The sequence below is a fragment of the Periplaneta americana genome, chromosome 9 (genome assembly GCF_040183065.1).
Source record: "Periplaneta americana isolate PAMFEO1 chromosome 9, P.americana_PAMFEO1_priV1, whole genome shotgun sequence".
Lineage (NCBI taxonomy): Eukaryota > Metazoa > Arthropoda > Insecta > Blattodea > Blattidae > Periplaneta > Periplaneta americana.
In genome coordinates this window covers 126,961,207-127,105,385 of record NC_091125.1, presented here as the reverse complement: position 1 = coordinate 127,105,385, position 144,179 = coordinate 126,961,207, and the positions used below count along the sequence as shown (strand labels likewise).

The following is a 144,179-nucleotide window of genomic DNA, read 5'->3' as shown; positions in this document are numbered from 1 at the left end:
TAAATGTTATGAGCAATGAATATGATGATTATATCACTAATTTACATAACTGAGATAAAATTAAATTCGAAACTAGCATTCTGATTAAGCTGAAAATTTGCACACAACTAATTCGTAATACATCCAACACACAGTTAAAAAATGAAATAAATACGATTGAAACTGTAAAATTTTCAAAACTCAGTCGTAGTGTCCCTTAAACTTCTGCCAGATGAACGTGTAAATAGAGAAAACATTGATAAAAAATGTGATTTGCAGTGTTAAGTTAAACACACATACATCAGTGACATGAAATAATATTAATTTGAATTTTAAAACTATATTACAATAAATATGGGAAATGCCTGTTATTATTTGGTTGAGAAGCTTTCGTCATCTAGTCGTCTGTCAAAAAGTCTGAAAGTTAGAATTTATAAAACAGTTATATTACCGGTTGTTCTGTATGGTTGTGAAACTTGGACTCTGACTTTGAGGGAGGAACAGAGATTAAGGATGTTTGAGAATAAGGTTCTTAGGAAAATATTTGGGGCTAAGAGGGATGAAGTTACAGGAGAATGGAGAAAGTTACACAACGCAGAGCTGCACGCTTTGTATACTTCACCTGACATAATTAGGAACATAAAATCCAGACGTTTGAGATTGGCAGGGCATGTAGCACGTATGGGCGAATCCAGAAATGCATATAGAGTGTTAGTTGGGAGGCCGGAGGGAAAAAGACCTTTGGGGAGGCCGAGACGTAGATAGGAAGATAATATTAAAATGGATTTGAGGGAGGTAGGATATGATGGTAGAGACTGGATTAATCTTGCTCAGGATAGGGACCAATGGCGGGCTTATGTGAGGGCGGCAATGAACCTCCGGGTTCCTTAAAAGCCAGTAAGTAAGTAAGTAAGTAAGTAAGTAAGTAAGTAAGTAAGTTATATAGTATATAGTATATACTATCCTGAAATATATTATGTATAATACACAATTTCTATTACTAACACAGCATGAAATGTTATACAAATTAAAAAGCGGCAGGGGATTTATGAAATCTTTATTTTTGTTACGCAAGTTTTAGGTTAGTCGGTATGTAACTTTTAGATTAGGTAATGATGAATTTAAGGATAAAATAAATACTACCACAAGCAGGATGAATAGACCAGCGTATAGATAATTATACAGTATGGACACTTCGCGTCGGTACCTTTGATATAGCAGGTCTGATTTCAAACCAGTTTGAGCGTGAGATTCTTCTTTCTCCCAGGAGTTGGCACTGACATCACACTAGCTAGCAGTCGACACAGCGGAAATATAACACATACAATTAATATATCTAGGTACATTATGTACGCAAAATAAATTGGATCGATGAAATAATAAATCCGTCATTAACTGTAATGTTTAGACTCTAGAGTTCCTTTGTAATGAGAGTTGAGACGTTGACCCCAACAACAATTAAAATATGTAATGATTTGATAGCGCTGAAAATGGAAAAACAGAACTCCTATGAGAAGTAAAACCATATACCTATATTATATTGTATACAGATATTAAACGAATTTGATACATAATTTTATAATGTATTATATTATTTTATAATATAAATTATTATATATAAAATATAAAAAAAATATTATTACAACTAGTTTGTTACTGAGAAATAAGGAAAAGCTGTTAACTTGAATTTATTTGAAGCAAAGCGTTACTGGATTTTACAATAAGGTAGGCGATGTTTGGATCCTGTGTCTCACCTCTATACTCAATTATTATCTTGGCGTGTGCTCGATTATACTAACCTCTAGCGCTTGAAAGTGGAACTAAACGCTGTCGCACAGAGAAACAAAACAGGAAATTTCGTTCACTGTCCATTCTATATAATCCCTATTCGCTGAGTAGACTAACCCAAAATGATATGACTTAGGGAGACGGACCGTATTGAAAACCTTGAAGATCATTAATTGGAGATGGAGAAAGACAGACCGTTGGGAATCCACAAAATTCATGTTACACTTTTATGTCAATAATAATAATAATAATAATAATAATAATAATAATAATAATAATAATAATAACATTATAATATAAAAATAATAATAGTTTTATTTTCCCTGGCAGAGTTAAGGCCATCAGGCCTTCTCTTCCACTCAACCATGGTACAACGAGTGACGTCAGAATTTACAGCCATCGCCAGCGTTTCTGGCGTGTGTCCTTAAGTAGAAAGCCAGTCAGTGAGCATTTGTTGCCAGTGTAGTTGAGAACGGTATCACCCAAATATAGGTTACGTCAGCAATCTGCCAATCACAGTGTTTGTTGTCAGTTTTATTGTCCATTCACTGCGACAAAGGCAAGATACTCCCACTTCTCGCTTCTGGGGCGTGTCCTTGAGTACTTCGCCCAGTCAGTGGCATCTGTTGCCACTTCGCCTGAGAGAGGGTGGCACCCCCTAAACAGAAGTCACGTCAGCAGTCTGCCAATCATAGTTGTCAGCTTTCTCTCTCACACAATGCGACAAAGATAAGAGACTCGCTCTCAACGTTCCCACCACTTATTTTACACACCAGAAACGGTGGCTTTGGTTATACAGAAAAGCCTTTCATGTCGAAACGAAACGATTTTACTCTCCTTGTAGGTCGAGTAGGCTATAGACTTCAAATCACGTAAAAAAGTAGAATATAGTCATATTATCTTCGAGGTAGAAGTAAAATTCGAATGGCCAAGTTTGAAAATGCTTCATATTGTCATGATTAATTATATTTTATTTTACTCCTTGTAATTATGAACTATGTTGAGAAAATATATTCACTTAAGAATAGAGCTCGGATTTGTGTGACATATCATATTTTTGTCCTGGCAAACTTAAGTTAAATTAAACATATTTATAGGTTTCCAGACACGGCTTTTATTGGTCATTAAAATTGTATATTTTACTATATTTTAGCATAAAGTCATATTTGACCAAAAATGGCATAAAATTATATTTTGGTCATTTTACTATTAATCGTTTTAACAGTTGTCAATCACACGTTTTGTTTAAATAATGGCAGGGGATGTTGTGTGTATTTCTTTATTTATTTTGGATTTTCTTCTGTTATAAATATTTTGGTGTTAAACTGAAGTTTGAAGATAACTGGATTCGCCAGCGGTAAGTTGTCAAAACACGAAGGCCAAATTTTTGCTGGTCGGTCACACCTCCTCCTTCTTCATCGCTCCCAAACATATGACGCTTAAAAGATTCGAACTCTGCTGTTTGACTCTATTATTATCTTAGCTGTAAAAGAAGTTTAGTCGTGGAGATGACAGACGCTGTATATTTTCCCACCTCTCTTTTCCTCCTTCTATTTTTGTAACTTGAACAGTCCATTTTTGTCAATACAATGAGTTAATACTAAAAAAAATATAGATTGGTGAATAAAATGTTTCCTAACTAATTTTTGGAGAATACTTAAATTCGCTTAGCGTCGTATTTCCTAGTTTTTGTGTCATATTTTATAATTTTTTTCCTCGCATAAATACATGGTTATTTTCAGAGTTTTTGTGTCATACAAATCCGATCTCTACTGTTGAGTATTAATACAATTCAATTAAACAAACTTCAATTTTAAGCGTGTTTAATTATTCAGTTAAATAGTTATTAAATGTCAGAATTTTCCAGCGAAGTGATTTGTCTCTGACTGTTAACAGATAGTCCATCGTTGGTTTTGTTGCTCAGCGTGATGTAACAAGTTGAGATGTAAGTGACTTGAGAATTGTCAGAGTATTCCACCCAGACATCCTCTGCTTTAGGACTAACAGAAATTTCTTCTGTGTCCTCGACTGATTCTGAATTAATTCTAAATGCGCTTAAGTTGTGCATTTGGGCCACATTTGCACCAGGCGGGTCAAAACTTGTTATCGATGATTTACTGCAAAATAAAATAAAACCAGTATGAGTAAAATTCATTCAGAAACTTTAATTTGTTTATTGAAAGGTTGTACAACCCTGTTTACACTAACGAGGTTCTGGCGCCCGAGTATCAGCGTGATAACTGCACATCTAGAACAGACGAAACGCTGTTCTCTGTGCCTATCTAGAGGCCGAAAGGTGGAGCCTTACCACTAGACTTGCTTCCTATGTTGGCCAGCAACCCACTGGGAGGACTTTTCTTATTGCTTTCAAATCTCATAAAAAAAGAAACGGAATTATATAACTAGAAAGATCATGTAAACAGAAATCCCAGGCGAAGAATCCCTAAGGAGAAGTTGCGGTGTTACCCCAGAGCAGTAGTCGTCAGCATTCGCTGAAATGGGTAACGGGTAAACAGTGCATCGTAATATATCCTTCGTTCAGCAGGAAGAGAGAGAGAGAGCATACCCGCCAGCAGCCACGGCTGCACCGTAGTGCAATCTCTTATTCGCGGGTAAGTGACGCTAGCTCGAGGGTGCACTGTGCTGATGACCGCTTCCCTAGAGGAAGAAGACCTATTGGACGCCCGGCTAAGAGATGACACGTGACCGAAACGGACCACGAGGTCTAACACTTGGCTGGAAGATGATGATGATGATGATGATGATTATGATTATGATGGAAAGGTTGTACATTAATAATACTTTATACAATGGGCTCAATTTGGAAATGTTGGTGATCTTTAGTTCTGGATTGGTAAAAATGTATAAGTTAATGTATTCTGTAAGAGAGTTGCATGCAGTAAGTCGAAACCTGACAGCTTTTTCTTAGCCCGTCAACAAAACAGAACTTTTTTTTATTGACTGGTGTCGGAAGATGTTATAATCCGGTACAGGAACGCCAAAGTGTAAAAGTTACAACATTATTCTACATACATACATACATACATACATACATACATACATACATACATACATACATAAGTGTTTTGTCCATGGGCAAGTCTTTCACTGCAAACCCAGCATTCTCCAATCTTTCATATTTTCTGCCTTTGTCTTACTTTCCGCATGTGATCCATACCGGTATATCTTAATGTCGTCTATCATATGATATATTCTTCTGCTCCGAACTCTTTTCCCGTCTACCATTTCTTCCATTGCATTCTTCAGTAGGTGGTTTCTTCTCAGCCAATGACTCAACCAATTCCTTGTTCTCTTTCTGAACAGTTTCAGCATCATTCTTTCTTCACCCATTCTTTCCAACTCAACTTCATTTCTTATTCTGTCTGTCCACTTCACACGCTCCATTCTTCTCCATATCCACATTTCAAATGCTTCCATTCGTTGCTCTTCACTTCGTCGTAATGTCCATATTTCTATCCCATACAATGCCACATTCCACACAAAGCACTTCACTTGTCTTCTCCTTAGTTCTTTTCCAGAGGTCCGTAGAAGTTGCTCCTTTTTCTATTAAAAGCTTCCTTTGCCAGTGCTATCCTCTTTGCACTTCTGGGCTGCAGCTCATGTTACTGCTTATGGTACATCCCAAGTATTTGAAGCTGGTTATTTGCTCTACTGCCTCATTTAGAATTCGCAACTTTACCTTCTTTATTTTTCTTCCGACAACCATGGTCTTCGTCTTGTTTGCATTTATCTTCATCCCATACTACTCACAGCTATCATTTAGATTCAGTAGCATACCCCTTAGTATCGTCTCCTCTTCTGCTAACAACGTCACATCATCAGCAAGTCTTACGCAAGTCTGCTTCCTCCTACTTTTACCCCTCCCATGTTCTGAAAACAGTTATTCACAAAATCCTCCAAATATATGTTGAACAGAGTAGATGATAAAGGGCGTCACTTCTTTCAGACATTTCTTCTTCTATCCTGACTTTGACTCGTTGTTTCATATATAGGTTACTGAACAGCCTCCTGTTTTTCCAATCCATACTTATTTTCTTCAGGATGTCCGTCAGCTTATTCCAATCCACTCTGTCAAACGCTTTTTCTAGATTCACAAATACTATATAAACTTCTTTATTCTTTTCTAGGTATCTTTCGCCGATTGTTCGTAGTATTCCAATTGCATCCCTTGTACCTTTTCTTTTTTTGAAGCCAAACTGCTCTTCTTTCAACTTTTCTTCCATCTTAGAATATAAATGTCGATTCAGTATTCGCAGGAGAATCTTCACAAAGTGTGATATCAGGCTGATAGTCCTGAACTCGTTACATTTCTTGGCATTATTTTTCTTCTGTATTGGAAGTAACACTGTCCCCTTAAAATCTGCATCCATTCGCCTTTCTAATATATTTTGTTGCATAATGATAGACTTTCCTTCTTGTCTTCACCCAAGCATTTCACTAACTCAGTGGAAATTCCATCAGATCCTCTTGCTTTCCCATTCTTAATTTCTCTTAGCGCTAGTTCAACTTCTTCTCTTAATGGGTTAGGTACAGCTTACAGCAGTAAAATTTTGGAAATATTCAACATTTTTTCATCATTACTGTATCTTGTACAGTAATGAAAGTTGGTATGTCTAAAATACTGTCCTTCTGCTATATAAAAAAAACTATTTTTACGATTTAAAAAAATTATTTACATTTTTTTTTTTTTTTTTTTTTTTCAAAATTCATTTCACTGTGCAGTGATGGATTTCCCACATAACTCAAAAACTATTCAACATTCTGTGATGAAATTTTTTGTGTGCATTTATGTATGTGATATCTACAATATGATGCAAGATCACTTCTCTACCTTTGATAGATTGTATGATAAAAAATAAATTCATCTTTAAAAATGGTCAAATATCAGTATTTAAAAGTGTGTTTTTGGAAAGACATTGATTTAATTCCCCAATATGCTCAGCCAATTTAGAGAGCAGTGCATTATGATAATAAATGATTAAAATAATTTCAGTTTTCTCCTTTAAATATGCAGAAATTTGATCCGAATAAATGTAACTTTTCGTTTTGCAATGGAATTTTACAATGTTACATTTGTTCGGATCACATTTATGCACATTTAAAGGACAGAACTAAAACTGTATCATTTATTATCATAAACACTGCTCTCTTAAATTGACTGAGCATATTGGGAATTAAATCAAAGACTTTCACAAAACACGCTAATAAATGTTTCTTATAAAACAATTTTTATCTCGAAAAGGAAGCAAAAACGAGCAAAATTGTATTAAACTTTTTTGTTTAAAATATCTCAAAGAATAACTTTCTGAAATTAATGACATTACTTAAGGTTCAGCCTGTATAAATATTAATATTCACTGACAGTTACTTTACAAACACCTCGCTGAAATAATTTCTTTCCTGGCTAATACGGTATTGACACGGACTCAAAAAACTCTATTTACCTGTTACAGCCCTATCAGCGGTATCTCAATAATATTTCAAATAGGATCTTGGCATATAATACAGAAATTATACTAGCATGCTTTTGAGTCAACAGTGGTGTGGTTTAATATTTATTGTTATTTTTTCATCACTAGGGTTATGGTTTTACTCGTCGCTTATTCAGTTTGAAGTGAACTACGCAATACTTCCCAGACGGCAGCATTTGTACGCTTTGGCATTTGCTACATCTAGCGGAGATTCTTGATCTTGTTGTTGCACTAGAATTCTTAGATTTTCTCCTTAACTATAGGCTATATCAGACAGAGACATATTCACGTCAAAATTCTTTGCTGTTGTTACAGTATGTAATTTTGACCTGTTTGTTACAAAGTATAATATCAAGGAATCCATGGATGTATAATTCATCCATTGAAAAAAGGAAAATATTAGTTGATACCCTCCTCCCGGGAAATATCATTCGCGCTTCCACGTATGTGTGTGTGCGTGCGTGCGTGCAGTAGTGTTCAGAAGTATTTTGTAGAAAGCATATGTCACAATTACATAAAGATAAGTATTGAACAAAAAAAAAATGTCAGTGGATAATTGAAAAGTATGTATTTCTAATCCATTTAGTAAGAAAATACATTTAGTTTAAACAGTTATCTGGCGTAAAAAAAATTGAAAATTTTTTGGATCAAAGTAATTTGTAATTCCAAGTATGTAGTAATAAAACAAAAATATTCTGGACTCTGAGAAAAAAATCAGTATTTCGTTGCATACCCCCTAGCTTTGATCACAGCAGCACATCTGTTTGGCATTGAATCTACAAGATTTTTAAATCGCTCGTATGGATGGAAGTTGTGACCATTTTTCCAATAAGGTAGCAAAGAACTGATCCTTATTTGAGTAACTTCTACAAAGAACACGTAGATCCAATTTATCCCAGAGATGTTCAATAAGTTTAATATCCGGACTCTGGCTTCGCCAATCCAAAAGTTCGATTTTTTAATGTGCAAAGAATTTTTTAGATGGCTGGAAGTATGTTTTGGATCATTGCCCTGCTGAAAAATCCAATTACGTGGCATATTCTTCCTTCCATGTGAAACCATATTCTTTTCTAAAATGACACTATACAACAAACGATCCATATTCCCTTCTGTTTGGATAAGATGACCAACTCCACTTCTAGAAAACATCCCCACACCATGATGCTATCACTACCGTGCTTAATAGTCGGTACCTGGTATTTTTTGTTGTCTCTTTGGTTTTTTGGTCGACGTACATACTGCACACCAACAGAATAAAATAAATTAAATTTACTCTCATCACTTCATAGCATCTTACACTACTCTGTAGTGTTCCATGTTTGATGCATTTTTGCAAACTCAAATCTGGCCTTTCTATTTTTTAGATTTATGAGTGGTTTTCGTGATGGTCCTTTACCATTTAAATCACACCTACTAGGCGACGTTTTACAGTAGAGACACGTGGATTCAGTCCTTGGTGCTGCTCTAGATCAGCCCTAATTTGTCGAGCCGATTTTCGTTGATCAGCAACCGACTGGTTACAAATTATTCTGTCTTCCCTCAATGTTGTTTCTCGAAGACAAAAGACGTTGGCTTATTGTCTACTAACTCTTCTTGTTTTTACCGTCGACTCCGCACACTTATGAGTTCTTGTGATATACCAAAATATTTAGCAACGCTAGTCTGCGATTGTTCCTTCTTCAAAGAGTATAAAACAGCTTGCCTCTCATCGACAGAGTATTCCTTTTGTTTTGGCATGCTTGCAATGGTCTGTACAAATACACAAGCACTGTATAAATACCTAAACATCAATATTTAATATATATCATGCCACCAAATCAAACCACAAAGTACTAATGAGCTAATGGAACATATTTTATATTGTTATTCTATGAACTTGCCTGTTTACTAGATACGTAACCACAGCAACGTGACGCTACTCATATCCATAGAACAGACATGCCAAAACCCTGCACATTGTGCAGTCGCGCACATTGTGCAGCTGTCTCTGTGCGATGTGCAGTTCCTATTCTCCTGCCTGGAGGGAGTAAATCAGGTTGGAGGGGCGCGCGTCAGGGCTGTACAGTACCTGCAGTAGCAGACCAGCTTTTGTTTCAGTAACACAAACCAGTACGGGTGCTGACTGAGCTGTGACGGTGAATGCGTTATGAAAAATAAAGTGAGGAGTCCAAGATATAACGAAGAAGATGAATCAGGAATCATATATAACATAATTGTTATGTTTTCCTCAGCCAACAATAGATATTTTAAAATGAAAGGCTTTCATCAGCCCATGTCGAGGTAATAGTCATGTGTCAGTTTAGATCAGATTAGTAAAGTTTTCAAAATATGATATTGCCAGCGCTTATTTCTTAATCAGTACTCTCACGGCAAAACAAACTTGACAGTGGCGTTGTTTTGGAGTCTGTACTAACACAGCCATCAAAGGTTAGGCGACTTACGACTTTCATTTCATAAGCTGATAAGTGATGAGAATATAGTGAGGAATACATGTGAGGCTCGTGAGGTTGTAAGGAGCGAAGAAAGCAACTATTTGCAAGGCGGAAAAATTTTCTGGAAAAATATATAAAGGCAAATTTTCCATCTCACGTCACTGTATTATGTTAATATACTTACATGAATAAATCTTTAAACCCGACATAAAGAGAATGTCGTCGCGTAACAGCTTGTGAACTACACTTTTAATTTCTTTGAGTAACGCTTCCAACTTGTCGATACTTGCTCTCAAAGTTTTCCAAATAAACTTTATGTGAATTTAAATTCTAAGCTTGATTTATATTATTTATTAATATTAATGTTAATTTATATTGACATACAGCAAGGAAATGACTTCAGTATAAAAACTTCACAATATCCTACTGCGTGTAATTGATTGGGAGCATAATATTTTCTTCAACATTTGTGTACCATTGGTGCCAGTAAATAATAATGCTTGACGAACAAAGAAACGGTAGGGTCTATTACTTTAAAATAATTAGTACCTACTACGTAAAATGAAATACTTGTTCGTTTTTTGTTGTTTCGAAATTACTACAATATATTTTTCGTAAAATATCTACTATATAAAAATCATGTTAATAAATTATGCTTTACAAACCACTACTTTATAAAGTATAACTGAGTAAACCTAATGTTTCTTGTATTACAAGTATCAAATGTAGACACTGATAATAACTGTGTTTTTTTTTTTCCTTCTGCTAAGTGTGTTTATAATGTCCAAATGCCTATTTAATGCAACACTAGAAGCACAGAATAGATTATTGTACACCCCTCCAGCTAAGAACTGGTAACAGCAACACCTGAATGATACAGTCCGCACAAACCGGCGATCCGCGCACATAAATGTACAATCAGTGCCTCATTTCTGGCATGCCTGCCTTAGAATGACACAGCTGTGTGCTTTGCGTTGTTGTAACTGCATGCAAACAGTATTGACAACATAAAACCTTAACTACAAATACTTTTGAGCGCCACTGTATGTATGTATGTATGTATGTATGTATGTATGTATGCATGTATGTATGTATGTATGTATGTATGTGATTTTTAATTATGATTTATTTAACGTCGCTCGCAACTATTGAGGTTGTTTCAGCGTCGCCGGTGTGCCGGAGTTTTGTCCCGCAGGAGTTCTTTTACATGCCAGTTAATCTACTGACATGAACCTATCGCATTTAAGCACACTTAAATGCCATCGACTTCGGCCGGGATCGAACCCGAAACCTCGAGCACAGAACACCAGCGCTATACCGATTACGCTACGGAGACCGAGTGTATGTATGTATGTATGTATGTATGTATGTATGTATGTATGTATGTATGTATGTATGTATGTATGTATGCATGTACTTACCATGGTTTCTGTAGTGGTTCTTCACTTGACTGAGCACTGTTACTCGCATCCTCTGTAATGTTACAAACATGCTTTTATGAAATTGAAACATACGTGTAAATGCAAAACAATCTTCTACTTCACATGGATCTAAAAAGGGAAGAAGAAATATAATTTTGTCTAAGCCGTTTACCGTAATAGGCCTATTCACTTTCATTGTCCATAGTGAACTTAACCGAAGTTGTTGAATTTTTCTGTATCACGCTTGTGGTATTTCTTGTGATAAATGAAACCTACGGCCAACTATCCTTGAATCTTTCCACGTATTTGTTATGCTTTTATGGGCAGCATATTGAAAATCGATAAGAAGTATACTGAAGTGATGTAATGACTAGAGCTAGGAAGTTGGTACCAAACAGATTTCAGTTGATTACAGCGAGGAGTATAGATGTCACCTGTGTCTCGCCCTGCTACAGAAGATGCACAGTAGGCTACGTTCACAAAAACAAAGCGTAGTGGCATTATGTGGAGCTGTGTAGAGCCGTGAATAGTTTCAAGAATATTATTAATTTATATTAATATTTTATGTTCTGGACCCAGCTACACAGCGCACAAAACATAGCCAACATTATTAATACACATGCATTTAATGAGTGCATTCATATAATTGCATGGATATTATTTGAAGATGACTTTAAATAATAGTAAAAAATGGTGAATCCCCGCTCTTTACGTGCGTGGTTTAAGGCATCATGCCTTGCACTAACGTTACGGAATGAGGGCAAGTTAGAATTTTGGCAAGGAAAGAAATTTGCTCATAAAATTTCTGCCAGTGTATGGGACCGGTATCGTCCTAGCACCGTGATGAATTTGGGGAACTACAGGTTTGGAAAGCCATCTGTAATGGTCATCGTAATAATTATGCTGACCTCTGGAAAAAGAACTAAGGAAGAGACTAGTGAAGTGCTTTGTGTGAAGTGTAGCATTATATGGGGAAAAAACATGGACATTACGACGAAATGAAGAGAAGCGACTAGAAGCACTTAAGAAGAATGGAGCATGTGAAATGTAAAGACAGAATAAGTAACGGAGCTGTGTTGGAAAGAGTGGGTGAAGAAAGAATAATGCTGGAACTGATCAGGAAGAGAAAATAAATTATCTCTTTCACTGGCTGAGAATAAACTGCTTACTGAAGGATGCACTGGAAGGAATGGTGAACGTGAGAAGAGTTCGGTGCAGAAGAAGATATCAAATGATAGGCGACATTAAGATATGTGAATCATATACGGAGACTAAGTGCAAGGCAGAAAATAGGAAAGACTGAAGAGTCCTGGGTTTGCAGTGAAAGACCTGTCCTGGTGCAGAGCACTATGAGTGAATGAATGACTCCCCTAACTGTTGGATAATAATTCGCGTCTGCTGAGGCGTGTGGACATGAGACCAGCAGTTCACTGGTAAAACTTGGTCCTCAATGGTTGTCGCGTCTTGGATTTGTCTTTTCTTTTCTTTCTTCCTTCCTTCCTTTCTTTCTTTCTTTCTTTCTTTCTTTTTCTTTTTTTGTAATGAAATGCCGATGGCAGCCAGTTTCACATTTAAGGTACCATAAGTAAGGTATATCGGACGGTTATGCATCACTTCCCTATATAAATATAAAAACACAAAATAATGGTACTACAAAAACATTTTTCTTGGTTTTCGCGGTAATGTTTTCAGCATTCTTGATCAAAAGTGAGTCTGACATACCAAGTTTAGAATTTGCATTCATCTTAAGGTGAAACGAGGAAAATAAGATTATTTCAGACACCGGCGTAGTTCAGTCAGCTAAGGCGATTGCCTGCCGACCCGGAGTTACGCTCGGAGTGCGCGGTTTTGATTCCCGCATGGTCTGATTACCTGGTTGGATTTTTTTTTCTGAGATTTTTCCCAAACGTCGGGTAATCTATGGCTTACCCTCGGGCTCATCTTACTATCACCAATCTGATCGACGCTAAATAACCTCATAGTTGATTCAACGTCGTTAAGTAACCAAGTAAAAACATTTGTATTTCATTCACGGGAGCGGTTTAAACGTATGAATGAACTTAAATTAGCTATCTCAAATTGCTTCTGCAAATAGCAAGATGTATTTCTCCTACTGTTCACCTGATGATGTAGGTAGATCATTTTCTTAACTTCTTGTAAAGTATACATCAGCTTATTTTATTAAGAATGGAAGTATTCCAGTTCAATATGAAATCAAAACAGCATTTATTCATAATGAGATTTATAAAATAATTACCTAAATTTTTACGAAATTCCACCGTGTTACTATGCGATGTTTCCTGTGTATTTTCCTCCAGATTGTCGTGGTGCAACATCTGAAAGAAAAAAAAAAACATAGGCTATATAGGGTAGAGTGGTATAAATCGCACCGCTTCCTAAATGGCACCACTGCTAGTTTAAAACAAGTTACTGTAGTAATGTGGCATATAGTGGTATCGTTACAATCTACCATATGAACTTCCATCATGTCACTTGATTTCCGCCACTTCTTTGTGTCAGCAGCGTGGTGATAGTGTATATAATATAATCGTTCAGGTGGATGTATTTTAGCTAACATTTTGTAACTAAATAACGGATTTGTATGCAAAGGAATCCATAATCTTAAGATGTTATTGGTTTAAAGAAATATTAAAGAACATTTAACTTAGTAGGATTTTCGAACATGTGGTGATTCTAGGCTAGAATGGAGGAAATAATAAATTATGACGTAGTTTCTCAATTCGCATCACTTTGTAGGTGCCTAATTCGCACCGGTGGGATATGAGCCGTACAAAAGAAGGCCCCAAAAATTTTAACTGAACGAGGAATGCATCAGGTGGGTGCAATATCAAGTGGTGAAAAGGGCGTTAATACAAGTGTGTGTTTTACAAGCGCACCAGGTATTTTGTCCCACCCATGATAATTTTTAAACGTCAAACAGTGCATCCTACATTATCAGCTGGTGCTCCTCGAGGATCGTTATTTGTTTGCTCTGAGTCAGGTTACATCAACAGTGAACAATTTGTTGAATAGTCAAACATTTCATTTGTCACTCAAACCTGCCATAGAAAACAGTGCTGCTTCTGTATGTCCACCTATACGACCCATTCCAAAAATTTAGAAGCTAGATTGTCTCGGGAAAATGGTATGCTCCTGTTTCAGCTTCCTCGTCATAGTACTCATAGGCTCAGCCTTTAGATGTTTCTATCTTCAAACCATTTCAAACAGCTATATCATGAAGCAGTTCTTAGGCAGCTTCTAGATAATCGCGGAGAAAAGGTGAGGCAGTTTACAGTCTCAACTGCTTGGTGAAGCACATGGCAAATGTGTAACAAAAAAAAAAAAAAAAAAAAAAGAACGCATTCAGGAAGTTTAATTGTTAGATAATTTATGCTCTATTTTTTCAATTTCATTCGAAGATGCGTTACTCTTTTTCATTAATTTCAATAAACTTGTAATTTTCATTTATTATATTATTCATATTAAATACTGTTCAAAATGTTCAATATTAAAAGCTTTCCTTCATCCTGTTCCCTGCAGATAAAGAGGTGCGATTTAAGAAACCACAAGTGCTATTTAGCAAACTAGTTGCCTATATGGCACCACTTACAAGTGTTTCGAAAATGTCATTCTAATTAAAAAATATTAAATCAAATTCAAGGATTCCTCTTTACATGAAAGGTAAACGTTCTGGGAATGTATCTCTGTAAAGGAATGCAGAAAATAAAAACTGTATTGTTCAATAATAATTATAAATGCTAAAGTGGTGCGATATAGGCAACCTTACCCTACATATCTCCATGTATTATGAGTCCCTATCACCACGGCATGGCGCGCCCTCAGGTTGCGGATAGAGGAGACGGCCTCCAGATGTGGGTAGCTGCGAATGTATTGAATAAGCAGTCGTGGACAGCCGATAACGAGTGGTCCTTCAGCTTCGGGGTTGGGCTAAGGACTAACAACCCATCACCGTAGAAACAACTTGTTATGAAATCATGCAATAAGCCTCGGAATGGGACTGATTCTCTGGCACAACCACAGCCTAGATGGGAGGATAATATTAAAATGGATTTGAGGGAGGTGGGATGTGATGATTGAGACTGGATTAATGTTGCACAGAATAGGGACCAATGGCGGGCTTATGTGAGTGCGGCAATGAACCTCCGAGTTCCTTAAATGCCATAAGTATGTAAATGCCACATATCTAGTGCTGTCACTCACCTGAGATTTTACTCTCAGTTAATCTGTAATACCACACATGTTAGAGTAGTTGTGTTATTTGAAGAGTAGAACCGCTGGAAGTTGAAAATAAATCTTATAAATAAACATGTACTAGACGTACAGGTAAGTATTTTTCTGACATTAATTAACATTTTCTTTTTTGTTCATTTGAATTGTTTAGGATGCCGATATTTGAAATCCAAGATTTCGACGGCTATCATTTCGATATATGTACTACTACCTTGGGAGTGCAGATATTATTTTGATACACGGATGATATTATGTCCACAGACAAAATGTTCATTTTTTTATGTCCACAGTCCAAATGTCCAGTTTCTTCTGTCATTTATATTAAAGTCCATTAATTTATAGGTCCAGTTATTTAAACACCACTACATTACAGGACCATTTGTAGTTGTATCCAAAGATGGTTTGTCCATAATTTAAAAGATCTACAAATTTGAAGTAAAAACCAATTAAAAAAACCATCAGTCTGCTATTAACATGATGGAAATAATACAGTCAACAAGATGTACATTATTTGAGAATTTTAATATTACTTAATAACTGTAATTGTAACATTATTCAATTATAAAAATACATTTAATTCGCTTCATTATCGTTTTCATCATAAGGAAGTTCTTCTGCATACAGTTTCAACCGATAACTAATGCCTCTAATATATCTGTCAATGTTACCGTTTTCTCTATGTACATAGTAATTCAGCACCATTTTCTCAATGTGTCTTGAATTTAATACATAGGATTTCTTTATGGGATGACGTATTGCCCTATGACCTGACATTAATTGATATATTAATAACATATTGTCATTTTGGTCCTTCTGCAAATTTTCGACGAACTTCTATATGTTAGCATGGTGAGTTACTATACATTTTTTAAATTTGGAGTGCCATCCTTCTATTGTATTAATTGTCCTTTGAGTCCAATTCAAGACTAGGTTATAAACATTCCAGACACGCTGCATCAACATCTAGGTTATTTAGCGTCTGAATGAAATGAAGGTGATAATGCCAGTGAAATGAGTCCGGGGTCCAGCACCGAAAGTTACCCAGCATTTGCTCGTATTGGGTTGAGGGAAAACCCCGGAAAAACCTCAACCAGGTAACTTGCCCCGACCGGGATTCGAACCCGGGCCACCTGGTTTCGCGGCCAGACGCGCTGACCGTTACTCCACAGGTGTGGACGGTACTTTTTATGTATAATGATAAATCTAATACTGACTCTCCACATCATCAGGAACTTCATCAAATGTATACACAATATGCTCCAGTGGTATGAAACGTATGGATATTAACTTTCGGATGTCATTTCTTACTCTGTTATTTTCCCTGTTATTATAAGCAGCCTTTAATCCAAGTTGAACAACATGACGCCAAATGGCCTGACAGAAGTGGAAAAGACAACCTTTTATTTCTGTTCTGTAAGGTTATTATGGACATTATAATTTAATCAATAGATAGTAAAAGTCATTGTATATAATGTATATGGACATAATTTCTTGTGGACATATTTCTTTGTGGATTAAATGTCTATGGACATTATGTTCAGTGGACAACACGCTTGAGGACATAACGTGATTATGGATATTTTTTTCTTTGGACTTGATGAAAAATGGACATAACTATATTGGACCAATCATCCTGGAACCATTATTTTTAGTACTATCAGTAATATAAAATTACAATTCGCAGACTTTACAAACATTGAAAATTTTACGATTTAAGATATAATATGCAGCTTGAACACATCTGATGGCTGCTTATACTGCCTTCTTATTCTAGCAATGCTTCTCTGAAATGATAGGTGACAGCACCAAATATACTATGTTTATCCGTATGTAGGCCTATGCTCCAAACTATGAAAAAAAACAACAACGTTGTTCTTTCTATTTTGTGCCAGCGTGACATATTAAAGTGTCTTAGGCAGAAACTTGTGTGAGAAACTCTTGTGGATAAATTCGTGAAACCTATACTTAGTTATGTAAGGAAGTTCCACACAAAAGTCGTCCGGTTTTCTTGTTCTTTCAAGAGAAAAAAATATAATGGATTGACGAAGAGGAAGAAGAATCTATTAGAGTAGCGAAACAAACTAATATTGTAATCACATACTACAGTCATAAAGCATAGGAATCAAGATGTATAATAAAATTAGTTTTGTTTCGTTGTATGTCTGATCATGAGCACTGCCCCCTTTCTGGGACTTATAAAATCTGCGCGACAAAACATTTTCCCAATGCTGTACAAGCTTAATTTTGTACTGAGATATCATTCATGTTTTCATAATACGACTCAGTTTAGTATAGGCTAATGTTATTAAGAACTTAGTTATGAAATTAGATAAGATTGTGCTGTGGCATGTTTTTTATTTATTGACATTAGGTGTATTAACTATAAACGAATGTTTATGAATTCTTAGACCTTGATAAAGATTTTCTTGGAATCAAGGCTAAGTCCAAAGACTCCGTCAATGGAATTTTTCCGCAATGTCATCATGAACTTGTATCCGAACAGTTCTCTTCTTCCTTGTGTTCACACTAGAAGGCTCTTCATTTCGTTAGAAATAATCTGGAAGATGCACAATGTTCTACTTCCGGCGTCATGATGTCACCACATCACGGAAACCCCACTTATTTTTCCGGTACCGACAGTTCAATATAGCTAAATTTCCTGTGGTTGGTATTATTTTTTATTTAAGTTTTTTTTATTTCATGCAGTAGAGTTGTTAATCAGGTTAATTTGATTATAGTTTTGTTAGATTAGTACTGTAGATTTTTAGTGTCAGCATAAGATTAAAATTATATCGAATTATTATTTTCATTTCCAAATATTTGTAACATAAACAAATATATCACACTAATTTGCACACCACACCACTTCACACACAGACGCAAAGGTCTTAACATAATTAATATTGAAAATATTGTAAGGCCTTTCGAATACGCTAATTGGAATGAAATCTCATCAGCTGACAAGCAAACGTTCTGATGGGGGCAGATAAAAAAAGTTAAATTTTCTTCTTCACCACGTTAATAATGTCAAAAGAAGTGCTTATACAAATTTTGGCCACTCGATCGCAATTACGAGGCCGTCCAGAAAGTGATTTTGCCTGGGGTCGTTTATATAAAAAAGCACAATTTCATGGAAATATTTATTGAAACAGATACAGCAATTGTTGGGCTGTTTGTCAACATAACTCCCATTGGAATTGAGACATTTGTCATACTATGGGATCAATTTTTGTGTCGTAGAAGTCAGTCGCCTCAGATCGGAATCATCGTTTGACTGCGTCTGCACCTCTCTCTGTCGATTCCATGATATGAGAAATGTCTCAATTCCGATATAAAATATGTTAAAAAATAGCTCAACAATTGCTATGTCCGTTCCAATAAATTTGTCCAATGAAATTGTATTTTTTTTTCTGTTAGCGGCCCCTGGCGAATTTATTTTTTACGGCCCCCGTAACTGCGGTCGAGTGACCAAAATTTGTATAAGCACTTCTTTTGACATTACTAACATGGTGGAAGAAAAAAACTTAACTTTTTTATCTGTCTTCATCAGAACGTTTGCTTGTGAGATTTTTTTCTTCATTTTACAAGGTGTAGTATGATAAAAATAGCTAAATGAAAGCAGTAAATCTTACAATTAAAAAGTATACATTTTCCCCACTCTATTTATTAGCGTCTTTTTCACTTTAAAAGAGAATGGCTAATGACTAGATCTAGGCTCTGATGATGGTGTACAGTATACACCGAAACAGCTGTAAGCTCATATAATTAACACTAGTAAGTTTGCCATTTAATCAATCATTTATAAGATGTTCTACATTTTAAACTACACGTATTCATTTTATTTCTCAGTATTAAAAGCTAGAGTGATGAAACTTGACATACTTATTCATTAATATCTCTTGTGAAATAGAGCATTTGATTGGCTGTCTACAGCACACTGTTTTATTGCTAGAGAATTATAAGTAAAGGAGTATTATTTTTACAAATGAACAAAAATTAGAGTAAGATATTACTACTGCTCCATTGCACAATATGCATTGTTAGGTTTAAGAAAACATTAGTTCAAAAAAGATAATAATTAAAAAATATATATATATGATTTTCACACAAAAAAAATTAAAAAAAGAATCAAGATGAGTTTAATTTTAAACAGTGTTTGGCTAAATGATTGTAATTATTTACAATGTGTGATTATGATATTAATATGTGTATTAAGTAAAACTTTCAACTCTCTAGCTCAAAAATGGTGGTTTTTAGAAATTTCAGAAGTGCACCACCTTAAAAATTTAATTTCTGTTGTGATCAATCTTGTTTTCATCTTGTTTTCTAATTGTTCATATTCGCTATTATGTGTTATAACTGTAATTTGCAAATATATTACGTATTTTTATTCTGGACGATTTATGAACTTGCTTTAACATCCCTAATATCTTAGAAAGTTTTTTAATTTTTCTTGGAATATCCTTTTGCCTTTCAAATGACAAGTCGCAACTCATGTAATTGAAGCTATTCTCAATACTACACATGAGGACAGAAGTTGGGCACAAGCTTGTCTTCCTATCAGACTTGGAGGTCTCGGTATTAGAAAACTCAGTGACATCTGTACACCGGAATTCTTGGCTTCTGCATATGGAGTTTTCGATATCATTAAATCTATTTTTCCTTCATTCAGTGATGAGGTCGAAATCTGCCATTTTCCGGAGGATTTGGATAGGTGGAATAGTACATCCAGGAACTCTAATCCGCCAGCTCATCCAGGGACGTCCAGAATTGTTGGGATGATATAATTATTAGGCACATCCTAGAATCTCTTGTAACATCTTGTACATCAGAAACAGACCAAGCTCGACTTTTGGCTCTACAAGAAAAAGAAGCGAGTTCCTGGCTACAAGCTCTACCTTCCCCGAATATTGGAACGCTGATGGACAACAAGTCTTTTAAGACTGCAGTCGCTCTACGTCTTGGATGCGAAATCTGCCTACCACATAAATGTGTATGTGGGGAAGTTGTCGACACTTTCGGTCATCATGCTCTGAGCTGTGTCAAGAGTAAGGGACGTTTTTTTTAGACATTCAACAATTAACGACATAATCAAGAGAGCATTAACATCTTCTGGTATCCCTGCTATTTTAGAACCCACTGGGATTAGTCGCACGGATGGTAAGCGCCCTAATGGATTAACCTTGGTCCCGTGGAGCAGAGGAAAATCGCTAATGCGGGATACGACATGCGTGGATACCTTAGCTCTATCCCACTTGCCGTCAACTTCTAAAATCGCAAGTTCTGCAGCAGAATCTGCCGTACGCAGTAAACGTCATAAATACGTATATCTAGTAGACAATTACACCTTCATCGTCTTTTTTGCTGTCGAAACAATAGACTCCTGGTGTAAAGAAGTAAAAGACCTGGTTTCCGAAATTGGCAGAATTTGGTGACTGTTACTGGAGACCCTCACTGCACCAGTTACCTACGGCAACGAATAGGAATAGCCATCCAACGTGGAAACGCAGCCAGCATGTTGGGAACCTTTCCAGACGCCAATTCTCTGGATGAGATTTTTCTTATTTGAATATCTGAAAGAAAGACAAGGGTGAAGTACGAAGCCCTGTAGAATGAAGATAAAACTCCACTCACGGGAAGATTCGGACCACGGACCGCTTCGTTGGAAAACACACGCACTATGTACAGACAAATAGTGCCATGCATAAATTCAACTGTTACGAACTGTGTAACTTATATACAAATCGATTGTAATTCATTTTTTTCTGATACGCATATATTAAATTTATTCCTTCTAATATTTTATTGGCGTCCGCAATTTTGGAACTTATTGGCTCTTGATCTTTGAATGCCATAATGGAATTTTTACAAGAAATGTTCGTTCCAATTTATTAGAGTAGAATGTTACTTACGAGTAATATGAATATTCATTGCAGATTATCTTCTGATCTACATAATATAAAATGATCATCTACTTATAATGTTGAGTTTAATGTGGTGTTATTTTTAATTTTAATTTTTATCATATAGGCTATACTAGTTCATTCCGAAGTTATTTTAACGTATACATTAATCCTGTGGTGTTCGGGTAAGTGGGTATATGTCATTTTTTTGTCCAGGTGAAATTTTGTTCTCCAGATGAACACACAAGTTAAATTATACAAGTGGGTGTGCAAAAAATCAGAGAATACAAGCAGTTGATGTGTTTTATTTGTGTAGAAAATTATTTTTAATGAGGGTTCCAAGTTTAATTTTCATTTATCTCCGAACTCATTTTTATGACTTATCTCCCTTTACCCAAACACCACAGAATTAAGGCCCGTAACAAGGGGCAGCCCTGTCTAACATTTCTATCGCTTTGTTTTGGTTGTTACAAATTTTTATTTTTATCACATTACTCTTGTTTCTTTTATGGATAACATATACATATAACTACCCTACAATTCTTAATAGGAGCTGACGGTTAAATATGGTGAAAATTAATAATTAAAAAAAAATCCTATAAAATAGTTTAATAAAATTTAATGCGCATTTAAGGCCTTGTCAGATGTAGTGACGCCATTTTTAAAGCTTTGGTGCACATGGCTTTTAAATGAAACTGAACTTTGATTGCAATTGTCCGTAATACTAATTTTTTACTTTATTCCGTTAAAAAGTTAATATCTTCGTAACTATTGTACTTGGTATAATCATTCTTTGAGTTAGGAAACTTTATTTTGGAATGGAATTTTGTTGGTTTATTGCAATTAAAAATATGCCTTCATACTTCAATAAAAATACCTCTAAAGTTCCTTCTCAAAATGTATGTAGTTGTTTTTCTTAAAAATTTTAAAGCTATTATTAAACTTTTGCTCTAGACATTTTGAAAAATGTGCTTTTAGGAGTAAAATGTCATAGAAGTTTTGAATTAATCTTCTTAATGGCTGAGATATATCTATTTCAGTGAATTACTGTGTCCTTGTATTTTTTTTTTTTGGAAATTTTTATCCTATTTTTTAAACATTGATCTAGAATTTAAGTTTTTGTAGCAATGTCATTTCTGTGTACGAAAAATGAAAATTGTACATCAATTAAAAATTTAAAATTCCACTATCCTGTCCGCTTAAAGCAAGTCAGAAGTCTTGATTTTCGGATTGTATGGAATGGTTTTTGTGTAATATAGAAAGCGAAACGTTATAATTTGTTTGGGTGCATAATTAATTAATTTAAATATGTCTTTGGATAATAATTCAAGAAGATAAACTAAAGTGAGTAATGCTATTCCCAATATGATGTAGACTTAAATTGCTACTAAACGTACGATATTGTATTCCTGACATTATATTATATCTACATCGCTTCATGTATATAAACCTGTGAAGAAATAGTAATATGCGTTACAAGAGCGGTATGTTGAAGTTTTCTTGTTCGAGGAAAAGTTTGAAAAAGCGAAACGTAGTTGAGATTTTTTAATTTCCGAGAATTGAAAGAAAACATACCGCTCGTGTATCGTACATTATTTTTTGCGAAGATCATTTATTACATACCTGAAAGAGGAATTTTTAATTAGTAGCAATGAAATCTCCATCTTGGTTTCTGTTCAACGACGGCAAATTTGCAAAACAAAAATATCTATCTTCAACATTGTTGCTTTAAAATGTTTTCTGTGTTTACAATAGGCTACTCCAGCAGGCCGTGATATACGTCTGTCTTTTTTTTTCCCCAGTCTATGATGAGTCTGGAATCTAGTTGCTTTCTTAATGTTACTTGCATCACGAATGCAGTAACTTTAGTGGAGTTGTAGAGTTTACTTAATTTTTGCAAATATTTAAAAACAATAATTAACAGTGCAATTTAGGTAAAATTGCAGTGGTAAGTTTCCAATTTATAATTATTACTATATTGAACGTCTCTAAAAATAATATGTTAAAAGCCTAAAGCAGTAAAATCAATATGCCACTTAAGCGGTAAGAAGAGGGAAATTGTTATGTGTGTTAGGTTGGGAATACTGAATGTGGAATTTCAGACTTTCCGCGGATTGGTTTTGTGCGGAAACCAAGCAAATACACACGATCTCGCACAAAAGTAATATTTACGCAATCACTGATAACCAAAGTTATTAAACTTGTGAGCGTTGTTACCAATATTATAGTTAAACTTACCTCCATGGAATCAGGATCGTAATTTTCTTTGATATATTCGTATTTCGTGTTACAGTAAAAATGTATAGCCTTGCCTAACTTCAGCAATCGTCCAATGCAGTCCCTGTCTCATGGAAGTCTGTTCAGGAAAAGGAAATGTGTGTCTACTTATCACGCACGATGAGGAATGTGTTATCGTCTTTCTGTCACACTCATGGTTTTCTGGGAGAGAGTAATTTTATTCTTAAGTTATGACTGAATTAACTGTTGTGTAATATCTGCAGGAAATACCTTTTACATCAGCTTCAAAATTAAAGAAAGAATTATGTGTGGAATGCTGAAGATATGCATGGTTAATTATTTCATTTATATTTCCTTGTATCGTTATATAGAAAATAATTCTGAGAACGTAACAAATAAGAATCTTTATTTTTTCCCTAATAGTTGAATTTATCGTCTTTGCCAAATGGATATAGATTTGGATATTTAACTGAATAAGTGACGAGTTTCCGTCCAAAGTATGTACTATATATCTACAGTTATATTAAAAACTATCAGTTCTTTAAATAAATTTAAGCAGCATTCGTTCAGAGCACCAAATAATATTGATCATTCTAATTTTCAATTTTTAGTTTATTTAACGACGCTGTAACAACTACTAGGTTATTATTAGCGTCGATGGGATTGGTGATAGCTAGATGGTATTTGGCGAGATGAGGCCGAGGGTTCGCCATAGATTACCTGACATTCGCCTTATGGCTTGGGAAAACCTCGGAAAAACCAAACCATGTTATTACAGGTATCCTACAAACAAAACTCGGCTCGGATTCCTCGCGATGCGTATGCTATACCCCTCTTACTCCCCTGCAGTAGGCGTGAGAGCATGCTAGAAACGGGAGCATAAGTCATCTGCGCGAGACAGTCACGCCCGCTGATTTCTGCGCACTGAGTTTTCCTCGTTGGATGCCTATAGTCCAAGCGGGAATCGAACCCATGTCCGAGCGCAACTCCGTATCGGCAGGCAAGCGCCTTAGCCGACTGAGCAACGCCGGTGGCTAGTTTTAATTTATTTCCTGATTTATTTTTGGAGTCGAAAAGACATGTTTCTAACGCTTCAAATATCCCTTGCGGTGGCTGAGTGGTCAGAGCTTTAGCCTGTCAACATTTCTCCATTCTATCATCATAGTATAGCATTCCTCGAACACCGGCTGTCGACACACGGAGGGGCTGGCGTAGGGACGAGTGGGGTTGTCTGCTCGAAACGAGGGTACGCAGGGAACCTTAATGCAGTCAGCCGATGTGAGTTTGAGAATGAGCCCAGCTTAAAGGTCAGCGCAATAGATTAATAAGGTCACAGTGTTGAATCGTAGTGTTGCCCTCCTTAAAATTCAAGTTATAGCTCCAAAAATTGTTTTTATTTTTTAATTAAGATAGACATACTAGTCTTCAGAATACCCGCTTCGGTAATAGCAGTCTCTGGAAAGACGTATATCCGTTTGTCTGCTTGTATTCATTATTCCTGAAGAATTAGAAAGGTTTTCTTCTTCGGGATCTATAAATGAATTCATCTAATAAATATTCAACGTGGCACGTACTGATTTCATGAACAAAGCAATTTTTGTAGAGTATGAAATGATCATAGTTTAGCTTATACACCACTGTCAGTCTCTACAATTGAAAAGACTTGTTTGAATACATTTTACTTTCTAACATGTCGGACATTCATAATAAGAAAGAGTGATTCTGGTTGTTCTGTCGGTCTGTTGGCTTTTTAGTGTACAGAAGTTTCGTCGGGCATTGTTCATCTTTATTTATTTATTTATTTATTTATTTACGAGATTAGTTATCAAGGGGCGGAAGAGGAATACCGAAAGTCTGGGGGGGGGAGGGTGTTATACTGCTTTGTACTCTGTTTTTCCTTTTAATCACGTATTATGTCTTAGAACCCGCATACGATCTTCGTTTCTTTATGTATAAACTCCGAATCAGTGTTTCGAGCTATAAGTATAATATAATATGCTATTAATATATTTTGTAGCGTGTAATATTGTGAATCTGTTATTTACACGAAAATACACGGTGTCTCAAAATAGTGGGGTTTCAAAGGATTATGTATTTTTTTTTAATGAACAGACGCAGAAATGAAAAACTCTAAAGTTTTTCGTCTGTAAGTTTGAGATACTGAAGGAAATAGAAGACGGTAACATTCGAATAAATGCAATAATTTTCGTTTTTACAATTAATTATACGAAATGGGTTTATTTATTTATTTATTTATTTATTTATTTATTTATTTATTTACCTGATAGACCTAATTTCACTGTAAACGACGAAACAATATTATAGACAAATATCAAATACAAACAATTTTACAAATTTATAGAATGGAAGTCATATAAATGTGCAGTTTTTTATCAGTTTATTCCTTGACTAGAACATAACAAAACATTCTAATATCATAGTAGTCCATAATGGTTACTTTTCTCAGGGAAAAACCATAATTGTCCACTAAATGTTAACATTGTTGTATGCAGTAAGTATTACCTGCACGATTTAACGTCATTTAACGAGCTGATAAAATAATTTATGCCTTTAAAGTTTTAAATAAAATTGAAGGTTTTTTTGCACATTAAGTAGGCTAAAATATTTAACGCATGTCATTATTTCCTGTCCTTAATAAGTATGTGCGACGGTCGGGACACGTTGGGGCGCCAGAATCTGCGACGGTCGTCGGTCGTCGTCGCCCTCGGCTGCCAGCTCCGTCGTATATGGAAAGTAGCTCAAGGAGGCACGTTGATGTAAATAATTAAAGATGTACACTAATTAATTTGGGCGCCAGTCTCCTCGAGATTACTCCGGTAGAGTATGAGACTTCCCAGGTCAGCTGCAAAACGGTCGGCACATGGGGTTTGGGAGACGTGCTCGTAGGTTGAAATGATGTAGGCGCACACCAGAAGTTGTTGGTAAGAACTATGAGAACGTTTATTATTATTATTATTATTATTATTATTATTATTATTAAGTGTTCGTTTCAGATTAGCAGAAATGCGCGTCCAAGTGTATAATATGCTGCTCTCTTTATGACAAGTTGGTCGACTAACTTCTGGATTCACGTAATTATATGTTTTGTACTAAAAACATCGGTAATATAACGGAGAGTTGATAACTTGATGACAATTTATTCCGAATGTAATAATAATGACGAGAAAAGAATTCAGACTTATAAGTATAATACCACACGACTTCTTACTAAAAGTCGACCTGGTTGGCACGTTGGTATAGCGCTGGCCTTCTATGCCCAAGGTTGCGGGTTCGATCCCGGGCCAGGTCGATGGCATTTAAGTGTGCTTAAATGCGACAGGCTCATCTCAATAGATTTACTGGCATGTAAAAGAACTCCTGCGGGACAAAATTCCGGCACATCCGGCGACGCTGATATAACCTCTGCAGTTGCGAGCGTCGTTAAATAAAACATAACATTTAAACATAACATTTTCTTACTAAACCACTAAAAAAAAAAATTCTAAGTCCGTAAATCGTTATCCTTCCGAGTTAGGTTCGCCGAGAATATGTGGAGTGCGACCTCTCCGTACGCTTACTATATGCCTTCTCTCTATCTGCCAAATCTACCCTCTACTTGCAACCACCAAACATACAATTTCGCCCTCCTATCTATAAATCACGTGTTTCTATTAAGAATCCTGATTGGCCGTGATTACTCTTATGTCACTTAAGACGCGCTCTTCAAAAATTGTTCGTTACTAGATTCTCCCCTACTTCCGGTGTTTCTGACAATTCTCTGACATATACCAGATCATCTCTTTTTCGAACCTGGCTTGGCGTCATCTTGCTGACCACCCGCAGGCAAAGTCCACACATTCCCTCATCGGTCAACTCCACGCCTGGACACGTTTCCTGTCCGCGTAGCGTCGCTTCGGCCTTCCTGCCCACCTGTTACTTCCGCCTCACACTCTGGAACTTTCTTACACGCCCCACACTTACTATCCATATAAGAATATTAACACGAAATACTAATCTAATGAAAAACCTCCTTATCCTATACGAGGAACCGTCTCAGTATGCAAACCCTATTGCAGTGAATAAGAGACAGAATGTTTCTATTTAGTCCTGAGTCCGAGCACTCAACTACAAAACACATATTACGTTTTTATCTATTTTAATGTATTGTATTGCACTCTTCAATCTGCACAGTTGTCAATTCTACCCTGTATGTTTATAAATTTATGTGGTAAAGTAGATTTGTAAATATAACAATAGATATGTAATAAATGTACATAAATATAAACAATGTCCACGAAATGGATAATAAATGGAGACAAAGACAAATGCAAATATATGAAATAGAATAGAAGTTGAAACAACAAAGCCAAAATATATTTAATATATCTTAATACAAAAGCTAATCTTCGCACAATTGTCTTATTACACAATACAATAGAAGATATCTTATTTTCAAATAATTATAGGAAATTTTTGAACTATTTAACACTCACAAAATACAGTACCTGGCCACATTATTATAATCACTCACTTTTTTACTATATTTTTTCCCTTTCGTCGACGAACAAACATTGCTTTGTCCATCAAACACTAAAGCAGAAGAAGAGAAGCAAACCTGTATGCAATTTCTTAATATTAACCAGTAATGAACTATTTCATACTTAAATACAACATTTAGAGTTTTTATCAGTTTCTTTGACAATTTTCAGGTTTGCTTCTCTGATTAATCAACCTTTCAGTGTTTGATGGACAAAGCAATGTTTTTTCGTCGACGAAAGGGAGAAAATTTTGCTCCTGGATGCCTGGTTAACACAGTTAAACACCCAATGTCAGTCATGATATGTTCTGTGATATCAGGCAAAGATTCAGGGCGACTCTACATTGTTCAGGGAACAATGAAACAAGATCAATATATCCAGGTATTGGAAAACAAGCGTATCCCTCAGCTGAACAAATGATTCCCAAATGGGGAGAAATATATTTTTATGCAAGATGGTGCACCTTGCCACACTGCTAGGAGAGTCGAAACTTTTCTGGCTTCCAAAACATTCCACTTTTGCCATGGCCAGGAATCTCACCGGACTTGAATCCCATTGAGAATGTCTGGACACTCGTAAAAAGAGAGGTGGCAAAAGAATTTATTACTACCAGAGTTCGACTTATTGAAAGGCTGATACATGTTTGGAATCACTATGAGAGGATCCAGGAAATAATATAGAAGTATATTGTAAGCATGCCAAAGAGAATTGAAGCTGTAATTAAAGCCAAAGGAGATCGTACGAAATACTGAAATTTCTGTAAAAATGAGGTGTGGTTGGTTGTTTATCAATATTTCTTGAATTAACATCGTTATAATTGTAGTTTTGCTTAATATTGTTTAAAAATTAAATATGTAGTGTGAAATCTGCTTAAGAAAGGAAACCAGAGTTCAAATGAGGAAGTAATATGTAAAGTATAGTAAAAATGTGAGTGATTATAATAATGTGGCCAGGTACTGTATATCTGTTTCTCCTAAGTTTTGCAATCTATTGTAAGTACGAAGAATTACAAATAAGAGAAGAGTAATGTGAAATTTTATTTACTTTTGAAATAAAATAAATATTATGAGATTTATAAGAAGCATTGTGTATGATACTGTATACAGATATCATGCATTTTATTATTTATTTACATAAAGCAGTAAATAATTGCAATTTATTTTGTGTGATAAAAGGGAAGCGTTGAAGAATTATTTTATCACAAATTTGTATGTTTCATATTATAGATAATAATTATAATAAATATTATTTTAAAATACAAATATTTAACATTTATTTTTAACCCGCTCAAGCAAAGTGGTATGTTTAATTGTCATTCGCTTTCAAGTTATCGAACAGTATTCTAATTTTTACCTAACTAAAGCATAAGCAATCTTTTTTAAGTTAATGTAAAGTAGTTTATTGCCACAAACTTCTCTTATTAAAGGGTTACCACAAGTATATGGAGTTAGGAAAAATAAAACATAGCATTTTATAATCGTTATATACAATATTTATAATATAATATTAATCAATATCCATGAGTTAATTTATCTAAAAAGTCAACCTGGTTGGCGCAGTTGGTATAGCGCTGGCCTTCTATGCCCGAGGTTGCGGCTTCGATCCCGAGCCAGGTCGATGGCAGACTCATGTCAGTAGATTTATTGGCATGTAAAAGAACTCCTGCGGGACAAAATTCCGGCACACCTGCGACGCACCTCGGCAGTTGCGAGCGTCGTTAAATAAAACATAACATTTATCCAGAAATGACGCACATGAAATAGAATAATTTTCACTGTAAATTAAGCATGTTTATATTAAGCCATACAAAATGATGCTGAACTTCAAGAATCATGACGCAATCTTTTTAATCAATTTTTGTGTCCTGCAGAATAAATTTATAAATAACACGGCTTATTTATTATTCACGGAAAGGTTTAGTTTAATTGGTTTAGTTGTTACATACAAGAATGGTTTTAATTTTTCTTAGCCAACTTAGGCAGTTTTTGAATCCCAAGGGCACAAAAAAGCAGTGTCGTTGAATAGGCTGTGGAGGATTTATTGCATGGTCATCCCGGTCTCCAGACATTAACCCCCTACGTTACTTTCTTGAGGCCTCTTGAGGTGTGTGGTGTATGTGACACTCGAGCCTGATAATGGAAGATCATTAAAGACATATTGCAGAGACGTGTAAACACACTTCTGGGGACGTCGTCAAAGTTAATTTAGAAAGCTCATGGTCGCGTTACATGAAATCTTGCTATAATTAACTGCTAAGACCTACACATATTTTCACAAACATTGACAAAAATATGAATAAATAATTAATGTTTTATTTTAAGATGGTTTTATATGGAGATAAGGAAACTTGACTACAGCATTTCAGAGGTTAACGACCATGATAATCCCGTCATTTATAAGGAAACTGCAACAACTGTAGAGGAAATGCGAAAATTGTGGTAATAAGTTCCGTTCAAAGATACAAAAGGAGACGTGAATCACACAGAGACGAAGGTTGTTAGTACTAAACTGGTCTGAACTGGACTACACTTCAAAGTCTGGAGTGAATTGAATTGAACTCGAAAAAAAAAAACGAAGTAGTAGTTTAAACAGAAATAAATATGAAAAAAAAAAACGTAATGTTTTGTAAATCTTGAGGAAGAGGATTAAGGAGAAATCTAACAAAAGGATGGTTTAAAAAATTGTAAATCAACGTCACAAACTTTTCGCTTTAGGCCTTAAGGCTTGTTCTGACTCCACATGTTTCAGAAATGGTACTTCCAGCGATTCCTGTGTCTTCCAATTCTTCTTTTTCCTTTTGTTCTGTAATTGTATAGTCGTCAAAGTAATCTTTATTATATTATACGCCATATTTCTCTGTGGTCTCTGATTGTTTCAGTTATATTTTGGAATTAAGTTGTTTTCTTATCCAAGTAAAAAAAAATTGTAAATTTCGACAATAAAACTTTCAGTATCTACGAACAATCCACGTAGAAAGTGTCTGTAGAAGTTTCTAACTTTCTTTTTAGCAATGGCGAGCACTTGAATCCACAAACGATTATGGAAAACACGGAAATTTTACTTCAAGCAAGTAAAGCGATAAGTTTGGAAGTACATCTCGAAAAGAAAGGTTATGTGATTATGTCTCGTGACTAAAATATTGTACGAAATTGAAATCTAAAAATTGGAAATTTGTCTTTCGAAGAGGTGGAAAAATTCAAATACCTTGGAGCAACAGTAACAAATATAAATTATACTCGGAAGGAAATTAAACGCAGAATAAATATTGAAAATGCATCTTATTATTCGGTTTAGAAATTTTTGTCATCTAGTCTGCTGTCAAACAATCTGAAAGTTAGAATTCATAAAACACTTATATTACCGGTTGTTCTTTATGGTTGTAAAACTTGGACTCTCATTTTGAGAGAGGAACAGAGATTAAGGGTGTTGGAGAATAAGGTTCTTAGGAAAATATTTGGGGCTAAGAGGGATGAAGTTACAGGAGAATGGAGAAAGTTACACAGCGCAGAACTGCACGCATTGTATTCTTCGCCTAACTTTTATGAGCATTAAATCCAGACGTTTGAGTTGGGCAGGGCTTATAGCACGTATGGGCGAATTCAGAAATACATATAGAGTGTTAGTTGGAAGGCCAGACGGAAAAAGACCTTTGGAAAGGCCGAGACGTAGATGGGAGGATAATATTAAAATGAATTTGAGAGAGGTGGAATATGAGGGTAGAGACTGGATTAATCTTGCACAGGACAGAGACCGATGGTGGGCTTATGGGAGGGCGGAAATGAACCTCCGGGTTCGTTAAAAGCCATAAGTAAGTAAGTAATGAAGGTATTTGACTTGCGTCATTCACACAAGCGCCTCCATATACGTAGTTGGCGACGCGCCGAAGCTTGTAGTTCTTACAGGCGCCATGAAGGTGTTGCTCTTGGTAAACCATAGGTGGCGAACCACTTAATTAGTGGAGCAATTCTGATAGAGAAACGGAAGTACTCCGCGAAAACTTACCACCAAACACCGTCTTTGTTCATCACAAATTCCAATTGGACTCGATGAGATTCCAACCCTTGTTACCAGCTTTGAAAGAAGACACTATAGCCCAGTGATGTCAAAGCAAGCGAATTTTTCTGACCTTGAGGTCGTCCGCGGGCAGCTAGCGCTAAGTATGGAAAGAGGAAGGGTTGTGTATATGAATAAGCAACCTGTTGGATTAAGAAAACAGTGGTGCACAAAGTTCAAACGGAACGTGAAATTTTATGTCATTATTTTTATATATGGCTCCTTTCTGTTTAATATTATCTATATTGTCTGTAAAACAAAAGTACTAACACTGATTTCTTAATATTGCACTTGTGTTTTAAATCTTAATAACATAATAGAGAGTTAAGAAGGAATATTCACTTAAATTCCATAGTAGTATAATATTATACTGTATTAAGTGGATGAAACACATCATTCATAAAGAAAGTGATATTCCAAAGAAAGAGATTGAGTATGACATGATAAGTTGGAATTTATATTGATAGTATTTTTAGCCTTATAAAAGTAATCAATAAACTAATCAAAACAATATTACAGTACAAAGCAAAGTTACCTAGGTACTGTATCAGTTTTAAGTGTAATTAATATTACATAACAAAACTCTTATCGCATTATGCTTTTAAGGTGATATTTGTGAGCAACTTCCTTCCTATCATCAGAATATTAAATTATTTTCTCGAAATCTGCTGAAGCTATAAAGCTGACATTTTTACAACACATGGGCACGTACCTTTTGCTTATGATGTAAAAGTAGTTGCTTTGTTAATTCATTTCCTTACAAACAATTTCCATGCGAATATTTTCAAAATTTTCAATACACTATCTTCAGTAATATGTATATACGGTATATTAGGTTTACGAAAACATTCTGTAAGGCTACTAAATAAATAGGTCTATATTTTATATACGAAAAGTTGAGAAAATATTTCTTTTGAATAAAAAAATCAAACTTGTGAAAAGTGAGCATTAAAATTAAAACTTACATTCTTATAATGCACTTATACTTTTCAGGCAAATCTAAAAATTAAGATGAATACAGTTTTAATAAGTTCTCTTCTCTTTATCTATTGAATCAGTGCTGGCCATCCCTGAATATAGCTCGACCAAGCGGCATACACTACCTCTTTCGTCTGTCTTTCCTTTCCGCTGTAAAGCGCTCAGGCTCTCCTGGGCTCTAAAGCGCACGCTTGCTCCTGTAGGCATCAATTGACATGCCTGCACTAGCCGCTCGGCTAGCGGTGCGCCTGAATTTTCTAAATTAAACGCCGAAATCCTAATCCCTAACTATTTTAAAACAAAATAACATGACACAAGTCTGAAATTCGTTTGTCAAAATGAACTCACTTCCCCACTCTTAAACTGGAACTCTTTACACCTTATCGTGCAGTGATGCAAATCTTAAGGCTTCATGGCGCGATCTGTATTGCAGACATCTTCATTTATGATCGGCTCTGTGTCTGGTGATTGTGTGTTCACAGTGGGAGAATGTATTGAACTGGAAGTGTTCCAGTGCTGTTCTGAGCAAATAAACTACAAATTTACGAATTCCAAATATTAAACATAAACTATGAGTCAGTTTCTATTTTGGAAGCAGGTCTGCACAGTAAACTGCAGCGACAAGATCCATGTTTCGTGATTGTGTGCACGCAGGAATGCAACGTGTGTTTGTTTCACTTTGTCAAATAGTGCTGCTCTTATGCTTGGCGTAGCTCCAAGTGTTTAAAAATGAACATCGATTAACAGGGATACTTTATATGAATTACAAATATAGCTTCAACTATGACGCAAATCTTACAAAAAGGGTGTGCCAAAAAATTTAATTTGATATCCTGATCAATGACAAATATATAGAGTTATTAGTTTAGGAATATTAATTTTTTATTTATTTATTTATTTATTTATTTATTTATTTATTTAAATACACCACCAACAGAAGCAGGCTTCCAATTACAGGTGGCTTACACAGAATACATATACAAAATACATAATAAGAAAAAAAAACAAAACAAATAACACAAACGAAAGAAAGGAAATACATAACGATAGTAGATGCTAGAATACAATATTGCAGTTAATATAGTGCCAAATGTCAATATAATAATGCAAAATTATTTAAAAACTAGAGTAAAAAACATTATAATATACTTCTTCATAATTTAAATATCTAAGGAAATACAATTCTTTTTAATATCGTATGAAATTTCTCAACTGTTAAACTGAAATCTAATTGAGAATCACAGTTCAAAGACAGAGAGTTGTAAGTATTACACATAACAAACAATGGAGAGTTCTTGAAGAAAACCGTTCTAGGAATGGGACGTAATTCTGTTTTCTTTACATTGAATTGAACGAATTTAAGAAAAAATATAAATGATTAACAAACAAGTTTCACTCTTATTATTTTGATCAGAAAGAGAGATTATTTAAATCTTGTTTTTCTATGATAGTGCGGGAAGTTGCGTTTTACCCACTGTTGTCAGTGCGTAAAGTGAATCTTTAAAACACTAGTCCGTAAAAGAGTAAATAATGACTTTATGCACTGCTATACAACATTTTACACACTGCCAAAGAAAATGAAATATTCAATGTACAAACGTCATTCAGTAAGAAATTAATGCATTACCTCGGTCTTTCATGGCCTACATATTACACGTAACACAAATTTAGCATTCATATTTACATTTTAGTCCGTATTTTTCTGAAGTTACATCTGTAGTACTCATTGCAATTTGCAACAATATACAGCATTAAATTTTCCTAACCGCTTTGTTGATTATATGGCCGAACAGACGGACATGAAATCGTGGTCATCAATAAAATAGGCTGTAATTCCATGCATACTTATTTCTTTATGGTTCTGAGTTTAGACGACCATGAAATCGTGATCTTACAACTTCTCCAACTATAAATATTTAGTTTATGCAAATTTGTGCTATCGTAGAAAAACATTATATGACATCCATTCGTAAAGTTATCTTTTTGGCACGAGTGTAAAGTTTATGAAACCTCGTTTCACAAACTTTACAGTAGTGTCAAAAAAAGAATTTTCACAAACTTGCATAATGATTAACTATTACCTGTTCCTCTGTAGTCCACTTCTGTGGAGTAACGGTTAACATATTTGACTGTAAAACGAGTGGGCCCGGGCTCAAATTCTGGTTTGGACAAGTTATCAAGTTCAGATTTCTTCCGAGGTTTTCTCTGAACTAACTGAATCAGTATTGTTGGATAACTTTCGGCGTTGCATCTCGGGCTTATTTCGTCATCACATACCATTTTCATCATTACCACAGCTCCGTTCCACCCATCCTTCATCACATGATGATGCAGAATTTCTGCGTGGAAATATATGTACTTCGGTACATCGTAATAATATGATATGCGAAAATAATCACTTAGTGATTTAAGACGGCGCTCATTCCGTCGGATCCCGGTCACTTAGTCACTCGTAATGAGTGCACCTCTGTACATTAATGTGTTGGACATTGTGCCACTGCCACATATCTGTGACGCAGTGTATGAGGGTTGGCCACTAGAGGGAACCTAAGAGGTGGAACTTAAACTGAGAGAATTCAATCCGGTATCGGACTGGGAATCCGGTGGGGCTTAGTGGATAGAGCGTCAGCACGTAGAGCTGACAACCCGGGTTCAAATCCCAGTGCCGGAGAGAAAATTTCTCCGTTCCACCCATCCTTCATGAGATAAGGTTAGTTGTTGATAGACATATATTGACGTAACGTCATTATTTGGCGCGTGTCTCACATGTACACTATCAGGGAACACTTGCATCTTGTTTGTGCTACAGTTGACGTACTATTATTAATGATTTTAAAATATACCTCGCAGAATCTCCACAATTAATTATAGTGACTATTACACTTTTACTACGTCGTACTACTCTTGACCAATAAAACTATACGAAAGGACGTCTTTCAACTAATCATGGCTGCTTATCGCACAATTTTATCGCTTCTCTAGCATTTGTTTTATTTTACCAGAAATAAGTAAAATAAAAATATTTAATCAATCACAAAAAACAACTCTAAACTGAATTAATAAAAAAACCCCTGCAGTAACTAAAGTTGATGAATGAACTAAAGCAGATACAGCTATAGCAGCAGGAAGTCATGAAGAAAATGGAATTTGAGCATTTGTTTTTTTTTATTACTATCCTATGTTTTTATCACTACCCTAACATTTGTTTCTTTGTTTGCCAACATTTCAAACTGCACTGGTCTGGACGTCTAAAAACAGAAAATTACAAACCACTGCAGTCGATGCAGAACAATTTCAAATCGGACTCACATTAGCATCCAAGAACAAGAATTAATAAAGATCACTAGTAATAGCAGTGCGTCTTCTCTGAAACCCTATTTACAAATAAATTAAGCATTCGGAAATCCTGAATAAGTTGAGGAATACAGCATGTACAGTAGTGGCAAAAATAACCGGATCGACCCTTGTAGCTGATTTCAAAGCCTTGATCGCTCAGAGCATGATAGACTGGTAACTAAGACTTTCGTGGTTCGAATCCTGTCTGAGAAGGAAACTTTTTTTTTGTTCATTATTCAAATTTATTCCCAATACTTTTCGAGTGCAACGATATTTTACTATTAATTAAATTATTATTCCCAGAACATGAATTTTATCAGCAATCGAAAAGTATTGGGAATAAATTTGAATAAGAAACAAAAAAAAGTTTCCTTCCCCGGCAGGATTCGAACCACGAAAGTCTTAGTTACCAGTCTATCGTGCTCTGGTGCGAACAAGGCTCTGAAATCAGCTGCAAAGGTCGGTCCGGTTTTTTTGCCACTACTGTACATCAACGAGTTCCACTTTTACGCACACGTCCAATATGATATCAACTGAACCACCAACCACTAAAGCATTCAAATTTGAAAATTGTACTTTCAATAATTGTTCCTTTTAAAATTATTCATGTTTATTTTTTATTTCATCATCCTTAATTAAAACTATTATTGTTTATTTCATCATTCACAATTGAAACTTTTTAACACTTGTTTATATTATTTAGGTTATGTTATAGCTTCTGCTGTATGATATTATGCATAGTCACGTATCAGAGATAATTTAATACTAAGATTTATTGAAAATCATCTGTTAAGTGAGGTTGATTACTGGGATCCGGATAATTGAAGTGGAATGCAACTGTTTCGATAAGAATGAAAGTGAATTAACAAAGTCTTCTTGACTGGTAACCGTCCACAGAGTTCAATGAAGGTTCTATAGTTGGCACAACTGATAACAAGAAAACAGCTAATCATAACACACTACTGCCATCTAGCGGAATATTTGTAATGCTCAGATTGTACATACAATAATACATTTGAAGACAGTTCAATATTTCCGTAACTCAATATTTTATTGTATTAAAATACTTCGTTACTTCTAATCTTTATATACTTTCTTCTAATCGTGTAATAGTCAATTAAATCCCACTCGAGTTTTGATTTTCTCTAGATAAATCAAAACCTCTAGTGAGGTTACTGGTGATAAAAACTGATACTACGATGACTTTTCCTACTATTCAAGTTATTTATTTATTTATTTATTTATTTATTTATTTATTTATTTATTTATTTATTTATTTATTTATTTATTCAATTGATTTATTTTTATTGACAGAGTTGCCAGCATAAAATAATTAGTAAATATAAAGAACATAAAAAGAATGTAATAATAATAATAATAATAATAACAATAATAATGACAGCAATTATAATTAGGGTCCGAACATTGTCCTACGAGGCTACAAAGTTAATTATTGTTGGAGTTTAGTAGTAGGTTTATTTTGCCTGGCAGAGTTAAGGCCATGAGGCCTTCTCTTCCATTCAACCAGTTTATAGGTGAAAGAGTGCGTGAGTCTAGCAAGCGAAGTACTTGATTGATTGTTCACGCTACTCTTGTTTCGTAATGTGAGGCAGAACAAAACACGGACCACTTTAACAATTACATTTATATTCAGAATTTAAATTATTTAAATTATATACACTAGAATACAGTATTTTTTTACCATTTACACTATAATAAAGATTAGGCCTACATTGTTTAAACATTATTTACAATTTTTTTTTAAATTTACTAAAGATGTTATTAATTGGTCCAACAGAATAATATCTGTTATAGTGGCAGTTAATATTTGAGGAGAAAAATTCGCTCCGGCGCCGGAGCAGGCGCTCTGACCACTGAGCTACGCGAATTCAATCCACAGCACCGGACCGAACTTGACAGTGGACTTGAAATATATACGTCAACGTACATGCCCAACTTGGAGTCAGGCCACAAAAGGGAAACACTGTAGGAGGAGAGTTCGGACCGGTGCTGTGGATTGAATTCGGCGTAGCTCAGTGGTTAGAGTGCTTGGTACGTAGAACCAAGGACCCGGGTTCGATCCTCGGTGCCGGAGCGAATTTTTCTCCTCAAATATTAATTATTTACAATATTAAGCTTATGTATAGTGTTATGTGTTGTAATGTCAGGTATTTTATTTCATAATATTAGAGCCTATTATTTCATAACTTGTGTACAATAGTGTAAATAATGTTTGATCATGTAAGCCTTCATTCTCTTTGATAGTGTAATAGTGAAAATAGGGCATTTTAGTGTGCGTAATGTAAAGGGCTCTCAGACTTTCACTATTTTTAAAAGCCGTTTGTCAGAAAGGCTGTTTTTCGTCCCTAGAATATGCTCTTTTTTTTTAATATCACTTTTGTTGAATATTTATTTTTAATAATATATCAATTTTCCTTTATTATATTATTCATTCCTTCGATCCGAATTGTCTTGTTCAATATTAATTTGCACTTGTCTAAGTCTTTAGAATTATATACACACATTTTGCTATTATTATTATTATTATTATTATTATTATTATTATTATTATTATTATTATTATTATTATTCCATTGTTTTCTGTATTGATGTTATGTATATTTACTATGTAGTTTAATACTGGTTGTTTGGAAGAGAAGGCGTTATGGCCTTAACTCTGCCAGTAACAGTAAAATAAATTAAATATATAAATGAATAAATAATTGAAATTGTAGGAAAAGTCATCGTAGTATCAATCTTTATCACTAGAATGTATTTTCAACAGTCTTGAAGGTCAAGTTTTGAATCAATAATAGAACATGAATTGCAGAACAAACAAGTTGCAAGTGTTCCCTCAAAGAACATGGACCGCGCGCCACATAACGTCACTCCAATATAATCTTTGAACAACTAACCTTATTTCCGTACGCCCTGGGACAGCATACTGTCTCTACTTATAATTTTGTTGTTATCTGTTACAACTGAATATCAGAAATATTCTCCAACTTGTTGTCGGACGAGTTTTGCTCTTCACAGTTCTTTGTTTCCTGAGGCGTTTCAGAGGAACTTCCACTCGGACTTCCTTCTCTCTCCATGGCAGTTTCAGAATTCTCCGTAGGGATCACTGTTTTAAGTTCAGGTGTCCCCTTACAAAGGGCTTGTAATGGTTTTATACCAGCTTCTCTTACCTCCCATACCTCTACATCAAGTAATCTAAAACAAATGAAGACATGTTAGTAATTTTTAACATGAAATATTTATGCGTTCGACATTAAAAAAAATCTTGTCACACTTTCTGTTAAGAAAGTGACGTCATTAACTTAGAATGGAATTTAACTGACGGGGGCACGGATGGCCCAACACTGCGATCTATTGAAATCTATTGCGCTAACCCTCGATATGGAATGAGTTGCATGCCACAGATCGCCTACGCGCACCGCCCTAAACACATGACTCCCTTAAAGATCGGTCCCTACAGCCGACAGAATGCATATACCATTCCTGCTTCGGCAACTTCCCCCAAGCCCCTCCTGTAGGTCCGAGGCGAAACTCCTCCCCCGAGTAGGTCCGCCTCGAGTGCCATTGCAGAAGCCATCCAACATCGCTGGACTACATTCCACGGAGGCCGGTCGAGAGAGTTAGCAGCTTTGGGAGGCCTCCGGTAGAGTGATCTGAAAAACCAGAAACGGGATGATAAGGAAAGGATGATGGGGGAGGAAAGGAAGTGGCGAAGATGAGTGGGATTCCAATCGCCTGATAAAGTTACCTGATATTCATCCATAGGAGTGGGGGGAAAAACCTCACCCAGGCAACTCGTCCTAATCGGTAATCGAACCCGGAACAGCTGGGTTCGGAGTTAGACTCGCTAACCCCTCAGCCACAACGGTGGACTACGCCATTAACTTAGTAGGCCTTGAATGACTGATTAAAACATTATATAATTATTATTATATGTTGTGTCGAAAACAAAGTAGTTTCGAATCCACCAGCCTTGATATAACGTAAAGGAGAAGTAAATTAATGTGATATTAGAATGAATGGATTATTAATCGTACACAATTGGGGCGATTAATAAATGCTGGGAGTAAAACGATAGAATAATTAATTAGCATAGTCTAATTATAAAGTAGTCTACTTAACTACTGTTCAATAGAAAACAAATTCTTTATGATAAGATATTGTTATTTATTTATTCGTTACAATTTAAAACAACTCATTAGTGTCTTATTGATGTTTTTTGTTTAACTAACTAAATTTTATTGTACATAAATAAGTAGATTAGATTATAATGTCATTAAGAGGTTAGGTACAGCTTACAGCAGTAAAATGTTTGGAAATATTCAACATTTTTTTTCCTCCATTACTGTATTTTGTACATTAATGAAAATTGGTATGTGTGAAACACTGTCCTTCTGCTATATGAAAAATATATTTTTACGATTTAAAAAAAAAAGTGTATATATATATATATATATATATTTTTTTTATTTTTACAAATTCAAAATGGTAGCAGTTCACTGTGTAGTGATGAAGCTTTTCCCTCATAATTCATAAATTTGTTAACATTTTCATGTTCTCTCTCTTTTATTTTATTACTGAAACTCATGTTTACAATATCATGCTCTTTCAACTACATTCCTTGAAAAATAATATTTTTTTTTTATTTTGTGTTGGAGGAAAATAATGATACTTGACCATTTCTTAAATGAATTTATTTTTTATCAGACAACCTATCAAAGGTAGAGAAGTGATCTTGCATCATGTTGTAGATATAACATGTATAAATATACACAAAAAATTTCATCACAGAATATTGGATAGTTTGTGAGTTATGTGGGAAATGCTCATCATTGCACAGTGAAATGAATTTTGGAAAAAAAAAAATGTAAATCATTTTTTTAAGTCCTTAAAGTATTTTTTCATATAGCAGGACAGTGTTCTACACATACCAATTTTCATTATTGTACAAGATACAGTAATAGAAGAAAAAATGCTGAATATTACCAAATTTTTCTCCTGTAAGCTGTACCTAGCTAGTGCTGCTCATCGGAGTGACTACTACCGCGGAGGAATCGGATATTACGAATAAAGCTTTCCACCGGTGATGTCCGGTACTATCGTAGGAGGAACAGGGAACATACGGGGGGATGCGGTACAGCGGTGTTCGGAGCGAAGCGAAGTTGGAGGACGTAGAGCTCAAGGACGACCGGCTCGTACGGACTGAGGGTGGTTGTGAGTGGAATAAAATGGCACCAAATCGTATATCCGTCGCATGGAAATTCTTTAATTTAGTTGAAGATAATAATAAAGTCGCACGCTATGAACTCTGTGGGCGAATTTACTCTAGGGATGTTAGGCCATTTGTTAGACCATTTGAAGCGATCGCACAATCGTGAACTTGAAGAAAGTAAGTAAATTTAACTGTTAAAAACACTTTTGAACTCTTTTAAAATGCGTGTTTACTTTGATTTATATATAAAAGTTCTAATAAATAATTTCGTGGTTTTGTGTGCAGAGAGAGTAACATTGCGAATGAAAAACTGAAAATCAGAAGAATTTCAGCAAAAAAGGATACTCTAAGATTGATCCAGCATATTGTTACGAGATGAAACTCCAAACTTCAGTGATGAGCCGCTTACTTGAAATGAAATATGAGTTGGTGATTGTGTTGCCAGAAAATGTTGTTTTATTTAACGACGCTCGCAACTGCAGAGGTTATATCAGCGTCGCCGGATGTGCCGGAATTTTGTCCCGCAGGAGTTCTTTTACATGCCAGTAAATCTACTGACATGAGCCTGTCGCATTTAAGCACACTTAAATGCCATCGACCTGGCCCGGGATCGAACCCGCAACCTTGGGCATAGAAGGCCAGCGCTATACCAACTCACCAACCAGGTCGACTGTGTTGCCAGAAAAGCCAAACGTTCCTAGGACGCTAACAGGTCCGTATTTTGAAATCTCTATGGCGTGGACCAGGTTAGATAGATTCCCTGAGTAGGTCTAAATTTTAAAATGTAGGTATGTAAGTGTTTAGGCTAACATTAAGAGCCGCGTTTGTGGTACTCGTACTTGCTGTCAAAAATAAATTATTACCATTCAGATACACATTGACGGTTAATTAATGATATCATCGTTTTCGTAGTTTTAAAATTACGCAAAATATTTGATATGATTTTTTTAAGTGCTTCAGTGCTATTGTTCCAAAGGTGCACAGTCTAGAAAAAAAGTCTTGAAATTTCTATAAAACGTAACTTTCGAGGCAATAAAAATGATACATAACTTATATGGAATATTTAAAAGGCAACTTGAGTTATTAGATTAAAATATTGAGTTTAATTCTGAAACTAAAGAATGTATGTGTATGTATTTATTTACACTGCAAGTGGGCAAGCACCCGGTGGCAGTGAAACGTGTGGTAATAATATAATTACAATTATCCTTAAGTTGATATCCGCTTATATTTTTTATTACAGAGGAAGACTGACGCGTTTTAGAAGAGACAATTCAAATACTGACATCCTTTAACACAATAATCGCAATCCTGTCTGGTGAAGAATTTTAATGAATTATTTTGGACAGTAAACTTTAACCCAATGATGCTACACGTTTCTTTTGTTCCATTCTGAAACTCCCTTAATATATTTTATGTTAAACTAAACCGATTAGAATAATAATTGACAAAATCCGTTTGTGAACAAACGAGTGTTTCCAGGAAAATTATAAATGTTTACATTAGCTACTGAGAAGCTTTACTTCTGCGTTAGTTTTCAATTAATTTTAATGTTATTAATTTGATCAATGACATAAAACTAATACGCCTTTCCACATATACTATGAATTTCAAAACTAGAAAAAAATCTGTCAGCTAACATAGTACTTCAAGCAAAGTAAGAAAAAAGGAAGTGCCGAAGAAAGAGAGAGAGAGGTAAATAAAAAAGATAAAATAAACAACAAAAAATTACACACTTGTTTTAAAAGATACGCGGACGTCAGCGGACTCGAATCACTACCTGATCCGATTAAAGGAATGTTCAGCGGAAAATGTATGTCTGCGCCACAGCACATATACAACCTGCGCGGCATCAATCGGAGGTAATCGGAGGTCTCCGATTGAAAGTGCACAAACAACCGCTCCAGAGAAAAACCTAATCATAAGCAGCACTATACCTAGCCCATTAAGTGGAACAGAAACAATAAGAAGAAAACAACTTGAAACTTGTTTATGGGTATTTCCCACTGGCAATCAGAAAGGATCTCTCGCTGTAGTCTCACATCACTATGCCGATTTCTTTTTCTTTTGAGTCTTCTGTGGGCTGGATCTTGCGGTGGATTAGTGACAATTACTCGAAGTAACCGATTCATCACCTCAGGAATACAGAGTCGTCGTGTAAGTTTTTATTGCAAATATTTCAAGATCCACCAGATATCAGTCTCAAATAGTGATTTTGCATGATTTGTATTCTTCTTACTTGAGATGCAGAAACAGATCTTTGAAATTGAACATCCATATTGCCATACAGGACGCACAATTGAAATGCAGTTAAGTATGATCATTACATCTACTAATTGGTTTGCTTCCTCCACACTACGCCTCTTGACATGAGGAAACAATTAGGCCGCAATTAACAGGCTCTGTTTTATTAAATTTAAATGTGATTTGTACAAAGATAAAGGAAAATAAATATCAAAATTTTATTTTAAATTCCGAACATCTTTACAACCTTCATGCTCACAATAACAATCACGAACTGCATAAAAGTTTTTTTTATGTAAATATATGAATTCGGCGAATCTCCTATTACATTTATATTCTTGTAATTATATCCGATAATGTTTTTGGGTCATCCGACAGAGATTAGTGGGAAAAAATAGCATATTCACAGCTTGGATTCATTCAAATTAGAAGGACCATTTGTGACTAATTGCCATAGATGCATGACACGTAAAGGACATCATTACCGAATAAAATATCGCTAGATGTAAATAAAGGCCCTCTTTTATCTACATGGAAAACCTATTCTTGTTGTTGTTGTTTATTTTTAAGATACATAGAGATTGGCATCGTGTACAGTTAAGGAAGCAAGACCTGTCCTGTGACATTACCATGTGCCATGGCTATATCACCGATGGGTATGAAGGGGCAAGGTAGGTTTCAATCTGAAATGAACTCCGTGTCGGTAGATTCATGCAATATTAACCATCATGATACAATAGTACATTATGCAACGAAACTATAATAGTAATAATTAAGACGCGAGTAGGTTTATGAAACGAGCGCAAGCGAGTTTCATAATTTTCATACGAGCGTCTTAATCACCATTATAGGCAAGTTTCATGCGACTTTTTATGCTCGATCATATTTCTAACTTGAAATTATTAATAAGTATTCATATTATTCTTATCTGACTGGAGAGCGGAATTGAACTTGTGCAATTCTCGTAAATTGCGAGATGTGCGCAGACGCGAAAGTATTGATTTTTTTTCCGAGGAATAAATGTCATTGACCTTGATATAATCTAGAGAGTAAAATGAACATTAATCTTGATATAACCTTTAAATTGATTTAGTCATTGAAAAACGAGATGACAAATTGAATTTATTTGAATATTATTTACAATTGACGCTAATTATTATAGTAACAGAACATAACCTTCTGCGACAGTATTGGATTTCCAGCCTCCGTGACGTTTCGCTAGTTGTCTTTCGATTGCATATCCGAGAATAATCGATACTTGCGCTTTCATATTACTTTGTGATTGGTGGAAAACCTGAACTTTAATGAATAGGTGTACTTTAATGAGGTCCATTAAAGGGCTACTACCAGGTGTATAATCACTACATTTCAGCATGGTCGAGCAGAAATCTCTTTTTGATAGCTCATTCTATCTCCTGTAATATTAACAATCCTGAAACAAAAATATTAACCATAATGAAATAAATCTCTTTTTGATAGCTCATTCTATCTCCTGTAATATTTTATTTTAGTAGGTTATTTTACGACGCTTTATCAACATCTTAGATTATTTGGCGTCTGAATGAGATGAAGGTGATAATGCCGGTGAAATGAGTTCGGGGTCCAGCACCGAAAGTTTCCCAGCATTTGCTCATATTGGGTTGAAGGAAAAGCCCGGAAAAACCTCAACCAGGTAAATTGGCCAGACCGGGAATCGAACTCGAGCGGCCTGGTTTCACGGTCAGACGCGCTAGCCGTTACTCCATAGGTGTGGACTCCTGTAATATTAACCATCATGAGACAAAAATATTAACCATCATGAAACAAATCTCTTTTTGATAGCTCATTCTATCTTCTCTCGGACAACTCACATGACCGGTCTCACCTCTCCATCTGTACACTTTACTTTATCAGAAAATCTCTCTCTCTCTCTCTCTCTGTATGTGTGGTATTCGTGAGTCATATGAAATATGGAACCCTCGGAGGAGATTGGCCAGTGACTTCTCAACAGCTTATAAACAATTACCTAAAACTGTTTAATCAATTTATAAAATCTATAAATTTGTGACAAAACAGCAACTACACTCTATACCAGATGTCTTTGGTGCAGATATAAACGGAACGAAATGCAAGAAAGCGCGGTTCACACGATACTAAATATATGTGTATGAATTAAGTGACAGACTACGTTCATATAACGAAAAGTGAAAATTAAAGTAATGTGTCTTTGAACATACCTTCTTGCATCAGTCACTAATTGTACTGCTGTCGTCTGCTCATACATCTCACAGATGCTAGACGCAATAGAACTGTAGTCTCTGAATATCGTCTCGTAACCAGGATATCCACGCGCTAGTGTCTACAACGCTCCAGCTAAGTAATGACCCGCCAACCAATGGGAGCGCAGCGATAACATGATATGCATCGAGATCCTTGTTATGGTCTGCTCCAAAGAAATCTGGTATAGAGTGTAATATAGTGTAAAAAATGCGTGATAAAACAGCAACTAAAAGTGAGTTTAGAAATGTGTGACATGAACAGGCACTACTACAGTTTTAAAAATGTGTGATATAACATAAGGACGACACATACATAGATATTTTAAGTAAATTAAAATTACCAAATTGTAAATATTATATATATATATATATATATATATTTGTACTACATAGAAGGTGAAAGTATGTAGTATTACTTAGGTAATGTAATTAAAAAAATACCTACACTCATGAAGAAATAAAGCCAATAAATTTAAACACAGAACGATTAGTCAGTTTCAATTTAACTTTTAGAAAAGGAATTATTGTACCTACATGTAATAGTGCATCTTTGTGGATAGAAATATTACATCTGTCAGCATATAGTTATTGAAATTTATGTGTCATTTCGAAGAAAGTTTACGTGTTACATTTATAGAAGATTACGTGCTGCTTTTATAGATTTTTTTATTCTAGTAGGTTATTTTACGATGCTTTACCAACATCTTAGGTTATTTAGCGTCTGAATGAGATGAAAGTGATAATGCCGGTGAAATGAGTCCGGAGTCCAGCACCGATAGTTACCCAGCATTTGCTCATATTGGGTTGAGGAAAAACTCCGGGAAAAACCTCAACCAGGTAAATTGCTCCAACCGGGAATCGAACCCGGGCCACCTGGTTTCGCGGCCAGACGCGCTAACCGTTACTCCGCAGGTATAGACACTTTTATAGAAGTTCTGAGTATTTTATTTTATATTTTGATACTGCAAATATTATGATGGCACAAAACAACTGCCAATGTAAGACGAGGTTCCACGCTGTCTCCATGACCCGTACACCGATGAGCAAAATGCCGCTTTCCGGTAAGAGATAAATTGTTCATTCGGTATAATATACCCAAAGGCTGAAGCGGTATCACGACAATTTTTTCTGTAGAGACATGTAGTATGTAAATTGAAACGTTGTACTCTGGGAACAATATTATTGTCTGCAAAGCAAATAACTTGGCGGAGGAGTGAGATATGGCTGGTAAGTAATTTTTGCTTTAGTTGGGTTTCTTTTACTTTTTGCTGATGTACGACACAGAATTTCCGGTCTTTGTTCTTGATGAGCTTACATTCACTAACTTATCGTCTTATGCTGTTTCGTATATTGCCATCTTCACGACACATGAAGATCTATAAGTGCATAATAGTCACGTGCACGTATTTACTTACTCAGTATTTTGAAACATTCTTTCGGATTTGAAAGGATTCTTCGTAAGATTACCTGAAAATAAAAATAAATATTCATGAAAGTGATCAAAATTACTAGTTTTATATTTTATAAGTGTGTCGAAATAATAAATTTAACAAATGTTGGCGACATTTAAATACGGAATTAAATTTTTAACAAAATGAAGATATTAGGTATTATAAATAACGAGCTTTCATACTAGTACTGTGATTTTCTTCCGTCCCATATTTTAAAGTCACTGCAAACTAATTTAAATAGGACATCCGGATTGTGGGATGTGGAATCAGAATAAAACCAAACATTAAATAAACTTAAAGAGTTGAGGGTATAAACTGCAGAGACGACATTTAAAGGTAAAGATAATCGATTTCATCGGCCGGGTATCTCAGTTTGATAAAGCAATTGGCTACGGACTGGCAAGTTCCGGGTTCAAATCTGGGTAGTGCCGGGTTTTCCCATTACCAAAACTTCCCGAACGTCCCCGAGATCCACTCAGCCTGCTTTCAAATTAAGTAGCGGGTTTTTCTCAGTGTGAGAGGTCAGCAGAGCCTAGTGATCATCACTGCACTTCATTCTAGTGTCGAGGTCACGGCAGTTTGGAGCTCTACTTTCATGCCCCCCATGCGTATCAAGATTGTGAGAATTTTTCCGAGCGTTCTCAGTTCCCCCCCCCCTTTCATTCCACCAATACTCTCCACATTTCCTGTCTCATTTGCTTCGTTTCGAAAAAAAAATCGACAGCCTTATAGCTTTACTATAGGCTACTGCATAGGCCTATCTTTACTTTCATGTTAGGAGCACATTATTTGTTCTAGTCTCTAGTGTTTGTATTATTGTAAATTTATAGTACCGTGGAAAATGATAGTCGTGTTTGATTTTTTTGTTTAAAAATTATATTTTATTTAACAACTCTCGCAAATACCGAGGTTACATCAGCATCGCCTGTGTGCCGGAATTTTGTTCCGCAGGAGTTTTTTCACATGCCAGTAAATCTACTGATATGAGCCAGCTATCGACCTGGATCGAATCCGCAACATCGGGCACAGAAGGACAGCACTCTACCGACTGCGCCACCCAAGTCGACTTTTTAAAAGACTGCAATTATTCATATGTATCACCATCCCAAACCTGACCGGGACTCGAACCCGGGCCGCCTGCTTGAAAAACCGGAGCAGGGGTCCGTTGGTTGGTATATAATGTGATATATTTTAGTAAATTACAACGATGGGAATATTACACAATCGACAGTAGATCAGAGACATTATAAACTGGCAGCAGTCTCGTCTGCTTGTATCATCGTTTTCTAGTGGTTACCACGGGTTGAGAAAGACCTAATACTGGAACTACTGCGTGCTCAGTTCAAAGTGTGTCATGGCTCGCTGTATGCCGTCATGTGGCTAGCCGATGAGCCTAGAAAATTCAATCTTCCTACACTTCCGCAAAGGCGTATTACATATGTGCCAGAGAAGTTGTCTGGCAAGTAAGGCGTTCATTCTGAAGAGTACTTACCGATACGTACGGTATTGCCGGTAGTGACAGGAATGTGAACTGTTTGGAAACACGTACTGTGGTGAGTTTTTTTCTTTATGGAGAGAGGGTTAAGACGATTACTTACGTATTTGTTGACATTAACTTCGACGGTCAACATGGACACGGAGCATTTGATTTGTGTTGTGGAATGTTGCCGTTACCGAGGATAACAAATACCCTGCGTACGATTTTCCCGCGCAAAATACAGTTCGAAAGAGGTTATTGTAGCACACAGACCGACGCTCAAGTTATACCGTACATGTTCTCAAGTTCAGATTGAACGCCTTGAATAATAGGCAACTTCTCTGACATAAAAGCCGAAACTCGCTTCAAATCGCTGACTCACAACAGTGACGTCATGACACACTTTGAAATGAACACTCAGTAGAGATAGAACATTGACACCACTTACAATAAATATACACTTCATGGACCTAGTATGTTAACGTCCTCATTCGATTTCTACAATTTCTTTCGTGTATAAAATCCATCCTTCTCGACAGAACTTGAACAGATTAAAGTGTTACATCCATTACAACACCGAAGACGCATACTTGGTAAGAGTTAGCATTGCATCACACAATTTAGTACGCAATTTGAAGACAGATTCCTAGCAGGGGGAATGGAGCGTGATGTTCAGTACAGTCTGAAAGATCTTAGGATGAAAAATGTCTGGGAAGGTGATTTCTCCAGAGAATTTTATGTATTAATTTCTCCAATTTAATACAATTTCACCACGTTAAATATCCTTCAGATGAAGAGAGACTGATTACGTTACTAATAGAACTTGCATCATTACCGAAAATTTCATGATCTTCCTCTCTGTCTTCACCAACTTCATGAACTTCCTCTTCCTCTTCTTCACAAACTCCATCATCTTCCTCTTCATTTTCTTCAACTCCATCATCTTCCTCTTCCTTTTCTTCACCAACTCCATCCTCTCCCTCTTCCTTGTCTTCATCGAAAGCTTCACAATCTGCTTCTTTCTTCTCTTCATCCATCCTGTGTTGTTACTTGTAGTTTAAGCTAGTTGCAACGTCTGTGAAAAGAAACAAATGTAATTTAATTCAACTCATGTTTATTACTTTAGGATATGTGAAGATTATAACAGCAGGGAGCACTGATCCGGGTAACAATTACTTATTTATTTATTTATTTATTTATTTATTTAATACAATAAGCATTTGACTCGTACCGTTGTGCTTGCAAATGAAGAGAAGAATAAAAAATATAATACAGCAAAAACAAACAAAACAGTAAAATTACAGGTTCTGTGCTTGCATGAGTTCCCTTTCTTCTGTATTTCCCCCACACTGATTTCTTGGTGAGGGCTATGCAGGTTCGGAGATGGATGGAATCCAAAGCAGATGATTGGTTGCAGAGTATGGAATTCGGGCTGTCCACTATCATTATACCAATGCGGTGAACATGTTTCTCTAGGCAATCCTGACCTGTACATACAGTAGAACTCCGATTTTCCGTTACTCTATTAACCGATTGGCGGGTTATCCGATTGTTTTTCTCTCGCTCTTTTCTTTTATTGCTACAGAAACATAGGAAGTACTACTGTACGTTATATTAGTACGTATTTTTTTCTAGGGAGTGTTATTACAAGCCTTTACACTTTCACAGTTTACTCTACTGTTCGAGTTGCCGCACTGTACAACTTCTATATAAAATGCATTCCATAATTAAGGCGTTGACATGGGAAAGGTAGTAACTGCCAAAATCAAAATTTTTCAGGGGAAGCAAAAAACAAATTTATGAACACTTTCTCACTTACATTATTACAGAAACTGCTTTAAATGAAAGGCATACACTCATGTTTGTGTTACATATGAAATTTGAAAAGTCTGGCACAGATTTATCTGTGAAATCCTATTTTATGAAAATACAACATTGAAATCACTCCTTAGCCAAACAGAGAATTAACGTTATTTATATATTATGCACAAATTTTTCGGTAAAATGTATGATACTTTTCATCCAGGAAGTCTAACATAGATAACAAGTCTCTCTTTTTGGCATCAGGGACGACTGGTCTTCTTTCAAGGCGTTGCAAGCACTGCAAGTTAGTGATTGACGTTAATGACTGTCCTTTCTTAAAACCCTGTGCTCTGTCCACATTTCAAGGTCATTAAATTACTGTCTTGTTTTTATTAGAGGAAAATCAGCTCTTGAGAGTCTAATCCAGTTGAGGGTGCTGATTTTGATAGGAGTTGTATTCAAGAACTTGTCACATTCTGCAGAAAAGTCGAATAAATCCTCATCCTTCATCATTATCACATTATTAGGCCTTACCTCTTCTGGAACCATGGTCTTGCATTTTTTTTTCTTTTCTCTATGATGCCAAATTCCCTATCACATGGCATGTAGGAATGTTCTGAAACCAGGAATTTCAAGTCGACTGAATCAAAATGTTTTGTTGGCAATAATGTAAATCAGGACCATTAGAATCATCCGATTCTTATTCTGCCCTGCACAGTTATCAGCCCATATTTGTCTAGACAAACTCTGATGTTGTAAAAGGAGTTACTACCTTCTCCGCGCCAACAGCTGTGCACTTACAACTTACAACATCTAGTGACTACGTTTCCAACTTCGTTTCATTACATACGGACATACTAACTTCTCTGTGCCATTGGCATGGCCATTTACTACCTTCTCAATGAAAAACCAAAAAATTCGAATTTTTGGCAGTTACGACCTTTCCCATGTCAATGCCTCAATTGTGAAAAGAAAATGTGTTGTGCTAAGTATCGAAAAAAGTGCAAATAATTAAGTGGTTTGGGGAAAGAGAAACTGTGGCTTATCTCGCACTAGAATACGAAACTGATGTTACAACTGTGCGCGATTTAAAAAGCAAGGCTAAAGTGTATAGGGTATGTAAATCTACGCCATCACACCTCTACTATTCCTATCTTTCCGCTGACAGCCATTACAAAAAGTTTCTTTGCCCCTTAAAAACACTTCATTGACAACCGAACTTAAACTAGTGAACTTCTGATTCACTACCAAGCGTGTTAAACACAAGACACGGAGGAAATTACGAATTACCTAATTTACGAAAATATTTTATGGTACGAATTATCCGATTTTTTCTATTAACCGTTCAGTCCACTCCCTTAATTACCACGGATAATAAAGGCTCTACTGTATTACAGTATATCCTCCTTTCGTGGCCAATCTGGTAAATGAGAAATTTCTGTTTCCCAGATAGCTACTATTCTGTGTCCTCAGAGTTAGGTTTCCTGCATGTACCTGTTTTAGGTTTGATGAATGATGCGTGATCCAATACGGAAGGGGACAGGATTTAATAATAATAATAATTAATAATAATAATAATAATAATAATAATAATAATAATTATTATTATTATTATTATTATTTATACTGGCAGAGTTAAGGCCATAGGGCCTTCTCTTACACTCTACCAGGTCACAAAGTATACAAGCAGTTAAAATAATAACAAAAAGTTAAAGAACAGAATACTAACATATTACAAAAATAATAATAGCATAATAAAATCGACACTAAACAACATGAAAATAATACCATAATAGAAAAAAGGCAGTAAAATACATTGGAATATAGCAAAAGCAACTCATTTAGAACAAATGGTTAATATGGAAAACGTAAGGAAGAATATAACAAAATAGAATGTAATAAAATAATAATAAAAAAGAAAAAAAGAAAATTAAATAAAATTCACAATAAAAGGCTATGATAATAAATTCATCAGCTGATAAAGAGAATAAAAAGGGGAAAGAAAGGAAAAGAAATATATAGCCTATATTTTTACAAAACTATCGCTGAGAAAAGGACTCATAACTGAAAGGAATCTGAATTGAAAAAGTGCAATTTTAATTTATTTTTGAAACTAGACAATGTCCGACAGTCTCTGACATGTTGTGGTAGAGAGTTCCAGAGGTGAGCTGCAGAGACCGTGAAAGATGAAGAGTAGAAGGATGTTCTGTGTTTAGGAATGGAGAGTGTGATATGGTGTTGTGAGAGAGTATCTATTTCGTGATATGAGGACAAATGTTGAAAACGAGAAGCTAAGTAGCTAGGTTTAGAGTTTTGAAGAATGTTGAAGAGTAAAGTGAGAGAGTGAATAGTTCTTCGCTCTTTCAGACGGACCCAGGACAGCAGGATTGTGTTGTGTTTGAAGAATTGGAGTGCCTTTTTAGCAAGTAAATCGGCATTTTCATTACCCATGATTATACAGTAAGATGGAATCCATTGAAAGGGGACAATTTTTTTTATTGTATTCATGAATACATTTTGACAATATTCTACATTCTATCCTTTCTGGTGGCAGTATTGAAAATATTTGTTATACACTGTATTGCTGCTATAGAATCATAAAGGATAACAATTATGAAATTCTACATGCTAATTCGTTAAGGGCAATAAGTGTAGCTCGAATATTTTTTAGCTTTAGTACCAATCATTGCAATATGGTATAATAAATTTGGATTGGAATAGTATCATCTGTACTTAATCCATTAATTTTATTACACAGAAGATTAATAAAAAATTGTCTTAACCAAAAATACGGATTATCCAATATAATTACTTTATACAGATTTTAAAATAATGACTATTGAAGAAATTTATAAATATACTGTAACTTACTACCACAGAAATCAAATAAAACCTAAATCTAAACGACATGAATATCGTACTCGAAGACAAAAGTCTACTTCCCCATTAATTGAGCCTAAATGCCATACAAGAGCAGCTCTTGAACATGGTCCTAGTTTCGGCCCAAGACTTTATAAAAAAAAAATTACAAACCATTTTCAAAATTTGAAATATTTTAAAATTGAAGCTTGTAAAAAAGAAAATTATAAAATTATTCATGATATATAATATTAACAAATGTGTTTATTTTTTACTTTTTATTTTTGTCGACTATATTCATGTTTTTATTGAATATCACTCACTTCTGTCTGATTGTCAATTTATATTAAATGAGTTTTCTCTCTTTTTCTCTTTCTTATTTCTTTTTTGCTCTTGTGTGTTATTTATTGGTTTGATTTAAGTTACTTCCTGTATTTAGTAAACTGTCCTTGTAAATTTTATGTTATATTATTGGCTAAGACCATAACGTACACGAGCCTGGCTCTTACGGTAGTGGCTAGAAACATTTTTGTTTTATAATTTTAATTTGCACTCGCTAGCTAGCTAGTTAGTTAAATAAAAAAAAATAACCATCAAAAACAGACTGAATATAACCAAGAGATGAGTAACAAGAGAAAAGCTCACAGTGGAGACTTACACTTACACAGCCGTTGCTGCAAATTTTGAATCCATCTGTATATATGCGTAGTCAATCAATGGAAGGAAATCGTGTGCTTATTGGTTTCATAGCGTTGAGTTTTAGTATAGCTGGATCTGTTCCAGCCTTCCTGTAGACTTCTACGACGTCGGTTTAGGTCTGGATGGAGATCATAACCAGTGGGTTTTGTGGGGATATGAGCTGTTCAGGTTCCATGATAATGCCAAATTTAGGCCTTTCTTTAAGAGCAAATTAATCGAATTAAGCCTTTCTGTGTTTTAAATCACCTGTTCCTTTTTCATATTCTGAACAAAATATGTCATAACAATTATTCGCGACATTTGCAAAGCAAATTCAAAAGACGTATGTCAAAAGACAAAGCAATAGCATTTGTGGAGCTGTATCAAATTCTATAATTTAGAATTTCTCGTTAGAGATTTTTCCTTCTCCACTCTGTCTAGAGTAGTGATACGATGTCGCGGAACTATGAGGATCCGAATGCGCGCAAGAAGCGGCATAAGTAGCATCGATTTTCAAGTCATATTTCGTAAACGAGGAAAACGCGAAACAAACGACTTTCATCAGGTTCCTTAACGAACGAAAATTAACTTAAATATGCATTTTCATTAGCTAAATTCAAGCTACACAACCTGGCATGGTTCCCTTGTTAGCGCATTTACTGGAGAACAGACTGCTAACTGGAAGGTCCCGGATTCGCTTGCTTATGGTATCAGGATTTTCTTGCAAATCAAGCTTTCAGGTATAACTCCCTGTAAAGTTGATTTGAGTAATTTCGAGGGAAAAATTGTTCCGGGGCCGGGCATCGAACCCGGGACCTTTGGTTAAACGTACCAACGCTATACCAACTGAGCTACCCGGGAACTCTACCAGACACAGATCCAATTAGGATATACCTGAAAGCTTGATTTGCATAATACACGTCACTGTTCGTTGACAGAAAACCACAATTTAAGTCACATAGTTAGTGTGCACTCAGTGTTGGTTGCTTGACGGTTGTCAGCCCACTTTGAGGTCTGTGGATATAGAGAGAAAAATTGGATCGGTGTCTGGTAGAGTTCCCAGGTAGCTCAGTTGGTAGAGCGTTGGTACGTTTAGCCAAAGGTTCCGGGTTCGATACCCGGAACAATTTTTCTTCGACATTATTCAGGATTTTCTTGTCACCATAACTTCCTCGACGGCTCCAGGTATCTACACTGAGCCTTCTGTCAAATTGAATACTGGTTCTTTCCGAGGGTAAAAGCCAGCCGGATCGTGATGGTCTTTCTTCTGAGGTCAAGAAAGCATGTGTGCTTTACCTACATGTCCCCAAACACTGTATACCGCCACGGAATACCCGTACCTTCATTCACCAATCTATTCGTAACGTTTGATAGATATCTAATATGTTTGATAATGTAGATAAATTTAAATTGATAAATCTTGGAAATTTAATTGCATAAACTATAACACAGTTTTGGTTTTAAAAGATACTTACCTGATGTACGAAAATCTGCGCAGTAGACGGGAAGAAAGAAGGCTATGTTTCTGGTTCGTTGCACACGAAGAAGTGATGTGTTTTACAATGTTAAACATCTCTCTGTCTGTTCTTCCCGTCAAGGTTTGATAAAGCTCATAGCTTAACATCTAATATCTAATATAATTGACAAACACAGTTGCAGCTATGACGCAATTTCCTACAAGGTGAATCTTTAGTCACCGTTGCACATACATAGGCGGAAGGATATCTATATTGATGGGTGTGATGAAAAAAATACAATTTATTCATTTATTTCTTTGTATACTGTTTATTTCGTTACCACTTTCAAAATTTTCTTGGTCTCTTGAAGTCTTTTTCTCAGTTCCGAAGTAGCGCTCTTCCGCTGTTAAATAATTAAGTAGAAATGAAATCTCATTGTCTCCGACTCCCAAAAGAAATGAAATCTCATTCTCTCTTGACTCCCACAAAAAATGAAATTTTTTTTGTCTTTGACTCCCAGAAGAAATGAAAGTTGATTGCGTATGACTTCAAGGAGAAATGGAATCGGAATCTGATAGTCTCTTACTCCCAGAAAATATAATAATAATAATAATAATAATAATAATAATAATAATAATAATACATTTTTGGTTGGCACTCCCGATGAAGCAAAAACGTGTGGCTGGGAGTGTGGAGTTTACATTAAATAATGAAAAAGTAATTTTACACACTTAAACACACACTAAAATAATTATTTTATTTAATTAATCAAGTATAAGTAAGCAAATGTAAAATGAAGTATACTAAAATAGTAATGCAAGAAATACAATGAAATTATATCAGGTAATACACACAAGAGTAGGTTAACTAGAAAGCCCAAGGGGCGATGGCCCCTTTAAACAATAATAAAGTAAAATAAAAAAGTATGAAGTAGTACAATTGTAAAATAAATACAAAATATTATGTAATAATATAATGAAGTAATATAATGTATATTAATTAGGATTTAAAATCAGTTGAAGTGCTTGCTTTTTAAATAATTTATTATTGGAATATGCTAATTTTGAATGTTTTCAATGATGTTATTATACAATCTTGGACCGAAATATGAGCCATGCCTTAGTCCTGCTTCAGAATTGCATTTGGATTGAAACAAAGGGCATGATATAATGTGTCTTCTTGTACTGTAACCATGGTCATAATAGTTATTATTTTTATAGTAATATTTTAATAGTGCGTATTTGTTTAATATTCAGTACATTAAATTCCTTTGTTTGTATGTATGTATGTATGTATGTATGTATGTCTGTATGAGGCGTGTATGATAATCCATTTTTACCTTAATATATATTTTTTATTATTCTCCTCTGTAATAATATTAATGGCATGAGTGAAAACTTCATTGCCCCTCCCATTCTATAATACCATAGTGTGGGATGGTATGTACTAAACCCAAGTATATTTGTCTTAGTGTTATGTTTTCCATAAAATGTCTTAGTAAAACAAATTTATGAATTGTTTTACGTAATTTAAGACAAAGATGGTTTATATGATAATCCCATCGTAAATGTTGATCTATAATAACTAGGTATTTTACTTGGTTTGATTTTTTTATTTTTGAGCATGTACAAATTGCTAACTGAGAGCAATTACAGTCATGGATAACAGGTATGAAATCCCATTGTCTCTTTACTTCCAAAATAAATAAAATCTGATTGTGTTTGACTCCCAGAAGAAATTAAATTTGATTTTCTATGACTCCAAGAAGACGTGAAAATATGATTGTCTTTTTCATACTCAGTATCAATAAGATTACAAAATGGTTTAAATTCTTGCACCACTTATTAATGGGAAAAATACATGAAGGCCCCTTGTAAGTGAATTCGTTTGCCTTGGGTTGGCTTTTCGTGTGCCAGACACTTGACTGATCCGTGTACTTACATATGCTTACGTTGGCCCATCAGTGCCCTAAATATGTTATGATATGCTCAAGTTCGTCAGATAGCTCGATGATATTAGTGAATACGATGGTATCAATTTGGCCATCTTCCCTCAGTCCTGATAGAACTAGGTCCCATATTCAGACGAGTACCTAATAGTCCCAGGGACTGTAGCTCCAAATACTTACTTAAGTTATGTGAGCATCGGAAACCCGTTAACCAAAGATTTCAACCATGCCTAATTTTAACCATTGCAGATGAGAGATGAAGTGAGGAAGAGGTGGAGCATGTTGATAGAATGGAGGAGGAAAAGGGAGTATCCCGAGAAAATGTTGTAGGCAACGTCTATATCTACCATAAATTCCTTCACTGCCTGACCGCTGATCGAACCCAGGCCGCATTAATGTAAGGTCTACGTACTAATAATAATTGAGTCACAAACGGAGTCAGTGCCTTCGTTTATAACTAGGGGCCGTATTCGTAGACATTTTTAGCGCGGGCTTTGTTTACTCATTTTCAATCATTTTTTAATTTTCGATATAAATCAGAAGAACAGATTTGTTTTATTCATATCTTAAGAGTTAAATACTAAGGGCCATATTCATAGACATTCTTAGCGCGGACTTCCAGTGGATGGTCAGGGAACTAAGGTTTTTTGTATTTATAAAGCAGTATTAGCGATATGATATGATATGAATCCTGTACAAGTAATCAGTCGATAGCTGGGGCTAGTTTAGCACGCTCTAGCGAAATGTCTATGCATAGCACCCTACGTATTTTTAATAATGCAGCACTAATCTAAAAATATCAAGTTTCTTCTTTTCTCCTGAATGAAAATGTGAGCTTTATAATACTGTAACTATTATATCTCACTGAATCTAAATCTGGAAATCAACTAAGGTTTTCCAAGGACTTAATTATATAGTTTTTGTTTTAAAGTTTTAATTTATTTTGCGATATTACACAGGAATCTTGATTTTAAAGTTTTAATCTATTTAGTGATGTTAGATAGAATCTTAAATTATGAATGTTACGTTGTTTTTAAAAAGGTTTAAATGGTTCTTTAATAATTAACTATGCAGTATAGCTACACACAAATTAATCATATAATGTAATAATTGCTAACTTCTGATTAATATTCATTGTTTCTTATGTTAACTTTAACACTTTATTAAAACTTTGAAATTTTCTGGAGTTAAAATTTATGTTTATGTGTATATATTGAAGTATTGCGTCTTATTTGAGCATTATTGATTCAATTTTATATTCTGAACAGTCTTGATCACTTTCACTCGCGTAGTCCGGTCATTGGTGAACTAAGTGACTTATATCGTCGTGATTCATTGTTTCTTATGTTCATTTTAACACTTGATTAAAACATTCCACCCCCACCACTGACGACAGCAAACGCCGGAAATCAAATCCAACTGGAGCAGCAGTAGTTCGAAGGACACTGAAGAAAACACCACACCGGTGTTGAAACGGGTCCAGTCTGTCATAAAGGCACATTACCATTTTTGAAATTTGTAACACTTTTAACGTTTTAACTCTAGAATGTTTTGAAGTTCTGATTAGTATTTGTATTGAAAGTCCATTGTTTTGTCTGGTGAATTATGTTTACACTCTGTTTTGGTTAAATTGAATTAATTTTTTACATATCTCGCTGTAGATTAACTTAAGTATACTAAATTGTTTATTATTTGGAAACAATAAGAACTGATAATAATTTCTCTTGTATATTGACCGTCCTATATCACAAGAAAATTCCTGTCTATTTTTATTTCGGAAGGATGAATGGATTAGAATTGGGGGATGAAACAAACCCACGTGCACACAAGTCACTGTTATGAGCCCTTTGTGCTGCCTTCGAATTTCGACTTCAGCGAAAAATAGCCAACAACGTTTGCTTGGTGGCCGTATTGGGGTTAGAGTACTTCTACATTAATTAAATTTAAGATACGGGCCCCTCAGCTTCATTTCCTTCGCGTGGGAAGTTACGGTAAGGATTTTCTCTTCCTTTAAAGTCCATCACCTTCATAGGAATATTCTAAATTTGATCAAAGATGAGTGAATAGTTCTTTCAACGAATTTCAGACGTAGACAATAAATCAAAGTTTTTAATAATAATAATAATAATAATAATAATAATAATAATAATAATAATGATTATTATTTATTTTAGCTTGCAGAGTTAAGACCGTAATATCTTCTCTTCTATTCCACTAAACCAGCAAACATTATAGCCTACACGCATATGAATAAAGTTAACAACTTACAAGTCAGACCCATAAAAATTACATATAGTTACACGAATTATGAATTAAACAGTAAACTTCCATGATTATGAATTAAACAGTCGAATACAAACTGAATAGCAATTTAAACTAATATAATAAACAATTAATATACTGCATTTAAAAATAAAGCTAGATATTATAAATTAATTAAAATGAGAACGATGGACATTTAGGCTTATACAGAGGAAAATCTAAGAAAAGAAATTACCGTTATCAATGACCACTAAAGAAAAGATTTTTAGATAAGATTATCCTCTAACCTATTCTTAAAAGTGTTTATTTTCTTGCAGCTCCTAATACAGTGCATACATTTTATCTTTCTACACTAGTGGAAGTATAGTGGAAGCGGCAGTGTACAGCGCAGTTACACACACGCGGCCCGCTAAGCGCTCGGTTACAAGTCTAGAACATGCGAAATAAACCGTAGAACGAAACATTTCCTTTACAATTTGAAATTTTGAAAGTGATAAAAGAATGCTTATCTCTTCAAATACGTTGCCGGAAGTGACCTCCATTTGTTGCAAGGCAGGTGTTGTAAATTTAGATTTACACGTTGATGCTTTACTTCCGAAATTTTGGCAATTCATTGTGGCTTTTAATAATTTTGCAGCATCATGTGTTGATCTACGGCTGATCGCCGCTTGTTAACTCTAACTTCGTGAAGGATTTCGATGCGAATGTTCTAATCGAACACCGATATCATCCACAACATGACGCCTTTATCATTGTATACGTTCACTCTTTATCTCCAGACATGATTAAGCCCATGCTAATTGAAAATTGGACGGAAGGGTGGGCTTAATTTGGGAGAGACGAGTCATGTGAATATATGACTCTAATTCCAATTTTGAATATAATCGTATTGCATGTCGAAAGTCGTCCTCGGTGGTATTGGGTCCGAGGTTAGGTGTTTTAATTCCATCTAAGAGTGTTACGATCCTTAACATGGTGTCCGCCAGAACAAAAGTAAAACTTGGGTCCTTGTCATGGACTTTCAGTACTATGCAGAACTCTGTCCCTGATGAAAGACCCTAGGCAAATTTTGTCAGTCTTTCCCCTACATAGTTTCTACGCTGAGTAATCTTTGCAATAGGAAACGTCAACTACCACAATAACTATTATTACTATTGCTAGTATTAATACTAATACACGGTATTCAATATATAATTATAGCATATGGCTACCTTAGCGAGGTATCTGGCTCCCGGACGACAGGTCGGGCATCAGTCGGTAAAATGCTGCCTATCATGGCGGAAACAGAAATGGGTTATGAGACTCTCCTTACAGCAGATGTTGAAAGTGTCGCCCTTCTTGTCGGTCTGGTTGGCTCAGTTGGTATACCGCTGGCCTTCTATGCCCGAGGTTGCGAATTCGATCCCGAACCAGGTCGAGCATTTAAGTGTGCTTAAATGCGACAGGCTTATGTCAGTAGATTTATTGGCATGTAAAAGAACTCCTGTGGGACAAAATTACGGAACACCGGCGACGCTGATATAACCTCGGCAGTTGCGAGAGTCGTTAAATAAAACATAACATTGACATTATCGCCCTTCTGCTAATACTGCTGCTGCTGCTACTACTGCTGCTGCGTTTCAGAATTATCGCTCCTCATTCCATCAGTCATGGGGAAGACAATCGTTCTGATACTTTCTGTTAAATAGTCTCAGAATTTATTTAAAAAATAAAAGTATCAGAAACATTGCACACTTTCTATTACCATAAATTACCTGATCTATATTCTCTATGCATTCTCATTGTGTTGGAACATTTCACAATCCGTGGGACGACGAGTGGTATTATCACTCTGTTGCTTTCTGTTCCAACTGATTATCAGAACTATTCTCTACCGTCTTTTCGGACGAGATTTGTTCTTCGCAATTCTGTGTTTCTTGCGGGGTGTGAGAGGAACTTTCACTCGCGTTTCCTTCTGTCCATTCGATAGATTCAGTTCTCTCCATAATGATCACTACTTCAGGTTCAGTTTCTTCCATACAGAGGGCTCGTAATGGATGTGTACCAGGTTCGCTTCCTTCAGGTACATCCGGTAATCTGAAATATTAAAACCGTGATAATAAAATGATTCCAAGACTATTTTATAATTTCAATGTGAAACTTTAATGCTCAAGATATTTTAGAAATCTGGTGGATTTTATATTAATACAGCAGGCCTTGGATGACAGAATTTATTATGTGTATAAAACAAAACAGTTTCGAATCCAACTATCTGTGATAAAGCATAAAGACTAATTCACAATAAACCGGGAACGGAAACGACAAAGAGAACAAAAACGGAACTACTGTTAAAATAAATGTATTTAAATGTGAGTATTGACAATTAAAGGCTGGTTCACAATAAACTGGAAAAAAGAATCGGAACAAAAACGAAAACGGTAAAATTGTTAAAATGTGTACATTTAAATGTTAGCATTTAGAATTGACGAAACGCTTGCCGGATCCCGGGATCGGGAACGGAGAGTTGGCCAAGTTTCAACTTTGGCGTTCACGTTTCCGATCACAGCCCATTAGATTCATTCTATTGTCATCTAAAAGCTATTTTGTCGTCGTATATTTTGTAGCAAGAAGACCTTGACATAACCTATGCATTATTTTGTTCTGTGCTGTGCAGCATGGAGCAAGTTTTATTTGATGAGATTGTAATATTATAATAATAATAATAATAATAATAATAATAATAATAATAATAATAATGATTTATTTTAGCTGGCAGAGTTAAGGCCGTAAGGCCTTCTCTTCCACTCAACCAGCAAAAAGTGTATATACATATGCATGAACTTACAAAGAATCCAACAATTTGATTTAGATGAGAGTTACATGTATACAAAAGTTATTTACAAATTAAACAATAAAATACTATGAACTATTAATTAAACACTGAAATAAACTGTGTAGCAGAATTAAACTAAAATACATAGAATGTTAATATATTTCAAATAATATTAGATAATAGAAAGAGATTATTACGAGACAATTAAAATACAGCACAATCAGGATGATGTCTAAAGAAAAAAGTAACAATGTAGTCAGTGATAGTTTAAATCAGTATGATTGGAGTGAAATGCTAATAAGGTTATCTTTTAAGCTGTTCTTAAAGGTGTTTATTGTCTTGCAGCCCCTAATACTTTGTGACAAGGAATTCCATTTGACGCGAGGTGGATATTGTAAAAGATGATGAATAACAAGATGTTCTATGAAGAGGTATACTTAGCGTGCCACAGATAAGTGATCTGGTATTTACGTCGTGGTTAGAGTATAGATAAGAGAAACGAGACGAAAGGTAATTTGGTGTTGAAGTGTGCAGAATTCGAAAGAGTAAAGACAAAGAGTGTAAAGTTCTACGTTCTTTAAGTCGGAGCCACGAGAGACTTGCGAAGGACGGTGATATGTGATCATACCGTCGGATGTTGCACACGTATCTGACGCACATATTCTGAGCTCGCTGTAACTTGACTGACAATTCAGAACTTAGGTCACTTAACAAAACGTCACAATAATCGAAGTGCGGCGTTACTAGGGTTTGCACTAGGGTAAGTTTTAGTTGCTGGGGCAAGAAGTTTCTCAAGCGACTCAAACAGTGAATGGAGGAACAGATTTTTTTTTATCGTTTCTTTAACTTGAAAATTTCAACTTAGATTATTATCAAAAAAGAAGCCAAGATTTTTTACGACAGATGAATAAGGGATTAGCGTGTTGTTAAGGTTAACAACTGAAAGATTACTGTTATTAAGGGAGTTAACTAAACGCTTATGTCCAATAATTATGGCTTGAGTCTTACTTGGATTAAGTGCGAGTCCGAAATTGGCCGCCCAAGTGGAGACAGTGGCTAGGTCACAATTTAACTTGTCAATCGATTCATTGATCGTATTGGGTCTGGAATGTATGTAAAGTTGTAGGTCGTCGGCATAGAGGTGATATCGGCAATACTATAAGTTCTTTGATACGTCATTAATGTAGATAGAGAAAAGTAGTGGTCCTAATACGGAGCCCTGCGGCACTCCCGCCTTTGTGCATCTCCATTGGGAGAATTGATTATCAAGTGAAACATACTGTTGGCGGTCACGTAGGTAGGAGTCCATCCAGCTCAAGGTATTGTCTGACAGGTGCAAAGCCTTCATCTTTGCAAGAAGCAAGTCGATATCAACAGAACCAAAGGCATTGCTGAAATCGAGAAGAGTTAGTGCCGTTACTTCACCCCTATCCATAGCTTCACGGATGTCCTCAGTCACTTTAAGTAGGGCTGTAGAAGTGCTGTGTCCATGTCTAAAACCCGATTGATAGTCATCAAGGAGTTTGTGTTCGTCGAGATAGTTCATAAGTTGTCCATGTACAATATGTTCTAATGCTTTTGAAAGAGTGGGAAGAATTGATATCGGTCTCTCACGTTTACGATAAGCGGCGCGCCTCGTATGAAGATGGTAAAATGAGGGAGAATACGTGGCTTTCAATAGCTGCATCTTTGAACACGATCGTAAGTGAATCATATTTTATACTGTATTGGTTGTATTACACACTACATATTCATGCTTCAATTCAATAACTACTGTTGTGTTCATTTTTGTTCTATTACAAATGTATCTTCTCTAATTATTTTACGTTATGGTAGACTTAAAATAGGTTGTGACAATAAAGATGCATGGGCATATTTATAGTACCGTACCAGTTGAAATTTCGAAGTTGGTTAACCTGTGTTTATGTTGGCTGCCTTGTACTCATGAGAGTACGCCATTGGTCAATTATACACAAATATCATCAGAATGCGTAATATCGACTTTACATATCTTATTGACATGCATATCGATATGCATAGTCGTCTACGTTCTCGGTTTATTGTGAATCAAACATTTTCATATTCACGTCCTCTACTTCTCGTTCTCATTCTGGTTCTCGTTCCCGGTTTATTGTGAACCAGCCTTAACTTTCACGTTCTCGGGATTCGGCAAGCTTCTTGTTAATTGTGAATGCTCACATTTAAATACATTCAATTTAACAATATTTCCGTTCTCGTTCTCGTTGTCATTTCCGTTCCCGATTTATTGTGGATCAGCCATAAAGGAAAAACGGTTGTGACATTATAATATATGCTTTATTATTCGGGAGTACGAAGACAGAAATAATTAAATTAACATAGTCTAATTCTGAAGTACCCCTGACTGTGGTATTAATTCCCAAATGTATCCAATTCTATGAAATCACTAGAGTCCTGCGTTTGGTTATCTAAAGGCTCCAAGCAATCCGCAACAGCGTATAGCACGGCGTACAACTGCAGGTCTGCTTTCAGCGAAACATGCCAAAACAAAACAAAGCTAGGTGCTTGGATATCAGTGTTCTAATGGAAGGATTTGGTAGAGTTCATTTCATTAAGAAAGAAGAAAACTTATTTTATTAGAAAGAAGCAGAAATTTTTTCTTTGAAATAGTCAAAATATTTAAGATCACTCTTTATATTGTAATTTCCACCACTTTATTTATTTATTTATTTATTTGCTTATTTACTTACTTACAGACTTATTTATTTAGTTATTTAGTTAGTTATTTAGTTAGTGATTTATTTAGTTATTTATTTATTTGTTCATTCATTGATTCATTCATTCTTAAATTCATTCATTGATTTATTTATTTATTTATTTATTTATTTATTAATACATTTATTTATTTATTTATTTATTTGAAGGGTTCTATCCCCGCCTAACTTCAAGATAAGCGTGGAAATGTGACCTCTGCCATTGGTTGAACAGCAACTATAGGCTACTTCTCTTTTCCTCTGCCAGCAATGTTTACTTTTCTTGTCAGACATTATGGAACGAAATATAAATACATGCACATATATGTACTTACTCAAGATTTGCAAACATCCTTTCGGATATTGAAGGATTCTCTGTAAGATTACCTGAAAAGGAGAAATACTCATAAAAATTAAATTAATTTTAGACAAACCTAATTACGTAATTTAATTTTTGACCAAATTACGGCATTATGAATTGTGGACTGTGTACAGGGCTGTCATACTACTAATGTGACATTTTCGTCCTTTTAACGTAAAACGCTTAAGCAAAACCCAATACGGATAAAATTGTCCCAGTTTAATATAATATGATGATACCACCCATAGTACTAAGACAACAGACGAAGAAGTGGTTTGTCACACGCTCCGCCTCGCTTCATTCTCTATTTAATTTGCCTCGAGATTTTCCACACAATAATCATATTGTTTCGTTTCCGCGGGGACATATTGCCAGAGTTTGGAAACGGAATTATATTCGACCTAGACTGATATTTGGACGGAGTTATGCAACAGCAGATCAATTAGTGCTTTTTAAAAAATGTGATTTGGTGTCATCTGCAGGTAAATAAGTGAAACTATCTTAAAAATACTTGAACACATTATTTCTCATTTTCTACTCTCAATGTAGTGTTTTAGTTGTTCACTTATCTTTTCTCCATTTTCTATTTTGCGAGAAGAGACCAACACACAGTTCGGTATTATGGCGATGCGCAACTGAAAATAGTGAAAGTTTGACAAATTTTATCGTTTTTTTTAATTAATATCGCGCTAAAGATGTACGGTTTCATGACAGTTTTATCTCAATATCTTAATTATAAGTTTATATAAGTAGTAGAAGTTTTGTTGATGTATGAGTTATGTATAAACTTTAAATTTTTATTATCTCAAAAAGAGTTTTTCTGCGTTTTCAACCATAAGCATTCATTTTATTTCTCAGTGGTTAAAGCTAGAATGATGAAACTTGACATACTTTTTCATTAATAGGCTTCGTATTCCAGCTACCTAAAGACTGAAGTTAAAGACACATTGGGTATATAGTACGCCGAACACAGGTAATGCAACTGATAACGATATAAACAAACAGGTCGTCGCTGCGTGTTGGTGGAGTACAGTCAACTCTCAACATTCTGAAACTTTACTAGTAAACACATGCTTCAGCTGTGATGTTCATTTTCGTCGTGATTTTTGCAATGAATAGTAACGTACATTCTTAAGTTACGGAACTTGAACATATATGGATGTCACTTGGAATGATTTTATATTGCAAGAAATTCTTTCAATAGCATACGACGTTATTGGTGCATGATGTAGTACAAGATATTTCTATTGTATAATATTTTTTCGTGTTTCATTAGGAAATTCAATATGTCCCTTATCACTGAAAACCTACTATTTTTTTGTAATTTTCTATAAATTCCCTAAAATGTAGATTATATAATTTATTAATTGGGATGTTGGTATTGAACATCATGGTAGGCTACATAAATCCATGCTAAATGTCGAGTTAATATCTTGATAATTTTCAGATTTTGATGGTATTGGTTCTTTTATATTACGTTCAGTACACTTTCTGTGCCTTTTTGTATTGCAGTGTCTTTCAGTGCACTGTTTTCGTCACTTTTACGTTTATTTTACATATTTTATATGCAATGTTGTCTATATTTACAGTGAAAATACTAGTTCAAATATTCTCAATTATGTCCTGCAATATTACACGTTTGAACGCTTACCCAAAACATTTTACCTCTGCAATGAACCTTCAATCAACCACAAAGATATAGTTATTTAAATAATACGATTAGTAAGAGTAGTGATCGATAAAACTACTCACTATGACTGCGTCCCGGTTTTGACTTTCTAGACTTCTAGAGGAAGAGGACAGAGAATGGGTAACTACTTTATTTTGTACAGGGACATCATTTTATTTTTACTAATATTTTTAATATTAACCTGGCTATATCTCTGGATCAACGCCGTTTGCTACCCCCTTCCACGACAGGAGTTCGATGATACTAGCGTAATTTACAAACAAATCATTCACTAGGTATAGTAGTGAAGAAAAGTAGTTCATCCATTTACGTAAACTAGGAAATATCGCTCTTTTGAGTTTGATAATTTTCATTAGGTTTTTGTTTAATCAAAATACATTACAGTATTAACAATGAGTGTTTTTACTCGCGAACTGAGCTGTCCATGTGGACGTATTCATTATACTGTCTACAGCGTACAATATAAAGAATGAAGTGAAATTGAAAAAAATAATCATAATATGGATATTTAAACACATTTTTGAACGTGGTGGCCATTCATTTCGATACAGGCTTCAGTTCTAATGTGCATATTATCGCATTAAAGACTATTGTACTTAATCCCAATTACCAGTTCCGTTCTTCGTACTAGTAACTCATGTTGAAATAATTCTGTACCTACTCTATAAAAGAGTACCTTACGTACTGTAAATTCAATCTTCACTTCTGCCCGATCCGAAAAGATAAAATTACTCAGACATATTATCTACTGTTCGTCCAAGAGGTTATGTCGTAGGGTCGTAGAAACGGAGGAAATCACGTGACAGTTAATTACTTAACGAGGCCCTTTTACTTACGTTATTTTAAACAGTCGTAAAATATTACGTAGACGTCCAATTCCTAACAGAAATTAATGTTCTCAGAAAAGACAGCCCAGCCACTAGCTGGAGAATAAAAGCTGGTGGGGGAAACCGGGATACGACGTAGGCAAATGGACCTGTGCGAAAATGATTGAATATTGAAAGCTCTTTCGTCACTGGAAAACGCGAACATATTTTTGGAACATACTGTTTACTATGTCCGTAAGGCTACTATGACTGTATATGCGGTCTTGGATCTGTGTGGAGGACAGTTGAACTTCATTAGTAGAAGGGGTTGTGAGTGAAGTACATTCAAAAACTCAGGTACAATAAAAATTGAAATAAAAATAAAATGATGTCCCTGTATATGAATTTACCTGTACCTGCGCTGTGACGTCGCGTATGCTTCGAATGAGGCAACCTCATTTCAGTTTATAGGTAGCTGGAATACGGAACCTATTCATTAATATCTCTGTTGTGAAATGGAGCATTAGATTGGCTATATTTAGCATAGTTTTATTACTAGAGAATTCTACGTAAACCATAATATAATTTTTTTATTGTTTGAACATTGAAGAAATTATATTTTTTTACAAAAGAAGAAATTAGAGTAGGGCATTACTAATGCTCCATTGCACAATATGCAGTGTTACCTTTAAGAAAAAATAGATAAAAATAACAATTTTGTTAGAAATATAATCTTTACAAAGAAAAAAAAAGTTTAATTTTTTTATAAGTATTAATGAGAAAATATTGAAATTTACAAGATGTGATTATGATATTTATATCTGTATTCAGTAAAAATGTCAACTCTCTAGCTAAAAAAAAATTGTGGATTTTAGAAATTTCAGTAGCGCATTTGCCTTAAAGAATTTATATAAAATTCATTATACTGGTAAACAATGACCCCTTTTGATATTGAAACTATTTTATTCTGTGATCAGAGTCAGTTGAAATTTAACAAAATAAAAATTGACACTGTAAGTTTATAATTAACTTCAACTAAATACCTCAATATCACTGAAAAGTGATTTGGCTGGTTGGTCTGTTGTATAACTGTCCATGAATAACCTGCAATATACGGAATGAACCGTTAGTAATGTCATTAATTTCGGAGAGGGGGAGGGGGTTAGACATTTCAAACAAAACGTTTAATAAAATTTTGCCCGTTTTTGTTTCCTTTTCGAGATAAAAGTTGTTTTATATTAAACATTTCATAGCGTATTTTGGGAAAGCCATGATATAATACCCAGTAAGCTAAGTCAATTTAATAGAGCAGTGTATTATAATAATAAATAGACAGTGGAAGCGGGATGACTTAAGGAAAAGTGAAGTTGTTTCGTATCGGAGTATATGGCACGTGCCGCGTCGTTCGTCTTTTGTGTACCTGGCGAGTACAGTAGCTTACATAACGAAGGAACCCCGGTCCACATTGCAGTGCAATGTGTGCATATCCTGCTCAAGTATTTAGTATGAGTTGAATAGTGTAGTGCTGATCCATTCATAATGTCGAAGTGAAAACGTTAAATTCGCTTAGAGATACGAATTGCAATTAAGAAGTATGAGAGTGACATTTTATGTATTAACGAAGACAATATCGTGTGTAATGTATGTAAAATTGAAATAAAAACCAGAACAACTCAAGGATATAAAGAAACATTGCAACAGTACATCGCACAGGAAATGCGTTGAAATTAAATCTGAGGAACCATCATCATCATCATCATCATCATCATCATCATCATCATCATCATCATCATCATCTAGTTGTGCGGATCTAAACGGCACGTGCAACATGATGCTCAGTGCAAATATTCCTCTAAAGAAATTGAGTGATCCCCATTTTAGAGTTTTTCTTCAGAAATTCTCTCGATACAAGAACTGTTTAAGCGATAGGCGAAGACGATTCAGTTTCGACAACTTACGAGAATATATCGTCGTTTACTGCAACGCTGGTAATTGCATCAATGATGACGAGGACTGAAGTTGCAAGGTATGTGCTGCACTACTACAGTACGTTATTTTTCTTTTCCTTCTGACTGTACGGAGATACAGTAGCATGTCGACGTCGTCTGTTTACGTTTAAAACCTGTTGAGCCAATGGACTGAATTAAAAAAATGTAACATATAGTAAATGTGCACCTACATTCAACGGTAAGTCATCCCGCATCCACTGTCTAATAATAAATGATAGAAAGAATGTTAGTTTTTGTCCTTTAAATGTGCAAAAATTTATTCGGAACAAATGAAATTTTAAATTCTGCAAAGAAATTTTACAGTGTTCAAGTGTTTCATATGAAACAGTTTTTATCTCGAAAAGAAAGCAAAAACGAGCAAATTTGTATTAAACTTTTTTGTTTCAAATACTTCAAAGAATAACCCCTGAAATTAATGACCGTACTTACGGTTCATTCTGAATGATGTATTAAATGGACTCAATAAGTTACCTTCCTCGTCTGATGGATGATATGCGTAGGATTTATTTAGCCTACAAACCCGTCTTTCTCGGTAGAAATGAAACAGATGTAAGTATGACATATTCCTAGCAACGGAAGAACAGTGTGATGTGTAGTACATTCGGAAAGACGTTTGGATGAAAAATGTCTGGAAAAGTGACTTCCTAAGATAATTATTTGTTTTAATTTCGTTAATTCAGTACGATATCGACTGTTAAATATCCTCCACATGAAGGGACACGAATTATGTTAATAATAGGACTTGCATAATTACCGAAAATTTCATACTCTTCGTCTTTGTTATCTTCACCCAAAACTTCATTATCTGCTCCTTCCTTGTCTTCATCCATCCTGTGTTGTTATTGTAGCCTAAGGTGTAGCAACGCCTGTGAAAAGAAACAAATATAATTGAATTCTTTGCATGTTTATGATCTTACGATTTGTAAAAATTATAATGGCAGGCATCAGTGATTTTTTAGTTGGTTATTTAACGACGCTGTATCAACTACGAGGTCATTTAGAGTCGATGAGATTGGTGATAGCGAGATGGTATTTGGCGAGATGAGTCCGAGAATTCGCCATAGATTACCTGGTATTCACCTTACGGTTGGGAAAAACCTCGGAAAAAACCCAAACATAAACCGTGTAAGTTGTCAATAAATTATGAAAAAAGGTTTGTGGAAACTGACTTATGTCACTTTTCCCAGGCACTGCAGAATTTATGGTTGATATTGTAGCCGGGGTACTCCTATTTCCCTCTTTCATTCCACTAAAATACGCTACCATTTCATCTCTCATATGCAGTAGTTAAAAACCGACTGGAGTGAAGTCTTGGGGGTGATAAGGGACTTCGATACCGGACTTGGAACTCCGAGTCCTGACGTTTATCAAGTAGGGGATGGAACCTGGCTCTGTCAGGGTTGAGACATGTTGGCACGCCTGTGAACATCGGATTCGCGAATGGCACTCAGTTCGCCTGTAGGTGCACAATGGACCAATGTGAGTGTAAGTGCATGAATCCATCCAGGATCTGACACTTAAAAATCCCGACAGCTATTCACTACTATTCAACATTTGGTCGGCCTCGGTAGTGTAGTCGGTACAGCGCTGGCCTTCTGTGTTCGAAGTTACGGGTTCGATACCGGCCCAGGTCGATGGCATTTAAGTGTGCTTAAATGCGACAGGCTCATGTCAGTAGATTTACTGGCATGTAAAAGAACTCCTGCGGGACAAAATTCCGGCACAGCGGCGACGCTGATATAACCTCTGCAGTTGCGAGCGTCGTTAAATAAACATGCTGGTGCGGGGTTTCGTTCGTGCTAGAAATTAAGTCAGTAATAATAGTTTAATAATGCATACAGCGTTCACGTAGGTATTAAAATAATTTTATAATTGTATAATTTATAAATACTCAGCATGTTCGTTTATAATGTCAATGACCTAAAAATATAGGTATAATCTGAAATAATTAAGGGGTCCATTGAAAAAAGTGGACAAGTCACAAAATCTGATATGTGGAATATCTCATTATTTCACTAGGATTTTTATTTTTTCATCTCAGTCCAAGACTAAATAATATGAATGGTTAGACCCGGAGATAGATAGATCCGAGGAATTGGAAAAATCGATTTTTCGAAAATTCGGTGTTTTAATATCTGCTGAAATTAGATTTCTAGAGAAAAAAAATATGCACAGATGAAATTTATTTCAGAGTTAAAAGTGCCCGAAAAATGAAAAAAAATTGGAGATAGCAATATGTAATCTTGATAGGTTTGAAGTGCAAGGGCAGGAAAATGAAACAAGACAGCTTCAGTCCTAATAATAATAATAATAATAATAATAATAATAATAATAATAATAATAATAATAATAATGATAATGATAATGATAATGATGATAATGATAATGATAATGATAATGATAATGATAATGATAATGATGATAATAATAATAATAATAATCCTAGGAACGACAGCCCATGAAGGACCATGACCGACCAGCCGGTTTTGCTGGCTTCACGTATACATACCGAAGCAGAGGTGGACGATCATCCAACTAGAACGGAGGTATCGTGTGGTTTGCACGATGATCCCCTCCCCAGATGTTATAGTTGGCTTACATAACCGGATTTCGCAATTTATCGTATCTCCCCAAGTGCATCACGATGCTGGGTGGGCACTGGTGGGTGAGAAAATTTCTTCCCCCATCAGGATTCGAACCAGATGATAATAAATGATTGAAAAAATTTAATTTGTCCTTCAAATGTGTATAGGGGAGAGTTGGGTAGTATCGGACATCGGGTAATATCAGACTGTGAGTTTCTTTCATGTACCACCAGATAATAGTACCTGAATTACATGGTTACGTTTCTGTGATGTCGCATACAGAAACGTAACCATGTTATTCAGGTACTACCATATGGTGGTAGATGGAAGAAACGCACTGTCCGATATTACCCGATGTCCGATACTACCCAACTCTCCCCTAAATTTCATCCGAATAAACGTAGTTTTCGTTCTGTAAAAGGAATTTTACAATACTAGATATATTCGGATCAAATTACTGGACATTTAATGAACAACACTAAAATTATGTCAAAATGTGTTATATAAAACATATTGGTGTATTATTTAACTTGCCGCAAGATTTGCGAAATGTCTGGCCCTACCAACAATAATGGTCACGAGCTGCCACTGTGTATTAATTATTATAATACACTGCTCTCTTAAAGTGACTAATCATATTGAGAATTTAATCAATGGCTTTCACAAAAAATTCTATGAAATATTTGATATAAAATAATTTTTATCTCGAAAAGGATGCAAAAACGAGAAAAACTGTATTTAACTTCTTGGTTTGAAATGTTTCAGATATTAACACAGTAAAATTAAAGGCATTACTTACGGTATAGCCTGTATAGACATAATATCACGTATAAATAAAATCAGAACTTAGCAAATTTCTCTGAACCACTCATTATACAACTGTACTAGCTTGCCGCTCCTCTTCTGTGCTCCTCTTCAGATGCTCATCTAGTCCGACCTTGCTCCGACGCCACAAATGCACAACCTGACGATCGCTGTGTTAGAGCTTAGTGACAGCGGCCGGAAGAATAAGATAGTGGGGAAGACCCATAACCCTATCGGGAACCGAACTCGAGACTTTACGGACTTACAGCGCACCGCGTGCCTCCAAGTCTGAAATACACTGCCTTAATTCGTACTAGTGACATCGTTATGAAATCCACACAAACAAAGATACTGTAGGCTACATAATATAGGAATATCACGCCAAATTTCCTTGTACGCACGACGCAGATGTGGTTTACCTTCGGAAGTTATGCGGCATGTTATCCGGTTGGAGAGGACATCCTCCATTGCTATGTAGTCAGCTTAGTTACTGGTTGTTGCGTTGTTGATAACTAACACTCTAATACAAAGTATTATATTTACATAATAAGAATACCACCAGGGGCTTGCTTCTTAAAAGTACTTTGCATAGTGACAAGGAAAGCTAGTGGAAAGTACTAAGTTTGTTATCTTTTATTGTTTTCCAAGCAGGAAGACAAGTGACTTGTAGCAAGGGAGAAGTAACTAGAAAATTTTGGAGTGAATTTTACAGTGCTATCGAGGTTCTGTTTCTTGTAGCAATTTATTTGTTCATTTGATTATAACTATTGGGTTATTTTGACAACTGCAATGTTTGTGCTCAAAATTAGAGTCATTCTAAAAGTCTACACTTTCGAAGCAGTGAAGAAAAAATATTACCCAAGAATTGTGGTCAATCATTCTGAAAGGGTAACACACAGTTTTGAGTCCTGAAAAATTGGTGAAATTCAATTTCTTTTCTCAGCAATGAATAAATCCGTAACCTTGAAATTTTATATGCTCACTGTGTGCTATTTCTGAAATTGTATATTATTTAAGGATTTAATAAAACTATGAGCATTACGGGTGTTGCGGATAGAGGAGACGGCCTTCAGATATGGAGGATAACTGCGAATATATTGAATAAGCAGTCGCGGACAGTCGATAAGGAGTGGTCCTCCAGCTTGGGAGTTGGGCGAAGCTCTAACAAGAATGGGACTGATTCTCTGGCGCGACCATTGCAAAGGAATAAGGTTATGACATTTGGTACGTGGAATGTTACAAGTATATATAGATATAGGTATTACCGATTGTTGTGTACGGTTGTGAAACTGGAACTCTCACTTTGAGAGAGGAACCGAGGCTAAGGGTGTTTGAGAAAAAGATACTTAGGAAAATATTTGGGGCTAAGAGGAATGAAGGTACAAGAGTATGGAGAAAGTTACACAACGCAGAACAGCACGCATTGTATTCTTCACCTGACATAATTAGGAACATTAAATCCAGACGTTTGAGATGGGCAGGTCATGTAGTACGTATGGGTGAAGCCAGAAATGCATATACAGTGTTACTTGAGGGACCGGAGGAAAAAAGACCTTTGGGGAGGCCAAGACGGTAGATGGCAGGATAATATTAAAATGAATTTGAGGGAGGTGGGATATGATGGTAGGAACTGGATTAATGTGGCCCAGGATAGGGATCGATGGCGGGCTACGTTAGGGCGGCAATGAACCTCCATGTACTTTAAAAGCCATAAGTAAGTAAGTATTAACATTACGAGTAATTAGTAATTCAAAATGGTAGCAGGAATTTGTAGGTTGAAATGCCATTACCATGGTAATTTCCACAAATATCAAGATATTTCTGAGCGATTAAAAATACAATCATTCCTGAATGCCATATAAACAGTATTACATAAAATGTTTTTATTTAAACTTCCTGAATAGAAATATTTCTTTAGTTTAATTTCCATCTTAAAGTCATACCTCTTAAATTTTCTTAGGCCAGAATTATTTAAAAAGTAACCGTAAGTGTTGAATCAGCAGTTCTTGATATGTTCATTCACAATTAAATTAGCATGAAAAATTTTACTGCAACATCTCAAAAACTGTTAGAGTTTTCATGGAAAACATTTTAATAAAGAAAATTTATGGGTGCCATTTTGTATTTCTAATAACCCATAACAATAATATTGTTATTAAATCTGAAAATAGTATACAATAGCAAAAAAATAGTGTATATTGGGCATATAAGATTTCAAGACTACAGAACTATTAATTGCTTAGAAAAAAAGTCCTAAATTTCAATAATTTTTCATTAATAGGTGTATGTCCTCTTTTTAGGAAGAATTGCAGTACATAATCAAAGAGAGAAATAAGAATATACAGAAAAAGGGTTGTTAATTCTGTTGCAAAAAATATACACACGAATTTAATGAAAGATGAGTTTAATTTCATCAAAATGGAAAAGCTTGTACTGTAATAATTTGCAATTGAATGTAAATTTAAATGAAATACAGGTTGAACTAATCCTCTATCTATTTTATTTTTTCGAATTTGTCAACAGTTGACGGTCATCTTCTAAAAAATTTTAAGAAACAAATTGTACTTCAGTTGCCACTTGTCACCGATTTCTTTGTCAACTCCTTACTAGTAAAATTAGCCCTTTAAGAAACAGCCCACAGAAATTTTAAGCCGATTCTTTCAGTAAGAAAGCAATCATAGGGAATCTTGACATTAATGGAGAAATTATTGTGTGATGTGTGGCATATTGATACAACATATTACATAAACCTGAGAATACAGTATATTGTAAGATCGAACTTACCTGAAATGCAAGCACTTCTAAGTTCTTGGCGTAGAGTGACGTGAAGAACCTTGCAGTCGCTTGAGTCGATGTGCAATATAGACAGCTCTGTCCGATCTTTTCGTCAAGTCTGCATAGATTAAGAAAGTATATAATTAGATTTTCAAACGTTACCACGCTAATCTTGGAACCGTAGTGGCGCATTTCCTGCAGAATAGACCGCGAAGTGGAATGTCCCGGATTCGCCTCCGTGTGGTGGCAGAATTTTTGTCACTATAACTTTCTGACCGACTCCAGGTATCTACAGTCTGCTGTCAAATTTACTGTAGGTTCCATCCTGAGGTAAAAGTCGGCCGGAACTTGGTTCTGGCCATACCACGTCTTTGTGCCGAGATCAAGAAAGCACGTGTGCTTTACCTCCATGCCACCATACACCGTAAGCGTTAAGGGATACCTGCATGTTTACTTACTAAGCTATTTTTAACATTATACTCAAAGTGAGTATGTTGATAGTGTGGATAAGTTCAAATTGACGAAACCTGTAATTTAAATTTACATAATCTGTAAGACAGTTTCTAGTTTATGATACCTGTTGTATGAAAATTGGCGCAGTAGAGAGGATGAAAAAGTCGATGTTTCTGGTCCGCTTGCTCACGAAAAAGTGATGAGTATTTGTTTTACAGTGTTTAACATCTCTGTCTGATCTTCAACTTGGCTTCCCGCCAAGGTTTGATAAACCACGCACATAGGTTAACACTTTCAATGACAAATACATCTGCAGTTATGAAGCATTTTCCTCCAAGTAAGATCTGCCCGTTGATTCTTTAGTCACTGTTGTACATACTTAGGTGGAGAATATCTAGAATCTAGATGGATAGACGTGATAGAAGTAACAATATTTTATTAGTATATTAATTCCTACAAATGTTTATTGTATTTTCTTACTGTTCATAAAACTGTTTTTGAAGCATAAAGTTTTTTTATAAGGCTAGTAGCACTGTCTCGCTGTTAAATAATAATAATAATAATAATAATAATAATAATAATAGTAATAATTATAATAATAAAATGTGATCTCTGATTCGCAAAAAAAATTAAATGTGGTTGCCTCTTATTCTCAGAGAAAATTAAGTCTGATTGTCTCTTATTCCCTGAAGAAATGAAATCGGATTATCTCTTACACCCACAATAAATTAAATCTGATTGTTTCTGCCTCACAGAAAATGGATTGTGACTGTCTCTGACTTCCAAAAGTAAAGAAATCCGATTATCTCTGTTTCCCAGAAGAAAGCCAATCTGATTGTTTCTGCCTCTCAGAAAATAGATTGTGAGTGTCTCTGACTTCCAGAAGTAAAGAAATGCGATTGTCTCTGATTCCCAGAAGAAGTTAAATCTGATTGCTTCTGCTCTCAGAAAATAGATTGTGACTGTCTCTGAATTCCAGGTGTAAAGAAATCCGATTGTCTCTCATTCCCATAATAAATTAAATATGTTTGTTTCTGCCTCTCAGAAAATGGATTTTGACTGTCTCTGACTTCCAGAAGTGATAAAATACGATTGTCTTTGATTTGACAATAAATTAATCTGATTATTTCTGCCTTCCAGGAAATAGATTATGACTGGCTCTGACTTTCAAAAGTAATGAAATCCGATTGTCTCTGATTACCAAAAGGAATTAAATCTCATTGTTTCTGACTCTCAGAAAATAGATTGTGACTGTTGTCTCTGTCGTCCATAACTAACGAAATCCGATTGTCTCTTATTCCCAGAAGAAATTAAATGTAATTGTTTCTGCCTCTCAGAAAATGAATTGCGACTGTCTTTGATGTCCAGAATTAATGACATAACGATTGTCTCTGATTTTCAGAATAAATTAAATCTGAATGTTTCCGCCTTCTAGAAAATAGACTGTGACTGTTTCTGACTTCCAGGAGTAATTAAATACGATTGTCTCTGATTTCCATAAGAAATTAAATCAGATCCTCTGCTTTCCAGAAGAAATGAAATCTGATTATCTCTGACTCACAGAAGAAATGAAATATGATCGTCTCTGCCTTTCAGAAATAGGAAATTGGATTGTCTCTGAATCCCAGAAGAAATAAAATCTGATTGTTTCTAATTCCCAGAAGAAATGAAATATGTTTATATCAGATTTATAGAAGAAAATGAAATATGATTTTCTCCGACTTCCATAAGAAATGTAATCTGATTGTCTCTGATTCCCAGTAGAAATAAAATGTGATTGTCGTATACTAAATTGTTTATTATTTGAAAACAATAAGAACTGATAATAATTTATTTTGTGTATTGACCGTCCTATATCACAAGAAAAATCCTGCCTATTTTTATTACGGATGGATGAATTGATTGGAGGTGAGGGATGAAAGAAGCCCACGTGCATACAAGTCACTGTTTTGAACCCTTTGTGCTGCCTTCGAATTTCGACTTCAGCGAAAGATAGCCAACAACTTTTGCTTGGTGGCCCTGTTGGGGTCAGAGTAATTCTACATTGCTTAAATTTAAGATACGCGACCATCAGCTTTGTTTCCTTCGCGTGGGAAGTTACGGTAAGGATTTTATCTTGCTTTAAAGTCCATCACCTCCAGAGGAATATTCTAAATTCGACCAACGATGAGTGCAGTTCCGGACAATTGGCCACAGAAAATTGGTAACTGGGACAATTGGCCACAGAAAATTGGTAATAGGGACAATTCGCCACAGATAGAAAATTTGCCACAAATAGAGAATCTCTGTAAGCATCTGTCCACTTCTTGAACTTCCAACTGCAGTTGCTCCAGCACGTGAAACAAGGAACGATGCGCTTTCCCCATTAATAGGTTCAATCTCCTGTGCCGAGCTTCGCATGTATTAGTAGTTATTTGCAGATTTTCAATGACACGATCGTAGCAGTTCCAAGTATCAGGTGCAAAGAGTGGCTGTTGTCTGCCTCGTCCACGTCGTCGCTCTTTAATGTTGTTATCTTCTACGAAATCAAATACCCGAATCAGATCACCTTCCACTATTTCCTGAAGTTGGTCAAATGCTTCATGGACATCCTCTACTGGAACAAAAGCTAGTGAGACGAGTGAGTGGAACTGTGCCCTCAATTCTGAATTTTCGTGAACATTATATTGCTGCACCAATCCTTCTGTCTGAAGCTGTCTCCAGAAAGACTGGGTTAATTGAATAAGACAACCAGCTACTTTAACTCCGTCAAATTCACTTTTGATTACGTTTATAACACTTACTTCGTAATCAATAGATATGAATCTTGGATTTAATTGATTTTCAAAATGTCGCCCTACTTCTCGTTTCAATATTCGAAAGAGAGTGTCATACGCCTCCCTGGTTTTCCGTTCCATCATCGTCATTACTACAGGCATCCATTCCCCCTGTACATTGGCATGTATAGTGTAAAGTTGCAGCATGATTGAAGGAGCGAACATAAAGGTCTCGTCCATTACCCAAAAATGGGACCTTAACAATTTATTTAAATGTGACTTAGTGGCAAATATGATAACTTTCACGTTGTCCTCCGGTTCAAAATACAACTACCTTTCTTCTTGTACGGTCTTAGTGTATCTGTCGGCTATAACGTTCAGTTTGTCAAAATTTCTTGGTTCAGGTGGTAGATGCAGCTTCCTGGCACGGCGCAGTTTTTTAATAGATGGTTTCTCCGGTAGATTCACATTGGCTTCGCTTGCAATAAGCTGTAACTCATTTTGAATAATGACAGACGTTGGTTCTCGGGAAATCACGGCCCTTGCCTTCATGTTCTCTACACATTCCTTTGCCTTAATCCTTCCCCAATCTGCAGAATGATTCTTGTATTCATACGGTTCTTTGAAGAAACTGCTTCCATCTTCTGATAAAGTGAATGTTTCATTACACCCACCACGCATGTCACAGCGCCAAACAACTCCATTCTTATTCTCTCTCTCGTGTACATGTAGCCAAGATATTTTAATATGTCAGAGCCTCTTTCTGATTTTGTGAAGCGAATTTCTTCCGCCATAGTTCCGAATTAGTTTACAGCTTCTGGATTTGTCTTGTGTTACCATAGAAATATATTATAAATTGTTCCGAATTTGAGTATTGCCTAGAATTTTAATGTGTGGCTAATTGTCTTTGATACGAATTTCAATTATGTGGCGAGTTGCCTCTGTGGCCAATTTTCTGTGGCAAGTTGTCCCCAACCCAGATGAGTGAGTAGGTCTTTCAACGGGTTTCAGACGTATAACAATTAATTAAGGTTTTAATAATAATAATAATAATAATAATAATAATAATAATAATAATAATAATAATAATAGTAGTGATTATTTATTTTAGCTTGCAGAATTAAGGCCGTCATGTCGTCTTCTATTCCACTAAACCATTATAGCCTACACACATATGAATAAAGTTAACAAGTTTCAATTCAGCTCCATAAAAATTACATATAGCTACACGAGTTATGAATTGAACAGTAAATTTCGATGAATTATGAATTAGACAGTCGAAAACAAACTGAATAACAATTTAAACAAATATACATAAACTATTAATATATTGAATTTAAAAATAATGTTAGAAATTATAAATTAATTACAAAGAAAACAATGGACATTTAGGATTATAAAGAGGAAAATCTAAGAAAAGAAATTATCATTATCAATGATCACTAAAGAAAAGATTATTAGATAAGGTTATCCTTTAATCTATTCTTAAAACTGTTTATTTTCTTGCAGCTCCTAATACAGTGCATACATTTTATCTTTCTGCTGATTTCTCTGTTACAAGTCTAGAACAAGCGAAATAAACCGTAGAACGAAACGTTTTCTTTACAATTTGAAATTGTGAAAGTTATGAAAAAATTGCCTATCTTTTCAAAGACTATGCCCGAAGTGACCCGCATTTGCTGCAAGGTAGATGTTGTAGCGTTTAAACACATTTTGATTCACATGTTAACTCTAACTTTGTGAGTTATTTTCGCGGCGATAGTGTAACCGTAGTTTTTTTCAGGTGAATCAATCACAGGAAAAATTTCTTGAAATTCTCTACGACACAGAGTTTGACGATTCGTCTTTTTTTTTTTTTTTTTTTTTTTTCCAAGTTACCGCAAATGAAAATTCTTTACTCTGTATTAAATCTCTCAACCGTGACTCAAAAAACAGACACAAGCAGAGAAATGAAACTCAACACAGCACACAATGTAAAAGATATACTGCTCTGAAACTCAACTCAATGTTACAAATAATAAAATAACAAATTACCATCTTATCACCGACTATGCATGTCCTTGAATGGCATCGCGCGCAGCTACGTACTGGTGACTTTGGTCCTGTACGTGAGCGTTAAAAAATAAAATGTATGCATCGTACTTTGCGATAAAGAATTCATGTGAAATAGAGACCTTAAATTGTGAGAAGTAGCAGGATGATGGGGTATAGTATGTATAAGTAAAATAAAGTATGACAGGTAATTTGGTGATGAGGTGTGCTGCTACTACGACTGTTAATACAGTAGAACCTCTATTATCCGTGGAAATGAAGGGGATGGACTGAACGGTTTATCGAAAAAAATCGGATAATCCGTAAATAAAAGATTTTCATAAATTAAACTACAATTTCGTAATTTCCTCCGTGATGATGTTTAACATGCTAGGTAATGAATCAGAACTTCAGTGATTTAAGTATCGTTGTCAATGACGGGTTTTAAGGACCGAGGGTATTGGTTGTCTGCAGAAAAATAGGAAAAGAAGAAGTCTCGTGTTGTAGATATACGTACTCGTACTTTGTACAATTTTATTCTTGTATTTTTTTAATAAATAGCGCACAGTAGTAACGTCAATCTCGTATTCTAATGCGAAATGAGCCACAGTTTCTTCCTCTAACCTCTCAACTATTTGTATTTTTTTCGATAATTAGCAGAACACGTTTTCTTTTGACACCCATGGAAGATATTTTGCATAGAAGTACACAGTACGGTCATTCGAATAGTAAGGATAAGGTCCGAATGGTACATGAGTTGAAAGTTCTTGGGGTAATTTCTTTTAAAGCTTGCAGTGACTATTTTACAAGTTGTGGGGAAAAACACCCCCTCCCACAAGTAACTGTTCCTGTTGCCAGTAACGAAAGCATTCCTATTACATACTACGAGTATGTAAGAGCAAAGGCTTGTAATTAATAACTCTCTGCAGAATAAATATGTACCAACATAACGTACAGCACTTCATTTGTTCTCTGCAATAAAAGGAGCTAGAGAAAGATAGTCGGATAATCCGCCAATCGGTTAATAGGGTGACGGATAATCGGGGTTCTACTGTACTGCTACTGTTACTGCTATTACTACTAATAATAATTTTCAGAATTATTTCCTCATTCCGTCATGGGGAAGACCCTCGTTCTAATGCTTTCTGTTAAGTAGCCTTACAATTTGTTTTAAAATAATAGTACCAGAAACATTGCACACTTTCTATTGCCATAAAAATTGCCTAATATATAGGCTATTCTCTGTGCATTCTCGTAGTTTTTGGAACATTTCATAGTCCTTGTGACGATAGCAAGTGTTATTTATCACTCTGTTGCTTTCTGTTCCAACTGATCATCAGAACTGTTCTCTACTGTCTCTTCAGTCCAGATTTGCTGTTCGCAATTCTGTGTTTCTTGCAGGATGTCAGAGGAACTTTCACTCGGGTTTCCTTCTTCTCTCTTTTCGACAGCTTCAGTTGTCTCCGTAACGATCAGTATTTCAGGTTTAGTTATGTCCATACGAAAGGATTGTAATGGATGTCTACCAGGTTCGCTTCCGTCAGGTACATCCGGTATTCTGAAACAATAAACAGTGATAATAAAATGTCTCCAAGACTTTTCCGTAATTTCAATGTGAAACGTTAATGCGCTCGATATTTGAGAAATCTGGTCAGATTTTCTATCAATACGATGACGCCATTACCGCAGGCCTTGCATGAGAGAATTTATTATTATTATTATTATTATTATTATTATTATTTTAGTATTTTAGTATTTATTTATTTAATCTGGTAGAGATAAGGCCCTCAGGTCTTCTCTGCCCCTTTACGAGGGGATTACAACTATAATATGAAGAATAAAATTACAATTAGTATTAAATTTACAATTACAATTGCAATGAAATTCAAAGTACGAAAAGATTACCTGACTAATGAAAGCTAGGTAATTTATCATAGAAGGAGAAAGAATATTTTATATTTACTGAATTACAAATTAAACCTTACTTACTTACAAATGCCTTTTAAGGAACCCGAAGGTTCACTGCCACCCTCACATAGGCCCGCCAACGGTCTCTATCCTGAACAAGATTAATCTAGTCTCTATCATCATATCCCACCTCCCTCAAATCCATTTTAATATTATCCTCCCATCTACGTCTCGGACTCCCCAAAGATCTTTTTTCATCCGGCCTCCCAACTAACACTCTATATGAATTTCTGAATTCGCCCATATGTGCTACATGTCCTGCCCATCTCAAACGCCTGGATTTAATGTTCCTAATTATGTCAGGTGAAGAATACAATGCGTGCAGTTGTGTTGTGTAACTTTCTCCATTCTCCTGTAACTTCATCCCTCTTAGCCCCAAATATTTTCCTAAGAAACTTATTCTCAAATACTCTTAATCTCTGTTCCTATCTTAAAGTAAGAATCCAAATTTCACAACCATACAGAACAACCGGTAATAATATAACTGTTTTATAAATTCTGACTTTCAGATTTTTTGACAGCAGACTGGATGATAAAATCTTCTCAACCGAATAATAACAGGCATTTTCCATATTTATTCTGCGTTTAATTCCCTTCCGAGTGTCATTTATTTTTGTTACTGTTACTCCAAGATATTTGAATTTTTCCACCTCTTCGAAGGATAAATCTCCGGTTTTTATATTTCCATTTCGTACAATATTATGATCACGAGACATAATCATATACTTTGTCTTTTCGGAATTTACTTCCAAACGTATCTCTTTACTTGCTTCAAGTAAAATTTCCGTGTTTTCCCTAATCGTTTGTGGATTTTCTCCTAACATATTCACGTCATCCGCATAGACAAGAAGCTGATGTAACCCGTTCAATTCCAAACCCTGTTTGTTATCCTGAACTTTCCTAATGGCATATTCTAGAGCGAAGTTAAAAAGTAAAGGTGACAGTGCATCTCCTTGCTTTAGCCCGGAGTGAGTTGGAAAAGTATCAGATAGAAACTGGACTATACGGACTCTGCTGTACGTTGCACTGAGACACATAGGCCTACAAATTAAACCTAGAAAAACAAAATTGTACAGTGATGAAGTTACCGGATATTGAAATATCTTGTGATAGATTAAGAGAACTATTTAGAAGAAAACATGTCTGAACGAGTCTCAATTACTGACCAAGTGCCCAGTAAGTTTGCGTTTGAATTTAATTTTATTGCGACAGTCTTTGATGCTAGCAGGTAGCGGTGAATATGTTATGATATTAAATTTATTATAATATAGTTCACAGACAAAGTGCATACAAGTAATCTTTAAACCCTTACGTTACACACTTTATAATTTTAAACGAAAATATACTATTATTTAAATACAATTTCTACAATTTAAATATTTAATATAAAAAAAGTTTTGTTTTATCTTGCACTTGCGTTTAGTTTTTTGCAAGACTCACTCATTCTAGTATGTTGTTACAATCAGTATTTGTTCACCTTCCTAAGATGTACTTCATGTTTCAATCTGCAATGTGCAGCTAGCATATCTAAATCGTCTCTTGTTTTAGTATTTCCCATATCTCTTTCGCTACAGAAATACTTATATAGTTCATATAAGCTCTCTCTCGTTGGTAAGCCTTCATTTCTTAATTTTATTTCATAGTATTCTTTTGTCGTACCATCAAAACTATTAAATTTAGAAATAAAAAATATAGCTAAGTAGTTTCTAACCAAGTCAAATATCTAGAAAATGCATACTTGCCAAAATTGAATTTACTTGTCAACTCAGTAACTTTCCTTTCCGTTAATAATTCCTGCCTTTTATTTTTTATTTTAGCAATCTTCTCCGGTATTTTATTTTCAGTGTATTTGATCATTATTAAGAGATGCTGGCTTTCCTAGTAGCGATGTATAAAACAAAATAGTTTCAAATCCAACAATCCGTGATAAAACATAAAGGTGAAACATATGGATGTGACATAATAAATACTGTGGTAACCGCACTGGAAAGTTCTCGCTGCCTCGGGAGTCGAACACGCGTCCGGCAGAAGGGTTCGACGTGCAGTGGACCGCAGTTGGGGGACCTGAGTTCGAAGTTCAGTGGACTGTCTCTGGAAGTCTTGGGTTCGATATACTGTGAACGTGAGTGAATGAGCTAGAAGAACTAGCCAAGGCAAACGAACTGTGAACTGAGAACTGACAGTTTTGTTTGTAAATAATGCTTTGTGAACATTAGTTTAGATTAGGAGTATATTATTGTTCTCAATATTCCAAGTAAATTGTCATTGTCGTCGGTAGAGTGCAATAACGATTACTGTGTTGCTGTGTGGAGTGGAATATCCATTGTTGAACGGAGTGTTTAAATTCAATTATAGAAAGTCATTATTGTTGTGACAGTAAAAGTTACATTATTGTTTTGAATAGAAGTCACAATACACTTATTATTCGTACACAATAAATAATGGGAGAATGAAGACAGAAATAATTAATTTGACATAGTGTGTGTACTAATTCCAAAATGTATCCAATTGTATATAATGACTAGAGACCTGCGTTTGGTTACCTAGACACTAGGAGCAATCTGCAACAGTGTAGGTATTGTGAATTTATTTCAACTCAACAATAGGATTTTCACTCAACACAGTATTCGTTATAGCACTCCACTGACGGCAATGACAATTTACTTGGACTATTATGAACAACAATGAACTGTTAATCTTAACTAATATTTACAAAGCACTATTTACAAATCAGAACTATCAGTTCTCAGTTCACAGTTCTTCTAGCTCAGTCACTCGAGTTCACAGTATCTCGAACCACAGACCTTCAGAGACAGTTCACTGTACTCGAACTCAGGTCCCTTCAACTGCGGTCCAATGTACTCGAACTCAGGTCCCTCCAACTGCGGTCCACTGCACTCGAACTCAGGCCTTCGGATGCTGACACAGTTGCGGACGCACACTCGAGCCGAACTCCGGTACACAAGACTGGCTTGCTTGCTCTGGCTTACTCACTGACTGGCTGACTAATCAACTGAAACTGCTCAAGTCGGCCGCGTTTCTTCTTTTATAGCAAAATCGTAGTTCCGAGAGATTTCTACGGGTGTCCTCTCGAATTATCTGGATATCTCCACTTCGACGGACTTCTGGAAGAGTCGGGAGGGTCCGTCCCCCTTCCACTCCGCACGCAGCAGTTGCGCGCGCACACTCCCTTGCCGCGTAGGCCCTTTCCCCTCTCTTCTCTCCGCCGGGACGCTGGTCGTGAGTTCGAATCTCACGTCGCTGTCACAGTATGTATGGAATATAGCACGGCGTATAACTTCAGATCTGATGTTCGGCGAACATGCCGAAATAAAACAAAGTTACGCACTTAGATATTAGTACTCTAATAGAAGGATTTGGTAGAGAACACTTCATTAGAAAAGAAGAAAACTTATTTTATCAGAAAGAAACACTTAAACTATTTACGGTCACGCATTGTAATGTACAGACACTCATGAAACAAATAGTCAGTGTAAATAATTTTGTTATTTTTACTGTGATATATTGTATTATTGTAATTATTGTAATTTTCACCATTTATTTATGTACTTATTTATTTACATATGTGTATATATATTTTTTATTTATTTTAGTGGGTTATTTTACGACGCTGTATCAACATCTCAGTTATTTAGCGCCTGAATGAAGTGGAAGTGATAATGCATGAAATGAATCCGGGGTCCAGCACCGATAGTTATCCAGCATTTGCTTATATTGGGTTGAGGGAAAACCCCGGAAAAAACCTTAACTTGCCCCGACCGGGATTCGAACCCGGGCCACCTGGTTTCGCGGCCAGACGCGGACTGTACATATATACGCTGTGACCTGATACAACGTTCACGTGTAGAACTTGTAGGCCTATACATATTAATTTCCGTAATCTGACATTAAGATGATAGTGGGCAACAGGAGATTATTCTCATAATAAGTAAAGCGCTTCTGGATTCTAGATAGACCTACTTTATTGTTTCACAATATAATGTTAGTCCAAAAAGTAAAAACAAATTCTGTTTATTTTCCTTCTATTTACAGAGTTTTGAATATTTAAATTGCACTTTTAAAAATAGATAGGTATATTTCATCAAAGTGAATATGAGTTTAGAAGTAAATAATATGATAATTTATTTAAAGGATTGAAATTTGAATACGCACAATTAAAAATGACTTACTGTTGAAAAGTATCAAATACAGGGACATAATTTTATTTTTACTTCAATTTTTATTGTACTTGAGTTTCTGAATGTACTTCACTCCCACCCATTCTACTAATGAAGTTCAACCGTCCTCCACACAGATCCAAGACCGCATATACAATCATAGTAGCCTTATGGTCATAGTAAACAGTACGTTCCAAAAATATATTCGCGTTTTCCAGTGACGAAAGAGCTTTCAATATTGAATCATTTTTGCACAGGTACTGTCGTCCATTTGCCTACGTCGTATTCCGGTTTCCCCACCAGCTTTTATTCGCCAGCTAGTGGCTGGGCTGTCTTAGAACATTAATTTCTGTTAGGAATTGGACATCTACGTAATATTATACGATTGTTTAGAATAACTTAAATAAAAGGGCCTCGTTAAGTAATTAACTGTCACGTGATTTCCTCCCTTTCTACGACCCTGCGACATAACCACTTGGACGGACAGTAGATAGTATGTCTGAGTAATTTTATCTTTTCGGATCGGGCAGATATGAAGATTGAATTTACAGTAGTACGTAAGGTAATCTTTTATAGAGTAGGTACAGAATTATTTCAACATGAGTTACTAGTACGAAGGACGAAACTGGTAATTGGGATTAGGTACAGTAGTCAATAGTGCGTTAATATGCACATTATAACTGAAGTCTGTATCGAAATGAATGGCCACCATTTTCAAAAATGTGTTTAAATATCCATATTATGATTATTTTTCAATTTAACTTCATTCTCTATATTATACGCTAATGTGCTGTAGACAGTATAATATACACTGCATAATGAATACGTCCACATGGACAGCTAAGTTCGTGAGGAAAAACACTCATTATTAATACTGTACTGTATTTTGATTAAACAAAAACCTAATGAAAATGATCAAACTGAAAACCGCGATATTTCCTAGTTTACGTAAATGGATGAACTACTTTTCTTCCCTCCTATACCTAGTAAAGTGATTTGTTTGTATATTACGCCAGTATCATCAAACTCCAGTTGTGGAAGGGGGTAACAAACGGCGTTGATCCAAAGGTGTAGCCAGGTTAATATTAAAAATGTTAGTAAAAATAAAATGATGTCCCAGTATACTGTATTTTCGCCTTGACGTTTCAACTTTAGTTAATTTAGAAATGTTTGTAGGTTGTTTTTTGTCTCCATGTATAAAGTTTGTAATTAAATTCAAGATTGATACAAACTACAGCGGAATTTACAGGTTCAAAATTATCACTATGTTTCACCCGTCACCACTACTGTTCTACGAGTACTGTGTTAATATAGGCCTATCTATCAAACTTTGATCTGCATTCTAGTACACAGCACTTTTGAGGCATACAGTATTTACACATCCACTACACTATCCTATAGACACATTGATGTTTTATAACAATCACTATCGATCACTTTACATCGCTAATGTAATGTTATACTGTGCAATCCACATGGTACTTTAACTTCTTCACACTAACAATTCTATTCCAAGACTGATTTTACGATTGCATTGACCGAGACCCCAATAAGACGATAAGCTTTTAGAAGACTTGATTAATTTTCTGTGCCTGTTCAGATGAGATCACTATCTGGAATGTATGAGTACGTTCGGGCTTAAGGAATACAGAGCGCAAAAATCATATTTCTGTCTCATCTCGTTCCTCCGAAATAGTGTTTCAAAATATGTAGGGCCTATACATCAATTTGGGACACTCTGTATAATATAATATAATATAATATAATATAATATAATATAATATAATATAATATAATATAATATAATATAATATAATGGAACGAAAGATATTGGGAATAACTATGAGAGACAGAATTTTCAATGAGTCGCTGTCCCAAATGGCATCAACAACAAACGTCACACAAAGAGCAAATTGAAGTGGAAGTGGGGAGGCCACATCGCGCGGATGAAAGACGAAAGATGGACATACAGAGCCACCATGTGGGACCCGCGCACAGGAGACCGGCACAGAGGCAGACCAAGGGAGAGGTGGGCAGACTTCTACACAACACAAGCAGGTCAGCAATGGTCCAGAATAGCAAGAAGCAGGGGAACATGGAGAACAATTGGAAGTCGACTACAAATGAAGACAGTGCCAGCTACAAACAACATCCCAAGTTGACTCAGTGATAGTGCATTCAATATAATCAAAGTGTTAGTGAAATCAAATTAATGAAAGTGACAGCGAAATCAACTCCAACCAGACAAAGAAACACTAGACACAACCGCGTTAGTGAAACAGAGCTACCCTCTAGCAGGAGGCCTTTGCCCTTCAAGGGACACATTATGCTATTATTATTATTATTATTATTATTATTATTATTATTATTATTATTATTATTATTATGTAATATAATATAATATAATATAATATAATATAATATAATATAATATAATATAATATATAACATTATGTTTTTAGCAATATAGATTGTACAGCATCACGACAAATTTTCCTACAGAGACATCTGAAACTTTGGATTATAGGGATAGTTGTCCACAAAACAAAGAACTGGAAGGAGTGAGGTATAATAGCTGTAAATAATTTTGACAATGTTAGAATTTATTACGTTTCGTAAATCTACGACACAGAATCTCTGTCTTTCATCGTGCTTACATTCGCTAACTTTGAGTCTAATACAGTTTTCTGTATTCGTTTTCACACATCTGGCTCTGAGATTCCTAGACTCTAGAAAACATTTTAAATATTTATATTCAAATGAAGTTCTTTCATTCTTACGTAGGGGCTTATACTATACATGAATGTCTATGGGTACTAAATGCATTCACATATGTATATACTTACTCAATATTTTCAAACATTCTTTCAGATCTTGAAGGATTCACCGTAAGATTACCTGAAAAGAAAAAATACTCATAACAAAAATATATGAAACAGTGGGTTCCCCATTTATGAATTTCCTATTTTGTAATTGTATCTAAATTAATAAATTCAATTAATTTTAGACAAACATAATTACGTAATTTAATTTTTGAAAAATTTATGTCATTATGAAGTTTGGACTATATACAGAGCTCTCATACTACTGTGACATTTTCGTCCTCTTAACGTGAAACTCTTAAGCGGAACGGAATACGGATAAAATTGTCCCATTTTAATGTAATATGATCACACCACTCAAAGTTAACTATGAGCGTATTCCGAGTCTCAGCGCTGAGCAATCTGATGGCATCACGGTGTTCCGAATTTCATCGATGGCATGACTGATGCTCCACCGACGTCGCACCGGTGCAATCAACCTGCAGAGTTGGTGGCCAACGAGTTAGCTAACTCGTTGGTGTTGGCAGTCTCCATCAGCCACCATCAGTGAATCTGATTGGTTCTTGTATAGGGCGGTAAATAGCAGACGAATGATATCGTGCACTGTTGTGTCATGGCGGTGTGTTCTACTTTAGTTCTGCTGTATTGTTTGTAATGAGCACAACTTAAAAACAATATGCTAATGGCTTATGAGCGAACATGTCAACGGACCAGTTATTACTCCGGTTCAAGAAATAAATTGTTTATGCTCTCTTTTTTTTGAACGAGATGACAGTACGGAAATTTCGCAAAATTTTGCTAGCGTAGCACAGACAACAACTTATACAGTCGCCATGACAGCCATCGATCCTTCCAGCAGTTTTGTTCCTACTTCGCTGCAGCGTGACGTCATTGTTGTCCACCGGGGCCGGTGAGATTCGGAATACGCTGTATGACAACAGACGAGTAAGTGGCTTGTCACGCGCTCCGTCGCGCTCCGTTCTCTTTTTAACTTTCCTCGAGATTTTCCATACAATAATCATGAAAATATACTTTCATATCCCAGGGACATATTGCCAAGGTTTAGAAACCGAATAATATTCGGCCTAGATATAGAATTTTGCCTTGACTGATATTTGGACGACGTTATACAACAGCAGATCAATTAGCTCTTAAAAAAATTAGATTTTGATGTCATCTACAGGCATATAGTTGAAATTGTCTTAAAGAATACATGAACACATAGAGTTTTAGTTGTTCACTTACTTTTTCTCCATTTTCTATTTTGCGAGGAGAGACCAACAACTATTCTATTACAAAATTTACATCATATTCATTATAATGGTAAATAAAGACTTGTTTTTGTCTTGAAACTATTTTATTCCATGCTCAGGGCAAGTTGAAATTGAACAAAGTAAAATTGAGACTATGAGTTTATAAATAATTCCAAACAAATACCTCAATATCTCTAATAAGTGATTTTGCTGGTTGGTCTGTTGTTACATAACTCTGTCCTTGAATAACTTTCAATATACAGGATGAACCGTTAGTAATGTCATTAAATTCTGGGGGTTATTTTATTTTAGATATTTCAAACAAAAACGTTTAATAAAATTTTGCCCCTTTTTGCTTTCTTTTTCGAGATATTAGTTGTTTTATACTAAAAATTGCATACCGTGTTTTGGGAAAAACATGATTTAATACTTGATAATATGTTCAGTCAATTTAAGAGAGCAGTGTATTATGATAACAAGTTATTGAAACGATTCTAGTTTTGTGCTTTAAATGTGCAGAAATTTGTTCGTTCTGCAAAGGAATTTTACAATGTTTAATTACTTCATATTTATGAAAAAATCTTTATCTCGAAAAGAAAGCAAAAACGAACAAGATTGTATTAAACTTTTTGTTTCAAATATTTCAAAGAATAACCCCTGAAATTAATGACATTTCTTACGGTTCACCCTATATGATATACTACATGGATCCAATAGGTTACCTTCCTCATCTGATTTGCAAAGAATTTATTTAGCGTACAGTAGTGGCAAAAAAAAAAAAAAAAAGAACCGGACCGACCCTTGTAGCTGATTTCAGAGCCTTATTCGCTCCAGAGCACGATAGACTGGTAACTAAGGCTTTCGTGGTTCGAATCCTGCCTGGGAAGGAAACTTGTTTTGTTCCTTATTCAAATTTATTCCCAATACTTTTCGATAGCTGGTAAAATTCATGTTCTGGGAATAATAAGTTAATTAAGTAGTAAAATATCGCTGCAATCGAAAAGTATTGGGAATAAATTTGAATAAGGAACAAAAAAAGAATATCCTTCCCAGGCAGGATTCGAACGACGAAAGTTTTAGTTACCAGTCTTTCGTGCTCTGGAGTGAACAAGGCTCTGAAATCAGCTACAAGGGTCGGCCCCCATTTTTTTGCCACTACTGTACACACTCGTCTTTCTCGACAGAAATAGAACAGATATAAGTATGACACATTGCTAACAACGGAAGAACAGTATGATGTCCAGTACATTCGGAAAGATGTTTGGACGAAAACTGCCTGGAAAAGTGATTTTTAAGAGTATTATTTATCTTAATTTCTATAATTCAGTACGATACTGTCATGTTAAATATTCTCTACATGTAGAGTCACTAATTATATTAGTAATAGAACTTGCGTTATTACCGAAAATTTCATATTCTTCGTCTTTGTTATCTTCACAGAAAACTATATTATCTGCTCCTTCCTTGCCTTCGTCCATCCTGTGTTGTTATTGTAGTCTAAGCTGTTGTAGCGCCTGTGGAAAAAAAAAAAGAAATATAATTTAATTCATCGCATGTTCATGATCTTACGATATGTGAAACTTATAATTGTAGGCAACAATTGTTAACGTAACAGTTTTTCGAGAATTAATTAAATAAAAAGTTATTTGCCTTCTATCCTGGACTACACTTTGCGACGGAACCTTTCACTCATCCAGCTGAATCCATGTTTGGAAGTTTTACATATACACGGTTAAATGTTGTAAAAGATAAATGATTTACAAGAAATTTATAGGTGATTTTAGAAAATCCCATTCATTTGCGTGAAATACCTATACTCGAATTAAATCAATAAAATATATGTACGCTACTTTCTTTTTCTCTGTAGTGTATTTTGATATTCATGCATATACACAACCCACATACCCAATAATTCTGTGACTATTGTTTGCAAAACTGCAAGGCACATTAAATAGAGAATGGAACGAGACTGTGGAAAATTATGAGTGACGTCAGAATAAACTTTTAATTTCAAAACTTAAAATTTCTCTCTCTTGCATCTATAGTAGAACATACGTCAAAAATATAGTTGCGCAAGATTCATTAACCAGGTTTCCGTGCTAACCACACGATACCGCAATTCTGGTTGGATGATCGTCCAGCTCTGCTTCGGCATATGAACGTGAGGCCAGCAACCACCTGGTCGGTCTGGGCCCTTGCAGGGCTGTGACGCCACGGATTACTTTTATTATTATTACCATTATGAGTCATTAACAATTCAAAATGGCAGCAGCAATTTGTGGGTTCAAATGCCGTTACCATGGTATTTTCTAATCATTCCTGAATGTCATAATATGAACAGTATTATATCAAAACTTTTAAATACCTCATTTTAGTTTACATTTTCAAAGTAACAGTTAATTTTTTAGATCAAAAATATAAAAAATTAAAAAACTTTAAGTGTTAAACCAATAGCTCTAGATATGTCTATTCACAATTACAAAATACAGTAGCATGCAACATTTTACTGCAATATCTTAAAAACTGTTAGAGTTTTCATGGAAGCGCTTCAATAAACAAAATTTACGTGTGTCATTTTGTATTTATAATAACCCATAACAATACCAGTGTTACTAAATCTGGAAATACTATAGTATACAATAGCAAAAAATAGTGTATATTGAGCATATATATGATTTCAAGGTTACAGAACTATTAATTGCCGAGATAAAAATACTAAATTTCATTAATTTTTCAGTACTAAAAGGTGTATGTCCCCTTTTCAGGAAGAATTACAGTACATAACCCAAGAGAGAAAATAAAAATATACAGAAAAAGTGTTGTTAATTTTGTTGTAAAAAATATACACATGAATTTTGTGAGAGATTAGTTTAACCTCAACAAAACGTAAAAGCTTGTACTAGTAATAATTTTGGATTGAATGTGAATTTAAATGAAACACAGGTTGATCTAATGCTTCATCAGTAACAGAACAATTTGCTTCCACCTTTTATTATTTTTGGTGGAAATACAAAAAATAATGCATAATAATAGATATTCTTTTCTTTTCTGATTTTCTGAAGCAATCCTATGTTGAGATCTGCCATATTTTTTGTCAAATTTGTCAACAGTTGAGGGTCATCTTGTCAAAAAAATTTTAAGAAACAAAATGTACAGTACTCAAGTTGCCATTTCTCACAGATTTATTTGTCAACTCTCCACTAGTCAAATTAGTCACATTAAGAAACAGGTCACAGAAATTTTAAGCCGAATCTTTCAGTAAGAAAGCAATCATAGGAAATATTGACATTAATGAAGAAATTAATGTATTATGTGTCGCATATTGATACGACATATTACATAAACCTGAGAATATATTGTAAGATCGAACTCACCTGTAATGCAAGCACTTCTAAGTTCTGTTTCTTGGCGTAGAGTGAGGTGCAGAATCTTGCAGTCCCTTGTGTCGATGTGCAATACAGACAGCTCTCTCCGATCTTTCCGTCAAGTCTGCATAGATTAAGAAGGTATATAATTAGATTTGCAAACGTTACCAATCTATTCTTGGAAGTGTTGTGGCGCATTTTCTGCAGAATAGACTGCGAAGTGGAATGTCCCGGATTCGCCTCCGTGTGGTGGTAGAATTTTTGTCACTATAACTTTCTGACCGGCTCCAGGTATCTACAGTCTGCTGTCAAATTTAATGCAGGTTTCTTCCTGAGGTAAAAGTCGGCCGGAGCTTGGTTCTGGGCACACCACGTCTTTGTGCCGAGATCAAGAAAGCACGTGTGCTTTACCTCCATGCCACCATACACCGTATAGCTTTAAGAGATACCTGTATATTTACCTACTAAGCTATTTTTAACATTATACTCATAATGAATATGTTGATAGTGTGAATAAGTTCAAATTGACGAAACCTGTATTTAATTTTACATAACTTGTAAGACAGTTTCTACTTTATCATACCTGTTGTTTGAAAATTTACGCAGTAGACAGGATGAAAAAAATGTCGATGTTTCTGGTTCGCTTGCACACGAAAAAGTGATGTGTATTTGTTTTACAATGTTTAACATCTCTGTCTGAGCTCCAACTTGGCTTCCCGCCAATGTTTAATAAAGCACTCACATAGGTTAACACTTACTTTGATAAATACAGCTGCAGCTATGGCGCAATATTCTTCCAAGAAAGGTCTGCCCATTGATTCTTTAGTCACTATTGCACGTACATATCTGGAGAATATTTAGATTCTAGGTAGATAGACGTGATGAAAGTAACAATATTTTATTCGTTCATTAATTTTTACAAATATTTATTATATTTCGTTACTGCTTTTAAAACTGTTTTTGAGCAATAAAGTTTTTTTTTTCATTTGGGTAATAGCGGTGTCCTGCCGTTAAATAATACTGTATGTTATATCTGACTTGCAAAAGAAATTAAATATGGCTGTCTCTTATTCCCAGAGGAAATTAAATCCTATTGTCTCTTAAGTCGCATTTACAGGAGGCCTATTGGCGAGAAAATAATTGTGGACAATTTTTACCAAAATGTTGCGAGACAGTCGCCGCCCAATCAAGTTGAAAGTTGACCAACTCACACGAGGAAAGTATTGCCGTGGCAGTAGGTGACGAAAAATGACTGAGTGTGCAGCATCTGTGGTGTCCCGAGTTGCTGTTTATTTTTAGAACCTATTTATTTAAGCTGGTAGAGATAAGGCCACCGGGCCTTCTCTTCCCCTCTACCAAGGGATTACAACTACAATATTAAGAATACTATTACAATTATAATTACAATTAATATTAAATTTACAAATACAATAAAAATCAAAGTACTATAAAAGATTAACTATTTAATAATAGCTAGACAGCTTATTGTAGAAGATAAGAAAAGAGAAAAGAAATTTTTTATTAATTAAGTAAAAAGTAAACCTACTCTACGCAGTAAGAAAATGCTTAATAAGTTTGCTTTTGAACGCTACTAAATTCCGACAGTTTCTGATGTCAGCGAATCTGTTTAGCGAATTTATGTTGAAAGTGCCAAGGAGGGACTTAATTTTCGCTTTGACCTCAGCAGCACCGAATCCTTCAATGTTCATTCTCACCAACAATACCAGACAATGCCTTTTCGCGAGAATTTTTGTTCTTGTAAAAGTCATGGTGCTGGTCCCACAAACATCGCTTCTCCTTAGACAGCTCAAAGAATTTGATATTAATAGCGTCACTCCACTTTGGGGGCATTATTACAACGAAGAACAACTGAAAAATAGTGGTGGTAAGATTATGAACGAGTTGTTCATAATGAACGAATCATTGAACCGAACGAACGAATCATGATTCAGTAAACGAAATGAATCGATTCCTTCCTGAACCGAAAGTTGAATCGATAGTGTTCTCGGTTCTCACTCGTTATGAATCGTTTTCTACATCGAATCTTCTGAATCCAGGTTCCTTATTGGTCCGCTCACTAGCAGATGTCTAGATCCGCCCAGTAACAGACGTGCTTGTTTCATACGCTGCGATATTTGCGACATCTGGTAGCTGGTAGAGGAACCTTGTTAAAATCAGCTGTTATTAATCTCATAGAACGATGTATTTAAGTTGTCAGTGCCATGTTTGGATATAATGAATTGCTAAGGTAGAATATCTATTTCATTAATCTTTTAAAACGGGTAGAAAATAAAATTGTTCGCATTACATCAACTATTTATTTTTTAATTACCGATACCGTTCCAGCTTAATCCAATTATGATGTTCTTAATTATAGACTAACTTGTTCATATTCATACGTCTAAATTAATCACATGGATACGAAAGCTAGTATTCCTTATCACATACTTAAACAATATATTTATCCTAAACAGAATAGTACAAAATCGCCAACCATTTATGAAATTTAGAAAATGTCGCCCACCATAAATTTAAAAATATGAAGTTAGGCCTACAGGAAAATTAAAAAACAAAACTTGTGAATATTATAACGCATAAACTGTACCATTTGTATAATATTTTTAGACAAAAAATGTAAAAGAGATAGGGAAAACATACACGCCAATCAGACTAAGCAGACTTTCCTGGATTTTTATGTTTTATTAAAATTTTCTCAACTTCCTTTTGGTGTTCAAACTGTAAAATCTGTGACCTGTTTAATTATTTTATCTCTATTTTTCATTACTGATTAATGATTATGTAGCCTAAATATTATAACTTTATAACATTACAGTAGAGTCACATAATGTAGGAGATATTAAACTTATTGTATATACCGGTACCCATTTCTCTATCTCTTTAAGTATATGTACTACTATGTCTTTAATACGTCTTTGCAACCAGTGGACGACCGTGTCAATTTACCACTAATGCATTGTGATGTGCTGTCATCTAGTGAGCAAAAAGTGAACGTGAAGTAAATATTGTAGTAACGAACGAAAGGTATCGCTGGATAGAAATGAAGATCCACTGTGTAATTCGTTCATACTTGTATCGGAACATCTGTGAATCAAATGAACGAATCATTTTAGGGAATCGTTCTTACTGAACCGATACTTCAAAATGAATCATCCCATCTCTACTGAAAAATACGCGAGAAAACTCACTTCTCGGTTGACTCAAGCAGCCTAGTCCCCAAAACAGCGTAGTAATTAGCATGTCGCGTTCACATGACGCCAGTTGCCGGCCAATGGCGTGCTCCCGGTGGTGGTGGTGGGGCATTTGACTGTCTTCAATCTACCATCGGGGACAATAGACTGGCTCGGCAATTACGTAGCCAACTGATCGCCTTATAGCACTGGTCAAATCCTTTGTCTTTCTGTTTGGGATGTATAAATGGATTAGGGTTCGAGAGTGGAACAAGCGCGGACATTTAGGTGAAAGTTATGATCCTACTTTCCTACTTCGAATTTCAACATGGGTGAGAACTGGCGGACAAATTCTGCTTTCAGTAAATTACAGACATAGCGCAGTGTGTTGAGTATTTCTTCAAATATTACATTTTTGGTCAACAAATTTATGTTTTTAAATTTTTAAGACTGTGCTTTACCTGAACAGATATCTTGTCGGTTATTAGACGTTTATATCTCTAAGGATTCAAGTAGAATTTGTGTTAGACAGAGACGGTATTGAGCAGATTTTCTTGGAAATGCTTTCGTCACACCTGGTTTTCCCAGCATCACCTCCTCATCATTGTTTCTAAAAGGAATTATCAGTTAAGTTACAATGCAGTAGTCTATACCTCTTCATAGACCATATTGTTACTCTTCATCTTTTACAGTATCCACCTCGCGACAATGGAATTTCTTGTCCCAAAGAATTAGGGGTTGAAAGACAATAAACATTTTAAAAAATAGCTTAAAGGATAACCTTCTTAGCAATTCACTCTAATTATAATGACTTAACGATCGCTGACTATATGGTAACTTCTTTCTTTAGACATGCATCCTGATAGCGCTGTACTTTCAAAATTGCCTCTCAGTACTTCCTGTTATCTAACATTATTTTAAATATATTAACATTCTATGTATTTTAGTTTAATTTTGCTACACAGTTTGTATTTCATTGTTTAATTAATAGTTCATAGCATTTTACTGTTTAATTCATGAGTAACTCTTGTATAGACGTAACTTATATTTAAGTCAGATTGTTGTATTCTTTGTAGCTTTTAAGTTCATACATAATGTATACTTTTTGCTGGTTGAGTGTAAGAGAAGACCTTACGGCCTTAACTTGGCAGCTAAAATAAATTATTATTATTATTATTATTATTATTATTATTATTATATCCTCTGGAACAATAATGGGGCTACGTATCTTACCAGTTACATTAAAATTGATACAAGTTAATCTAAAAGTAGACTATCATTCTATGAAGATTATATATTTATTTTCATATAAGCAGTTCTTTAATTATATCTTTTTACATCTTTTTTTAATAAATTATAAATTTACAATTCGATATTGACTGAGAATCAAGAATACATTTTAACTTTTCTACGACTCAGTCTTTGGAGATACGCCATTCTTTCACGCCGAAGTATCTGTGTCTGCATAAAATTGTGTGCGATGAGTTAGACCTACGCTAATTAGCACTTCATAATTCTCGTGGATAGCCAGGCCGTAAGTCCAAAGCTGTAATTCTAAGTCAGGAGTAAACACTTACGGAAATATTTTCAAGCTCTCTTACATAATTATATTACCGAAATTAGTACAGAACTGTGTTGAATGCCTTAAAATCGGAACGTAAGATACTGAAGAACCCATAATCTGACAAAACTGAAGATAGCAGTCCTTACGTAGAAACCAGAAAGTGTCTTCAGGACTTGCAGAGGTACTAACGTAACTACAATCAGCGAACAGAACAGGAAGCTGGCAAAAATTCATTTGCAAGAATTAGGCACTTTCTTACTTAAAATACTAAATAACGGAAGTTCAGAGTATTTAAATGAGATACTAGGCACGTCCATTCAGGAAACTTGAACAAACTATGGCTCATGGCGTATAGAGGGAATATCTTTTCCTTTTATGTATGTTTATTATTTTTACGATAAAATAAATCCTCCATTTTGAGATTACAAAAATTCTATCTTCTCCATACAAAATTAAACACTATAAAGTCATAACATACTGTACGTGCTCTTAAACAAGCTCCGTAAGTAAGTCTGCTTTGACCAGTAATATTTCTTTTGGAGGATCGTATTTTTTGCTGTATTTAGAGCTATTGTTGTCAGGCCTTGAAAGTTAGAATTCCCACACAGAAACTTGTTGCTAGGGAAGCCATTCTTCGTAACATGAAACTATACTGAAATAGATTCATTACAGTGCACTTATTGCTACGTAGTTACCATTACAGTGAAATTTTGCTAAGGCTTTGGAATAATATTGCTCTACATTTTCAGTGCAAAATACATTGTATTTGCAATTTAAAAAATATGATCGTTTAAAAAAAGTTGTACAATACACGTTTGTAAAGTGCATGACAAAATCTCGGAAATTGGAAAACTCACTCTGCTCGTTTTTCAAAGTTTGCCTCGATTTTGTAAAAGCACTTCCCAGCCTTGTATCTTAATATACTATTTCGAAACCTGTTAGCGAAATTGGTTGATCAGTTGAAGTTGTAGTATGAGTATTATAAACGTATTTGTTGAATAATGTAAATAATTGTTGATTGCAATAAGAAATAACAGTAAAAACACTCGTCAAAATCAGGTGTCTTGAGTAGATTTATTTACCTACTCGTAATTATGATACTTGCGACAGTTAAAGGTATAAACTTTTATGACTAGAATAATTTCGTTATAAGTATTATGATACGCGCTTTAGGAATCGGTGCGATAGTTCATTTTGAGCAAAACAAATTCCTATAAGAAAGTAGCAGTTGTGAGTAGAATTAAAGGAAAGTAATTAAAAATACACAAAACATTAAACAGAAGATAAACTTACCTGAGTTTGGAAACAGATTTTCAAATATTCCCCTTTCAACTGCAACACATTTCGCCGCACAGTTGTAAATCGCGCTCGTACTAATTCGTAATTCGTCATGGCTGATAAGCGCGGCAGCGCTCACAATACGGACAAGTAATTGTTCTCTTGTTTGTACTTTCGTAAGTGGGCTGCTACAGCACGAGTAAAGTGAGTGGAGGCACCATCATTTTGACAGTACATACGCCGCTAGGTCTCTGAAGGGACCTCTTCCAATGTTAAGCCCACTTATCAACAACAGTTGCTATCACCAGATCTGGCCTATCCTTTCTCCCCGTACTTCACGTCACAGCTGAACCCCACTTCCCTTAGTGCAGGCCCCACTGTCTGTATTAGGACGGAAACAAGATTCACAGTACCACCTATGGATTTTTACATAGGATAAGTAAAAACAAAAATTATACAGAGTGTTTCAAAAATACGGGGCATAATTTCAGGTATGTATTTCCCACATGTAGACAATCAAAATAGTTCATTACAACATGTGTCCGGAAATGCTTCATTTCCGAGTTATGGCCTTCACAACATTGAAATTCACCGGAACGTTTTTCTTTCCGCAGGTCGTTGTCATTACAGAAGATGTTCAAAATGTCCACCTCCTGCTTGAATACAGACCTCACATCGAGTCATGTTCACAGCCTCCAGAATCTCCTCCTGTACTTCTGGAGTTGTAGATCTTGGTCGTCCCCTTCCCAAATCAGGAGAATTAAATTTTCCATACTCGCACAGACGGTAATGGAGATGTACAAATGTCTTCCGATCTGGACATTGTCGCTGTGGGTACCTCTCCTGGTACAAACGACGAGCCAGCGCAGCATTGACGTCCGCCTTACCGTACATGAAGTGTATCTCTGCCTGCTCTTGAGTTGAATACATGTCGCACAGTCTAACGCCTACACAACACTGAATGTAACCTTCGCCTCGGAATGAACTGTCCGAATGCCCTCTTAACGTCTCCTTTGACGGCAACGACCTGCGGAAAGAAAAACGTTCCGGTGAATTTCAATGTTGTGAAGGCCATAACTCGGAAATAAAGCATTTCCGGACACATGTTGTAATAAACTATTTTGATTGTCTACATGTGGGAAATACATACCTGAAATTATGGCCGTATTTTTTAAACACCCTGTATAATAATTATTGGACTCATATTCATATGATTTTTTACTCAAGATGATGTATAGACCTGATTTCCTAAAGGGCGCGTCATTCTTCATTAATCAATAATTTGCTTAAGTTATTGATTGCATTTAGGAACACACTCTTCAATTGAAGCATTAGAGGCCTCGGAAGGATCTTAGGTTGACAGAATTAGTCTCGCATCCAACAAGTTAATGCGCATAGTATATTAGTACGGACCGATTATTTAATCCTTACAGCTTGACGACGCGAAAGAGGGGAAGTAATAGTAGTAGTTGGGAGAGTTCCGGAGTAGAGGTAAGGGTGAGCGGTCGGTAAAGGAATGCAATACAGCTAAACTGTACTGGAAACACAACGCTATACCGCACGCGAGACATCCGATCGCTTTGATTGCAGGCGATAGACTAACCTGAACATTCCTTGGCGTAACTAAATGGACTCGCCTGACCTAGGCGCACATTGCCGGCGACTGTCAGGACTAAATAATCGTACTGTAGTTATGCTAGTCTCATGTGCTGTCTGCGTTTGCCGCGAAGATATTTATGAAGTTTTTTGAAAGGAGACTGCTTAAAAAACTTAAACATGTAATGCAGTTTTGTTTATGGTTCGTATACTGTATGTTAGATTTGGAATAAATTCCATTGTTTGTCTTACTGTGTGGTTCCCGAATTTTTAGACTTTATTACTTTTTCCCTGATAATAAGATCTTAACTGAAATACTTTTGTATTTTCTTTAGATCTAATAAGTTCTAGTGACATTATGTAATCGTAAGTCCAATTTCGTTAATACTGTTCCCCCCTTGGTTTGCTACGGTAATCTGCTGACTCAACTTTACACAAACATTCTTTCCACTCTGTACGAAAATTAACATTTTTGTGGTATCTCGTGTGCATTGTGCTTTCACGGTCATAATATAGGCGTATAATCCACGAAATATAGGCCTATAAAATTGTTTGTAAATACTGGAAACATCATACTCGATTTAACAAGTATTTTTTTTAAATAAGATAACATTGATCGTATACTACACAATCCCAATAATCGTGATGAAATTCCTTCCATTCACCAAACACATATTTAGTAAAGATTAATAGAGGAGAAAAATTCGCTTCGGCGTCGGGGATCGAACCCGGGTGCTTGATTATACGTACCAAGCGCTCTAAGAACTGAGCTACACCGAAGTTTAAGCCATAGACCATAACAGATAAATTCTGTAAGACCGACAATTAATCTTTATGTAGATTCTTCGCCCAACAGTGCATATACTATAGAATCTCGGCCACCAAGTCACTCAATTGAGTGCGCTCCTTGTATAATGGCAGTTGACTTAATATATGTCAACATATATACATACATCGAAAATGGAGTAAGGCCACAAAGGGAAAAACACTAGACGAGGGGGATTCAATCCGGCGCTGTGGATTGAACTTCGGCGTAGCTCAGTGGTTAGAGCGCTTGGTACGTAGAACCAAGGACCCGGATTCGATTCCCGGCGCCGGAGCGAATTTTTCTCCTCTATTAACCATTGCTGCCATAACAGATAAATTCTGTAGGACCAAATATTAATCTTTACGTATTTAGTATTAAAGTTCATTAACACGAATTTGTGGAAGAAAAATTAGTCTATCTATAGTAAACTTTAAAGGCCACTTCCAAACGGCGCAATTGGGCCTATTTTGTTAAGTGCACTACCATTTTGAAATTGCATGCAACTAAAATAGTGCTCAAAATGTGAGTTGCATGTGGAATTTTTAAGTTGCACGGATTTTTACATTGAAGAGCTCAACTTTTCTTGCACAACTGAACATTGAAAATAAATTAAGGTGCATCGTACGCGAATACCTTAATATACTCTATTATACTTACTGAAGAGAAATACGAGAAAGAACAAACCAGGACTTTCATGAATAAAGCAATAGCAGTGAATATTGAAATTAACAGCGACAACAGTGTTTTAAGGTGTGGCATATTGGTACAATATGTTACATGAACCTGATATTATGTTATAAGGTTGAACTCGCCTGAATTTAAACCACTTCTGAAGTCTGCTTTCTTGGCGTATAATGACGTATAGACTCCTGCTGTTCGGTGTGTCTATATGCAATGCAGATAGCCCTCTTCGATCTGTGCTGTCCCGTACAAATCTTCATAGATTAAGGAAATATGCGTATAATTATATTTTCAAACGTTTTACGAGGCTATTCTTTGAGACGTAGTACAGATAGTAGAACAACGGGTCCACACCCGTGGAGTAACGGTTAGCGCGTCTGGCCACGAAACCAGGTGGCCCGGGTTCGATTCCTGGTGGGGGCAAGTTACCTAGTTGAGTTTTTTTCCGGGGTTTTCTCTCAACCCAATATGAGCAAATGCTGGGTAACTTTCGGTGTTGGACCCCGGACTCATTTCACCGGCATTATCACCTTCATCTCATTCAGACGCTAAATAACCTAAGATGTTGATAAAGCGTCGTAAATAACCTACTAAAATGGAAATAAATAATAGAACAACGGACTGTGGACTGAAAGGTCCCGTATTTACTTTCGTAGGATTTTGTTGTTAACTTCTTGGACTGCTCCGGGTATCTACACTCAGCGTCCTATCAAATGTTGTACCGTTTCTTACAGGGGTAAACGGCGCTGCGGCCAGGTAGTGCTGACCACATCCCCTCCTTGTGCCGAGGTCGAAAAATTATGTAAGCCTTACTCCATACCCCAATATGCTGTACGACACCACGGGATAACTTTATGTTGTTAACGTTTGACTCATAGCCAATATGCTGATTGTGTACATAAGTTTCAATTGAGGAACCCTGTAAATTTAACCGTATAAACTATAAGACAGTATTTGGTGTTTTAGGATACTAACCTGATGTACTGATGCACGCAAAGCTTCGCAGTAGACAAGAGCAAAGAGGTCGATGCTTCTGGTTTGCTTGTGCTCGGAAAAGTGATGTGTGTTTCTTTTATACCGTTAAACATCTTTCCTTGTTCTTAAACATGGCTTACTGCCAAGGTTTGATATAAGACATTGGTTAACAATTTTATTTGCAAATGAAGCTGCAGCTATGACGCAACTCCTGTCCAGAGAGTCTGTCCGTAGATTCTTCGGTTGTTGGTGCAGATACATAAACTGAAAGATAGGTAGCTGGATGGAAAAAAATAACATAAGATATTTGTTTATTTCGTTATCACTTTTAAATTTATTTTAGGACTTCCGAAGTGGTTATATGATTTGGGTTGGAGCACTATTTCACTGTTAGATGATTCCCTCGCAATTCCCAGGATAAAAACATTGATGGTTCTACTTTCTGTACTTAGTATCTACAGGTGGAGATATGGGGGGCATACGGGATAGAGCCCCCCAGGTCAGAGTGATATAAAATACTGTCTTTCTCTAGCATTACGTATGAAGAAAGCGTAATTCTGCAATGATGAAAGATGAGTGGAACGGAGAAAAATTCTCTCCGGCACCGGGATTTGAACCCGGGTGTTCAGTTCTACGTACTCTATCCACTAAGCCACACCGGATTCCCATCCCGATGTCGGATCGAATCCTCTCATATTAGTATCCACCTCTTGGGTTCCCTCTAGTGGCCTACCCTCATGCACTGCGTCATAGATGTATGACAGTGGGATAATGTCCACACATGTGCAGAGGTGCACTCGTTATGAGACGGCGCTTATTCAGTCGGATCCCGGCCGGTTAGTCACGAGTACTAACACGTTTTTAAATCACAAAATGTATTTACTATTCAAAATTTCATTTAAGCTCGTCAAGACATTTTCAGAAATATATCATAGTGGGCCATTCTGATGAACAGAAAGTGATTTGAAGTGGTTTGATTTTAAGTTGGTGTAAACAATACGTAGTTTATTGAAAATGACACTCAGGGTCGCATAACCTACTACACGTAGCTTGGTTTTTATTTCTCTGAACACTGATGACCAGGCTTCGAGACTTCGGACCCGATAGAGTAGTTCAGTGGGAAATCCGCATAACGTTGTACTGAGTATAGTGATAAAGCGTACAGTGGGTGGGGGTACTGTAGAATGAATGCCAACAAATACGCAAAGGAAAACGCTCCGGATTTGAAGGTGCTGACGAATAATTATTTGGTTTTCATACAAACCTATTTTCAAACTGTATCCGAAACTATTACACGGTTAGAAAAGCCAGAGCAAAAGATGCCGGAAACCCTCAAATTAATTTAGAAAATGATGCAGAGAATTAATGAGACACCAAGTACACAGGTTACTGAACGTGTAAAACAGTAGTGGAAATCAATTTTAAGTAAAAATAACGGATATGGAACATTGTGTAATATAAACAGCAAATTAGTGGACATAGAGTCACCCGAGAATAAAGGACTGTCTCTTAGAGACTGCGATGATGTTAGGTTTTTTCGGTTTGCTCCTATCACGTCATGCGACGTAGAGCGCAGCTTTCTACAGTACAAACTGTATTTGGCAGATAACCGAAAAATATTTATGTTTGAGACACTGAAAATGTATCTTGTAGCAGAATTACTCTTCTCGGCTTCTCAGCCAGGTGAGTTGGAGATTAGATTGGAAGCTAATCTCCAACTCACCTGGCTGAGAACCCGAGAAGAGTTATTCTATATCAAACGCCGGGAAAGCCTCAAGTCGTATATCTTGTAGTACATTGCAATTCGGTACTGTAACTGCACTTCCTAAAGACGACCAATAGGATAAATGAAGAAATTAAAACTGCTACATGTTTATTTCCACCATTAACACTGTCTATAATTAAACACAAATGCTTATAAAACAAAGGAGAGTAAATGCTTTTCACATTCTTTTGACATTGTCATTGTGTAATGTATATTTACTTTCAGAATGTTGTGTTTCCCCATTCTGCCGTACTCTACTCTAAACAGCAACATTGTTACCTCAACACATCTCTACCTTTCACTACCTGCAGCGAGTCAACAATCTATAGTACATGCACAGTAGATTTATTGCATCGGGTCCAAAGTCTCGAAGCCTGCTGATGACTGAGTCTGTACTACATGTGTTTTCTGTTAAAAAGCTACGTGGAGTAGGTTACGCGATTCTGGGTATCTGCATTGTAGGTCTACTACGTATTGTTTACACCAACTTAGTCAAATCACTTCCTTTGTACAGACCCAGAAACAAAATTTGGGCCACCTGACTTTTACAAGTTCCACTTATAACATACTGCTTACTGAGTATGCGCAATATGCTCTAACTGGAACTTGGAAAATTCAGATGTCCCAAATTTTGTTTCTGGGTCTGTACGTACTATGAACAGGAACCATGCCTTCAAAGCATCAAATAATGTTTCGTTTAGTAACGTTCTCTTTATTGGAATGACCCAATGTGATACATTTTTTGACAGATCTTCACGAGCTTAATTGAAAGACTGAATAATAAATACATACTATCGTTTAAAGAAACAGTGTTGTACTCTTATATCTATACTAATAATAAATCTGTAGCCGAAATTTTTCTGATAATTTTCGATTTTCCAAAAATAATTGGTCCTAACATATATAATTAACCACCCTGAAACCGAAAATCGCTTTTTTGAAATCTTTGTTTGTATGTCTGTCTGTCTGTCTGTCTGTCTGTATGTTTGTTACCTTTTCACGCGATAATGGCTGAACGGATTTCGATGAAAATTGGAATATAAATTAAGTTCGTTGTAAATTAGATTTTAGGCTATATGACATTCAAAATACATTATTTAAAAGGGGGGTTATAAGGGGGCCTGAATTAAATAAACCGAAATATCTTGCTTATTATTGATTTTTGTGAAAAATGTTGCATAACAAAAGTTTCTTTAAACATAATTTGCGATAAGGTTTATTTCTTGAAAAAGTTTGATAGGACTGATATTTAATGAGATAAATGAGTTTTAAAATTAAAATAACTGCCATCTAAGGCCGTATAATGAAATAAAAAACAAATGACTTCGTCTATAAGGGCCCTTGGACAGCAACAATCAAAAGCTATGAAAGATAGCCTACAGAGAATGTTTCTGTGTTTGTATGAAGTAATATCGGAAGCTAAATTAACCGATTTGTATAATTATTTATTATTTCACCATTGAAAAAGTGTAGTTTCTCTAGATGGACATAATGCTATAATGTTATTAGAGTAACTTCTGATATAATATAATATAATATAATATAATATAATATAATATAATATAATATAATATAATATAATATAATATGTAATATTATATAATATAATTTAAGTTATTTGAAGGGTTCAGAACCATAGTGGGCCAAGCGCCATTTACTGAATACGTAGAAAACAAGGGTTAAAATTAAGTTATTACCATAATTCAATGGAAACCTATAACAAGTAAAATAAAGTATACACATTAAATCTAAATGATGTCAATGTTCATTGAACTATGGTTGCATGTAATAAAAATTAGAAACATGTTAAAGGAATTGTCATTGCACCAATGAGTGGTCTGTGGACCAAAATGATCGCATTTTAATTATTTGGATGCAATTTAAATTAAGTAACATATTAAACGATTTATACTTCTATCAAACACGAATGTTCCCTGGATCAAATGTCCTATTTTAATTATGTAATTACTTTATATTTATTTCTAATGGGTGCAGCGGAGCGCACGGGTACGGCTAGTTAATAAATAACGCTACACAGTTGCCTTCCCATCAATATTATTTCCCCTTTCACTAGTACATCTTTTGTTTGAAACAATTTTTCATTTGGTGCTTGCGTACAAAGTTATTTTGGGTGGTCGAGATAAATGGGACACTTTGTAAGTTAAAAATTTCGATACACATACAGAATTTGAAGAAAAACTTACGAACTTGATATTATATTGTAGGATTGAATTCATCCGAGTCGGAAGCAATTCAGAGCTCTGGTTCCTTCGCGTATAGCGAGCCTTGCAATACATTTTGTATGGATCTACGATGCAGACAGCTATATCCGGTCTGTTTTGCGTCCAGTGCAAGTCTGTATACAATAAAAGTGCATACTTTTATTCGCAAACATTACTCACATTTCTATTCTTAACCTCTGACTCATAACCAATATTGTTGCAATGAAAACATGTTGGTGAGTCCTGTAAATTTAATCTCATAACCTACGAGGCAGTTTCTTATACTACAAGATATTTCCCAGCTGTGCGTAATCTTCATAGCAGACAGGAACAAAGAGTTCAGAAATAGACTTAGGTGTATTCTACCCTGCCCTTGATTAGCATCATCGCATCTGGAAAGGAATGACAGGGAGAATATTAACTTCAGTATTTTCAAACGATACCGGTTAAATTGTCTAATATTACAGCGTGTTTGCTCCCAACAGAGGATGATTATAGGCTTTCACGGTAAATGTGTTGAGAAATAAGCTGGAATACTCCCCGCTCCCAAAAAAAAAAAAAAAATCTGAACACATTCACGCGAAACCAAAACTCTGGAGTAATGAATTAATATCTTGTGTTCACTTATACAAGGAAAGTGATGTGAGCTTGTTTTACATTGTCAAACATCTCAGCTCTTAAATTTGGCTTAACGTCAAGGTCAAGTAAAGAATGTTTTTTAACACTTCGGAGAATTAAAAGCTCATTTCCGTTGTGACGCAACTCATGAGAATCTGTTAGATACTTTTGAATTTAAATTCCGATCATAGAAATAAATTTATGTGTAATACAATTTCTGTTTGACTTTTCTTACCTTAATACCAAGAAATATTATTTGAAGGTTAAGAAAGATACAGATCTACTTTATGATTCTAACCGCTTGTCTTTACCGCGTTTACTTTCTTATGCTATGAAAAAAAATTGGACCTGGTGAGATGGAGGACAAAGAAACAACGAAATCGTGTTGCTGCACGGTTTTTGGCTGATTTCCTCCAGTTCTATAGCTGCATTATTGATTTCGAATGCGTTACCTCTTGGACTCACGTGGGCTCGCCTATGATTCTACTGCAGTCACCTTATACTGTAGCTCAGTTGTCAGAGAGCTAGCTTACAACGTCTGCGCACTCGAATTCAAATCTTTGAGTAGGCAGAACTTTATTTGTGGTGGACAGATCTAACATTGTGACGATTTTTCTTGGGGGTCCTTCGTGTTCCCTCCCCATTCCGTTACATTTTGCACAATTCCCATTTCATTATTATTTCAGTCTCGAAAAAGTATAGAACCACTTATATTTGCTTGATGCTAAATCGATTATCTACCATGGTGTATGTTCCTCGCAGTTTGTCCAACAGTTAGTAGATGGCAGTGCTTGTGGATTCTAGACGACTCATCTGCGTAAAGGCAACGGAACCCCATCGACACACTCAAGTAGGTACATCTGTGAAATACGGTAAACCATCAGCAGAGGTATGATATGACAGATTTGATGGCTGGAGAGGAATGTGTAGTGTAGGGGATGGTGAAGCCTGCTTAGCCAGGGAGTAAGATCGGCACGCAACTCAATATTATAACTCTATTCCTACTGCTTCTAACATAGAGTCAAAGAATTCCAAAGTAAAAACTTGCAAAGGAAAAATGGGAAAAGCTGAGAATAAAATAATTAGGAGGAAAAGAAGAGACTTAAAATCCTTATCCGGTGATAACTAATTTTGGAAAACAAATTTAACGTATAATTCTTCTTTTTTATCTTCCTTAATCTCCCCTTTTGTCCCACTTATACACCATTGCGGGTAGGGGAGGGAGATTCATAGGATTGCACATTAGACATCTCAAAAAAGGCGGGCATCCCTGGTCATAGGATTGGCATGATACAGTACCACCGCTGAGGTATCACAGGACAGTCACAAAATAACGGCCGAACACCCAATCCCGTGGACAGAAGATAAATTTCTTTTCTTACTCACGCTGAGTATTTTTGCCTTTGTCTTCCCATTCTTCTCCATGCCTTTGCTCTGCTCTCATGGCTTTCTCTTTCTCTTTATATTCCACGTGTACTCCTTGTTTCCTCCTTGTTCCTCTTTTGTTCTCTTTGTTTTACTTGTATCCCCCTTGTTTTCTTTGCATTCCTCTTGTTTTCCTTGTATTCCTCTTATTTTTCTTGTATTCCCCTTGTTTTCTTTGTATTTCCCTTGCTTTTCTTATATTACCTTGGCTCTCCTTATATTCCCCTTGCTCTCCTTATATTTCCGTTGCTCTCCTTGCATTATTCTCACTTTCCTTGTATTCCACTTGTTCTTCATGTATTTCCTCTGCTCTCCTTGTACTCCTTTGCACTCTTTGTATTCCTCTCTCTCTCTAACTTTGTATTCCCTTGCTCTCTTTATATTCACCTTGTTCTCCTTATATTCCCTTGCTCTCTTTGTATTCCCCTTTCTCTCATTCAGTTACCATGGCTCTCAAATTATTATTCTTCTTGTTTTTCCTTTTGTTCCCCTTTATGTTCCCAGTGTTCTTTTATTTTTTTTTGTTCTCCTGCATTGCCTGTTTCCTCTATCTCTCATGTTTCCTTGTCTTTCCCTAGTTCTCCTTGTTTCATTTGTATCACCAACTACACGTAGTTTTATGCAAAGATATGCAGTACAAAACAAGGAGATCTAGGGAAAACAAGGAAAATAAGAACAAAGGGAAGCAAAGAGAATTCAAAGAGAAATACAATTACAAGTGAAAAAAGTAGAATGGAAGGAAATCAAGTGGAAAACAGTGAGAACAGCGGGAATACGAGACAATAATGGGAATGCGAGAAGAGCGAGGAGGAAACAGGGACTTTGCAAAATAATAACAAGGGAATAAAAAAAAGGAAAAAAGAGAGAAAACGTAGTCAGCATTCCGCTCCATTGAGAATATGAGTGTCATAGGTAGGAAGTTCGTACCTAAGCGGTAAATTTCAGTTGAGTGCAGCGAGGAGTATACTGCGTGTTCAGTTCAAAGTGTGTCATGGCGCGCTGTATGACGTCATGTGGCTAGCCGATGAGCCTAGACAATTCAATCTTCCTACACTTCCGCAGAGGCGTATTACCTATGAGCCAGAGAAGTTGCCTAGCAAGTACTGCTTCATTCTGAAGAGTACTTACCGATACGTACGGTAACTCCAGTAGTGGCAGGAATGTGAACTGTTTGGAAACACGTACTGAAGTGAGTGCTTTTCTTACTGTCGGGATATGGGGAGAGGGTTAAGACGATTACTTACGTAGAGTATTTGTTGACATTAACTTCGACAGTCAACATGGACACGGAGCATTTGATTTGTGTTGTGGAATGTTGCCGTTACCGAGGATAACAAATACCCTGCGTACGATTTGCCCGCGCAAAATACAGTTCGAAAGAGGTTGTTGTAGCACACAGACCGTACAGACCGCCATCTGTTGCTATGACGTTCAAATTATACCGTACACGTTCTCAAGTTCAGATTGAACGCCTTAAATAATAGGCAACTTCTCTAACATAAAAGCTGAAACTCGCTTCAAATCGCTGACTCACAACAGTGACGTCATGACACACTTTGAAATGAACATCCAATAGATTTCATCCGCGCTTCCTCCTGCTGCCGCTCGCTACAGACAATACACAGTATGTTCACATAAACAACGCATAGTAGCATTTTGTGAAGCTGTGTAAAGTCGTGAATAGTTTGAAGAATATTGTTAATTTATATTAATAGTTTGTATTATTTACATAATTTTAATTATTATGCATGATTCCAAAAAAGTGAACTCAACACACTTCTGCGTCTCTGAGTGATAAAGTTATAGGAATGAGGTTTCTTATTTGATTTTCAATGTGAATTATGTCCTGTTTTGTGGATTCAGTGGTTTCCTTCAATAATATTGAAATCTTGCCGGTCGACATACCTTGTTGAGGACGGGCGTGGATTTGACTATAAAACTATTTTTTCACCGTTCCTCTTTAAGCCATAAGTACGTCTATACAGGTACAAAGGTAGTTATAAATAAATAACTACCTTTATGGGGTCATCCTCATACAATTAATTTTTGTTTGTGGGAACTATGAGCGTTACTTCCGTCGCATCTCCAGCTGCAGAACAGGTAGAAATTCTGAATTCCATTATGACGTAAGCAGTGCATTAAAACTTCGTTTTGAGCCTTCATCAAACGTATATCTAACCGTAATGTCTAATAATTATTGTAATTTTATTTCTGATAACATTTCTGTAATAATAACAGAGCCCTGATGAGGATAACAGTCCGTTTTAGCTTCAAGTACACGAACAAAGGCTGGATATATATTTGCATGTCTGTTTTTTATTCTTTCCTGATTGACAGATATTGACACTTATTTAATATATTTTAAATTAAGAAAGCTTGTGCTTCATCTCGAATGAAATTTTGGACGACTCATACGCTTGCCTTATTTTCGATGCACGTTTTGGTGTGGTGTCTGTTAGGCTATATTTTTTAATAATTTGAGCAGAATCTCTTTTCCCTTCCTTTCTCCCGCACCGTGTTTCTCCAAGAGTTGTCCTGCTTTTCTCTGCCTGCCCCTCTTCGAAGATTCGTGAAAGAGTTTGAGGGGTCGACCTCTATTTGTACCGGGACGAGATTTTGGGATATCAGTGGACTGAATTTGATATCTAATACACTATTGAAGCCACTATTCTTTTGATTTATACTCTACCTCCTTTCGGAACTTAGTGAAAAATTCAAAGCATTAGATCGAATCTTATTTTTTAAACTCTGGGGGGTCGTGGAGAGGTAAAGGAACTTTCCCTCACAATAAATATAGAGATTTTGTTGAACCCGTAGTAATGAGAACTGTACTCTGCCTGAATTTTTAAACACTTAAAACAGTTCCAATTACCTCATTCTAGACACGTCACCTAAGAAATTAAATATCTCTCAAAGCCGTGAACAGACGTAAATGGAACCTGTACCACCAATTACACAAATACTTGTTATATTCAGAAAAAAACTTGATTGTAATGCGTACAAATACGTACACTTTGATTGAAGTTGAAATTTGGATTTGCTCGAAAATAAATATTTTAAACTTATCGTATATCTGGTTATAGAAACAGAAATACGTACCTTCATTTTCCATTGTATGTTATCCAAAAATATCGACACAACACTGCGTAACACAACCAACAAGCACTACTGTCTAAAAGAAACTGAGCCGTGTGTGATTCACAGCAAAACATTGTCTCACTTTGTTTGGATAGAATAGACACATGGAAAGAGGGAGGATGGTTTCCATACACTTTAATTGTAGCCTGGTGTTATAACAACGAATTGTGGTAAGTCAAGCCATATGTTATCGAAGATGAAAAATAGCATTTTTGCCTCCATAAAATGTTCATTTAGAGTCTAAATTTTAGACCACTGCGCGATGGCGGGATTATGTGAGGGTGACAATGAACCTCCGAGTTCTCTAAAAGCCATTTTTAAGTATAGGTCATTCGTTATCTCATGAGAACAAATGGTTGTGTGCACCGTAGCATATAGTAAGAACCTTATGGTGAGTGTAAGTGAGCTCCCTTGCTACAAGTAAGATCGTAGCGAGGGAGAGAACCTTCTCAGTCTACTTTCTTCTTCCCCTGACGCGTAGGTTGGTTTCACGTTTCCGAATGGCCTATAAGTAGTAACGTTGCTGATGCCTTTGCAATATTTGTTAAAGTTTGTAATAACATATGAGATTAATTTTGTAACGTTTAAACTTAATTTCATAGTAGCAATATTGTTATATGAATCCTTAATAGTTTCAATGGATTACCATGATTGCTTCCACAGTTTTCCAATATACTCATCATCCTAGCCAGAGAAAAAAGTTCCTTGTTCACACCGCTTTACATTTTCTAATTAAACCCCTCCCCTCCCAAAATTTGCTTTTTGTTGAGTGTATATTTGGGTTTAGTGTACCATTTAGTGAGAAATCATTTGTATGGGAGTGATAATGGAAATTTCAAGTTATCTTAAACGATGGCTGTTGATTGGTTTAGATAACAATGCCAATCAATCCGTACTATTATTTTTCTCGCGGTATATGGCATTCAAATCATTCTAACCTATCTGATGATATTCCCTCCCTTTCTTAACTGTGAATGAGTACAAACGCTTCTCAGGTGTAAATTTTTCTGACATTTTGCATATTCGATTCCCTAACCGTTTCAAATGTATATCATTTTACCTTTTAGGTGTGTTTCCAAATTATATGTAATACGCTTTGTCAAATCTGGCAACCTTTTCATAAGGGAAGCTAAATTTATTATTATTATTATTATTATTATTATTATTATTATTATTATTATTATTATTATTATTAAACCTCTTCTTCCATGGACATGCACAGCAGAAAAGGTACTATTTTGAAATATAAAAAATAGGAGTGTGGAAATCCTGGTTTTGAATGTAAATAAAATAGATAAGTATTGTTTATCAACAAAAGGGCTTTGACATAGATATCTAATCCTTGGCGCCTTTTTTGTGCAGATAATTTGTTTGTGCCCACACAACTGCCGAGGTCTGAGCATTGGTCATCTAAAAAATAATGTTCGACAGCTACTACGATCTTGCTGATAAACAAAAGCAAGGATCGTTCAGATTGGCAGTATTAAACTTCGCAGGCATGGAACATACGAAACTCCAGATCAAAGAGGCGTCAATGCAGTGTACATTACACTTCGCCTGATGGAAAGAGTAATAACGTAAATATATGTAGAGCAACAATGAAGAAGTTTCCAAATTTCTCACAAAAGCATTCAAGGGGGAAGTGACCTATGTTTAGGCACGGGAAGGAAAAAAAATATTTCAAACTGAGTTCAGAACTACGATTATCTGGTCGAAAAGGTTTTCTTCACAAGAAATCTGATTGGTGATTCTAGTGCAGTTTTTCATACTGAATTCAGATATGTAGTCAGAATTTTTCCATCAGGCACAGTTTTTTTGTGACAGCTACTTTTTAAAATCGGATTTTAGCGTTTTCTTTGACCTGTCATAGGAACCGTTACCTCATATGTAGCGATTTTATCCGAGCTGTATTTAAGGAAATGATTTGTAATATTATGCTGAAGCACCATAAAACAATCCTGTGCAGGTTCATTCATGTTTGGACACTCTCAGACCTGTTCTGTTCTGGCATTCTGATGTGTCAGTATCGAGCTGGCCGTGAGTTTGTTCAGTAGTGAAATAGTTCCTTCCTTTCTTTTCGGAAGTGTATTGTGTATGTAGTGTTTTAGTGCTTAATGTTGTTCATCATGCCAAGAAAGTGTGTAAATCATGTAGACAGTTTTTGCTATATTTGTGGTGAGCTGACCTTCAAGTCTCAGAGGCGACATTTGACCCCACTTGTAAAGAAGTGTTATCAACTTTACTTTGGCTGTCAGGCTGGTGATTTTAATAAGAGCTGGGCCCCAAATACATGCTGTGTTTCGTGTGTTAGATTGCTGACTGGATGGAAAAAGGGTACACATCGTATGCCATTTGCAATTCCTATGATTTGGAGGGAACCGAAGGATCATTTAAGTGATTGTTATTTCTGTTTGACAAATATTACAGGAATCACATCTAAAACAAAACATACAGTTAAGTATCCTAATTTGAAATCTGCAATAAGACCTGTCTTACACAATGAACAGTTCGCTGTACCACTATATGCCGATACGACCTTAGGTAATAACTCTGATTCTGACCTAACTGAAACTGAAAATGCTTCGGATGAAAATAAAAATGATCCTACATTTGAAGCCAATACCTGTTCATAAGAACCATACTTTCCCAATCAGAAAGACCTTAATGACCTGATTCGGGATTTAAATCTGTCTAAACAGCAAGCTGAAGGCTGAAGGTTTAGCTTCCAGACTCAACGGGTCGAATCTACTCCAAAAATACGTAAGAATATATAGTTATCGTGGCCGCCATAGTGATTTCAAGGACTGCTTCTCTGAAGAAAATGGTATTGTGTTCTGTAATGTTATTTGTTCAGTTATGAAAACTCTTGGGCTTCAACACCGGTCAGATGAGTGGCGACTATTCATAGATTCGTCTAAAGTTAGTTTGAAGGCTGTGCTGCTACATATTGGCAATGAACTTCTATCAATACCTATAGCACATGCCGCTGATATGAAAGAGACATATCAAAATATGAAAGTAATTCTAGAGAAAATACAATGTGGAAAATATGAATGGTATATCTGTGGTGATTTAAAGGTCATTGCTTCATTGCTTGGTTTGCAACTTGGGTTCACGAAATTTTGCTGTTTTTTGTGCCTCTGGGACAGCAGAGATAGGAAGTCTCACTATGTTACAAAATCGTGGCCTAAACGTGAATCTCATATCCCTGGCCAGAAAAATGTATCATATATCCCTTTAGTGAATCCTGAAAATATTGTTACCTCCATTGCATATTAAGTTAGGAGTAATGAAAAATTTTGTCAAAGCTATGGATAAATAGTCTGATGGATTCTTGTACTTGAAATCGAAATTCCCCAAAGTCAGTGATGCTAAAGTGAAAGAAGGAATTCTTATAGGACCAAAAATCCGGTCATTAATGGGTGATGATCATTTCGAAGGACTGTTAAATCCACGGGAGAAAGCAGCCTGGCAGTCTTTCAAAAGTTTATGTTTCAATTTTCTTGGAAACCATAAAGCAGAAAACTATCGTGACATAGTGACTGATCTTCTGCATTCTTATAAAGATATGGGATGCAACATGTCTTTAAAAATTCACTTCTTGGACTCTCACTTGGACTTCTTCCCCGAAAATCTTGGAGCTGTCAGCGATGAGCACGGTGAGCGTTTTCATCAGCAAATTTCTACTATGGAAAAGAGTTACCAAGGCAAGTGGAGTTCCAATATGCTGGCTGACTACTGTTGGACCAAGAAGAGAGACGTTCCAGATGCAAAATATGCCCGAAAATCACTATCTACCCCTTGCTAGGTAAGTCAGAATGAGTAGTTATAATGTTGAGTTAGATAGCTAGTTACAGATTTCTTTAGAATATTATAAAAATTCAAATGAATATCACAAAAAACTCCTGCCCGATGGGGAAAAACTGAAATTATATTTGAATTCAGCACGAAATATTCTTCTAGAAAATGTTATTTTACTTCTTGTGAAAGAAAAAAGTTCATTTTTGTCGACTAAAACAGCAGATTGAATAATTCCCCTTGGAAGACAAACTTTAGAGCCGAAACAAGTACAGTAAAAAGTTTTTGAGCCCTTATTTGTACATAAATAGAATTTTCATGTGTTACAAAAAGTACAACACTGGTACTAACATCACCTGTAGGGATGATTATAATATGGTATTGAAGAAAGAGTTTTGTCATCTACGCTTTGGGATGCCAAGAACTGATACATGTTCACCTTGTGACCTGTTAAGCTTCACAAGGGAAGAGTTTCGGCTCGAACAGGAATTTTTAATTAAAAATTTGTACAGAGGCTTCCCTCACAATGATGATAAAGACCGTAAAGCATTCATTTGTGTAACTCTTCGTTTGGTTGGTGTTGGTCAATATACTTCTTCAAAAATGTACATGAGGATTCTCTATAAAATGCATGAAAGAACATGGAGCAGAGCAGTAATCACAACACACAAAAGCTACCCATTAACAATCTTCTGAATCACAATCCGTTGCTGAAAAATCAAATGCCACCTGCATTCCATTTTTGAAGTCCGAGACTTGTTCAGGATTCACGTAACCAGCTGACTGCCGGGAATACTGAAGCATAGGGCGGTATACTGGAGCAGACAACTGGTTATGAATAACAGAGTGCATTTTCATTATAAACACTCGATTTCCCAAGTTAAGTTGTGGATTCTCAGCAAGAGTCCTTATGTAATCTGTTATCCTCCGAACATATATTTTGTATTGTCTAAAGAAATAGACATCCAGAGGTTGAATATATTTAGTTGTTTTAAGTGGAATGATCATACATTTTATGTTCTTGCCTTGGAATGATCCATTTATCAAGATTGTGTCCTTGTGCGCACGCCATGAATTCACACAACAGTACACACTTTTGACTAGCTGCACGATTTTCAGACATAACATTGGAGGAAAATGTTCTTAAATGGGCTTTAGACATTTTAGCACTTACACTAGCTTCTACGTGTAAATTTGGGAGAAGGTTTTTTTTTTTTAATTTGCTACTTTATTTTTGGGCCAAAACGTTTTTCTTGAATTCAAATATGTAGGTTTTCTTCGATATATGAACACTCATTGAAAGTCCCACATCTATTGCATAACTGTGGGTCTTATTATATTTCGATTGAACTAGTGCAGCTGTTGACAGCTCTCCTTTTCTGGACAATGTACACCCGGACGGTAGTTCATAATTGCATCCAATTTGGTCGCAATTCCAAATTCACTGTTGCTGTATTTGCAGATTCACAATTTTCTGGTTTACTTCCCCAACAAATCAGTCCCCACGTTCACGAATTTCTTGTTCTTCTTTTATGTCTTTGAATGTCGTAAAAGAAGTTATATGTCTACGAGAAGTTCTATTTTTCTTTTTGAAATGTTTAATGAAAGTCGTAGAGCATTTGAAATTGGTGTGCCTTATTTCGTTTGCGTTTTGCATAGCCCAATACGTCATATGCCAGTAATGTACACATTTCCCCTCATTTCTCGACTTGTCAAATTGAGATATAACAAAATAGCTTACAGCTTTGTCCATAATTACTTTATTCCCTCCAAACCGTTTCTCACTTCTTTCCTTTTTTTCCACATACTCAAATATTACTTTAATATTTGACTTACTTTTTATAGATGGGTGTCTTTTCAGCAAGACAGCATAAGATGTCACCTTTCGTAGTATTTTGTAGCAATCATCATAAATTATTCGTCGAAGAGTTTCTTCCGTATATTTTGTTATAATGCTGTTAACATTTGTTTTCTTTTTTGGGAATGGTTCATAATCACTAGAACTGCTAGCTTCTCTTCGGGGCGTAATATTTCCATCACCAGCACTAGGATCACACTATTTGAACATATTATGACATCCTTTGCCTTACTCGAAGTCTTCTTCATCGTCCACTGTTATTTCGGTGGTAAATTACAATTGATTTTCCTGTTTATGAACTATTAAATTAATAAAAAACAACGCAAACATGTCGTTTTAATTACCGACAATGTCCGTTTTAGGATACATTCTCCTCAGTTTAGTTTCCATATGTTTAGAGTTTTCCTTTCGTCCAATTTCACTTTCCTTTCAAGCAACAAGAGACACGGTGTACACGTCAACAAGATATAAACTGCTGTCTCTAGCTGTTGTGAGGAGGTAGGCTTACGGTAAGGTCCTCCATCCCCTTAACTTGTGCAGTGCTCTCCCACCCCCTTAACTTGTACAGTGCTCTAACAGACAAACGAGACATTATACAAACGAATGCTTTTGGGAGCTTTATAGAGATGTAAAGATGGGTCTATATACACATTTTGGATATGAAATTCCTGTTCAAGCCGAAACCCTTCCCTTGTCAGATGAAAACTGCTCCACATCTGACAAAGTAGCCTAATATTTAAAACCAAACTGAAACTTCATCATTGCGAAGAAAAACAGGGACGAGACCACATGACAAACAATATACTTGAATCTCAGAAGCCGGGGAGTAACAAACTTGTTATAACAATGCATCTACGACAAGTCATTTTTCTCCCAACACTGACCCATTGGGAGGCAAGGGTTAATTGCGATTTTCCTGTCTCTGATCGTGTCAAAAACCCTGATAGAACTGATATTTAACCATTACGGTGAATTTCGGTGAAGTTCGGAAGGCCCAATTAGTTAAGTCCACTCTCCTTACCTCCACGTCGGAGCCCTCTGGGATCTTTTAAGATGCAAAAGAGAGATTGGTGTGCGGAAAGCAATGGGAAGCTACCGCATTTATCCTTCCCAAGAAAAACTGCAAACTTGGCATGAAGAGTAAAGAGAAAAAGGAATTGGTTGGGTCACTGGCTGAGAAGAAACTGCTTACTGAAGGTTGCATTGGAAGGAATGGTGAACGGGAGAAGAGTTCGGAGCAAAAGAAGATATCAGAATATAGACGACATTAAGATATGTGGATCATGTGCAGAGACTAAGAGGAAGGCAGAAAATAGGAAAGATTGGAGAATGCTGGGTTTGCAGTGAAAGACTTGCCCATGTGCAGAACACGTATGTATGTATGTATGTATGCATGTATGTATGCATGTATGTATGTATGTATGTACTGGTGCATTCTCAGATGTTTTATTCAACACATCTGTCCATATATAACTTTTGTCTTCATGTATGTAATACAGACGATAGTTTCATGTGTCTTTGGACGGAAGATATTGGTGGTCGACGGAAAAATAAAATTGGCTTAGTACTGTTAAAAGTGAGAGACCGTCTTGATGAACAGACTAATTTGACGCTTTGATTTGAGAACTGCATAGGTCAAAATAAGAATCAGATGATCCTCATGACCATGGGTGGACAACTCGTGCTCTCAAACTGTCAACACATCCTCAGTCAGGTGGAACGAACTTTGTTCTAGCTATAGTGTCTGTATGCGGTTCTTGCAAGACGTAAGTTTGCTCGAGTCCGCAGTAAGCGGCGGCTCGTTATGAATGAAACAGTAAAATCCGATCAGATAGCTTCTCTTTTATTTACGACTGGGAAAAAAGTACTTTTTTTTGTTAAGAGTAAGGTATAACTATTTTTCAAGACGTTACAACAGAATTAACTGGTAGATTTGGAGAGACAGTGACAATGGACAAGGAATGGAATGTTTCTGTAATCCTTTTGGCTTGCAGCCTATAGAAACTCCTGGAGGTTTGAGCTTGAATTGATAATCTACAGAACAGCATGCTAATTTGCCTTCTGACTAGTAACTATATTTGCTTCCACATAACGCTTCCTAATTTTAACCAGATTTTAATGCAAGAAGGAAGGGTCAAAACTCTAAACGTACCGAAAGATCTCAGAAGTAAGTTTATGTAATTTTCCCTGATATGTAAAATAAGAGTAATATTAACAAATAGTGTAATAATAAATAAGTGCTGCAGTTTTGTTATTTATTTAGCTAGCAAAGTTTATTTGTTGTAGCGTGAAAAGGTTGTGTTCAATTTATGTTTTCAGTACCACATAATATCGTATTCTAATTAAGAAAGATTGGCAACAATAGAATTTTAGTTGGTGTGTTTAGATACAGTTTATATTAAACTACTATAATTATTGCACCATGCGTCATTCTGATATACAAATAATGGATGTCATCATGACCGACTGCATGAGCCGCTACAGCGCACCGTGACAATGAACTGTTTCTGCAGCATAAATACAAACAACTTGTAACTGTTGCAGCTGGCTCCGTATGCCTTTCTTTACGCCAGGGTTTTTAGCACTTCGTGAGCACGAGTTGCCCATCCATGGGAATGATAATGTTATTCCTGGTGGAAAACTCGCAAATTTCAGAGTGGCCAACAAAACTTTTTAGTTAGTGACCACTCTTATTTGCCTTCCGACAAGGATTTCGCTGTCGTGAAAAAAGAAAGTCACGAAAATGTACGTACCAGAAGACGTAAAAAATGATTGAGGAACCTCGACATGACTGTAACAGTCGACCGGACTGATTTCAAGGACATCCTTTGTGTGAGTACTGAAATGCTCAATACCACGAAAATGAAAATCAGTAATGTGCCACATATACACGAAAAAACAGGTAAAATATTATTCATTGCGAAAAAAAATAAGTACGACATTTACACTAGTTTTTGTAGGTAGAAATATCGCAAGGAATCTTGAAATAAAATTAACACTATAACTTTTTTTCGGAATATGTATGGTAAGACTTTCCTGTGTTAAATTTCAACTTACCTCGTTTACACGTTTCGAACTATTTATGGGTCATCTTCAGAACTGGTCGTTGTTGGTCTTGGCGCAACTTATTCTGTTTCCTGTGAGGGTGTGTTCCTGTGGTATAGTGTAGAGTCAAAGAGTGTGTGTGTTTTGAAGTTGAGTTGTGTGTTGAGAATTTCGTTGGGGTGTGTTTTTGTGTGTCTGTAGAATTCATATTCTTCTAGTGTGTTTAGTTCCTGGTTTTTGGTTGAATGTGTAGCATTTCCATGTCTGTGTTGATGTCTCTGTGGATGTGGTTAGCATTTGTGATGTGTTTTGCATATGTGGAGGTGTTTTGTAATTTTGTTATGGCCGTGATGTGTTGTTTGTAACGTGTTTGAAACGACCTGCCTGTCTGTTCTATGTAGAAGTTGTTGCAGGTGTTACATTTGACTTTGTATACGCCTGTGTGGTTGTAGTTGTTTGTTTGTGTTGTTTGTGTGTTGAGATGTTTTTGTAGAGTGTTATTTGTTCTGTATGCGATGTTGTAATTTAATTTATTGAATGAGGTTGCAATTTTGTGTGTGTTTTTGTTTTTGTATGTTAGTGTGATGTGTTTTTTGTGTTCTTGTGTTTGTGTTGTATTCTTATGTTTTTTTGTGATTATGTTTTGTCTTACGTATTATGTTGTCTATTATGTTAGGGTTGTATCCGTTTTCTTGCTCTATGTATTTGATTGTGTTTAGCTGTTCGTTGTAATCTATACACATCTATGTAAGCTAAACACAATGAAATACATAGCACAAGAAAACGGATACAACCCTAACATAACAGACAACATAATACGTAAGACAAAACATAATCACAAAAAACATAAGAATACAACACAAACAGAAAAACACAAAAAATACATCATACTAACATACGAAAACAAAAACACATACAAAATTGCAACCTAATTCAAGAAATTAAATTACAACATTGCATACAGAACAAATAATACTCCACAAAAACATCTCAACACACAAAAAACACAAACAAATACAACCACACAGGCGTATACAAAGTTAAATGTAACACCTGCAACAACTTCTACATAGAACAGACAGACAGATCGTTTCAAACACGTTACAAACAACACATCACGGCCATAACAAAATTACAAAACACCTCCACATATGCAGAACACATCACAAATGCTAACCACATCTATAGAGACATCAACTCAGACATGGAAATACTACACATCCAACCAAAAACCAGAAACTAAACACACTAGAACAATATGAAATATATAGACACGCAAAAGCACACCCCAACGAAATTCTCAACACACAACTCGACTTCAAAACACACACACTCTTTGACTCTACACTATACCACAGGAACACACCCTCACAGGAAACAGAACAAGTTGCGCCAAGACCAACAACGACCAGTTCTGAAGATGACCCATAAATAGGTCGAAACATGTAAACGAGGTACGTTTGAAATTTAACATAAGAAAGTCTTACCATACATATTCCGAAGTGATACAGTGTTAAAAGTTGTGTAATCAAGATGTATAACTTTTTTATTGTTTTCCTGATGAGCAGAATACAGTTGTACATATTTTGACTCAGTATTTTCTTCTCCGTTGGTGTCCAGAAGACGTTTCTTCCTTGGAAACCTCAAGTTCCATGACACCATCCTTCCGAAAATACAGATCGTCGGGTAGTGGACTACGGTTAGTAGACATTGGAGCTCTTATTGGATCCTCCCCCGGTGTCCGTACTCCCGGAACATTAGGAAACCTGCAAAATTTAAAAGAGTACTTTTCATGCAAAATTCATATACTTACTTACTTGTGACTTTTAAGGAACCGGAGGTTCATTGCCGTCCTCACATAAGCCCGCCATCGGTCCCTATCCTGAGAAAGATTAATCCAGTCTCTCCAATCATATCCAATCTCCCTCAAATCCATTTTTATATTATCTTCCCATTTACGTCTCCGCCTCCCCAAAGGGCGTTTTCCCCTCTGGCCTCTCAACTAACACTCTATGTGTATTTCTGGATTCGCCCGTACGTGCTAAATGCTCCGCCCGTCACAAACGTCTGGATTTAATGTTCCTAATTATGTCAGGTGAAGAATTCAATGCCTGCAGTTCTGTGTTGTGTAAGTTTCTCCATTCTCCTGTAACTTCATCCTTCTTAGCTCCAAATATTTTCCTAAGCACTTTATTCTCAAACACCCTTAATCTCTGTTCCTCTGAAAGTGAGAAACAAGTTTCACGACCATACAGAACAACCGGTAATATAACTGTTTTATAAATCCTGTCAGGTTTTTTCAGTTTAAACTGAATGACAAAAGCTACTCAACCGAATGAGAACAGCCATTTCCCATATTTATTCTGCGTTTAATTTCCTCCCTAGTATCATTTATATTTATGACTATTATTCCAAAATATTTGCAATTTTTCACCTCTTCAAAGGATAAATTTATAATTTTTATATTTCCATTTCGTACAATACTCTGGTCACGAGACAAAATCACATACTTCCCTATCCTATCTCTTTACTTGCTTCATGTAAAATGCCCGTGTTTTCCCTAATCATTTGTTGATTTTCTTCTAACACATCCACGTCATCCGCATAGACAAGCAGCTGATGTAACCCGTTCAGTTCCAAATCTTATCTGTTATCCTGAAATTTCCTGATAACATATTCTAGAACAAAATTAAAAAGTAAAGGTGATAGTGCATCTCTTTCCTTCAGTCCGCAGTGAATGGAAAAGTATCCGACAGAAACTGGCCTATACGGACTCTGGTGTACGTTTCACTGAGAGACAATTCAATTAATCGAACTAGTTTCTTGGGAATACCAAATTCAATACGAATATTATTTCAAACTTATGTCTTAACCGAGTAATATGCCTTTTTGAAATTTATGAATAACTGATGTACTGGACCCTTACACTCCCATTTTTCTCCAATGTCTGTCGAATACGAAAAATATTATCAATAGTCAATCTATGACGCCTGAAACCACACTGATGATCCCCAGTACTTGCATCTATGTATGGAGGTAATTTTCTCGGAAGAATATTGGACAAAATTTTGTACGACGTCAACAAAAATGTTATTCCTCGAAAGTTACTACAGTTAGTCTTGTCCCCCTTCTATAAGATATGTACAATTATGGACTCCTTCCATTGTTCTGGTACAATTTCCTTTTCCCAAATAAAATTCGTATAACTTTATTTTATTCATATTTCAGAAAACAGTGACCACAAAAATTATATATAGAGACGGCGGTTATGATCTGCAGGGTGATTGTGGAGAAATAGTCAATATTTTAGATGGTGGAATGTGGACAACTCTGAGTTAAAATAACTCATATAAATATATGTTAAATTTTTAATGAATGTGGAGGCAAAACAACCTTAAACATGGTATGTAGGAACAGCAAATGACTACTATGTGTGTTATGGAATGTTCTTACAGGGTGCAGCTATTAAGTGTTTCTGCAAAACAAGCTTCCATTGTTGTACCAGTAGGTGCCGTTGGCTGCAAGAATGGACATGTTCTTGCAGCATGTCGAAGTCTCTGTACATTTCATCCGTCAGGCAATATATTATGTAAATCTCGCATTCCCCGATCTATGCATTGGCCACAAGGTCCCCAGACCCCACTCCTGTTGACGTTTGTCTGTGAGGTTGAATGGAAAGTGAAATGCACAGTCTTAGAAAAAAGTTTTGTCGCATAGGTACTTTATAAGTCCCAGAAAGGAGACTGTGCACATGATCAGAGGATGAGCGACCTGGTTCACAAGAGATCGACAAGTTGTAATAAAATTACTTTTGTTTCGTTGTATGTCTGATCATGCGTAATACCTCTTTTCTGGGAGTATCTGTGGGGCAAAATTTTTTTCTAAGGCTATAGCCTAAACAAACAAAAGTAAACACAATGAACGAATTAGACGTTGCATTATAGAAAACACTGCTGTTATGAAAGAATAACAAGACGACCAGAGAAGAGCGACACTTACTGTTGTGAACAGAGTGAAAAAGTTAACTGTCCTGTTAAAATATATTGATACCAAGTAAATAAATAATAGATGTAATCATTAAGTCATTTATCTTACGTTTATGTCACTTGTAACTCTTGTTATACGTAATATTCAAACAGCTCTATCTCCACTCCTATTAAAAATTCGACATATTTTTTTCCCAGAATAGTCCATACTACCACACCCACACTCCTTCGTCACTCTGCCTTTATACAAGAGGCGACCAGCTATAAGAATTATAAGTTCTCCCTCTGATATATGCAGGATGATTGAAGACGTTTTACTGCCAATAACGGAGCATTTTCCTAAAGTGATTTGGGACATATTTTTATGAAACGTTTTTACCTATCTCACATACTTCAGGAATAATTATTAATTTTCTGAATGCGTTGGTGTGAATAGAGCTCTCAATAATGCCAGTGCATGCGCTTAATTTGCATTGCATCAAGGTCATTTGTCGCATGTTTAGTTGACGGTCATAGATTGTGGAGTTAGCAGCTTGTTAGTTGTCTCAAGATGCCGTATAAATTTACAACTGAGGAATATGTCGATATGGTATTTATTTATGGTGTGTGTGACGGAAATACAACAGCTGCTGAATTCCGGCCGAATATCACCGCCGTTATCCTAATCGTAGGATTCCGAATCCTAACACTATTAGTGGAACATTTCAAACACTTAGCCAAACTGGTTCATTCCCAAATATTTGTATCCAGTATGAAAGACGTCAACAACATGATGTAGCAGAAAAAGAAAATATTCTCAGAACTGTATAACCTTTTCCTCGAACTTCAACATGACGTTTAGCTCGGCAACTGGGTATTACTCATACTTAGTCAAAGGTACAGAGCAACACTCCTTGTAAATTAACTGTATCCATATGATCTTCAAGAAGTGCAACATTTAGAGCCGTCGAGTTCTGCACCTGGTTAAACGGAAATTGTAGTGAGTTTTACCGCTGTATTATATTCACTGGTTAGTCACATTTCACACGGGGTGGCATTAATAACTTACATAACTTACGTGTATGGGCTGATATTAACCCTAAAGCCACGAAGAAAAGTTTTCAACATCGATTTAGTGCAAATGTATGGTGTGGTGTTCTGTATGATCAGATGATAGGACCATTTATTTTATTCGAAGAACTTAAATTGTGACATGTACCTACAATTTCTACAAAACGAACTGCCACAATTACTAAATGATACTCCTCTAGCAACGAGACTGCTTATGCACTTCCAACATGTTGGGGTGCATGCTCATTTTACTCTCGCCATGAAAGATGATCTAAATTAGTATTTCCCACACCGTTGGATTGGACACGGAGGTACTCATCCATAGCAGCCAGGTCCCCAGATTTTACACTCATTAATTATTGCTATGGGTGTGGATGGAGGATCTTGTGTACCATATGAAGGTAAACATATTGTGCGCATTATGGACACTGCAACAATAACCAGACTAAAACTAAGAGTTGAGCAGAATGAAGTTCACAGCAAGTAAGCAGTTACAAGAGTGGAAACTGTATCAATGGGTGATCCCATGGATAGGCCTTCGGTTTCACCCATTTCCAGCATACGAGCAGAACTATTCATATACCACATAGAACAGACATACATACTAAACAAAGACAACAACAAACACGCAGACAACATTATATATTGGCACAATTACGTAGATGACACACTAATACTATACAAAGAAAATAAAAGACATATAAAACCTGCATCAACACATAAACAAAATACACCCAAAGATACACTACACATTAGAAATTGAAAACAACAAATCCATAAATTTTCTAGACATCACAATAACAAAAGTCGACAACAAACACATATTCAAAGTCTACAGAAAACAAACAACAACAACAACCACACATAAACATCACATCCAACCACCCAACACAACACAAACAAGCTGCATTCCGAACAATGGTACACAGACTACTCAACATATCAATGAACCAACAAGATTACAAAGAAGAGCTAAACACAATCAAATACATAGCACAAGAAAACTGATACAACCCCAACACAATAGACAACATAATACGAAAGACAAAACATAATCACAAAAAAACACAATACAACACACAAACACAAGAACACAAAACGTTCATCACACTAACATACGAAAATAAAAACACACACAAGATTGCAACCTCGTTCAAAAAATTAAATTACAACATCGCGTGCAGAACAAATAATACTCTACAAAAACATCTCAACACACAAATAAACAAGTACAACCACACAGGCGTATACGAACTCAAATGTAACACCTGCAATAACTTCTACATAGGACAGACAAGCAGATCGTTTCAAACACGTTACAAAGAACACATCACAGCCATAAGAAAATTACAAAACACTTCCACATATGCACAACACATCACAAACGCTAACCATACCTACAGAGACATCAACACAGACATGGAAATTCTACACATCCAACCAAAAAACCAGAAACTAAACACACTAGAACAATACGAACTATACAGATACACAAAAATACATCCAAATGAAATTCTCAACACACCACTCAATTTCAGAACACACATACACTCTATGATTCCACATTACACTACACAAACACACCCCCACAGGAAACAAAACAAAAGGCGCCAAGACCAGCAACGACCAGCTCTGAAGAAGGTCAATAACATACCGAAACATGTTAACTAGGTACAGTAATATTTAAACGAGAAAGACATGTAATACATATTCCGAAATTATGTTTAGTTTGGTAGTTGTAGGAAACAAAGACCAATGTATACTGTATACTGTAGTAGAAGTAAATTTTCTGTTCTAATTACTTACTTAACTCTAGTAGTTATATTAAACATGTAATAAACTAGACTAACAGTAATAAAGATTTACCAGTAGTTGCTATAGTAAATTTTACTCAAACAGGCCCCTGTAACGTCCACATCAGGAAATTTGTCTGCATATAGTCTTAAAACTTGATAAGCGGACTCTGTATGTACGTCGAATAGTATTAGATTGATGCATAAGTTCGTCGCGTTTTTGTTCGTTATCATAACATTGCATTGTCATATTTCCATTTGTTATTTGGAATGTTGTGCTTGTAAATACGCCTTAAATTTTGTGGATTGAAGAAAGTTTGTGCTATTTGTGCGCTTAAGGAGATGTAGAGTCAAGAGAGAAAAAAACGAAATCTTCAGACATATTTTTCTATTACAGTTTAATAGAGGAACAAAGGCAGCGGAGACGGCTCGAAACATTTGTGCCGTGCATAATGAGAATGCCATCGGAGAAAGCTCTGCAGGAAAATGGTTCTGTCGATTCAACACGCAACAACCCGTACAAAAGTTAGTTTCCATCCACAAAAGATGATGTTATGCGTCTGGTGGGATAGAGAAGGCGTTGTACACTACGAATTTCTTTCTAGAAATGTAACCATAACTTCTGACATTTATTTTCAACGACTCAGACGCCGGGGAAGACTGCTGCAACACGATAATGTACGCCTGCACTTCGTTAACATGACGAAAGCAGCTATCCAGGAGCTTGGTTGGAAGGCGATTCTACATCCCTCATGTTCACTCGATCTTAAGCCCTCAAATTTCCATCTTTTCTGTTCTCTGTATAGCAGTCTTCAAGGGAACTCCTTTGATAACGAAGATGCTTTGTACACTTGGCGTGACGACTTTTTAACTCCAAACCAACGGATATCTTGACAGGAATTCGAAAAATTACCCTAGCGTTGGCAGAGAGTCATTGATAATGTAGTAGAATATATGAATACTACTGATTAATTTCAATTTTCTACTCATCTCAAATAAAAACTCTTTTCACAGTGTAAAAACGCAAAGAAATTTTGCATCAACCATATATGAGAACATGATGTTCTAAATAAAACCTAAATAAAATTGATCTGTTACACACTTTTTATAGAAATGCTGCTCTCTCAATAGACATACATCTTGATATAACAGTTAAATGAATCAGACTCAGAACATGCTGCATGTGTGTAATGTAGTTTAACCTTCACGAACTGGGAACCAATAGATAGACAGAAACACAACGCGTGACACACGTTAGATTGAGACAATACTTTGTGCATGCAGATACTTACTTCAGTTCCACGACTTTCCTTGCAGTTTCCGTGATTTTGTGCTTGGCTTCTTCTGAAATTTAAGATTACAAAATTAAATCTTATTTGTAATAAGTTACAGATTTTAGGATCTTTGTATTTTTCCATAGATGTAGATGCATCTAAAGTTTCAGTACTATATTGTGTCGGTTTCATTATCAGGAAAACCAGACTTGTGACAAGAGCTGCTCTTAATAGGTAGATCCACTCTTTCCTTTTCTCTTCTGATTATGGAAGCGATATATTGCTCCGAAACGTTTAATTTCTCTACATTGACGACATGGAAAAAAAAAGAGATAATATCCGTTACTAAGTTAAACATTGTCAGTCTTAAATTATACGATATTAGTAATTATGTAAAGTTCATATTATTTTAGAGAAGATTGATAAATGGGCAAACACAAAAATTAAACTACACATATTTCCGTAATGTTTAAAATTTCTCTTCTAGTATTGCTCCTGTAGTGTGGGGTTTGTTTCGGTATACGAGTACTTTGTATTTTAGAATGACTATTATACTTTTACTACGTGACACTGCTTTTGACCAATAAAACGATACGAAAGGACGTCTTTCAACCAATCATGGCTGTTTATCGCACAATCTTATCGCGTCTCTAGCATTTCTTTAATTTTATCGCGTCCCTAGCATTTGTTTATTTTTATCACTACCCTAGCATTTGTTTCTTTGTTTGCCAACATTTCAAACTGCACTGGTCTGGACGTCTAAGAACAGAAAATTACAAACCACGCCAGTCGATGCACAGCACTTTCAAATATAACTCACATTGGCATTCAAGAACAAGAATTAATAAAGATCACTGGTCATAGCTATGCGTCTTCCCTGAAACCCTATTTACAATAAATGAAGAGCACCATTCGGAAATCCTGAATAAGTTGAGAGATACACCATGTACATCACCGAGCGCTTCTTTTACGCAGACGTCCGACGTTTGAGATGGGCAGGGCATGTGGCACGTATAGGCGAATCCAGAAATGCATATAGAGTCTTAGTTGGGAGGCCGGCGTGAAAAAGACCTTTGTGGATGCCGAGACGTAGATGGGAGGATAATATTAAAATGGATTTGAGGGAGGTGGGATATGATGATAGAGACTGGATTAATCTTGCTCAGGATAGTGACCAATGGCGGGCATATGTGAGGGCGGCAATGAACCTCCGGGTTCCTTAAAGTAAGTATTTGTTAAAAAGCAGGAGAGCAGTCGCATCACCCTGTCTTAGCCCCTTTTCTAGCTTGAATTCTTTAGATATAGTCTTACCATTTTAACTACTGTAAACATATCCACATAAAGGATATGACATAGTTTAACTAACTTCTTAGGATAACCGAGCGTACACATCTCATTCCATAATTCCTCCTTCTATATACTATCGTATGCGGATTTAAAATCGATGAAAAGATGATGAGTTGTGATGTTCTCTTCCCAAAATTTCTCCAGTACCTACCTGACTCATTGTAAATATCAGATGAGTTGTTGAACGTCCAGTACGGAAGCCTGCTTGGTAATACTCCGTACACTCTTTTCTTAATACCAGTAGGGGAGATGGATACAGGTTGGCTACAAAGGCACGTTGGCACAGCAGTTTTATTTCGGTAGTTATGTGGTGGATTGCAGCACCACGCAGACAATATGATCCCTGCTTTATAAAGCATGCTCCACAGAAACGTCAGACTTTTGTGGCAAGCGGTAGAAGAAGGAAGCCATAAAGTTGTTTTGCAGCAAGATAACTAAATTTTCACCGTCTCGTGATTATTCTTTTACAGGGTACATATGGAATTTAGGTGAACTTTAAATTCATCGTTGGAAAGTACATTTAATTGATTCTATTTCGTGTTAATTTCATTTCGATCATTCATTAGCCTACTCTAATTTGTATTTTTAACCCAAACCAAATAACTACACCAGAGGCAAGTTGGCACAGTTGTTAGGGGGTTAGATCGGCATGGTGTTTAACCTATCCCGCTGTGTTACTTTAAATGATTATATGAATTATGCAATGGATAATTTACATATTCATACAATTTGTTATTATATGAGTTCAATTTAATTGATTGTACGTATAATAGTAATATGCGTTACAAGAGCGGTATGTTGAAGTTTTCATGTTCGAAGAAAAGTTTGAAAAAGCGAAACGTAGTTGAGCTTTTTTAATTTCCGAGAATTGAAAGAAAACATACCGCTCGTGTATCGTACATTATTTTGTGCGAAGATCGTTTATTATATACCTGAAAGAGGAATTTCTAATTACTTGCAATGAAATCTCCATCTTGGTTTCTGTTCAATGACGGCAAATTTGCAAAACAAAAATATCTATCTTCAACATTGTTGCTTTAAAATGTTTTCTGTGTTTACTATACTCCAGCAGGCCGTGATATACGTCTGTCTTTTTTTTCCCCCAGTCTATGATGAGTCTGGAATCTTGTTGATTTTTTCACGGCTTCCTTAATGTTACTTGCAGTAACTTTAGTGGAGTTGTAGAGTTTACTTAATTTCTGCAAATATTTAAAAACAATGAATAACAGTGCAATTTACGTGAAATTGCAGGGGTAAGTTTCCAATTTATAATTATTACTATATTGAACGTCTCTAAAAATAATATGTTAAAAGTCTAAATCAGTAAAATCAATATGTCACTTAAGCGGTAAGAAGAGGGAAATTGTTATGTGTGTTAGGTTGGGAATACTGAATGTGGAATTTTAGACTTTCCGCGGATTGGTTTTGTGCGGAAACCAAGCAAATACACACGATCTCGCACAAAAATATATGTTCATTGCAGTGAACAGAAAATGAGGACTTTAAAAAACTGACGGAGCAACTATTTCTACTAATAATATGATGCTACGAACTGTCAGTGCTGTAAAGTCAGAAAACATGTGTGGCCAAGGGGCCAAGGATTGTAATATCTAATTCCAGACTCCCACTCGGTATTGTAGGTAAGCTACGGATGAGGACATAAAGGGAAAATTGTCTAATGCGATATTTACTGACTCTCCAGTTTAGAAAACACTAGAGGAGAGGATATCGAAAAAGGACAATGGATTTGTTCAACAAGAATACAAGAGGAGACTTTAGTAGTGAGAAAAGGAATGTTAAGACCAGTGGAAAGACAAAATTTAATTCAAGAAGGGAAAGCAACGATTAAGACAGGGAAACATATTGCCTGTATTATGTTAAGTCTTACTCAGAATGTGCACCACATGGCAGTGCCTGGAGAGTAAATTATGGCACATAAAAATTTTACAAAAGCAAACAGAAACTTTGTATGCATAAACTCCATCTCAGACATTTTTAATAAGACAATATAATATACAGGGTGTTTAAAAAATACGGGGCATAATTTCAGGTTTGTATTTCCCCACATGTAGAAAATCAAAATAGTTCATTACAACATGTGTCCGGAAATGCTTCATTTCCGAGTTATGGCCTTCACAACATTGAAATTCACCGGAACGTTTTTCTTTCCGCAGGTCGTTGTCATTATAGGAGATGTTCAAAATGTCCACCTCCTGCTTGAATACAGACCTCACATCGATGTCTCATTGACCTGCGAACACGATCCCAAACTCCAGGAGTATTGCGTATGTCCTCAGAACATGCCACAATTCGATTCCAAAGGGATTCCAAATCAGGCACCGGAGACGAATAAACCAATGATTTTAAATGGCCCCACAAGTAGAAATCGAGAGGGTTCAGATCAGGTGAGCGTGGAGGCCAAGCAATTGGGCCACCTCTACCTATCCATCGATCAGGAAACCTTCGATCCAAGTACCGGCGAGCCGTACGACTGAAGTGTGCAGGAGCGCCATCATGCAAGAAGTGAATGTTGACGATTGATCAGTGAAGTGTCTTCTAAAACATGAGGTATAGTGTTTTTCAGGAAGTTTGTGTACGCCTGCCCCGTAAGTCTGTTTACAAGTACATGGGGTCCAACTAATCGATCACCAATGATACCGGCCCACATGTTGAGGGAGAACCGCACCTGATGGTGAGATGGAAGAGTTGCACGTGGGTTTTCATACTCCCATACATGCTGATTGTGGAAATTTGTTATGCCATCTCGTGTGAACTGTGCTTCATCTGTAAATAATACTAAGGCAGGAAAGTTCGGATTTACACCACACTGCTGCAAGAACCACAGACAGAACCTAACTCGTGCAGGGTAATCTGCTGGTGACAGGGCCTGTACAGGTTGCAAATGATAAGGATACAACTCTTTCAACAGTCTCCAGACAGTCGTATGAGGAACATTGACTTGCAACGCTACCCTTCGTGTGCTAATTGGAGTCATGTTCACAGCCTCCAGAATCTCCTCCTGTACTTCTGGAGTTGTAGATCTTGGTCGTCCCGTTCCCAAACCAGGAGAGTTAAATTTTCCGTACTCGCACAGACGGTAATGGAGACGTACAAATGACTTCCGATCTGGACATTGTCGCTGGGGGTACCTCTCCTGGTACAAACGACGAGCCAGCGCAGCATTGCCGTCCGCTTTACCGTACATGAAGTGTATCTCTGCCACCTCTTGATTTGAATACATGTCGCACAGTCTAACGCCTACACAACACTGAATGTAACCTTCGCCTCGGAATGAACTGTCAGAGTGCCCTCTTAATGTCTCCTTTGACGGCAACGACGTGCGGAAAGAAAAACGTTCCGGTGAATTTCAATGTTTTGAAGGCCATAACTCGGAAATAAAGCATTTCCGGACACATGTTGTAATTAACTATTTTGATTGTCTACATGAGGGAAATACATACCTGAAATTATGCCCCGTATTTTTGAAACACCCTGTATAGTAATTTACAAGTTCAAAATTAATTTTTTTACTTTGTTTTTCTACGATTGAGTTCTTTTTTTATCTGAGTGTTTAATTCCATGGTTATATATTTATGTGCGTTCATCATATTGAATCATTTTCCTGTGTAAAGAAATGAATCCTAAATTTGAAAAAAAAAAAAAAAAAAAAAAAATCTAGTTTTAGCCTATATGCAGTTTGCTCTTATTTAACATGTAGCCAATCTACCCCATACCATGTGTCAATCTGCCTGCCCAGGGCGAAGTAAGTTGACTTAATCTACTCGTTTCAAAATAATACAAAATTTCAAATTTAAATCTTGGTGAAATCTAAATTTAAATATCTCTCCACATAGCCAGAGAACCACGTAGAACGACCATCTTTGAGGATTTCATAAAATGCTATGAAATTACAGAAAAAAAAAATGAAACGTAAAATTTGAGCCAACCTGCCTCCCTCACCTCTATAGTTCCTTCATTAGTCATCATATTATTACGCACAGAAACATCATATGAGAATGACCGGGTTGCCTGGAGCTTGAGATCCTACTGCATGAATATTTTACTGAGTTGACTACATGTAGGCCTACCTGATACATGACGTAACAGTACAGTAAAAAAATTGTCACACGTTGCGGGCTAGAATAGGGGCTAAACCTTCGGACTTTATTTATGATAATACATATTAAATATGAGAAAGGAGAATAAATTAGGGATAGTGGCGGGAAGACTAAAAGATCGTCATAATAACTAATGTAATTTATAATATAAAACTGCATGTAAGATAACTTTGTATTTCGAAAATATTTATGATTTTACCGGTTTTCTTTTCCGAGGGCTTCTTCGCAGTGAAGAATCACTTAAACTGTCGACCATTGATTGATAATATCTGTTCATGCAATTTGTACTATTTCTTCATGTTCATTAGCGGTCTCTTTGTTCTGACGTTTTGTTGTAGCCTTTAGATCACCCCTGGGCACAACGGGGAAGTGAAACGGAACTCTGAAAGCCGCTCCCATGTCCTATCCGCTTACACTGCCTTATAAATGAACGCACAGTGGGCACTGTGCATCAGTAATGGATTTCAGGCGAATAGCGAGAGCCGAAAGTTCGTAAAAGCTATGAAGCAATCCGTCACTGAACAATGCCTAATTGCCGGTCTACTCGTCTCAGTCGGGGAAGGGCAGGGGGAAGTTAAAGGGGAATCTGCAGTGACTCAACTGAGTTAATAGTGCCTAGGCCTGCTGTAGAGTTACATGTAGATCTATGTCTCACTCCACATGCTGGCTAGACTTTTCGAGATCCGGACACAGTAGTTACTCTTATCTTGCCCATTATGCTCATGAAATACAGTAGGCCTATATGCTATTATTGTCCAAGTATGGCAGGTGGCTTGTGTGACATTCGTTAATCCGATACTGACAGTAAGGTGATCCTAGGACGCCCGAGGCCCGAAAAATCCTTTCCATATCAGCGTCGGAAACCCGTACTACAACCAAGACTTCACACCAGATTTTTAACTTTTGCAGATGATACATGAAATGTGGAAATAGATGAAATGAAGGGGAATTAGAGAGTGTTAATGAAATGGAAGAGGGAAACGTGAGTACTCCGAGGCAAATTTTCTTTAACGTCACAAAAATATTTAATGACACACTTAACTTTGATAATTATATTGCTAGCTGCAAACATCTTAACTTAAAACTCATTCATTTAAATATTCATAGTATAAAAAAGAATTCCTCTGAATTTTGTGTCTTGTTACAATACTTTTCTGTCAATTTTGACATAATAGTACTTACTGAAACTTGGCTTCGTTATGATATAGGTTTTGACATAAAAAATCATAAGTTTATTAAACCTTGTAAATAAAATAAATGTGATGGCATTGTAGTGTATTTTAGAAGTGATATTGAAGTGTCTGCTTTAGATATTGAAATTTTAAATTCAAATTGCATACATTTTAAATGCAATTGCAATTTCGTAGTTTCACTTGCACATTGTTCACTTTATTTTGTTTTCGATCTTTCATTTTAGTTTTAATCGCCATTGCACGGCCAATGACTCCAATCAAGTGTCACTGCATTGAATAAAAAAAAAACATTTTAAATTTAATTTCAACAGTACTATTATTGAGTTAACGGCAATATATAGATTATCTAATTTAAACCAAGCTGAATTTATAAATGATGTAGAAAACTTTCTAATAAACCAGAAAAAAGTTAATAACCACATTATAGTCGGAGATATAAACATTCAAATTCTAGATGACTTTATGGATGACTTAGGGCATAGATATAGGAATATTATGAATGAATTTGGTTTTTACCAGTTATTAAATTCCTTAACTATACCACAGTGGAAAAATTGTCTTGATCATATATTTTTAAAACCAATAACAAACTATTTGAAATTATACCAAGTGTATATCATAGCAATATTACTGACCATTACACTACTGCTCCTAAGCACGAGTTCTACCCTTTCAGGGGCGAGCTAAAGTTTTTCTGTTTATATTATATTTTATGTTACAATTATAACAAAATAAATAAATATAAATAAAATATAAATCTGTCATATGCAATAGTAAAACTAGGCAGGGGTGACGTCCTGAGGGTAGTACGGGTTTCGGATGCTGATATAGGAAGGGCTTGGAACTCCGGGTCCCTGGGGCTTATTAGCCTACTTGTGTGCGGGTGGAACCTAGCTCTATCAGAGGATGAGGTGGGATAGTCCACCTGTCATCTTCGGATTCAGGAATGCCACTCAGGCCACCTATCGGACTTGGAGAATCATCGCATATAATAGAGCCCACGATGGCTCAAATCGTGTACGAACCCGTCCAGGGTACAGTTCTCGCAAAACGAAGCGAAACGCTAAACTCTGATGTGAATCGTAGGGAACATTTGGCCTATATTTTTACTTCGAGCTCTCTGTCCGAGGCAGAATTACTCGTACAGTAAGTGCCAACAATCTACGACGTGGGATCGACAACTTTAGTAATCATTTCCATTTCAAAGGAAGTCATGAGAAATAAGTTTATTTGTTCGAGTAGTTCCAGTTCAATTGCAAGTTTTTAAGTTAATTGAGGACGTCACCCGAATAAGGGCGTATACGGTAAAATGTAGTTCTGATATAAACTGATTTCAATGTTTGTAAGCTGTCAGGTTCATCATAGTTGCGTCGAAAAAGTTTTTCATTGCTGTTAAATACTTTCGAGGATATTTAAAACAAAATTATTGAAACATAACAGCAAATAGCATGTTCTGCTATTAGTAAATAAATATAATACGGAACTCTGTATACGCCCTTTTTCCGGCGACAATATGTTTTAGTACTGTTTTTAATTATTCTTATGTTCTAGGGGTCTAACTTCACATGAAAATTAATTATATATGGGAATATCTCGTACTTTATTAATAATTTTGTCTGAAAAAAGTAAATTAAAATAAATTCGACAAAATAAAATATACATTTACCACAACAAATTAAATAAAATTATTTAGTAATTACACAAGTAGGCCCATAAATTAACATTACATTTTCAGTTTATGGTTTTCTTGTTCTTATGTATTTTTCTTCTTTATGCATCATCACTATTTTTGCTAGAGCCATCTTCACCATTGTGTGATGATGTCCTGGCTATATTCAGCATTGAGTTCAGCCAACTTTGGCCATCTTCATCTGAAAACTGTAAGAGGTCTCTTAAGTCCTTCGCCTTGGAGGGTTTCGAAGGCATTGGGTTCATTTGTATTGGACTCAAAAGTTTCAGCTGCGACACTTCCATTCCCGTCTTTCAAATGTTGAAGGAAACAAATGATGCAGATTAAGAGGTTAAGCTGAAAATACCCCTGATGTACTGTATTGCACTTATTTATACTTTTGCATCATGATTGTATGAGGACGATTTGAGTGTGCACCCTTTTTATTATTGAGAATGTCACCTGAAACCAGTTTATTCTGAACTTTTTTTAATCGTTTCTCTGAAATTTGTAATAGACTCAATAGAAAGTATTGATAACGTCAAATTTTTTACCCCCATTATAGAAAACACTATATTTCCACAAATTATTTCTATTATTGATTCTCAGCTTTTAGATTCACTCTTTCAAGGCAAGAAATAAAAAATGATATTGTTCTAATTTCGAACCGATATCCCAAAAGCGTTTAAAAATAGAGAGTTGATCGTCCTTTGAAATTTCATGTGTACACATTTTCATACATCACCTTTTTATAGGTGTAAATTACTTTTCTTCCATTTCCTTGCCTGTACAAGTTGTGTATGACTTGCCACTGTTTCTATTAATTTTGCTTTCTTCGGTTTTCCTTTTACTTTTGCTCACAAGCTTCTTTTTTCCCATATTTTCGGTCATGATTCACTGCTGCAACTGACAACCTGAAGTAGGCCTAAACATCGAATACTAGCCTACTACAGTACGGCTTGCAAAGCATGTGACTGCCGCTGTAGTAGGTGCGTTCACTCGTTCAATTTTAAACACGTAACATTGTGTCCTGTGTTATGTATTGAAGCTAGACTTACGAAAATTTACTACAGTGTACTATACGCATTCAACTATCTAATCCCTTGATCTTCGGAAAACGGGCGTATAAGCGTATACGCCGTTATTCGGGTGAAGTCCTCAATTACAATGAAAACAAACGTTAATTTTCACGTAAATGTAATAAACAATTTCAAATATGTATTTTAATTAGATTTTAATCGCATATTACTTTTTTTTTGCAATTCATTTTTTAGTTTTCAGAGAAGTCGGAATTGTATATTAAAAGTATTTATTTCAGTCACTGACTTCACAACATATGTTTAAGGTGTTAAACCTTTACATTACATGTTTAAAAGATGTATAAACGTCTTCGTTGGTCAGGGCCAACATCATCAGATACGAAGTACATTTCGGTAATATCAATAATCTCTACGTAATTTTTACAAATACAAAACATATTTAGTGACATGCAGATTGAACCTTATTAAAATCAACATGGTTATGATACATTTTGACATTCTTATATGACAGCCCTTATTGTCAATTATTTAAAATATGTTTGCAAGTCTTCACACATGGAATAATGAAGTAACTTGATGTAAAAGAATAAAACATAAAAATAATAAAATATAAAACTAAGGTAGAAATGTTGTGAATGTGAAGAGCTGAAAATTTCGGTATTTGAATACATTTATTGTGTTCATATTTCTGTTTCCCATTAATGCACATATTTTAACCATTCAACGTATGTATCATGGTGTGTGTCTCATATTTTATCTTGATTGTTATTTCAAATTAATATGATTGTCTCATAAATGCTTATATGATTATGTCTCGTGACCAGAACATTGTACGAAGTAGAAATATAAAAATTGGAAATTTATCTTTTGAAGAGGTGGAGTAGTTCAAATATCTGGGAGCAACAGTAACAAAATATAAATGATACTCGGGAGGAAATTAAATACAGAATAAATATGGGAAATGCATGTTATTATTCGGTTGAGAAACTTTTATCATCCAGTCTGCTGTCAAAAAATTTGAAAGTTAGAATCTATAAAACAGTTATATTACCGGTTGTTCTTTATGGTTGTGAAACTTGGACTCTCACTTTCAGAGAGGAACATAGGTTAAGGGTGTTTGAGAATAAGGTGCTTAGGAAAATATTTGGGACTAAGAGGGATGAAGTTACAGGAGAATGGAGAAAGTTACACAACACAGAACTGCACGCATTGTATTCTTCACCTGACATAATTAGGAACATTAAATCCAGACGTTTGAGATGGGCAGGGCATGTAGCACTTATGGGCGAATCCAGAAATGCATATAGAGTGTTAGTTGGGAGACCGGAGGGAAAAACACCTTTAAGGAGACCGAGACGTAGGTGGGAGGATAATATTAAAATGGATTTGAGGGAGGTGGTATATGATGATAGAGAATGGATTAATCTTGCTCAGGATAGGGACCAATGGCGGGCTTATGTGAGAGCGGCAATGAACCTCCGGGTTCCTTAAAAGCCAGTAAGTAAGTAAATTATAAATATTATATATTACAATATTATAAATTGGGTTGTTTGAAATAACAATCAAGATAAAATATGAGACACACACCATGATACATACGTTTGAATGGTTAAAATATGTGCATTAATGGGAAACAGAAATATGAACACAATAAATGTATTCAAATACTGTAATTTGCAACTCTTCACATTCACAACATTTCTACCTTAGTTTTATATTTTATTATTTTTATTTTTTATTCTTTTACATCAAGTTACTTCATTATTCCATGTGTGAAGACTTGCAAACATATTTTAAATAATTGACAATAAGGGCTGGCATATAAGAATGTGAAAATGTATCATAACCATGTTGATTTTAATAAGGTTCAAAGCCACCGGCGTGGCTCAGTCGGTTAAGGCGCTTGCCTGCCGGTCTGAAGTTGCGTTCGGGCGCGGGTTCGATCCCCGCTTGGGCTGATTACCTGGTTGGGTTTTTTCCGAGGTTTTCCCCAACCGTAATGTGAATGCAAGGTAATCTCTGGCGAATCCTTGGCCTCATCTCGCCAAATATCATCTCGCTATCACCAATCTCATCGACGCTAAATAACCTAGTAGTTGATACAGCGTCGTTAAACAACCAACTAAAATAAAAATAAGGTTCAATCTGCATGTCACTAAATAGGCTATGTTTTGTATTTGTAGAAATTACGTAGAGATGATTGATATTACCGAAATGTACTTCGTATCTGATGATGTTGGCCCTGAACAACGAAAACGTTTATACATCTTTTAAACATGTAATGTAAAGGTTTAACACCTTAAACGTCTGTTGTGAAGTCAGTGACTGAAATAAATACTTTTAATATACTCATATTACTTACCTGAAATTTTTTTTAAGTCTACATCTTCTTCTTGTTTTTCGTTTTCTTCTTTTTCCGGTATGGAAGCCATATTTTGACGTTGGAATTCTGTTTACCAACGAGAAATAACTGAAATAAAATAATTATAACAATTATTAAAATTCTTGATTTATTTTTGTAATTATTCTGGAGAAGTGAAAATTAAGTACAAATACCAATCCATAAATTCTATCATATTACTAAAGAATATAATATGAAAAGATCAAAAACAAAAACAATAAAGGATAAATAACTATTACAGCAAAAATTTGTAGTAAACGGGGAAATATTAGAGAGTGGCAGAGTTCAACTATTTAGGATACCACAAGACTTTTAAAAAATTTTATATAATCCCATTGGACAATGTAAACAAGGACGACCTTGGAAAACTCTGGCTAGACCAAATCTAGAAAGCCGGTACAGGCCGCCAAGGCCTAATCCCTGCAGCCAACGATGATGATGATTATGATGATTATGATGATCCTGGGGAAGTGATCTGTCCCGAGCATACTATCGATAGGATAAGATCCAAATTCCATAAAACATATTTAGATAATAATAATATTATTATTATTATTACTATTATTATTATTAGTATTATTTTATTGCTAGAACAATGATACATATTGATTTTTTTAATATAAGAACTCTCTAACACCCCCAGGAAAAGTAGTTACATACTCGTGCTCAAGGAGTATTCCACATAAGTTAATATTAGGACATTTTATTATTGATTAAGAGAGTAAAAAGTAATAAAAGAAAAAACAAGAAGGAAAGACACATATTACAATAATTGAACTTTAAATTTTCTCTGTTAACAGGAATTTTTAATAGATCTTTTTTTTTAAATAATGACCATTAGCAAATTGTATGTGTGAGAATTTATCTATTATC

General features: G+C 35.7%; 2 protein-coding genes and 1 long non-coding RNA gene across 5 annotated transcripts; all 3 read right to left on the bottom strand.

The window, feature by feature from the left end:
- Positions 1–2,063: 2,063 nt before the first annotated feature.
- Positions 2,064–23,663, bottom strand: LOC138706465 (uncharacterized). The gene is made up of 4 exons (XM_069835795.1): positions 23,505–23,663; positions 13,370–13,448; positions 11,113–11,164; positions 2,064–3,884 (listed from the first exon to the last, which is right to left on the bottom strand). Exons 1-4 carry the CDS (start codon positions 23,508–23,510, stop codon positions 3,614–3,616), a joined length of 408 nt encoding a protein of 135 aa, XP_069691896.1. The 5' UTR covers positions 23,511–23,663; the 3' UTR covers positions 2,064–3,613.
- A 10,926-nt stretch (positions 23,664–34,589) lies between these two features.
- LOC138706466 (uncharacterized) lies at positions 34,590–55,524 on the bottom strand. Its single transcript, XR_011334002.1, has 2 exons — positions 54,875–55,524; positions 34,590–34,716 (listed from the first exon to the last, which is right to left on the bottom strand). It is a non-coding gene; the product is annotated as an uncharacterized lncRNA (long non-coding RNA).
- LOC138706464 (uncharacterized) lies at positions 34,590–96,214 on the bottom strand. Of its 3 annotated transcripts, none has more exons than XM_069835793.1 (12): positions 96,060–96,214; positions 95,486–95,600; positions 93,514–93,625; positions 90,883–90,934; positions 77,228–83,448; positions 76,660–76,768; positions 71,241–71,352; positions 65,956–66,007; positions 55,885–62,152; positions 49,905–50,144; positions 47,557–47,608; positions 34,590–39,622 (listed from the first exon to the last, which is right to left on the bottom strand). In XM_069835793.1, exons 10-12 carry the CDS (start codon positions 50,104–50,106, stop codon positions 39,385–39,387), a joined length of 492 nt encoding a protein of 163 aa, XP_069691894.1. In that variant the 5' UTR covers positions 50,107–50,144; positions 55,885–62,152; positions 65,956–66,007; positions 71,241–71,352; positions 76,660–76,768; positions 77,228–83,448; positions 90,883–90,934; positions 93,514–93,625; positions 95,486–95,600; positions 96,060–96,214; the 3' UTR covers positions 34,590–39,384. The 3 variants fall into 3 exon arrangements, 2 of the variants coding, with proteins under 2 accessions (XP_069691894.1, XP_069691895.1); XM_069835794.1 differs by lacking the exon at positions 34,590–39,622 and adding an exon at positions 39,631–40,080; XR_011334001.1 differs by lacking the exon at positions 47,557–47,608.
- Positions 96,215–144,179: the final 47,965 nt, after the last annotated feature.

Bases quoted from the DNA above. Each gene is read 5' to 3' on its own strand.
- LOC138706465 (XM_069835795.1), bottom strand. The intron at 11,165-13,369 runs GTAATTATTTTA...GTAACATTACAG, and splicing joins GGAATTTCGTAAAAATTTAG to AGGATGCGAGTAACAGTGCT. The intron at 3,885-11,112 runs GTAAGTACATGC...TTTATTTTGCAG, and splicing joins GAACCACTACAGAAACCATG to TAAATCATCGATAACAAGTT.
- LOC138706464 (XM_069835793.1), bottom strand. From the start codon at position 50,106: ATGGATGAAGAGAAGAAAGAAGCAGATTGTGAAGCTTTCGATGAAGAC. The intron at 47,609-49,904 runs GTAATGATGCAA...TTTTATTTTCAG, and splicing joins GGAAGATCATGAAATTTTCG to GTAATCTTACGAAGAATCCT. The intron at 39,623-47,556 runs GTAAGTAAATAC...CATTTGTTTTAG, and splicing joins AGAATGTTTCAAAATACTGA to ATTACTTGATGTAGAGGTAT.